This window comes from Phacochoerus africanus, chromosome 14 (genome assembly GCF_016906955.1).
Source record: "Phacochoerus africanus isolate WHEZ1 chromosome 14, ROS_Pafr_v1, whole genome shotgun sequence".
NCBI lineage: Eukaryota > Metazoa > Chordata > Mammalia > Artiodactyla > Suidae > Phacochoerus > Phacochoerus africanus.
In genome coordinates, this window is record NC_062557.1 from 18255702 (window position 1) to 18395410 (window position 139709).

The following is a 139709-nucleotide window of genomic DNA, read 5'->3' on the forward strand; positions in this document are numbered from 1 at the left end:
AGTGGTACAATTCATATGCTTTAAAAAACTAAGGACACAAGGCTCTCCAAGAGCTATTTGTACGCGCATATGCATAGCAACGTTACTCACAAAAGCCAAGAGATGGAAGCCAAGGCATCCACGGAAGGATGAATGGATAAACAAAACCTGGTGTATACAGGAGTCCGCGTTATGGCTCAGCGGCAACAAATCCGGCTAGTATCTGTGAGAGTTCAGGTCCAATCCCTGGCCTCGCTCAGTGGGTTAAGGATCCTGCATTGCTATGGCCTGGGAACCTCCGTATGTCACAGGCACAGCCCTAAAAAGAAAAAAGAAAAAAAAAGAAGTGGTGTATACAAATAATGGAGTATTATTCAGCTTTGAAAAGGAAGGAAATTCTGACACATGCTGCAACATAGATCCTTGAGGACATTATGCAAATCGATAGAAGCCAAGGACAAAAAGGTAAATATTGTAGGATTCCCCTTACATAAGGTATCTAGAGTGGCCAAATTTGCAGAGACAGAAAGGAGAATGGTGGTTGCCAGGGGCTGGGGGAATTATGGATTGACCAGGTCAGAGTTTCAGTTTTGCAAGATAAAAAGAGTTCTGGAGCTGGGTGGTGGTGATGTTTGCACAATAATGTGAATGTACTTAGTACTGAAGAACTGTACGCTGAGAAATGGTTAAGAGGGTAAATTTAATGTTGTGTGGATGCGGCCACAACTAAAAACAAAAGAGGAGTTCCCTGGTAGCTCAGGGGAATAAGGATCTGACGTTGTCCCTGCTGTGGCTTAGGTTCAGCCCCTGGCCCCAGAATTTCCACATGCCTCGGGCACAGCCAACAAACAAAATTTAAAAAACAAAAAACGAAAGAATAAAAATGTAAAGGTACGAGAGTCGCTCTCCCACTCTTGTCCAGCAGCCACCCAATTCCTCCACCCCAAACATCTAATGTCTCCAGTTATTGTGTGTCTTTCCAGAGAGCGTCTATGCGCCTACAAGTTAATCCATATATTCATGTCTATGTCTAAATATAATATATAAATAAATATGAATATTGTGAAAGTATGTATATGCACACCTTTTATTTTTTATTTTTATTGAGCTATATTTGATGTACAAGTCATAAATATACAACATAGTGGCTCATAATTTTTAAAAGTTATAGTTATTATATCAGCTATATTCCCCGTATTGTGCAATAGATCCTTGTACCTTATTTTATACAATATAGTTTGTATCTCTCTCTCTTTTTTTTTTTTTTTTTTGCTTTTTAGGGCTGCATCCATGATATATGAAAGTTCCCAAGCTAGGGGTCGAATTGGAGCTACACCTGCCAGCATACCCCACAGCCACAGCAACATGGGATCTGAACCCTGTCTTTGACCTACACCACAACTCACGGCAATGCCAAATCCTTAACCTACTGAGCAAGGCCACGGATTGAATCTGCATCCTCATGGATGCTAGTGGGACTCATTTCTGCTGCGCCACGATGGGAAATCCTAGTCTGCACCTCCTAGTCCCCTACCCCTATCTTGGCCTTCCCTGATTCCCTCTCCCCATTGGTAACATTAATTTGTTCTCTGTATCTGTGTGTGTTTCTTTTTTTTGTTATAGTCACTAGTTTATTTATTTGTTTTTTATTTTATTTTACTTTATTTTATTTTGTCTTTTTGCCTTTTCTTGAGCAGCTCCCGAGGCATATGGAGGTTCCCAGGCTAGGGGTCAAATCAGAGCTGTAGCCACCAGCCCACACCAGAGCCACAGCAGCGCACGATCCGAGCCGCATCTGCGACCCACACCACAGCTCAGGGCAACGCCGGGTCCTTAACCCACTGAGAAAGGGCAAGGATCGAACCCACAACCTCATGGTTCCTAGTCGGATTCGTTAACCACTGCGCCACGATGGGAACTCCTTGTTTATTATTTTTTTAAGGGCCGCACCTGTGGCATATGGAAGATCCTGGGCTAGGGTTTGAATTGGAGCTGCAGCTGTCAGCCTACACCACAGTCACGGCAACTCCAGATCTGGCCACACCTACACCACAGCTCATGGCCACACCGGATCCTGAACCCACTGAGCAAGGCCAGGGATTGAAACTTCATCCTCATGGATACTAGTTGGGTTCATTGCTGCTGAGCCACAATGAAAACTCCTTTAGATTCCACATATAAGTGATTTCATACAGTATTTGCCTTTTTTTTCTGACTTATTTTATTTAGCATAACCTCCAAGTCCATCTATGTTGTTGCAAATGGCAGTATTTCATTCTTTCCTATGACTGAGTAGTAATCCATCAAGTATGTACACTGCATTTTCTGTATACATTCATCTGGTGATGGACACTAAGTTGCTTCCATATCTTGGCAGCTGTAAATAATGCTTCTATGAACATTGGGGTGCATATATCTTTTCAGTTTTTTTGGATATATATCCAGGAATGGAATTGCTGGGTCATAGGATAGTTCTAGTTTTAGTTTTTTGAAAAAAAAAGACTCGATACTGTTTTCTACACCTTTTCTTTCTTTCTTTTCTTTTCTTTCTTTCTTTCTTTCCTTCTTTCATGAAAACAGCAGCATACTCTGTATTTTTTTTCTTTTTTTGGTTCTTTCAGGGCTGCACCCGCAGCATATGGATGTTCCCAGGCTAGGGGTCTAATCAGAGCTACAGCTGCCAGCCTACGCCACAGCCACAGCAACACCAGATCCGAGCTGCGTCTGAGACCTACACCACAGCTCACAGCAATGCCGGATCCTTAACCCACTGAGTAAGTACAGGGATCGAACCCGAAACCACATGGTTCCTAGTCGGACTCGTTTCTGCTGTGCCACACCGGGAACTCCCATGCTCTATATTTTAATTTTTCCATTTTAAATACATTTTGGAGGAAGTTCTGCGTGGCGTAGTGGGATCTGGCACTGCCGCAGTTGTGGTGCAGGTCACGACTGCAGCACAGGTTCCACCCCTGGCTGGGGACTTCCACATGCTGCAGGTGTGACCAAAAAATACAAAAATAAAAAAAAAATTTTTAAGTATATCTTGGAGGAGCTCCCGTCATGCCTCAGCCGACTAGGATCTATGAGGACACGGATTTGATCCCTGGCCTCGCTCAGTGGATTAAGGGTCTGGTGTTGTCATGAGCTATGGTGTAGGTTGTAGCTGCGGCTCGGATCCTGTATTGCTGTGGCTGTGGCGTAGGCTGTAGCTCTGATTTGACCCCTAGCCTGGGAACTTCCATGTGCCAAAGGTGCGGCCCTTGAAAAATAAGCAAAAGTCTATCTGGAAACCTATCCTAACCAATGGGTCAAGAGGATGCTCTTTTTTTAAGAAAAGCTATGTTGAGATTGTTTTACATAAAAATTCATCCATTGTAAGTGTGCAGTTTGATGATTTTTAGTAAACTTAAAGAGTTGTGCAACTTTGGCCACAATCCAGGTTTAGCATATTTCCATCATCCCAAAAGCTCCTTTGGTCCTTGACGGTTTAACTCTCGTTCCCACGGCTAGTCCAGCCAATTGCCGGTCTGCTTCTGGTCCCTATGGATTTGCCCTCTCTGCAAGTTTCATATGAATGGAATCATAAGGTATATAGTCTTTTGTGGGCCAGCTTCTTTCACCGAGCATCATGGCCTTGAAGTTCATCTGAGGTGAAGCCTGTTTAATGAGCTCGTTCCTGAGAAATAGCCATTGTATTTTTGTTTATCTGTTCCCCAGCTGATGGATAGTAGGATGTTTCCAGGTTGTTCTATTATGAATAACGCTGCTGCAGACATTCGCTTCCAAGTCTTTGTGTGGGCATGTGTTTTCATTTCTCTTGGGTTGATACCTAGGAAGACTGCTGGGGTTTGTGCTAAGTTTAACTTTTTAAGAACCTGCTAAATTTTTCCAAAGCATCACACCATTTTACGTTCCCACCAGTGATGGATGCAGGTTCCAATTTCTCCATATCCTCCACAACCCTTGTTCCTATTTGTCTTTTTGAAGAAGGTCATGGTAGACCATGTGACGGGTTATCTCGTGTGGTTTGAATTTGCTTTTCCCTAATGGTCACTGAAATTGAGCATGTCGTATGCTTATTAGCCATTAATATATCTTCTTTGATAAAATGTTCATTCAAATCTTTTGTTCATTGGATTTATTTTTAATTTTTAAAAATTTGTTTGCTTTTCAGGGCTGCACCCACAGCATACGGAGGCTCCCAGGCTAGGGGTCCAATCAGAACTACAGCTGCCGGCCCACACCACAGCCACAGCAACGCACAATCCGCGTCACGTCTGCAACCTACACCGCAGCTCATGGCAACACTGGATCCTTAACCCCCTGAGTGAGGCCAGGGATCAAACCCGAATGCTCATGGTTCCTAGTCGGATTGTTTCCACTGCACCACAACAGGAACTCTAATCTTTTGGTTATTTTAAAATTGAGTTATCTTCCTACTATTGAGTTGTAAGACCTCGTTCTTGTAGTGATCCATTATGTGGACGAGCCATAATTTGTTTGTTTCCTGTTGATAGCATTAAATGTTTTCATCTTATGTATATTTTATAGTGACATAATACATGCATGTACTAGCATATGTTCCTAACATAAATAAGTAAATACTTTTGGGGGATATAGCTTCAAATTATTTTGCCGAGAGGGGATCATGAAGCTTAGTGACCCCTGGCTTGAGCCTCACCCCCTTTCTGCCCCTCTTCACCAGCCTCACCCCATCCTTCAGGTCTATTCCAGCCAACCTGAGGTTTGTAGAAATCCTATTAAAAGCTTGCTCCTTGGAGTTGCCATCGTGGCTCAGCGGGTAAAGAGCCTGACTAGTATCTACCGACACCTGCGGTGTAGGTCACAGACGCAGCTCACATCTCGTGTTGCTGTGGCTGTGACATAGGCTGGCAGCTGCAGCTCAGATTCAGCCCCCCAAAAAGCTTGCTCCTCTGGCAGACCCCAAAGAGCCTGACCCGTATCGTCTAAACGATGGGTTAAACTGAGGCTCAGAGGGGGTCCTCCCAGGGCAGTGTTGGCACAGTTTAACTTTCTGCGGCCCTCTGCTGTGACCCAGAGCCCACACTTCCCTTAACTTGGGGAGCTCTGTCTTGATGTTTTTTTGGTTTTTTTGTTGTTGCTGTCGTTTTTCTCTTTTAGCCGCCACACAGGCATATGGAATTCCTGGGGACCAGGGATCTGAGCCACAGTTATGACCTATGACCTACGCCACAGCTGCGGCAACACCAGATCCTTTAATCCAGTGTGCCAGGTGAGGGATTGAATCTGCGTCCTGGCCCTGCAGAGACGTGGCTGATCCCCTGTGCCACTGTAGGAACTCCCCAGTGATGTGTTAACGTTAGAGATTCCCAAGCCCAGCAGGGTGAGAAGAACTACATGTCCAAGAGCATTGATCTGGGCCTGGGGCTGCCCTTGACCCCTTCCCTCCGTCTTGGCCTCCCTTCACCTGGACCTCCCCAGCCTGGCGACATGGCCTCACGCACAGGCTGAGCTCGGGGTGCCCCAAGGGGACAGCTGGTCACTTCCTTCCTCCTTGGCCGGCTCTTTCATCTCCTTCATCAGCTTGTTTTTTCTGGGTTTTTGTTTGTTTGTTTGTTTTGATTTTGAGGGCCGCACCCGCAGCATATGGGAAGCTCCCAGGCTAGGGGTCAAATCAGAGCTATAGCTGCCAGCCTACACCACAGCCACAGCCACGCCAGATCCAAGCCATGTCTGCGACCAACGCCACAGCTCACAGCAACGCCAGAGACTTAACCCACTGAGCAAGGCCAGGGATCAAACCCCTAGCCTCATGGATACTCGTCGGATTCGTTTCTGCTGAGCCACAATGGGAACTCCCTCCTTCATCAGCTTTATCATCATTTTTGGCACCATTTATCGCAGGCTCTGTGTGCCCTGAGCCTGTATATGACCTACAGGATCCCATTTCATCCTCCCACCAATCCTGTGAGGGGGCCCTTATTCGTTCCATTTTGCAGAAAAGGAAGCAGAGGCTCAGGGAGGTTGTCTGATCTGTTCAAACACAAGTTTGAAGCCCTCCAAAGCCCACCTTTGACGGGGCGGGGCGGCTGGAGCGCCTGAGGTTCCTCACAGACCCTGCCCATTCCCCACTCAGTCTCCAGCTCAGCCTCCAGGGAGGGAGAGGGAAGGTTAAGCCCAGAGGCAGGGGGGATGTCGGGGGTACTCAGGCTTTCTGCACTTTGGCAGGAGAAAGCCAAGCTCCGTGACCACACTTTGTGCTTTCACTTTCCTTCTGTTTCACAGTAGGCATTTCTATTGGAAAACTCCAAGCGTGCCCGGGCTGAGCTAAAGGAAGAGGGATCTGCGGGCCCTCAGGGCAGCCCAGGGGGAAGAAGCAGGGGGTGAAGCAAAGAGTCAGAGCCCCTGAGGCTGATAGTATCTGCTCCCAGGAGCTCAGATCTGATGAACCCAGCCTTGGCTCCAGAACCATCCTTGAATGCCTCCCAACGTCAATCCACGCCCATTCAAAGCCTTTCCCTCATCCAGTTCCTCTCTGCGCTTGCTTCCAGATTTTTGCTCACGTCGTCCCCTCTGCCCAGAATGCCCTTTCCTCCCCATCCCCCAGATCCAACACACAAACATCAAGGCTCAGCCCAGACACATCCTCCTCCATGAAGCCTCCCTTGAGCTCCCCAACTGCAGATACAACCTCCCTTCTCTGAATTCCCACAGCCCTTGGTTCATACCTCTCTGAGGTCATGTTCCATCATCCTACCAGCCATAGGATGTTATCCGAATCAGCATCTATCTTCCTTGTGGTCACAACACTAATCTCCCTTGGGAAATCATGTACCCCCCAAACTCCAGTCATGTATGTGGTCCAGAAGACACTGGCTTCACCCCAGGATCCAGAGAGGAGTCAGAGCATCCCGTCTTCTTGCAACCACCCTCATCCCTGCCACTGACGGGAACAGAGAATGGTGCAAGGGTGGGCCTGTGACCCAGTCATCAGAGTCAGTTAATTAAGGGCATTTCTGGTACGACCAGGAAAGAGTCCCATTTCAAGTGGAAGTGCTAATCATGGGATATGGTCCTAGGAGTACGAGCATCTCCAAGAAGCCAAAATAGAGAAGAGCAGAGCCAGGCAGATTTCATACAGCATGTTATAAGGACCTGGATCCAGCCAAGCGTGAAGCTGGAATCCCTTCAGACATGGGGACAAAATATTCTTTTTTCGAGATTGTTTCAGTTTGGATAACTCAGAGCATAGACTTAGGGCACGAGCTAACTTAGAGGACCAACAAAGACAAAAAAAAGATTTCAGCTTTGATAAACTTACTTAGAATTTTGCAATCAGGGTCAATGTTAATTCTGGCATACACACACACCATACATATTTCAAAAATTAACATTTGAATCTGAATTACTTTCAGAAGTGAGAAGCACGCAATCTTTTCTCTCTAGAGATCATGTTACTTGCAACTGAAAAACCCTGGACTGGACTTCCCTGTGGCACAGGCGGTTAAGGATCCAGTGTTTTCTCTGCTGTGGCTCATGTCACTGCTGTGGCACAGGTTCAATCCTGGGCCTGAGAACTTCCACATGCTTCATGTGCAGCCAAAAAAAAAAGAAGATAAATAAAAAAATTTAAAAAGAAAAATCCTGGGAGTTCCCACATGGCTCCATGGTAATGAACCCGACTAGCATCCATGAGGATGTAGGTTCAATCCCTGACCTCGCTCAGTGGGTTAAGGATCAGGCGTTGCCATGAGCTGTGGTGTAGGTTGCAGGTGCAGCTTGGATCTGGAGTTGCTGTGGCTGTGGTGTATGCTGGCAGCTGTAGCTCTGGTTTGACCCCTAGCCTAGGAACTTCCACAGGTACGGCCCTAAAAATACAAAAAAGAAAAGAAAAGAAAAATCCTGGACTGATTTGCTTCCTTGTGCTCTGGTTTTCTGTAGCCAGAGTCTTTCTTGAGCCTATAGGATGGAAGCTGCTGGAAGGCAGAGGCCAGGACCTCTTGCCTTTGTGCTCCCACAGCAGCAAATACAGGGCCAGGCCCGCAGAGATGCTCAGGGGATGAGGAGTAGAGGTTCTCACTGCCCTGGCCACCTCCACCCCAGCCAGCAGCCGCAGTGCCCTGAAACCCTACTTTCTCTGCAGGCCTGAACTCAAAGTGGGCAGCCCTGCCCTGAGCTTCCTGCCTGCCACACCCCGCCACTGACTGCCCGTCAGCAGAAGCCCCAGAGCGGTGATTGCCCCGATTGCGAGAGCGCAGCACCCCCAGGGACAGATCCGAATGACAATGTGAGGCTCCGAGAAACTTCCAGGCACTTAGGCCGGCATCTGGACGGGGGCCAGTGGTGTCTGAGCCTTACTTTCTGGAAGCTATCTGCTGGAGGTGGAGACAGAGGGGCTGTGCCAAAGGCAAGCAGCTTCGGAAACCAGTAACAGGGGAGAGCAGGAGGCCGGGCCTGGGGGACCCTGCTGCTCGACGGGCTCATATTCTCCCATCTGCTTCTGGAAGCATTCAGCTCTGCTACCAACAAGGGAAAATGAAATGTGAGATTTTTTCCATGTGCAACGGCATCAAAAATATATATATTTAAGAAAAAATTCACAGGCGTTCCCATCGTGGCGCAGCTGATGAGGTTGTGGGTTCGATTCCTGGCCTCACTTAGTGCATTAAGGATCTGGCTTGCCGTGAGCTGTGGCGTAAGCTGGCAGCCACAGTTCCGATTCAACCCCTAGCCTGGGAACCTCCATATGCCACGGGTGTGGCCCTAAAAAGACAAAAGATAAAATAATTTTTAAAAGAAAAAATTTCATAGATTATGTGTGAGACTACTGCACTGAAGATTACAAAATATTGCTGAGAGAAATTCAAGAAGGCCTAAAGAAATGGAGAGAGGGAGATCCCCGTCGTGTCTCAATGGTGACGAACCCGACTAGCATCCATGAGGTTGTACATTCAATCCCTGGCCTCACTCAGTGGGTTAAGGATCCAGCATTGCCGTGAGCTGGGGTGTAGATTGCAGGCGCGGCTTGGATCTGGCGTTGCTGTGGCTGTGGCGAAGGCTGGCGGCTACAGCTCCGATTAGACCCCTAGCCTAGGAACCTCCATGTGCTTCAGGTGCGGCCAAAAATAAAGCATTCATACAATATATGACCTTTTGTGTCTGGCTCCTTTCCCCGAGCATAATATTTTCAAGGTTCCTCCATGTTGGAGCGTGAATCCGTACTTCATTCCTTTTTATTGCTGAATAATATTCCATTGCAAAGTCCCTCGTGTGGATATGCCACATCTTATTTATCCATTCATTAGTTGATGAACATTTGGGTTGTATCCACTTTGAGCTTTTATGAGTAACACCGCTATAACCATTCACGTACAAGGTTTTGTGTGAATGTGTGTTTTTGAGTCTCTTGGGTGCATACCTGGGAATAGAATTGCTAAATCCTATGGTAACCCCGTGTTCCACCTTTCCAGGACCTCACCCCTATGGGCTACAGCTGCTTGAGTTCTGTGTTGCCATCAGTCAGAGGTCTGTCGGGGCCTCCACTAGGTTTTGATGAATTTTTAATTGTTTTCCAAAGTGGCTGCACCGTCTTTGTTCCCACCAGCAGTGTGTTTCTCCACATCCTCAACAACAGTCGTTATTGTCCATTATTGTTCCTATCCTAGTGGGTGAGAAGTAGCATCTCATTATAATGGGGTTTTTGGGGGGGTGGGGGTTGCCTGAGGCATGTGGAAGTTCCCAAGCCAGGGATCGAACATGCACCACAGCTGTGATCCAAGCCACAGCAGTGATAATGCTAGATCCTTAACCTGCTAAGCCACCAGGGAACTTCCACTCATTATGGTTTTGATTTGCATTTATTTCCCTTATGACTATGATGTTGAGCTGCTTTGCATGTGTTTATTGGCCATTTGTATATATTTGGGGGGGGGGAATTCTATTTAGATCATTTGTTATTTTTAAATTGAGTTATCCAGTTTTTTAAATTGTTAAATGGTGAGTTCTTTCTATGGTCTGGATACTAAGCTCTTGTCAGATACATGATTTGCAAGTTTTTTCTCCCATTCTATGGGCTGTCTTTCGCTTTCTTGTTGGTGTCCTTTAAAGCACAAAAGTTTTTAATTTTGATGAAGTCCAATTTATCTATTTTTTCCTTTTGTTGTGATTTGATGTCATATTTAAGAAACCAGTGCCTAATCTGGGGTCATGAAGATATACCGTTATACTATGTCTTCTTCTAAGAGTTTTACTTTTTATTTTGTTATTTTATTTTATTTTGGTCTTTTTAGGACTGCACCCACAGCATATGGAAGTTCCCAGGCTGTGGGTTGAATCAGAGCTACAGCTGCTGACCTATGTCACAGCCACAGCAATGCCAGATCTGAACCATATCTTCAACCTACACCACAGCTCACAGCAATGGCAGATCCCTAACCCACTGAGCAAGACCAGGAATCGAACTGGCATCCTCATGGATACTAGTCAGATTTGTTTCTGCTGTGCCACAGTGGGAACTCCCTTTTGACCCATTTTTAATTCATTCTATATATAGTGTGAGGTAGGGAATCCAACTTCATTCTTTGATATACGGATATCCAGTTTTTCCAGCACCATTTATTGAAATTCTTTCCCCATTGAATTGCTTTAGCATCCATGCCAAAAATCAGTTGACCATAAATTTGAGCATTTATTTCTAGATTCTATTCCATGATCTCTATCTTTATCCTTATGCCAGCATCACACTGTCTGGATTACTATAGCTTTGTGGTAAGTTTTGAAATTGGGAAGTGTGATTTCTCCAACTTTGATCTTTTTCAAAATAGTTTTGACTTCTGGGTCCCTTGAAATTTTGTATGAATTTTAGAATTAATTTCTGGGAATAAGACAGCTGAGACTTCAGTAAGAACTGCATTGAATCTATAGAGAAATTATCATCTCAACAGTATTAAGTCTTCTAGTCCACAAATACAGGGTGTCTTTTTGTTTATTAAAGAAGTTAGACCTTTTTAACATCTTTTCAGCAAAGTTTTCTCTTTCTCAAGAATATAAACTATAGATAAAATTTATTCCAAGTATTTTATTCTTTTTTATGCTATTGCAAATGGGATTCTTTTCTTTGTTTTATTTTCAGATTGTTATTACAAGTATATAAAAGTACCACTGACTTTTGTATTCTGAAATCTTACTTGCTCATTAGTTCTAATAGTAGTTTAGTGGATTCCTTAGGATTTTCTATATACAGGATCACGGCATCTGAGAATATAAATACTTTTACTCCTTTTCCAATACAGATGCTTTTTCATTTTCCTCCCTAATTGCCCTGGCTAGACCTCCAAGTCTAGCTTTCAGTAGCTGTATTGATGGTGTTTTAAAAGAGCTTTATTGAATTACAATTGATGTACAAAAAAACTGCAGATGTTTAATGTGTACAAATTTGATAAATTTGGGCAGAAACACACACCCATAAACCTGTCACTACAGTCAAGGTAATAAATCTCCAAAAAGTTTCTTTGTGTCTTTTGTTTTGCTTTGTTTTTTTTCATGATAAGAACACTTAACATGAAATCTACCCTCTTAAGAAAAAAAATTTTTTTGGCTTTTTTTTTTTTTCTTTTTTTAGGGCCACACCTGCAGCGTATGGAGGTTCCCAGGCTAGGGGTTGAATCAGAGCTGCACCCGCTGGCCTACACCACAGCTCACAGCAACACCGGATCCTTATCCCACTGAGCGAGGCCAGGGATCGAACCCGCAACCTCATGGTTCCTAGCCGGATTCATTTCCGCTGCGCCAGGATGGAAACTCCTTAAGAAAGATTTTAAGTGAGCAATCCAGTATTGTTAACTCTGGGCACCATGTTGTACAGACAAGCTCTAGAACTTACTCACCTCTTAACTGAAACTTTATGCCCAATGAACAACAGCTCCCTATCTCCCCTCTCTCAGCCCTTGGCAACCATCATTCTACACTTTGTTGAGAAGTACAGTGTTGAATAGATAAGGCAAGAGTGATCAGCCTAGTTTTTTGTTCCTGATCTTAGAGGGAAATCATCGAGTCTTTCACCATTAAAAAAATATGGGGTTTTTTGGTAGATGCCTTTTATCAAGTTGAGGAAGTTCTTTACTATTCTTAGCTTGAGTGGTTTTATTAAGAAGGAGTGTTGGGTTTTGTCCAATGCTTTTTCTGTATGTACTGAGATAATCATATGGCTTTTGTCTCTAATTCTGTTGACATGGCATGTCATATTAATTGATTTTTGGATGTTAAACCACTCTTGCGTTTCTGGGGTAAATCCCACTCAGTCATGGTGTGTAGTGCTTTTGATAGGTTGCTCGATTTGGTCTGTTAGTATTTGGTTGAAGATTTTTTTCATGTATATTCATGATATATTTTCATCTGTAGTTTTCCTGTGGTGTCTTTGCCTGGTTTTGTTATTAGGACAATAGTAGCCTCATAGAATGAGTTGGAAGTCTCTAGGTTTCTTTTTGACTAATCTCTTGGTCAAGTTTATCTCTTGATCTTTACAATGTTCTGAGAAAGAGCCAAGGGCCTGGGAAGGTTGATCTGGGGTTTTTAACTTGAGCATGCATCACGATCAACTGGGAGCTTGTTCAAAGCAGATTCCTGGGTCCTAGAAAGCCTGCAGCAGGACAGGTGGCTCTGTATTTCTAATAAGCGCTAAGATTCTGAGATGACTGCCTGTCATTTCACTTTAAGAAACATTAATAGACTTGCCCAAGGTGACCCCGTTAAGTAGCCAAAGAGGATAGGCTAAGAAAATAATGTTTCTTCATATAAGAGTCTCAGAGCCTTCAGCTTGCTTATGTCCATCACGAATATCTAAAGCGGAAGATAAACCATGCACGGTTCCCCAGACTTATTTGTCCACAAAATCTTTTCTTTTTGGAGGAGCGCCTCACAGGAGTGCTGTTGCACAGAGCACACTCTGGGAAATGCTGCCCCCAGAAGGACTCAGGTGTCCCTCTGAACTCTCATGGGCTTTGTTCTAAGCACTCACCCCTCTGGCCTGCAGCAGCTTATATATGTGTGGCTGTGTGAGGTCGGTTCGGGCCTCAATCAGGGTTCTTTAAGTTAGGCATTTGCTTCGAGAGCAAATTTTCAGCAAGTACCAAAAATCTCAATAATCAAGATAAATTGTTATTTGGAGGATGGGTTGACCAGATAGCCCATCAGGCAGCCCGTTGGGGCATGGGGGGATATGATAGTATAGAGGGGGCTTAATGCTCACTGTGTGTGGGATCAAGAGGCAGCATCTGTCCAGGTGGGGTCAAGCCCCGGAGCAGAAGGGTCATTGAGCCAGGGCTGTTGTTTGTCTCTCCCATGGACCATGATCCCCTCCAGCATAGGGGCAGGTCTTTCTCACCCCTGAACCCCCAGTCTGAATCCACAGAGCTTGAAGACAGAATGGTTCCCCTCCCACACAGGGAAAACACAGGGATCAAGCCAAGTTTCCTGACCCCCCAACTCCTACTTGAGCATCTAACCCGGTGCTGGACACAGGGAGAATGGACCAATTCATATGCCGAGGCAATTGAATGGATTTCCTCTAGAAAGCTTCCCCAGGGTATCTGAGCCGCCTTCATCATGGTGCCTTGCTTTGGATGTGTTCCCAAATCTGAAATGGGGAGAGGGCGGCTGGGTGCCAGAGAGTTTCTGGGAAAAGTCTGTCCTTTCCCAGATACCCTTCCTCTCTGTGTCCAACAGAACTTGACCTCAAATGTGCAAGTTCTAACACTCGAAAAAGGCTAATTGGGTTGGCGGTAGATGTTTGTAATTTGTGCAATCATCATGGCCTGAGTGGGCTCTGTGACTGGGAGCCCCTCAGCTCTGACCCTGGAAAAAAAAAAAAATCTGAAAAACAAGAAGCGTTGACCAGAAACACCTTCCTGAGCCCACCCTTCAGGCTGGTTCCTGGGCATTTCCCTACCTCAACGCTACTCATTCCATGTCTCATTAAAAGTGCTTTAAAGCAGGGAGTTCCCGTTGTGGCTCAGCGGAAACGAATCCGACTAGTATCCATGAGGATGTGGGTACAATCCCTGGCCTCGCTCAGTGGGTTAAGGATCCAGCATTGCCATGAGCTGTGGAGTAGGTCACAGATGTGGCTTGGATCCGACTTTGCTGTGGTTGTGGCTGTGGCCTAGGCTGGCAGCTGCACCTCTGGTTCGACCCCCAACTGGGAACTTCCATATGCTGAGCATACAGTCCTAAAAAAAAAAAAAAAAGGCCAAAAAAAAAAATATATATAGAGAGAGAGAGACCTCCTGTCTCTTCTTTGGAACTTCCGTTTCTTCTTTCTTCCAAGAACTCTCAAATCTCATCAATTAATTGGTCACCACAGGAGCAAGAACAGCAATCCTTTTCAGTAACTCGTGTAAAAATTATTACAGTGGCTCCACGTCGTCCTGCTCAAGAGAGGAAACATGTCACTCTCTTAGGCAACATCTAACTACAGATAAGCCTCCAAGTGATTATAGAACATTCTAGTCTATGCAATAAAAAGCTGATCCCCCACGACCTCTACTTATCAGCAGCTCATAAGTTTGCTGTGAATTGCTTCATCACCTCAAAAGTACAGCGCTGTCTTCTGGGAATTAAGTTTTATAATAACTCGATTGTGTTAAATAAACTTGAGAAAGAAGGGCAAGCTAGAGTCCTGGGAATCTGTGTGGATGAGCAAGGCTTAGGATTGCTGGAAGCCTGGTTCTTAGTGATTGTGGAATTGACCCTAACTCCAGAATGCTGGCTTTCCAAGAAATATCATTTCAGGGAAGGAGAATGAGAGGGCCATGTCCATGTTTACATGTGGCAAAGCTGAAGCTAGAATGTGGGTCTCCAGCCACCAGATCCTCTCTCCTATTTCCTTCCAACTCCCAGGGTCCAGCCCCTCTGCTCTAATCTCTTTCTTGCTAGGAAGGCCGAAAAGAATCTGACAGCTGGAGTTCCACTGTCACGGCTCAGTGGTAACACACCAGACTAGCACCCATGAACGCAGTTTCAATCCCTGGCCTCGCTCAGTGAGTTAAGGATCCAGCGTTGCCGTGAACTGTGGTGTAGGTCACAGATGGGGCTGGGACCCTGTGTTGCTGTGGCTGTGGTGTAGGCCGGCAGCTGTAGCTCTGATTCAACTCCTAGTGCCTGGGAACTTCCATATGGTACAGGTGTGGGCCACAAAAGATAAAAAAACAAAAGACTGAGACATGCGTAGGAAAGAGATTCAGCCATTTCTCTCCTCAATGTGCCGTCTGCGTTTTAAGCCATTTAACTTTATTGTGCCATGAAAGCCCCTGTGCTGTCGATGAATTTCAGGCAGGTGGGAAGTAAGCGATGAGAAGGCAGGAAGCCACTGACGTCACACTGGGTGAGGCAGGTCTCACCCTTGTCTGCATGGGAGAGTCACCTGGGGCCATTTTAAAAGTCCTGATGTCCAAGCCGCTCCCCAGATCAATCACATCAGAACCTCTGGAGCTGAACTCTGGCAATAAGGTTTTTTTTAAAAAAACCCGTTTGGAGTAACTGCTGTGGTGCAGCGGGATCAACAGTGTCTCTGCAATGCCAGGACGAAGGTTCAATCCCTGGCCCAGCACAGTGGGTTAAAGGATCAGGCATCACCGAAGCCGTGGTATAGGTTGCAATGGCAGCTCGGTTCTGATCCCTGGCCCAGCAACTCCATGTGCAGCAGGGCAGCCAAAAAATAAGGTAAAATAAAATAAAATAAAAATCTTCCATTTAATTCCAACGTAATTCCAACCAAGCTTGGGAACCACATAGTTGGTTTACAGCGTTGTGCCAATCTCCATCACGCTCTAGTCCAGGGGACTGTTATAGCGTCCTGTGCTGTACAGAAGGACCTCATTGTCTATACATTCTGCATGCAATAGTTTGCATCTATTAACCCTAAACTCCCAGTCCAGCCCAAGTGAAGCCATTCCAAATCATATGAAGCCGGTGCAGGGGTGGAACAGCTGTGGTTGTGGTGACGGACATACACCATTAAAGCAGACGAAGCTGAGTGATCTTGGCCCGTGGGTCCTGGGCCCTCACCCTCACCCACCCCTGTCTCCAGAAGGAATCCGCCTCCAGCATCACAGCCGCCTCCGCCCCTTGTGTTTGTTGAGCGCGTGCTCTGCCCCTACAGGCGTTCTGCTAAGGGCTTTATGTGTGATGCCTCACTTTCCCCACAGCTTCCGGGTGAGCTGGGTGTGACTACTAACCCACACTTTGAAGATGACAAACCTGAGACTTGCTGAGATGGCGTGAGAACCCAGGTCTGGGTGACTCCTAACGCTGTCTTCCTGTAAAGAGTTGTTGAAGTCATTGTTCTATAGATTAATACTCTTGCTGAAATATAATAATGGCTTCAAGAAATATTTCCCAGAGTTCCTGTTGTGGCTCATCTGTAACAAACCTGACTAGTATCCATGAGGATGCGGATTCAATCCCCGGCCTTGCTCAGTGGGTTAAGGATCTGGGGCTGCTGTGAGCTGTGGTATAGATTGCAGAAGCGGCTCGGATCTGGCGTTGCTGTGGCTGTGGTGCAGGCCAGCAGCTACAGCTCCAATTTGATCCTAGCCTGGGAACTTCCATATGCCAAGGGTGCGGCCCTAAAAAGGCAAAAGAAAAGAAAGAAGGAAAGGAAGGAAGGAAGGAAGGAAGGAAGGGGGAAAATATTTCCCCAGTGCCTCTCGTGGGCTGGGTCCAGAGGTGGGCACTCCGTGTAGAGTGGTCAGCAGGACAGGACAAGGCCTGGCCCTTGGGGACCTTTCCACCCCGCAGGGCAGATGAGCTCAATTCAAAGACTGCTCAAACACTCATGCACATAAATGGTCATGTCAGATGCTGAAGGCTATGAAGAAGGCCACCAGGAGACTGGAACGGGGTGGGGGTGGGGGGCTGCTTCAGCCAGAGGGGCAGGAAGTGAGAGGCGAAGGAGGAGCCAGTTGGCTCCAGCGGCCAGCGGGCATGGGCCTGCTGGGCCAGGGAGGACCACGAGCAGGCTGCCCAGCCGCCCCTTGACAGGGAGAGCCGGTGGGGCCCTGAAGGTTTTAGGCAGAACAGGGCCAGGATCAGATGTGGATCATGAAGAGACCACCCCCCAGGAAGCACCCCCCCACCCCCCCACTCCGTCTCAGCACCAACCACCTGGGGGACCTGTCCTCCCCACCCCTGCTCGCTTCCTCATCTGGCAAAGGAGGGGCTCGACTAGTGGTGTCAGGCCACCAGCCCACGGAGCCCCCGGAGCCCCCGGGTGAAGGGCTAAGGAGCACATTTGTCATCCGGCCACAGCTCAGATTCTTAGGAAATACCAAAATAACGAGAGACCAAAGTGGCCTGATTCGGCCAGAGGAGCTGGGAGGTTTTAATTAGAAACATCACAGAAATGAAATCCTTAACCCGAACCATTCCTGCCAGCTAGAAATTCAGTCTCTCCTTCAAGGCCTTTCAAAAGAGCTCTCTATACACTACACGGTAGCCAGCTTGGGTACTTAAATATATTCATAAACTGGAAATTCCTCTTCACCTTGGGCTTAAGACTTCTTTACTGAAATCTAACATGAATACTAGCTTTTCCATGTATTTCTATTTGTGAAATTATGTATCTTTGAAGGTAGGAAATTTGTTTACCAATAAAATGTTTAAACATTAGGGAGTTCCCCAGTGGCCTAGTGGGCTAAGGATCTGGATCTGGCATTATCACTGCTATAGTGCTAGTTCGATCTCTGGCCCCATAGCTTCTGCATGCTGCGGGCCTGGCAAAAAATATATATATATGTAAGATGACCCTACAGCTCTAATTTAAAATAGCCATCACTCTCATAAGTCTCTTTCTTCCCTGAGTTCTGCTCCCAGTAGGTGCCTAACTATGTCGCCAGTAAGAGCACAGCAAGAGGAACAGGAGCACGTGAAGGAGGGAGGGATAGGTCTGCAGCCACACAGCCAGGGAGTTGGTCCAGATCCCGGCCCCGAGCGGAGCAAAGACAAAATCCAGATCCTCAGGGATCCTATGGGGAACAGCAAGAGACCTGTTACATCCACGAACCTCATCAGCACAGGCAGCAAAGGCCCGAGCTCTCCCACTGTCACTCCAAGCCTTGCCAGCCACGTGGCCACAAGAGCCAACACACATGCACACACACACACACACACACACACACACACACATGCACAAGCACACACCTACTCCCCGGTTGACATGAACACCTTCAGGGGGCTGGTTAAACAGGGCCACCTGAGGTCAGGCTGGGCAGATCTAAACTCGCATCACAGCTCTCTCCCTGGCAGCTGTGGGACCTTGGACAAAGTACCTAACCTCTCTGATGGTCAGTATCGAGAGGAGTCATCACATCAGACATAAGACAGGCCTCGCAGGGGACTGATGGGGTGATGGGGAGAAGTGGTTTGTGAGTAGATCACACACGATTCATTAGATCCCCAGGTACCTGGGTTCCGACTCTGAAGCAGGGGGTCCAAGACAGACAGACAGACAGAAAAGGAGGGAGAAGTTAAAGATGTAGAAACCTGGGGAGTGTCCCCAAACGCCAAGGCTAGGCCCCTCGCAGGTGCTGTGGTCTCCCCCGGAGCTCTGAGACTCACAGACACAGTGAAAAGAGCGGGTGAGGGTGGGGAGACCAAGGGCAGGTCCTGGGCAGACACTTTTCACGGGTCAGATGCTCTCGTTCCCCCATTCTACAGAGGAGGAAACTGAGGCTGAATGAGGTTCTATTCCAGGCCGAGCCAGGCATTCCCCTCTAATGCCTGGGCACTACTTCCTGTGCTTCTGTGGGACAGGGAAGCTCTAGAAGCTTCCCCCACAGAGCTGTCTTATTTTTTAGACACTGGGCCCATGATGCTTTCAGGAGCCTATACAGATGTTCTCATTTTATCTTAAAATTGAAAGAGAAATTGAACAAAATCATGAATATGTGATCATGCATCCAGCTTGGATTTTATTCATCTTTCTACCAACACAGCTGTATGATAGTTTTTCGTATTTTTTACGGAGGAAGGGCCTACGAAGGCCAAAATCATACATGGCCCCAGTGCCCATAATTCTGTCCTCACACAGGAGAGACCAGGACACCCTCCTCCGGACTCTCCTGGTCCCCGGGGCCGCGCAGCAAGGCCAGTCAGAGCAAGCCCAGTCATTGTGCCAAACCCCTCAGCGAGGTGGCGGGGCCCAGGCCACCCTGGCTCGGCCAGCAGAGCCCCTACCCCACACACTGTCCCATGTCCTGTCCCCAGGGCCCCCCACCACCGCAGCATCCTCCAGCCCAGGGCTGAGGAAGGGTGTGTTCCCATTCCTGGCAGAACTCAGCTTCCTGTTTTTCTCCTAGTGGACGAGGTCAGGCTGCTGCTGGAAAGAGACAAGGGGACCAGTTATGGGCCAGCAGATTCCGGCCGAGCTAATGGGCTCAGCAACTGGGAGGGTGGGGGCTGGCAGGCAGGCCCACTGGGCTCCGGGACCCTCTCTTGATGACCCCCTTGCAGACACCCACAGACCTCTGCCAGGCCTCCCCATCCTCTCTGCCCTCCTGGGCTCCAGTTTGCTCATCTGTGAAACAGACTGGGAGGTTTTACAGGGACTGCCCGCCTGCTACGCGGACCCAAATCAGGCTGAGATAGGAGCAGATAGGGCTTTGTTGACCACAACGACTCCACCAGCCATCCATGCAGTAGGGCTCGTGACCAGGAGCCGAAATTATAATGATATCCATTTATTGCCTCCACACTCGGTGCGGGGCCCGTGAGGTGCAATTGTGTCTCCTCAAAGACCCTATGAGGACGGACCTACTGTTCCTATTTTCTGACGGAGGAAAGTGAGGCTAAGAGCCTCAACTCTGGCCCCGGGGACAGGAAATGACCGATGTCAAGCTGTGCCCACACCGCTGCCACCTCCCTCCTCACGCAGCAGGTGTGGATTGTGGGGACAGAGAACTGGTGAATCCAGGTCTCCCTCTGGCTCTTAGATTTCCGGGCCCTGATCAAGGGGGCTGAGGAATTATGGGGCAGGAAAGATGAGATGCTTCTCTAGCCGGGACCAACAGACACCAGGGATTTACGAAAAAAGTCAGCTCATAGCTGTCAGCCTCAAGCCCCCTGAGCCCCCGTCCATTCAGCACTCTTCACTGAGTGCAGGCTCTATGCCGGGTGCACGGCCCGCTCGGGATGTCCTTTGGGGACTTCTGTACCCTCCCCCATCCAGCTCTGCCACTCACAGGCCATGAGGCTTTGGGCAAATTTCATAACCCATCTGTGCCTCCGTCTCCTCCCCTGTAAAATGACGATGGCAACCACACTGACCTCACAGGTCATTATATGGATTGAGGCATCAGTGTGTTAATTCCCGTCAAATGTCGTGTCAGCATCCCTCCTCCCACAACCTGCCTGGCCTCACTCGGCCTCCCGTCCTTCTCTCCCTTGCTCTCTCCACTGCTCGCTTCGCTTCACCCCTCCCTCATCCCTTCCCAGGGCCTTTCCTGACATCGGGAGAGACATCCAGGAAAAGGCGGCACAGGCCAAGAGTACACGAGGCCACCGACCAGGTAGGACCCACGCAGAGAGCACAGTCACGTGAGAGAGCAGGGCTCCGCGCTGCAAAGGGCCTCCCTTCCCACTGAGCCCTCTTGGGTCCAAGAGGAAGGATCCATGGGGTCCTTCACGACCCTCATGCTCGGCCAGCAGCTGAAGCTCCTAAAGGAAGGACGAGAGGAAGCCAGGCCACACGGAAACCGGCTCTACATCCAGGTGGCCCTGAGCATAAACGAGACATGGGGGGGGGGGTCTCAGTGAGCCAATCCCAGCAGAAGCAAACCCAAGGCAGGACCTGCAGGGCATTCGAGGACGTGTGGGTGCAGAATCCGAAAGCAAGGGTTTAGGGGTTGCTACCATGGGAAGGCGCTCGAGAATTACGTACTGAGTGGGCTCCATGGGAGGAGAGGTGTTGGGTGTGTTGGAGACAGGACAGAGGAAGAAGGTCCCAAGAGAGGTACCAACAGCCACATCTGCCATGCTGAATGTGGACCAAGATGGCAGTTCACAGGGCAATACCGATCTCGAACCTGGAGGAGCCCTGCCCGGGTGCCCCAAGCACTGTGCTGAATGTCTCACCCCGTGACTCCACTACTTCTCCTAACAACCCTGGGTGGTAGTTCTGTTATCACTGCCTGATTTACAGACAAGGAAACTAAGGCCCAGAGAAATCAAGAAGCTGCCCCAAGGTTACACAGACGCAGGGACTCTGACCTCAAAGGCCATGTTGTTAACCGCTCCTACTTCTCAATTTATTCTGGAGAGGGAAAAGCCTCAACTTACAGATCATGCTTGTGGCTTTCCTGACATTTGTTTAGTTCTCGTGCTCTACTTGGGGCTCCTTCAGGGGTCTCTTTCTGCCCCGAGGCATACAGAGTTCCCAGGTCAGGGACCAGTTGGCCCTGCAGGCTGTGATCGGGATTCTGGAGGGGATCAGATCTGAGCTGGAGCTGTGACCCACGCCACAGTTGCCACAAGACCAGATCCCCCAACCCACTGCACCGGGCCAGGGATGGAACCTGCATCCTGGCGCTGCAGAGATGACGCCAATGCCATTGCGCCACAGCAGGAACTCCCAGTGGTCTTATTTTGTTGTTCATGTTGCCCCTCGTCCTTTCAGCAGCTCCATACTGTGGGCCATCTTGGTTCAACAAAGCCAGCAGTTAGGAAAGAGGCGGAGTTGGAGAACACGAACGCTTTGTTTTGGAGGTCACCGGGAAAGGACTCCCTGATAGTTTGAATAATAATTATTACTGTTATAATCACTGCAAATCAAGTGATAGGATGCATATGAAATGGATGATATAATGCATGCAAAAGCCATGACTGGTCCTCGAAGGCCAAGGACACAGGATGGAAAGGAGAAGAGCTGGCAATGAAGAGGCTGCAGACTGAACAAGCCCTGACGCCTGGAGCTTCGTGCCATCCTGCACTCCTACAGAGCTCCAGCTGAATTGTACCCTCTGATCCCTAGCCCAGGAAAGCCACATGCCAAAAAAGAAGAAGAAGGAAAAAAAAAGGCTCTGGAATCAAGTGTTCCTTCCTGTGTAAATGTCGTGTTTTTTTGTTTTCTTTTCTTTTGTTTTCTTTTTTGGCCGCCCCGGGGGGCATACAGAATTCCTAGGCCAGGGATCCCTGATGCAGTTTTGACCTAGACTGCAGCTGCAGCGATGCTGGATCCTTTAACCTACTGCACAGGGGATCTAGCCCGCATCCTGGCGCTGCAGAGATGCCAACCCTCCCCTTGTGCCACAGCGAGAACTCCAAGGAACTGTGTTGCTGGCCTTCTAGGGGCAGTGGCCTCAGGTTGGTTGCCTGCTCCAGACCAGGTGGGTAGAAGGCTCAATCCTGGATGAGAAGATAACCTGATTTGTAGACTTATCTGTTCCTTGCACAGCGGGAAGCCTCCCAGTTCTGTGGGTGAAGCTCTAGAGAGACCCAGGTCTGCTACCAGAGGAAGCCAGGAGTCCATCTGCAGAGCTGGCAGTGCCCTGGAGAGCCACTAGGTCAGGCAGCCTCCCAATCCACCACCCCAGCCCCCCTCTCGCTTCCCATTCTCATCTCCTGTTAGTCAGAGGGACCTTGGCAGCCTCGGGAAGCTCACATACAAAGCAGGATTCCAGGAACTCCAGGCTGAACAGACTCAGTTCCTTTTTGTTTCACTTAAAGGTCTCTGGCGCTGGAGCTCGGCCCCATGACCTTCCAGGCAGAATCCTGGTTGATTATCTCCACACTGCCTCCCTCCCTCCCCCACAAATTACACTTCTCTTCAGCGGCTTCTGAGAATCCTAGAAGGTCACAGTGCTGGAAAGGACCCTATATATAGATAGTGAAAGAGGAAGCTGAGAGGCTCCAGCCTAAGGAATGGCCTCCATCTAGCTGGTCTCTACCTGCCAGGTTGCATTCCCCCCAGGCTCCCCAGCCTCCAGAAATGCACCCACAAATTAGGGATCAGGTGTATGGCATGCTGGAACAAGAATATTTCGTTCTTGCGTACCTGACGCTTTCCATAGGTGATGAAATTAAAAAGTTGGACAGAGGGAGTTCCCTGGTGGCCTAGTGTTTAAGCATTTGGTGTTGTCACTGCTTTGGCACAGGTTCAATCCCCAGGCTGGGAACTTCCACATGTCGAAGATGCAGCCAAAAAAAAAAAGCTTGAACAGAAAAGAGTAAGAGGGTTGCTGATAACACAGAAAGCCCAGGATACGAAAGAAAAAGGGAGAGACCTTGCCATCCTATTCCAGCAACACAGGGAGAGACGCAGACTTTTCCAGAAGGATGAAAACTATCTGAAGGGACTGCTAAACTGAGTGTCTGAGTACCAAGTGTTGGGAAGATTGGGTAGAGGTGACTCCAGGCGAAAAAGGGATGATCTGATCTGCTTTGGAGATTTTAGGAAGAGACGTTTCTAGCCTGTGATTCGTCCTGTCATTAAGATGATACAACAGTTTGGGGCAGGTGTACGTAAGTGCATTATACCCGCTTCCCTCCCCTCTCCCCGCTCCTTCCCTCCCTCCCTGGGGCCACAGAGACCTCTGGGTAGGAGGGGCTCATCCTGCCCACCCGGGAAATGTCTATACATTTATCTAATCGTTTTCTTCTTCAGCAAAGATTTTCAAGCACCTGTTCCAGACCCTGATAAAAACAACTGTAAATCAAGGTAAATGTGACGTCTGCCCTCACGGAGTGTTCAGCTCAATGGGGACAATTAAATAATCACCCAACAGCATGGGGTAAACTCTATGTGGGCAGGAAAACGAGAGAGGGGGAGAATGCTAAGGAAGAAAGCTTAGATGAGGGACTCATCCGTGAGGGCTGTGTGTGAAGGAGGAGGTCCAGTCTAACCCAGCCTAGGGGATGACAGTGGGTTATCGAATGACAGTATCTCAGGCTCAGAGAGATTGATTTTCTTCAAGATCACACATCTAACAACGTCACCAACTCAATCTCATCTCTATGTCGACTTAAAAACATGCACAACCTGAAAGATGAGAGTTAAGTTTTATTGGGGGCAAAATTAGGACTTAATTCTCAACTTTCAGGTTGTGCTTTTTTCTTTTTTTCTTTTTTTTTTTTTTTGTCTTTTTGCCTTTTAGGGCCGCACTCACGGCATATGAAGGTTCCCAGGCTAGGGGTCTAATCGGAGCTGTAGCCACCGGCCTACACCAGAGCCACAGCAATGCCAGATCCGAGCCGCCTCTGTGGCCTACACCACAGCACACGGCAACGCCGGATCCTTAACCCACGAAGTGAGACCAGGGATTGAACCCACGTCCCCATGGATGCTCGTCAAGTTCATTAACTGCTGAGCCACGAGGGGATCTCCTGTGCATTTTTTTTAAGTAGACATGTATAAACTGACTTTGTTTGAATCCTGACTTTGCCACTTTCTAGCAAAGTACCCTTGAGTAAATTACTCAGCGTCTCTGTGCCTCACTTTCCCCGTCTGTAAAGCTGAGATAATAAGAAATCCACCTCATTGGGCTGTTTGGAAAATGTAAATGCATTAGTATAGCAACTCTTGTTTTTGTTTTGTTGGGTTTTTCTTTTCTTTTCTTTTCTTTTTTTTTTTTTTTAAGCCTTGCCCAAAGCATGTGGAAATTCCAGGGTCAGGAATTAAACCTGAGCCACAGCATTGACCCCAGCCACAGCATTGACCCCGGCCACTGCAGTGACAATGCCAGATCTTTAACCCACTGCGCCACAAGGGAACTCCAATAAACAATTCTTAAAGTGTGGTCCAGTGGCCCTTAGAACTCTCTAGGACTTCGTCCAGGGGTCTAAGATGTCAAAATTATTTTTATAGTAATAGTAAAATATTGTTTACTTTCATTGCTTTCCAGTGTTTTCCAGAGACTATATCATGGGTGACATCAAAACAGACTGAGAGCAGAAGATGTGTGAATCCAGCTGTTCTTTGACTAAAATAGACATTACGGGGAATTAGAGAATTGCAAATTTTTTTTTTTTTTTTTAGGGCCGCACCCTGGGCATATGGAAGTTCCCAGGCTAGGGGTTGAATTGGAGCTACAGCTGCTGGCCAACACAACAGACACAGCAACACCAGATCCCCAACCCACTGAGCAAGGCCAGGGATAAAACCCACATCCTCATGGATACTAGTTGTATTCGTTTTCACTGATCCACAACGGGAACTCCCACAACAATATATATATATTTTTAATGTCACTCTTTTAGGAGTTCCTGCTATGGCACAACGGGATCAGTGGCATTTTGGGAGCACTGGGATGCAGGTTCAATCCCCCTGCACGGTGGGTTAAGGATCTGGCATTGCCGCAGCTATGGCTTAGGTCGCAATTGCAACTCAAATCTGATCTCTGGCCTGGAAACTCCGTATGCCGCAGGGAGGCCAAAAAATAAGAAAAATTTAAAAATAAATGTTGCTCTTTTCATGAAATAGTTTTTATTTTGGAAAATAACAGTTACTTTAACAGAGAATGTTATTTATATTGACATGCACTGGGTTCGTTATTAGTTTTTAATGGCTACATGGTTTAAATCTTTCTCAGTTTTAATTTCTAATATTTTAGGAGTTCCCACTGTGACTCAGCGGGTTAAGAAATGGACATAGCATCTGTGAGAATGCAGGTTCAATCCCTGGCCTCACTCAGTAGGTTAAGGATCTGGCCTTGCCACAAGGTGAGGTATAGGTCACAGGCATGGCTCAGATCTGGTGTTGCTGTGGCTGTGGCATAGGCTAGTAACTACAGATCTGATTTGACCCCCTAGCTCAGGAACTTCCATGTGCCACAGGTATGGCAGTGAAAAAAGTAATTTCTAATACTTTAAATATTGAGGAGTTCCCATTGCAGCTCAGCAGTTAATGAACCTGACTAGAATCCATGAGGACGCAGATTTGACCCCTGGCCTCGATCAGTGGGTTGAGGATCCGGCATTGCCGTGAGTTGTGGTGTAGGTTGCAGACATGGCTTGGATCCTGCGTTGCTGTGGCTGTGGTGTAGGCCAGCCTCTGTAGCTCCGATTGGACCCCTTGCCTGGGAACCTCCATATGCCACGGGTACAGCCCCCAAAATATATATATATATATATATATATATATATCTTGATAAGTATCCCAGCAGCGTGCTGGACTCTGTTTCCATTGACTTGGGAGAGTTGATTGCTCACATGTCTCCCCACTTCATAGTCAGTTCTGTGAGGGGGAATCTTAAAACTGGCCTCAGTGGAAGCATTTACACTTTAGGAATTGGCAGATGTTACAAGTCAGGGTTTTTCTCCCAGAGAACCAGTTACTAAACATTACACCACCAGATATAATCCATAGGAACAAAAGCTCTTTGAGGGGCCTCAAAAAATTCTGAGTGAGCCAAAACATTTGAGAATCACTGAGTTAGTACTTACAAAATACTTAAATCGGTGCCTGCCGAGGTGGTAGGTGCTTGGTAACTAATTATCAGTGTTAATCTCCACCAGAGCTCAAAACTCATGGGCTTAATCCTGAATGGATGGCCTAATTTTTTGTTTCTCCTTTGCCAAGCTCCCAGACGCTGCTCCGTTGCCCACAGCTCTGCTTGCACGCCCCCCCCGCCCCCAACACCCACAACCTCACCCCTTCATTCAACTGTGGCTCCTCTTATTTCCCACCAGAAAGATTCTCTGGCCCTGGGCCTTGCCCCTCTGCCCCTCTGACCGCAGCTGACAACCTGTGCCAGAGGCTCGCTACCACCTACATGGCATAAAGAGCCCATTTGTGTGATGTACTCTAGTTTACATGTGCAACCACCATGCCAATTGCTTGGGTCTTTAGCTACCAAGCCGTGGGTGAGTACAAGCCCACTGGTGGTTGTGGGCTTGTTCAGAAGGCTCTGGCCTTGACAGCTCCTCGGAGGCCTAGTTGGGTTTGGTTGTTTCGTCATATTGTGTTTTAAGAGCGTGACTGAGCAAGCCTCAAGCAGATGAAAAAAATCTGACTAAGGGTGCTGCACGAACACCCCTGGCACAGGCCTTTCCAAACATCTCCAGAGCCAGCAATGACGGAGGGGCAATGATGGAGGGGCTGGGGCCTCTGGGGAATTCAGGTGAAAGAGATTTTCCAAGAGAATGCCAACTGATAACAGTTCATTAAAAACAACAACAACAAGCTTTCATGATCAGAAGCTCAAGGAAATCTAAGCATGAGGATTACCAAGCAAATGATAAATGCGGAACAAATAAGCTGTGGAAGAAAGAAATATGGGGGCAAAACCATTTCAATATCAAAGATGAGCAAGGGTATAAAAATAAACATTGGAGTTGCTGTCGTGGCTCAGTGGTTAACAAATCTGACTAGGATCCATGAGGTTGCGCGTTCGATCCCTGGCCTCGCTCAATGGGTTAAGGATCCAGCGTGGCTGTGAGCTGTGGTGTAGTTCAGCGGCTACAGCTCCAATTAGACCACTAGCCTCGAACCTCCATATGCCATGGGTGTGGCCATAGAAAAGGCAAAAATCAATCAATCAATCAATCAGCATCAAGTACAGTAGGCAGAGTCTCACATTTTCTCCCTGCCTTATTTCCAAACCTCAGTCATTGGAGTATCACCTTTATGGGTTTTCTTTCTTTTTCTTTTCTTTTTTTTTTTTTTTTTTGGTCTTTTTAGAGCCGCACCTGCAGCATATCGAGGTTCCCAGGCTAAGGATCACATCAGAGCTACAGCTGCCGGCCTACAGAACAGCTCATGGCAACACTGGATCCCTAACCCACTGAGCGAGGCCAGGAATCGAACCCGCATCCTCATGGATACTAGTCGGGTTGGTTAACTGCTGAGCCAGGACAGGAACTCCCACCTTTTTTTAAAAACACTTAAATTATTTTGAAAGGAACCTTTATATTTTCATTGTAGATGGAAAATCTATGTAAAAATAAATCCAATAAAAAACCACACACGAGTTTCGCTGTGGGTTAAGGATCCGGCTTGTCTCTGTGGAGGCGCTGATTCAGTTCCCAGCCCAGCGGGTTAAGGTTCTGCAGCTGAGATGTAGGTCAAAGCCACAACTTGGATTTGATCTCTGGCCTGGGAACTTCCATATGCCTTGGGGGCTTCCAAAAAAGAAAAAAAAATGGTATTAAACTCTAACGAGGCCCTGGAACTGCCAAATTCTCTAAGAACAACGCTGTTTTAAAGAGATTAGAAAGTATTAGAGAGAGAGAGTATTAAAGACATGGGCACTAAAGAGAGACTTTCTCACCAAGGTGGGACTCTTTTGACTTCCTTAGAAGGATTGAAGGAAAGTTCGAGCCACTTCGGGGGATTTATCCTGCGGCTTTCTCCACTATGGAGTAGCAGCTCCGTGATGCAAAGATGGGGTCTGTTCTGCTCCCTACACCACACCTCCCCTACCTCCACACCTGTCCCTCCCCCACCCCAAGTCCCTAGAGCTGGCCGGGTGTGAAGCAGGGGGTCAAACATTTGTGGAATGTGCAGATTCATTAATATGCAAAAATGCGTAGGTACAGAGGTGGGAGAAACACATTCTTCTGAAATTTGTACAAAGCGCACACATCAACTATTCGAGGCCTAGACAAGTCTGAAAAAAGAACTGGAAAGAGAACAATTTTCTCAGCATGGGATCCGGTGTGGCTGAGACTGTGGGCCACCTTGCGTGGTGCAGTGCACCCCTGGGGATCACTGTCGGCTCTGGGTCTACGGGAAAGCTCTGCCCGCGTGGCCCAGATTCCATGAAAGCACTCTCATTGCCCCAGACTGACCTCCATTCTAATCTCTGCATCTTAACACTTGGGTTTTTCCCTCCACCTAAACCGAGCATCTTTTATCTTCATTGGGCCAAACCTATCTTGATCCTGGCTGGCTCGTCAGCACAGGAGTCCTGCCGCCCTTGACTGCCATTTCCAGCATCCTTTCCAGCCCATTACATCACTCATCTCCTTCCACAGCTTTTCCCAGGCGAGGTTCCCTTTCTCGGGAAATAGGAGTGGTGCTCTTAACCGACCCGTGTTCAGACCTGTCTTTCTGTGCTGTGTCCATGTGTTACACAATCTCTCATAAGCATAAGTTCATTCCACATTTAGGCTTTTGACCCAGTGCGATTTTATCCTGGGGCGTTCTGCACTGTTGGGAATTCTCAAGGGGGATACATTTTACAAATCCCACCGTGGTTGTATGAGGTTCCTGAGGCCACAAGGAACTCAGAGCCCATGTAGCTCTGCTGGCAGAGGATAACGTTTTCATGCTTCTGTTCAAACACTGGCTGCTACACCTCTTGGCAACGCAAAATCCGAGCCGCACAGCTCACGGCAACACCGGATCCTCAACTGAGCAAGGCCAGGGATCGAACCCGCAACCTCATGGTTCCTAGTCGGATTCGTTAACCACTGCGCCATGATGGGAACTCCTGTTTGATTCATTTTTATAACTTTCACACTTCTAGCATAGAGTTGAAATTGAATAAGGGATCTATTGGGGGAAACGGTAGCGGAATAAAGTCAGATGGAACCTGGGAAGCCACTAGGCACAGGCTGGCTGGGGTGGACAGCAAGGAGCCACAGCAGCTTCTTGATCTGAGGAATGGTTTGGGGGCCAATTTGGTTCCACACACCCTAGCTGAGTACCAGCTCACCGCCCCGGTGTTGAAAAGCTGCCCTCCAGGTGCTGTCTGTAAGAGAGATGAGGCGGCCAATTAACTGGGAAATGTGGCGCTTGTTGAGGAAGCATTTCATCAGGGCCCCGAGGGCTGGGTGTGATTTGACAGGCAGAGGCAGGAGAGGTGCGTTCCCAGTAGCAGGACAGCCTGTGGCCTGGATGCACACGATCCCCAGTGGTTTTGGGGCAAAGGGTGAGTAGGACAGAAGGGTGTCCACTGGGAAGCTGTGGAAATGCAGAGCCCAAAGCTAAGCGGGGGCTGGACTGCGACCGAGAGCCAGATAGCAGCGTGTACTTTATCAGTAGGCGATACGGGGGCAGTGAACGTTTTGAGCAAGGGAGTGATCAGAGAGTAGGAAAGATCAGAATGGAAGTGACAGGAAGCAGGGGCACTGGCAGAGAGGGGAGCCAAAGGGAGGCCACAGACACACAGGGCGATGCGGAGATAGAATCAACACGGCTCCGGGCTCTGGACCAGACAGCAAGAGGAGGCAATGGATGCTCCTGGGGTGGCTGGTGATGTCGTTAACAGGAGATGGGCGAGGAAGAGGTTTGGGGGTCTCTGTGGAGCTGGAGATGACAGGCAGCTAGAAGGTGGAAATCTTCCACGGGTGCCTAGAAATTCCAGCTTAGAGCTCAGGCCCCTGGAAATTCCAGCTTAGAGTTCAGGATGGAGGTCAGAGCTGAAGGTGCTCATTTCAAAGTGAACAGTCAAGTTGGGTAATTGATGGGGCCAGACACACCTCGGGTACACTGTGTCCAGAGCCAACTCTCTTCTTCTAAGAACTTCTCCTGACCTGAGCCGTATCAGTCCTGACATGCCACTCCCATTCCCCAAACATGCCCTACCATCTGACCGACTTTCTCAATTCTTTTTAAAAAAATTTTTTTTTCTTTTTAGGGCCACACCTGAGGCATATGGAAGTTCCCAGTCTAGGTGTCGAATCAGAGCTGCAGCTGCTGGCCTACACTACAGCCATAGCAACGCGGGATCTGAGCCGCATCTGTGACCCACACCACAGATTATGGCAATGCCGGGGCGAGGCCAGGGTTCGAACCCACATCCTCATGGGTACTAGTTGTGTTCATTACCACTGAGCCACGACGGGAACTCACTACTTCCTCAATTCTGAATCTCTCTGTATCTTGCTAATCTGCCTGGCTCCCCATCCCCTTGCACTGCCCGAGTCAGGCCCCCATCATCTCTCACCTGGTTTACAATAAAGCCCCCCCCACCTGGCCTCCTAGTTTGTAGCCTCCTCCATCACCCCAACCCTTTTGTATCACAGACAAAGAAATGTCTCTAAAACGGTGTTCTAGGAGTTCCCATTGTGGTGCAGCAGAAATGAATCTGACTAGGAACCATGAGGTTGCGGGTTTGATCCCTGGCCTCTCTCAGTGGGTTAAGGATCTGGCATTGCCATGAGCTGTGGTGTAGGTCGCAAATGCGGCTTGGATCTGGCATTGCTGTAGCTCTGGTGTAGGCCAGCAGCTATAGCTCTGATTCAACCCCTAGCCTGGGAACCTCGATATGCAGCAGGGGTGGCCCTAAAAAGACAAAAAAACCCACAAAAAACTGTGTTCTAGAAATGTTGGGGGGGGGGGGTTTGTTGGCCGCATCCACGGCCTGCAGAAGTTCCCAGGCCACGGAGCAAAACCCACGCCACAGCAGCAACCCAAGCCACTGAAGTGACAACAGTGGATCCTCAACCTGCTGAGCCAGACGGGAACTCAGAAATATTGTCTTTTCCCCAGCCTAGCCTGCTAAGTATACAAGGCCCTCCAGAATCCCGATCATAGCCTGCAGGGCCAACCGAGACGACCTCTCTCCTCATCTCTTGCATTCCACACCCAGTTCCCCAAATGCGCCCTGACATGTCCTTGTCTCCGCGCTTTTGCAGTTTATTCCTTCCACCTGAAAGTTCTTCCTCCCTCATTCGCCTGGCTCACTGCTAGTGGACCTGGCAGCCATCGGCTCAAGCATTGCTTCCTCCAGGAAGCCTTCTTTGATCTCTTCTATGTGTTCTTACCTCACGCAGGACTTCCTTCCACCCTCTGCATTGTATTGCCACCTTGTCCTGCTCCTCTCGGAGGGCAAGACTTATAACTCATTCATCTTTCCCTGTCATCAGGGGCCTAATCAAGTGCCTGGCACACACTAGGTGCTCAACTAATGTTTGATTAAATGAAGTCAGGAATGGATGAAAACTCCAAAGGAGAAAGTGCAGAGAAGTGGGGGGCCTAGAACTGAAACTTGGAGTGTGTCTCAATCTTTAAGAAAGGGAGAAGGGAGTTCCCTGGTGGCTCAGCAAGTTAAGGATCCGGCCTTGTCACTGTTGTGACTCTGATCATTATTGTGGGACAGGTTCGATCCCTGGCCCGGGAACTTCTGCATGCCACAGGCATGTCCCCCCCACCCGCCAAAAAAAAAAAAGGAATGGAAGGAGTCCCGTCGTGGCGCAGTGGTTAACGAATCCGACTAGGAACCATGAGGTTGCGGGTTCGGTCCCTGCCCTTGCTCAGTGGGTTAACGATCCGGCGGTGCTGTGAGCTGTGGTGTAGGTTGCAGACGCGGCTCGGATCCCGCGTTGCTGTGGCTCTGGCGTAGGCCGGTGGCTACAGCTCCGATTCAACCGCTAGCCTGGGAACCTCCATATGCCGCGGGAGCGGCCCAAGAAATAGCAACAACAACAACAACAACAACAAAGACAAAAGACAAAAAAAAAGGAATGGGAATGGGAAAACCAAACAGAGAGATGGTATCTTCGAAACTTCAGGAAGAGAATGGGCAAAAAAAAATACCACTGACCTTGTTACTGTCTCCATATCTTTGCCTTTTCCAGAATGTCTTAGAGTTGAAATCATACAGTATGTAATCTTTCCAAATTGCTTTCTTTCTCTTAGTAATACACATTGAAGTCTTTTAAGTAATATGCATAGAAATGCATAAGTTAATATGCATTGAAGTCGTTTCGTGTTTGTAGCTCATTTTAACACTGAATAGTATTTCGTTGTCTAAGTGTGTCACGATTTATTTATTTATTACTATGGAGACAGTAAAAATATCAGTGGCTGCCAGAGTTTGGGGGTGGCGGGGTAGGAGGAAGGAGGAATGAGTAGGCAGGACACAGAGGATTTTTAGGGCAGTGAAAGTACTTTGTGTGTCTAATGATGGGTATGTGTCCTCCTACACTTGTCCAAACCCATAGACTGTACAACAGCAAGAGTGAATCCTAATGTAAGGTGTGGACTTGGGGTGATTACGATGTGTCAGTGTAGGGTCATCGATTGTAACCAAGGTACCACTTGGTACCACACGGCACTTGGAGGTTGTTAATGGCAGGGGCTGTGCATGCGGCGGGGGCAGGGGGGGGGGGAGGGAGTAGATGGGAAATCTCTGCCCCTTCTGCTCAATTTTGCTGTGAACCTCAAACTGCTCTAAAAAAACCCCAAATCTTGGTGTTCCTGTTGTGACTCAGTGGTAACAAAACCTGACTAGTATCCACAAGGATGCAGGTTCAATCCCTGACCTTGCTCAGTGGGTTAAGGATCCAGCATTGCCCTGAGCTGTGGTGTAGGTTGTAGACACGGCTTGGATCTGGTGTAGCTGTGGCTGTGGTGTAGACTGGCAGCTGCAGCTCTGATTTGATCCCTCGCCTGGGAACGTCCATACGTCGCAGGTGCAGCCCTAAATAAATAAATAAAAACAAATAAAATCTTTTTAAAATGTCTGTGATTGCTGGGGAACTCTCCTTCACTTTTCAGGTCTCAGCTTAGTTCCTCAGGGAAGCTTCTCTGAGCCCCTCCACTAAGTTAGTTCCGCCTCTTCCTCTCCCATCCCACACCTGAGTGTCCCACACCTGATACAGGACACTCCGGTCCTCACCTCCTCTGCTCTGAGCTGCCCTGCAGGTGACTGACCCCTGCAGGCTCCAGGCCAATGACAGGCAGGTGACCAGAAGGTGGCAGGTGGAAGGAAAGGAGAGTCTGCGTCCGGCTCAGGCTTGAGCAGTATCTATGGAAGCGGATTGTATCTCCTCTGTGGTTCCAACTTCTTCCAAGTTGGCCCCCCAGCCACTGACTACACTGCTACCCCCTCAAGTCCCTCCAACCCGGGGCTAAGAGTGGGTTCTTGGTCACCTCGCCATCGCCTCCTGGGCTTCTCAGCTCCTCCAGCCTCTGTGCAACCAATTCCTTGTGCCAAATTCCATGTGTAAAAATGCAGCGAGTTCTGCTTCCCCGGTTGGGCCCTACCTATTGCAGGACGCTTTGTCCAGTCTCTCCCCATCCTCATCACTTGCAATGGCTTAGGTCCGCATCTGTAGTTGCTTGTTCAAGGTCTGCCCGCCCACCCGACAGGACATTCCCCAAGGGCAGGGCAGGGACCAGTCTGGACATTCCACGCTCCCTCCCCTCGTGCCCAGAACATCTCATCTGTGGCTGGCTGACATGAGGTCATCTGACTCACAGGCAATTAGTGGGTGTCCACGGAGAGAAGGGGTGATGGGCAGAAACCAGACTTCAGGGGGTACACACAAGTGGGAGATAAAAGAGACACCAGGGGTACCGAGAAAGGGGGAAAGAAGGCTGGGCCCATAGTGTAGGGGAAAGCCAGGACGGGGGTGTGGTTTTTTCTTTACTGGTCTGTTTTTAAGCTGGGAAGACTTGATTACATTTGGAGGGTGAGAAGAAAAAGCTAAAGAGGAGGAGCTGAAGGGCAGGAGATGTGGGGACATGGGGGCACAGGACTGAAGTGGTCTCTCAGGAGCATTAAATCCACCCGAAGGGTTGAGGATGAGGTCAAGAGGAGACAGGAGGCAGGGAGGTGAGTTAGAAGGGGATAACCAGTTAGGAAGTGAGAAGAGTTTGAATCGAGCCTTAACCTAGGACTCCCTAAGAAGCCTAAGAAGGCGCCAAGGCTGGGGGGGAAGGGGGCGTCCCAGAAAGGTATGTCCAGGCCCTGCTCTTGTAAGGTCATTTTTGCCCAGTGGTCCGGAGATCCCCATCCAGGCAGCCCCATCCTTTGTGGAGATGGACAACACCTCTCTCCTCACCCCTGTCACCATGGCTGCTCCTCTTGTCCCATAGCTCTGTGGCTCGCCACGCCCTCTTGCACCTCCCCAGGTGAGGCAGAATTTGCGAGGTGTAATCGGGGGTCCAGAATCTGCATGCAGTGGTGTGCTGGTAAATGTTTAACAACCGCCTGGAGCTAAGTAGCCCTGGTTTACATTGTTTGCCGATTTCCATGGTGTAAAGACTCCCATCATGTCTGATTTCAAGCAACGTGGACCACAGGATAGGAAGAGAGCTCCAGCACAGCTCCAGCTCCAGTATCCATTCCCTCCCCTGCTTCTCTGATCCCTCCTTATAGCTCTGGACTGGGTGGCAGCAATGGGGCAGGGCCAAGCCCTGTAGGGCAGTGATGGTAACACGGCAGCAGCCTCGGCCAGGCCTCTGATGGAGAAAGAAAATGCTTCCCCTTCAGGAACATTCCCCCCCACCCCCCCGCCTCCCAGCCATCTCTGACCTCACCCTCACATCCAAGTTCTTCTTAAGCAAAATTTCAGGATCTCCCAGGAATGTGGGGCCGGAGATCCACAGACATACAGATGATTCATAACTACTTTCTCCCTAGACATGGCTGGACACCACGAACTGTGCTGACTAAGGTAATAAAAACCAGAATATAATTTCTTCTCCTCCAAAGCAAACAGAAAAGGAGAAATGATCCAAGGATAGCAGTCTCTCACTGATGCACAAAATTCACTCACTCTTCATCACTCTTCTATGGAAGTGACTGGGCAATTTAATCACTGAAGCCCACAGTCTCTTTGCAGAGTCTGGCATGCAGGGGAGCAGGGACACTGGAGTGATACCTGGTTTGAACCTCAGGTCTTCTATCACAGCAAAGTGACCGTGGTGGAATACCTGCTGTGGCAACGGGATCAACGCCAGCAGCATCTTGGGAGCACTGGGACGCAGGTTCAAGCCCTGACTTGGCACAGTGGGTGCCGGCACAGTGGGTGCCAGCGTTGCGGCAGCCGCAGCTCAGGTCACACCAACAGCTCAGATCTGATCCCTGGCCCAGGAACTCCGTGTGCCATGGGGTGGCCCAAAAAAAGCAAAGTGACCGTGGGCAAGTTATTTTTCTCTGAGCCCCAGTTTGCTCCTCTGTGAAGCGGGGAGGATAACACCAGTACCTATTCTATGAGGTTAGACTGCAAGGGTTCTCAAGTGGGGGCAATTTTGCTCCCTTTGGAACATTTGTCTGTGTCTGAAGACAGTTCTGGGGTTTTTTTGTTGTTGTTGTCACAACTGGGTGTGGCAGGGTGGTGTTACTGGCATCTAGTGGCCAGAAGTCAAGAAAATTCTTAAACAACTTATATATGATCCCCCCCCACACACACACACACATAACAAAGAATTATCCAATCCCAAATGTCGATAATGCCACACTGGGAAACCCTGGACAGGAGTGACTATTCCGTGAGGTTATGATGCACATGAAGCACTTAGACACATCTGGCTTATTTTTTGTAAGCTCTCAAAAAAACAGAAGCCACACTTCTTTCTGGAAGAGCACAGTCTTGCCCTTCCATTTCCAGACCTGAACCATTGGGGTGGGATGTGGAAATCCTTGTGTGCTGAGAACCCGGCTCACTGCTCAGGTGTGAGTCACCCCATAAATGTCAATATATTTTATTGAAAGCAGAGCTGAGGCTGCACAAGTGACTCAGGGCTAGAAGCCTTTCCAGGTTGTCATAACTTAACTAGCTGGGCTGGAAGGAAGTCATTTTGCCCTGAAGATTTCCTTCCAGGTGCCAGCACTTCAAGGCCTAGAGACTCCTCGGTGCTCACTCCAAGTGGCTGTTGTATTGTTTCTTACCTCAACCCACACAGTGGGGCTTGGGAAGGCCCAAGCAAGTAGCTGAAATCACGAGGCCCTGCTTGTCCCACACATTCTCCTTGCCAGCCTGTAGAGGTTTGTTGCTTTCCTGCAACCCGACGTGAGATTTCTTCTTGGGAGTTGCAACTTTGGGTCAACACGTTTACTCTCCCCCACTAACAGACACTAGTGTTAGTGGATAGATTTAAAGACAGACAATCTTGGGAGTTCCCATCGTGGCACAGCAGAAAACGAATCGGACCAGGAACCATGAAGTTGCGGGGTTGATCCCTGGCCTCGCTCAGTGGGTTAAGGATCCAGCGTTGCCATGAGCTGGGGTGCAGGTCGAAGAGGCAGCTCGGATCCTGCGTTGCCGGCAGCTGTAGTTCAAATTGGACCCCTACCTGGCAACCTCCGTATGCTGAAGGTGCAGCTCTAAAAAGGCAAAATAAATAAATAAATAAAGACAGATAATCTTGATGGGGTGGGTGGGGCATGCCAGGGAGCCAGAGAACAGCCAAGGGAGGCTGGGTAAAGTGCATGGACACAGGGAGTCATAGAAGCCACGGTGCAAGAGCGAGAAGGCAAGGGCGAGCCAGGGAACGTCTGCTGACTCTGGCCCTGTGCCACCTTTCCTGAGAAGTGGTGTGCCTGGAGGCAAACAGGTGGTGGGAGAGGCCAGCCCTGCATCCAGGCTTGCTGAAACCAACCTGTAACCCACCATCTGGCCAAGTTCTGCCCCTCCCTACGTCACTGAAATGAAAACCCTGGGGTTGGATGGAGCTTGACGGGCCACCGGCTTCTTTCTTGCCCATCATCTCCCAAGCTGGCCAGCAACACAGCCAGTTTATGCAACAAACACTGTCCAGCTCCAAAGCGTGGGCTCTGTCAGGACCCTAACTGCAAATGCTTCAGTGGCCAGGCAAATGGCAGAAGGTTAAGTGGCTGGGTGTAAGGCAACAACGGGCGCAGGAGCTGTGAGGACCTGCAAGCTTAGCTCCAAGGCATTCGAATTCAAATTCAAACAAAAAATAAAAAAAACACTGGACCAGCTGAACAAAACTTAATGAAGGCCCAAGTGAGTGGATGAGGCCCTTAGGTTCTAAGTTTTCTGCCTAAATGAATGGCCTTCCATATCCCACAACACTGAAGATGTCTGTTGGGTGCAGAACTCCAGAAATAGACTTCGAGCTACGAAGGACTGCCTGCAAAGTGGTCTGGAACAGGTCTTCGCTCCAACACTTCCAGAGGTAAAGGTGATCCTTACTTCCCCAGATAGCCTTCAATGGGGCTTGCCTACCCCTACCACTAGGGCCACTTACCACACCTGCCTGCCCTAGACCACTGATAGGGGTAGGGCATATCTTGTATTTTGCAAAATTTTTTTGGTCTTTTTAGGACTGCACCCGCAGCATATGGAGGTTCCCAGGCTAGGGGCCGAATTGAGCTGTAGCTGCTGGCCTAAGCCACGGCCACAGCAATGCAGGATCCAAGCCGTGCCTGCAACCTACACCACAGCTCATGGCAGCACCGGATCCTTAACCTGCTGAGCGAGGCCAGGGATCAAATTGGTGTCCTCATGGATACTAGTCGGGTTCATTAACCACTAAGCCACGACGGGAACTCCCCATTTTGCAAACTTTTTAAGTGTGAAATATTTTTTATTATAAATAAGTACAAGCTCATTGTGGAAACACTGAAAACCACGGAAAAATATAAACAATAAAATATGGAAAACACTGCAAAATGTCCATACCTCCCCTACCCCTTCCCCACCCCCACCCCCACGCCATCCCCATTCAGAGAGAAGCACTGTTGATACCTTGATGTATATTCAGACTCCAAGTCCTTTTTTACTAAGCAAGGCTAGTAGTTCCCTGGGGGCCTAGCGGAGGCTCGTAGTTCCCTGGGGACCTAGCAGTTAAGGATTCCGCATGCTGCAAGTGTGGCCCAAAAAACCTCCAAAAAACTGTAAGTAAAGCTCTAGTCTTCTTTCTGGCTCTGTAACCTGTAAACCCAGTGAGGAGATGCTTCAGGCAGCATTCACATCACGTTGCTTTTCTGTGGGAAGGGACTGCATCAAGCCAGCCGCATGCTCTCACGAGACCTGAGTTTCAACACAGAGGTCTGACCTGTGTTGGCCTTTAGCAAGCTTCTCTCCCACAGACACTAGAACCTGTTTTACTCATCCTCAGGGGCTTCATAGCGCGGGGCTCACAGTAAGTGCTCAATACAAGTGTTTCTAACCGCCACCCCCTCTCCCCGCCACACACACACCTGCCGCCTGAGCCAAGGCCTGGAGCAAAGAAGCACGACCCAAACCAGGAGGGTGAGCGCCTCGCCGTCTCCTAGGTAACCAGGTACGAGGCTGGGGAGTGCCCGCGCGTGCGCACACTCGCCCTTCCTTCCCGTAACCTCAAGAAGAACGCAACCCGTAAAGCTGCCAGAAGCCCTGCGCGCATGTGTGGTTGCACCAACCCATAGGCCGCCTCCGCCTTCTGTCAATTAGTCCGCCCAGCAATCTCTTCGCTATAAACACTGTCCGGAAATAGTGCCCATTTCTGGAAACGAGGCCTTGTTAACCAATCGTTGCTTGGGGCGGTAGGACGGAACTAGCTGGGACGAGCCGTCTCATTGGTTAGATTGGAGGAGTGGGCCGGGCCAAGGGTCTAGGTGAGGCCAAAGTAAGGAGGTGCGAACGAAGGCAAATTTGCAGCTACCGGCGGAGGCGTGGCCCCGGGGGTGGCCGGGAAGGCGGTGAGGGGGCGGGGCCCGAAACGGGGCGGGGCGACCGTGGGCCCAGAGAGCAGCGGTCGGCGACCGGCGGCGGGAGATCGCTGGCGAGGGGAGCGCGACACTCGCTGGTGGGGGAGATCGGCGCTCAGCCGGTAGGTGACTGGGCGGGACCCCTGGTCCCGGAGAGGGGCAGAGGGGATAGGTGGCACCTCAGCCCGAGGCCAGACTGTGGCCTGGCCCCCCGCCCCAGATTGGTGGGGGTCGGCGGCTCGGCCAGTCGCACCCACTAGGGCGCGGGCCCTCGGCCCTGGCGGCGGGCCGCCGGCGCGCCCTCACACACGCTGCCAGGGCCACGATCGCACGCCCTGCTCGCCCCTCGCACCCGCAGGCCACTCGATCGCTCGAAGCGCGCGCGGGGACGCCCTGCTTCCCCTTCCCCAGCACTCCCGTTTCCCCGCGCTCCGCTGCTCCCACCGCCAGGCCTGCCCCTCCTGCTCCGTGCCCTGGTTGCCCCTCAGGATGCGGGCTCACCTCGCCACCGGGCCAAGTGCGCCGGATCCTTGCGCCCTCCTATCTTCCCGGTCAGTGCAACTCTCTGGCCTTTCCTGGTCACATCCCAAGCATGGGAGAAGAGGCAGAGCCTGCCCTTGGCACCCACCGGAGCAGTGCTGGCCACTTGCAGCATCCTCTTCCTTCCCCTGACCCCTCTGTACTTCTCTCCGCTCCACTCAGGACTTTATTTGTCGGCTCAGAGAAAATAGCCTATCTTGGAAGCCCATCCTGGCCCTGGCTGCCTGCAGCCACCGGGCACCAGGCAGAAAGAGGTCACTTGTATAGTGCAGAGAGCCCCAGCTGCCCAGGAGCCTCCTTGGTGCTGGGTAGCTTCAGAAAAAGCAGGGTTTTTTTTCCCCTAATTGAAGTTAAAATGTTGCTTTCAGTCCTAAAGGGTGAACTGGGGAATGAGTGGAGAAAAAAATACAGAACTCAGTGGTATAAATAGCAAAATGATTTTTATTGACTGGGGGACTGTGAATACCAGGGCCTTGATTAAGAACTCTGAAAGCAAGAGAAGTTAAACAATGAGAGGTAGGGCCTGATACAAAATAGCTTTCTGAAGTTCATTCCAGGAAAAATGTTGAAAACCCCTTGACTAGAAACATGGTCTTTCTGAAAGATTAGAGGGAGATAGTATCTTAACATAAGTGATGTGTTTTTTACTTAGTATCTTCATACCTGTAACCTCCTTTTTCCTTCAGATGTCTGTGTGATAAGATAGATGGTATTGTCCTGTTTGAGAGTGAGGCACCTGAGGCAGACCTGCGTGTGTTGGGGGGGGGGCTGTTGTTATATATCTTGCCTCATGCCTTGCAGCTAGGACTTGGGGTGAGGACCCCAGCCTGGGCTACTTCCCCTGGACCGGGACCACATTATGGTACTTAGATGCAGAGCAGAGGGAGAATTGTTTGGTGTGCTGCTCCCGCTCTTAACGTGAGAGGACAGGTGCTTGTCTTCCAAGGCGTTTGGATTTACTCCTGGTGTTCTTTTAAGTGACATCAAAGTCCTTTGGGGCAGGGATGCCAGACCTCAGACTTTCTGACATCTTCCTTGATCTGGAAGGGGGTGGTGAACTTCTCAGAAGGCCTCCAAATGAAAGTACTGGTCTCTGACTTTAATTTTAGAAATACATACCCAGGTATATGTTCCAGCACTTTGGCGAAATCAGACAGCAATAAGCTGCCAAGCTTTAGGTCATATTCTGACTGCTTTCGGATTATAAGGAGCAGGCCTGAAGGGGCTTTTTCGCCCCTGGTATTGTCTGTTAGACTTGGTGGGAGTGGCACCACAGACAAGAGACCCTGCCAGAGGAGCCTTCATTTATTAAACAAAAATGTCTGGTTGGCCATTTCGCCTCAACAGATGGAGGCTTGGTTCCTCATTTTGGTTCTCCTGTTGAACACTGACTCCATTGTGATCTGCTTGGAGTGTTTGTATATCATTTAATGTTGAGAAGCAGGCCTGCCCTGATTGGTTGTCCAACTCCAGGCAACTGTTGTGATTGTGTGTGTGTGTGTGTGTGTGTGTGTGTGTGTGTGGTAACAGTTCATCCTGGCCAGGGTCTGGTGAGGGATCAGTAGATATGGAAAGAGGGAAAACCTAATCCAGGGTTGTTTTCCTCATTGTTGGCACCCTCTTAAGAGTGTTCCATCACTTTGGCCTGCGAAGTCACTTTTAATTTCCTATTTTTTTTCCTGTCTCAATGGATAGCACATGCGCTTTCCTAACAGGCCTGCCTTGATGAAGAGCTGAGCGATTCATGTTGGTTGGCTTGACGGGTATTCTTTCTGGGAAGGTAGTTAAGAAATTGTCAAGCCAAAATCAGTCCTAAGTTAAAAGTGTAAGCCAGCTTGATACATAGAGGTAGCATCTTTGTACCAATGGCTTCCATCCTCTCAGAGCTGTTTTTTTTTTTTTTTTTCCTGGCAAAAGGTTAAAATGCAACTAAAATTCTGCTTTCATGATTAATAAGTCACTACCGCAGTTGTGTCTGATGCTTCCTGTTTGCCCCATTTTAGTATTTCAGTTAAACTGGAAACATCTGAGCCTTATGGGCACTTTTTGATGGTACCCATGTGAAATTGGCGGGAAGAAGGACAGTTCCCTGTCCGTGGCTTTGGGAGATCTAAGGAGAAGCCCATTCCTCCGGTCTCTGCACCCTGACTTCCCTTGGCAGGGGAAGGAGGGGGGTCGAGCATCCTCCGAGGGGAGGGTGAGCGTTCAAAGTGGTGCACGTGTGAAGGCTTCGCATTTCCTCGGCGACGCTGACTGAAATGTTGAAAGCAGTGGATTAGAAATGGAAGGCCAAACATAGGGCAGATTTGGTGGTAGAACCTTTCCAGTTGAGCTGAGTGAGATTTGGATTTGGATTTGGGATCCTCGGTTCTGGCTCTGTCTTACTACCTGAGTGACAATGCAGAGAAAAGTCACTTTTCCTCTGTGGCCCGTGTGCCCTTCTTTGTATTCCAGCTTCAAAGATCCCTCCCCTTATTGTTATTTGATATCCTTTAATTTATCCTCCTAATATAATATGGTATAATTATAATAAATTATAATGTGATATAATGTAATCTCTTGAAATTATATGGCATCAAGAGTAATGGTACTCAGTGGCCTTTTTTTTTTTTTTGTATTTTCTCACAATACTCCTATAAAAAGAGGCAGAGGCAAAGCTCAGGAACCTAAAGTGGATGTGATTACTCAGGAAATCAGTGTCATGCCCAGAATCTGAACCCACAGTTCTTGACATGTAGTTCACTGCTTTTTCTAACTTACTCACAAAAGAATACGTTGTGTTTTTTTTTTTCTCCAAAACATGTCAGTTTCGAATATAACTAAACCAGGGTAGCTGCTTTATTTATCTATCTATTTAGGTTAACAAGCATTAGTTAATATTAGGAAGTTAATTATTTATTAGTTGATATTGATTATCCATAATAATTATTAATACAAGTCTGAGGGATGAATAGCGCATCCTCTGGGTGAGTCTGCTTATCCCCATTTCACAGATACAGAAATTAAAGCCGAGCAGGCGAATGATTTGCCCAGGGCAGTAGAGCAAGGCCATGGCTCCGTGTCCAGTGTGGGGTTTTAGGCTGTCGGCTGATAAGGGGTCAAGTCCACGTCGGCCACTGTCTGCCTGTGAGACCTCAGCACATCACTTCATTTCCCTAAGTGTCAGGTACCTCATCTGTAAATACTTCACGGTGTTGTTTTGAGTAGAAAATGCGGGAATACATGTCAAGTGCTAAGCTCGATGCCCGGCACCGAATAAGCCGCAGGACACAGTGGCTGTAAGCGGTGGTGGTGGTGGTGGCGGCGGCAGTGGTGGCAGTACTGGTAGTGGCTGGTTGCCGCTTTGACTAGACCTGTTTTCTGTACGATGATGTCAGGAAGGGTCAGACTACTTGACAGGGCAGGCCCTCCGGGGGCCAGTTCTTCTGTCTGGAGGTTTTAGCTGTCAGGTTCCGTCTTACACTAAATACCGCCCTCACCCCCCCTCCAGACAACCTGGAAAAGGTCCCGGCTCTGCCTGATCAGAGTCAGTGAGCCTAAGCCTTGGCCACCCTCCGTCCCCCCAGGACCCCGAGCGAGAGGCCGAGCCGGGCCTTTCCCTGGCTCTCCAGGGTCCCCCATGCGGTGAAGTGGGTCCCAGCCTTGACTCCGGAGGTGGAAAAAAGAAAGGCGTGTAGACGCTAAGTCAGCAGGACTCGACTGGTTCTTCCCTGTTTGGGAGACGGGAGGGAAACCTGGCTTCCGGTGGCGGGGTGGGGGCAAGGTTCCCACCGGCCTGTGACCCCCTGGGCTCACCCGCCTTTCCTCCCAGACTGCGGCTCGCTCACCTTATCGCCAGGACCACGTCTCGGGGCCCCGGCCCAGGAGGTTTCCCTTTAAATCACCCGAGGGAAAGAAAAAAAAAAAAAAAAACAACAACCCAGCTTCACATTACATTTTAAATTCCTTTTTTCCTCCTTCTTAATACAAAACAAAAATACAGGCTCCCACCAGGCTGACGTTCCCTTTAAATAGCATTTTGTTTTCTCTTGGGGAAGCTGTCTTCATGGCCAAAGAGTCATTTCTAAAGTGAACCTAGTTTTTAGAAAAAATAGATCACCGGATGTCAAGCCTCGTGTGGAGCTCGGTTCAGATGAAAATGAAACCAGCAGGCCTGGAGTGGCAGCTCCGCACTTGACTTCAGGCCGGAGGTGAGAGGCCGAGCGTGTCTGAGCTGAGCGCAGTAACTGGTTGGCCCCACCGCCGGCATTTGATAGGTGCCTTAGTCATTTTCCAGGCAGCTTTGCTTAGGTGAGCAGAGCACTTTCTCTGGAAGGTGAGTCACCGGTGCAGGGGTGTAGGTGACAGGCGATTTATTCCCCAGCTCAGTCGCAGAGGGAGTCTTGAGCAGACCTTGTGGAGAAGCCCTCTGCCAGAGATCACGGGTCGTTTCAGTCCGGGGGCTTTAGAGGCAGAGATAAGGAAGCAGATGGCAGGCTTGTCAACTGACAGAGATGGATCCGCTGGCAGGGGGGTCATGTGGCCCAGGCACAGAGCCCAGGTCACTCCATTCTTGAGTCCAGCCACCTTGAGGATGGAAAATGGCCCGCTTCCAGCGACAGTCCACAAAGCAGCAGGAGGGGAGCTTTGACTCCCGGGAGCTGGGAAACCCCTTGGCAAAAAAGCAGAGATACAAACCATACCTTGGTGCAAAAGGCTTTTTAGGGAGCCCTTTTCTACCTGCCTTTCTTTCCATCCTCTGATTTGGAGGCTCTGAAGAGCTCCAGTGGTGAGAAAGGCTAGATTTAACCCTGATTTCAGGAAGTTTTGGAATTGCGAACCTGCCGCTCTTTTAGAGCCAGTGTTTGGGTTTAGAAAGAAGCTGCAGAGGGAACTCATAAGCCACCTCTCCCAGCCAGTTTCTGGTTGCCGTGCCTTCTGCTGGCCCTCTTGCCACTAAGGCCCTGACCAGGTGTCCATCAGGGCAACGAGTTTGTTCCGACTCTGTTCTGGACTAGTGCTGCTGGTGTTGAGTTTGACTGCTCGAGGCCGGGACACCTCTAAGCCATGTCCAACCTCACCCCGCCAGGTGGGCTTGACTTTTCTGAAGCCACAGGGGATGAGCTAGTGTCACCTTGTTTCCTCTGTCTGTTGCAGACTCCTCTCTAGCCCCACACCTCATCTATCTGGACTAATCAGCAGTCACTTTGGGTGGACATGACTTCACTGACCCTGGGCCTTAACCACTGTCAGGAGAGAGCTGCTTTGAGTTACAACCTGGAAATTTTCTCTCTACAAAACAGAAAATGGTGACCCAAGGATGTTGAATGAGCTGCCCAGGGCCACACAGCTACTTAGTTGCAGAGTCAGAATTAAGGTCTAGGCTCTTTTCACTGTGCTGTGCCGCCGTGGAACAAAAGAACTACTCCTGGAGCAGGGATTATATTTCTTAACTAGCTCCTCCTTCATATCCCCACCCAACCCCATCACTCTCAGCCTTTCTTCAAGCTCTGCCAGACCTGGGGAGGGTGGAGCCAAGAGCAGCAGCTGCTCTGGGTCTAAGAAAAAGTAAACAGAAAGCCAATTTGACACCCTCTTGTACCATGAGGTTCATGTAACCAAAAGGAGATAAAAGTTGATAAGAAAAGGCAATTCTGGGCAAGGTTATCCGGAAGTCTCAAAGGTTGCCTACCCTTGTAGGGCATTGTCCTAGCTCAGCGGGCAGAATCTTGCCCAAAGTGGGCATTCAGTAACTGTGAATGAATGACTGTGAGGTTACAGACCCACCGGGCACCAAGAAGCCCTCCTGCATCTTTCTGCTGTCCTGTTGCCTGGGGCAAGCTAGTGGCCGGAAGACCCAGCATCGTTGGGCGTCACTCTGGAGGGATCCATCCAGCTCCTTTCCATGAAGAGGCCCTTCCTTGTGGGCAAAGCTTAATGTCACATCTGGATGTGGGCCCTGTAAGGGCAAAGGGCTGTTGTATCCGAGACCTACCACCCAGCTCCTGCTGACCCTGCCATTTCCTTTTACTGGGCCAGAATTAGTCTACTGGTCAATACTAGGGATAGCTGGAAGGCTCAGGAGGAAGGGAGTCTTTGCCACTCTCAAATGAGGATGCTGTTGCCAAGTTAAGATTAGAAATGGACTCCTGTGGCCCAGGAAGTTAGTTGGATGAACCAGGCAACTTGAGCTCCGGCCCAAAAGTCCCAACAAGGAGATGCTGTACTTTTTTTTCTTTCTTCTTCTTCTTCTTCTTTTTTTTTTTTTTTTTTTTTGGCTGCCCTGTGGCATATGGAGTTCATAGGCCAGGGATCAGATCCGAGCCACAGTTGGAACCCATGCCACAGCTGCAGCAATGGCAGATCCTTTTAACCCACTGTCCTGGGCCAGGGATCGAACCTGCGTCCTGGTGCTGCAGAGATGCTGCTGATCCTGTTGTGCCATGGCGGGAGCTCTGAGGTGCTGTACTTCAAGGGGCAGGCATAGCTTTAGAGAGATGAGTGTAGAAGGTGGAGATTTGGGTGCCTCCTCCCACCTCGCACATGTAGGCACACCTGAGCTCAGGTGCATGATGTCCAGTTGAGAAGGGTCATCCTCTCGGGGACCTGGCAATCATTTGGGATGCAGGTTCAGCATTTAGGAGCAGGGGTGACAGCTGTGGCTCAGTAGCCACCTTGCAGGACACCTTCTAGCTGGAGTGCAGTCAGAATACAGCCTCCACGCTCTGACCTGTTGTGCGTGGAGCTGGCTTTGTTCCCTCCAGCTCACCAGGTGACTGGACCATCAGGACACTCATCTCCCAAGCCAGCCAGGCTCTCAGACAGGCACCCGTCTGTCCCCAGGGGCGCATCCACTCGCCAGGTGGATCAAGAGCAGGCCGTGCTAGGCACCAGCATCTGAAAACAAGAACAGCTGAGGGCCTGCCCCACCACGAACTGGCCGTGGGGTGGAAAGATGGACGCGGAAGCAGGTACATTTCAGGCGCTGAATCGTGAACCAAGACTGTGGGAGTTGCAGGGAAGCAAGGAGCCCCTTAGACAGCAGCCCTCCTTTGCCAGCTGCAGCCTGAGCTCCTTGGAGGGGAGGAGCCTGCCTCCCCACCTTGCGGGTGTCTGGGCGGGAACACCCACAGCATCTCTTTCAACACGGGACCTGGTACCCCTTGTCCGCCTGGAGTAGGAGCTTGAGCGCAGTCCGGAAACCCAGCGCTCCGGGGGAGAGGAGTGCAATGGCAGAGGTTTAGGCATTGTTGGTAGAAATGTTCTGAGAGAAGCAGACAACAAGTAGCAGGCTGTTAAAGACACAGCCACCTTATCCTAGACTTCCGACTCGACCACAGAGGGCCATGACCACACCAGCAAATCCCACCACTCAGACAGAGTCGTGGGCAGATGGTCCAAGGCCTGGCCCATGACAGTGCTTCTCAGGAACTGGATTCAGCATTTCAGGAAGGCCTTTCCAGGGTTACGACAGTGAAAGCTCCAGACCTCGTCTGTCTTGATCACCGTCACATCAGCTCTGGCTGGCACAGCACATGGAGCATGGTGGCCCCTGGTTATTTGCTACCATGTGAAAATGCAAGACTAGAAACCAGGTTCCTTTTCCAGGCCCTGGCCTGGAAGAGGATCAGTAGCCGTGGGCTGGTTCATGATTCCCCCCTCCTTTACCAGGGAATGGGCCTGAGAGCCTCTGGGCGTGTTCCCTGTCACATCACAGGTCCCAAGCCCTTTCTTCCTTTCCTGGGGGAGGACAAGAAGGTGACTCTGTGTTGGAAAGGGACGCATCCCCAGACTGCCCACTCAGGCCCGTCTGTCAAAAGATGTGTAGGGCAGCATCTAAAACAAGGCCATGATCGGAGTTCCACTGCTGAAGGGCAGGGCTGGGCCTTGTGCTCCCCTCCAGTTACCCCTGTGCGTTGGAAGCTTTCTGTGGAAAGCCGAGTTGTCTGGGCTTCTTGTTTATTCTGAAGTTCCTCAAACTAGTTCCTCAATTTCAGAACCAGTCACCAGTAACTACAATGAACCTGAAGCCTCTTCCCTTCCAGGGAGGCTGAGCCCAGCTCTCTCCATCTCTGAACATAGGTCACCTCGCTGGAAGCCGGTCCCATCTGTGAAAAGGGCGGAAGCGAGGAGAACAGTGGTTGTGTTGCAGTGGGATTGGCCATAGCCCAGGGAACGGCTCCTTGCTCAGAATCCCATCCGAAAAGTTAAATAAGGAGAACTTTTTCATAAGCAGGACTTGCTTGTAATGATGAACTCAAGACTTGGCAAGCTCCAGAAGTGCATTTTGACTCATCAAAGGAGGCAGGTTGTGTTTGGCGTGATTTTAGTGTCGAGGCCTGTGTATGGCCCTATAATCTTTGGAAACTGGTTGTCATCGAATGAGACACAATCAGAATATCCAGTTACACAAAATACCCTAACCAGAGGATTTTAGGAACCCTTGAATTTTTTTTTTTTTTTTTTTTGCATAATGTATGTTAAAAATTCCTTGCTGCTTTTTGTATAAAATGAAGTATGTGTGTGGTTGGGTTTTTTTTTTTCCCCAATACCGCCCCCTCCATTCTCCTGCATCATAATCCCATAATTGTCTCTGTGGATCAGTAATGGATTCCCTGGTGGCATCTTTTCTATAAGCTATGGGTTGTCTTTGTGCAAAGGATTTATTTGAAAGCTGAATTAGAAATGTCATTGTGGGGGGAAAAATGTAATTGTAATGTATACATGTAAGGATAACCTGACCCCTTTGCTGTACAGTGGGAAAATTAAAAAAAATATATTAAAAAAAAAAGAAATGTCATTGTAACACTTTTAAAGTTTATACAAGCTCAGTATCAGGGGCCTGGAGACGAAGTATGGACCGTATTTATGAAAATAGTAGTAACTGATGCTCAAGGTATTGCTATTAAAAACAAAAACAACAACAAAAAAGTAAAATAGGCTAAAAAAAGCCTGGAGCCGGGCTTTATGAAATGAATGGTGAATTTGAACTTTGTCATGGAATTGGTTCCTGGGGTGGGCCCAGCTGTGCTGGGCATGGGTGGGCTAAGGAACACATGTTGGCCACATGTCCAGCTTGGAGTCTTTGCTCCCATTGCCATTTTAAAGTTGCTTCTTCCAGGAGTTCCCATCGTGGCTCAGAAACCCGACTAGTGTCCATGAGGACATGGGTTCGATCCCTGGCCTTGCTTTGTGGGTTAAGGATCCAGCGTTGCCGTGAGCTGTGGTGAAGATCACAGATGCAGCTCAGATCCTGAGTTCCCGTGGCTGTGGTGTAGGCCGGCAGTTGTAGCTCTGATTCGACCCCTAGCCTGGGAACCTCCACATACCAGGGATGCAGCCCTAAATAGACAAAAGACAAAAAAAAAAAAAGAAAGAAAGAAAAAAGTTACTTTTTCCAGAACACAGCTGGCTGTGTTTATGCTTCCTAAGTGAGATGCTTCCTCCTGGGTCAGTCCCCTGGATTTCTTACTAACACATCTTTGGCTTGTGGCAACTTCTGCATTTGGGTCCCAATTTTTCAAGCTTGGATCATTTGAAAGTGGATACAGTGTCGTGGTTAAAGAGTCCAGACTTCGACCTAAAAGAGTCTCGTGTGCAAACCCTGCTCGAGCCCCTTCCGCAGTGTGACCTTGGGCAGATCACTTGATCTACTGAGCTTCAGTTTATTCCCCTGTGTAAGGGGGCTGATGCTGGTGTTATTGTGAGGATGCGAGAAGAAATACATAGCCGACGCGTAGATACGCTACCTGGTGTCCCGCATACATAGCAAACAGTATTAGCTGCCATTCTTATTTTTATTATTATTGACAACCAGCAGTAAATATGTGTATACATCCAGCAACAGATTGTTGGAAACACCCAAAGCTGTCCACAGGACAACTGATTTCAGCTCTAGCTGCCAAGGAATTCTGGGTCCTGGTTCATCAGGCACTGGCGGGTCATTCTTCAGTCTATTCAGAGCTGAGGCTTTGCCAGCAGAAAGGCTGGATGGTGTGTGCAGAATGCTTTTCAAAGAACATCCCCCCCTCATGGGTGATCCCTTTCCTGCTGACCGCCCCTGCCTCTCTGCACAGTCCTGGAAAGGCCTGTTCATTTTTTTATTGTTAGTTTTTGGGGGTTTTTTTGTTTTTTGTTTTTTTTTTCTTTTTTAATGGCCATGTTCCCAGCATATGGAACTTTCCTGGGCCAGGGACTGAATCTGAGCTTTAGCGGCAACCTACACCACAGCCACAGCAACACCAGATCCTTAAACCCACCATGCTGGGCCAGGGATCAAACCCACAACCTCCACAGTGACCTGAGCCACTGTAATCAGATTCTTTATGCTTTTTTCTTTTTTGACCTCCCCCTGGCACGTGGAGTTCCCAGGCCAGGGATCAGATCTGAGCCAATGTTGTGACCTACAACACAGCTGCAGCAATGCGGGGTCCTTCGACCCACTGGGCCAGGCCGGGGATTGAACCTGCATCCTGGCACTGCAGAGACGCTATTGATCCCATTGCACAACAGTGGGAACTCCTGCAGTCAGATTCTCAACCCATTGCACCACAGCGGGAACTCCAAGACTGTTCGTCTTTTGTAACAGCTTCCCTCCCACTGGAGGTTCTGCTAATGTTTCTAGACCACCCCTGTGTGCCAGGCACTCTATCAGGCATTTAAACATAGTTTCTTGTATCTAATTGTCCTGTAAAATCCTGTTATGTAGGTTTGAGGATGCCTATGTAACAGATGAGACACCTGAGTCTCAGATTAAGTGATCTACCCACGGTTACGCACCAGAGTGTTGAGACTAAGATTTGAACTCAGATCTTGTGACACCAAGGCCATCCTGTTAAGTTGCTGGATGGCCATCCCGGAGGATTATTAAGTGATGTATTGGAATAAATGACTCCCAGGGCCTTTCTGATCCCAAGGTCATCTTGTGATTCCTTTATCACCTATTTATCCATCCACCATGCTCCCCAAATAGATTACAAGCACCTCGAGGGCAAGGAGAGTCTTTCTAGCAAATAACTAATGTAGTATTTGGTAGCCACCTGTCCTTGACTGATATGGATGCTGCCTACTTCCCTGACACATAGAAACAGGTGAGAAGAGAGGGCCCACTAAGAAAAGCGTTACCGGGAAACTCCAGTCCCAAGAATTTACCACCTAGAATTACTTGTGCAAGTGCACAAAAAAAAGTGAATTAAGGTTTGGGGGTTTTTGTTTTTGTTTTTTGCAATTTTTCTAACAATAAAAAAAATGGAAACAATTTGAAAATCCAGCCGTAGAGAATAGGTGGGAAAATGATGGTCGATCTGTATCATCAAATCTCATGGCACCGTTAAAAAGAATGAGATCTGCAGACACTGAAACGGGATGATATTCATAATCTACTGTTAAGTGAAGGAAGCAGCTTGTAGACTATGACATATGCATAATCCTGTGTTTATTTTAAAAATCATCCCAAGCTCTGTGTTCGTGTATGTACAGCATTGGAACTAGAGGGATTTACGCCAAACCTAAGTGGTTCTTGCACTGCAGCAAGAAGGGAGTGGTGCAGGGGTTTCTTCTCTCTGTACACTTTTTGTTTTGTTTAAATTTTTCTAATGAACAAGTATCACATTTGTATTTGAAAACAAAAGAAAGATTTTTTTAAAAGCAGGGTCAGGTATTATACAAGGAAGGGAGGAAAGACTAGCCCGAAACCCCTTCCTCTCTCAGGTTCCCTGGGTTGGGACCAGCCCTCAGATCCCACCCCTTGCCATGAGCAGCCAGGGAGGGGCCAGTGATTTTCCCTCTGGTCCAGTTCTGCTGTTTTCCACTCTTTATTTATGGGGCCACTTGTGCCCACTAGGATGTCTTGTATCTGGCAGGGGTGCAGGCCTTCACCCCCGCGCACACTTGTCATGGGTGCTTATAAGTAAAAGCAGGGAAGAAGCGGCCGTCCGAGTTGAGGACAGCTGGCAGAGGCATCTTTGAACACCTCCCTGCTTCTTGAGTCATAACAGATAAAACTCTCCATTCCCAGGGCCGAACAAGAAAGGGAATGAAATGAAAACCAAAACCAGGAGGGACAAGCTTGCCCATCTCCTGCTTCCGTTTTAGCAGCCCTGCCCCAGACCTCACTGACCAGCCCTGGAGGCTCTGGCGAGGTTTCCCATGTGTGTGGCATCGGGGGGAACAGTCATCACATATTTATGAAGCGCCAGTCACAAATGTGGACCAGATGCCTCCTAAACGCTCACCCCATACCAAGAGACCCTAGGCTGATTGAGGCTTGTTTTCACCCTGGAAGTAATACCCCACAGAGAATGTCTCTGCAGGGATATGTAAGAAACTGGTGATGGGGGTCCCCTAAGAAGAGCCAGGGAAGGGTGGGAAGGACTTATACTTCTCAGAGTTCATCCTTTCTGTATTTTATTTTTACCGCTTGGAAACATTACCTGTTAAGAAATGAAAACTGGAAAAAGAAATAAAATGAAAATACAAAATGAAAACTGGAGTTCCCTTGTGGTACAGTGGATTAAGGATCTGGCACTGCTGCAGCTGCAGCTAGATTGCATCTGTGGCTCAGACTCCATCCCTGGCCTGGGAACTTCCATATGCCATGTGTGCAGCCGAAAAAAAAAAAAAATACACTGAACATCTTTGTGCATCTTTTCCCACATTTCTACATGCTCCATACCTCGATTGCAATTCTGGAGTTGTGCACACAAGAAATAGCTCTCTTCTTGGAGTGTCCGTCGTAGCTCAGCAGTAATGAACCCAGCTGGTATCCATGAGGACACAGGTTTGATCCCTGGCCTCGCTCAGTGGGTTAAGGGTCCAGCGTTAGGTGAGCTGTGGTGCAGGTCGCAGACGCAGTTTGGATCTGGTGTTGTTGTGGCTGTGGCATAGGCCAGCAGCTACAGCTCCGATTTGACCCCTAGCCTGGAAACCTCCATATGCTGTGGGTACAGCCCTAAAACAAAACAAAACAAAGCAATAGTTCTCTTCTTTTGGTGTATGAGGCATGATATTTTTAGAGTTTGTTCTCCTGCAGGATTTCATCTGAGGAGTAAAGAGGGCAAGGAGTGTAAGGAGACCCGGTGCTCCTGGGAGGGGCTTCCGGGAGGTGGAAGGCCTGCGCCCCGCCTGGGAAGGACAGGCAGCAGGTTCAGAGGGGCCCACGAGGACAAGGCACCCAGAGCGGCCTGGAGGTTGGAGTAGGCAGCGAGGCGTGGGGCGGTCAGGCTGGCCAGAGCCAAACCCTGTGTTTGGGGAAACGGTGAGACAGATTGCGGACCACAGAGTTGGGACGGGGCCCATAAGCAGTGCACGGCCAACAGATGTCTTCAAGCTTGAGGTTATCTTGAGGACATGATGTTTTAAGATTAGCTCAGCACCAGTAGGGGCCGGGAGGGGTCAGGGAGATGCTGGACGTGCTAAAGGAATAGGTGTGCGGTGATTCCGTGCCTTACACACTTGAGACAGCAGTGTTCTGCACATGTGGGGCTAGTGAACGTTGGCGGCCGGGGGGTGGGAATTGGGGGCGGTCATAAATCCTATACCAGGCACATCATCCACCCGGCAGTTTGACCTGTGGAATTGGCAGTGAGACCAAGTTCTTAGAGGCCTGGCAGGTTTCTATTTTATAACCGATCTGTATACACCCCTTGCCCTTGATAGGCAGAGGCTGGCCCAGTGTGGCCCAGGAGCCAGGCAAGCTGAAGGCTTAAAAGAGGAAGCATCAGAATGAGATTGGTTTTCAGCTAATATCTTATTAAGGAAGTTGAGTCATTCTACTTCTGCTATTTGTCCCCTCTGGGCATTCAGAGAAGGACAAGTTTTTACTTCCAGATGCAGTATCATGAGAGGGATTTGCCCTGGTCTGCCCTGGCTCTTGAGTGATCATTTTCATCATGGCCCTGTATTTCTCTTTTATGCACAGCAAACCAAGGCTCAGAGCGTTGGATGCTTACGTAAGGCTCGACCATACCTTGGCTGTATGGTACTAAAATAGAGAGAAGTCCCATTGTCTCAGTGATGGCGTTTTATGAGCTTGATGACAAGCAAGGAAATGAATTTTCCTTTAGCACCGTCTGTTCGCCAGGCAAGCTCATTGGCATTTCTGCCTCACTTAATCCTCAAAACAATTCTGAAGAAGCTAAGAGAAAAAACTCAGTGGGCTGCTCAAGATTTAGCATGAAGGCTGGGGAAGCAGCAACAAGGGCTCAGCCCTACCTCTGCAACCTGTCACTGTGGGAGTGCCCTGGCAGGCTACCGAACTCTAAGCCTCGGTTTTCACATCTGAAATCGACATTAATAATAGTGGGGCTGGGAGTTCCCTGGTGGCATAGAGGTTAAGGCCCTGGTGTCGCTCCTGTGGCTCGGGTCACTGCTGTAAGTGCGGATTTGATCTCTGGCCCAGGAACTTATGCATGCCGCAGGCGTGGCCAAAAAATAATGGTAAGGTGGGGCTTAGTAAATATTGACAATTATCCTTCTGAATCGGCATCATTGCCCCCTCAAATAATCCTGACCAATCAGTGCCATTTGGGGAACTCGAAGGAACCTCAAAAGATTTCCTAGGCCACTGGTTTTCACACGCTTTTCCTTGGAGACCTAGGATACCGGAGAAGTCCTTGGTAGCTGAAGATAAGTGGAGTATGTGTGGCCCTGACCTCTCTCTTCAGCAGAGCAGTTGTTTCTGAAGCGAGTTACTACTTATCATGTGCATGCTCCCAGCCCTTACATATTGGGGATTGAGGGATGATTTCATTTAATAAAAAGGATGGTCCTGCTGCTTTAAAAAAAAAAAAAAAAAAAAAAAAAAACGGCTGCCAAGGCTAGAACCCATATCTTCTGGTTCCTAATCTGGTGTTTTACTGTACTTACTAAAACAGGGAACTGAAATATGATCATTTTAGAAAGGTTATTATCACTGGAGATCAAAATTTAAAATGTTATTTTTGTACCTTCCAGTTAATCAAACATTCATTTAGTCTAAAGCCCATTCCTGTCACAGAATCCCAGGAACAGGAATGGTTGCTGTCAGAGGAGGCATTGCTGTCCTAGCCTTAGGCAAGAACGGTGCTCATAGAACTTTCTGCGGTGATGACCATGTACATTGCCCTGTGTGGCAGCTCGTGTAACTGAAGAACTGTTTTTTAAGTTTTATTGAAAGCAAATTGATTGAAATATAAACAGTCACGTGGCTAGGGGTTGCCATATGGGACAGTGCAGCCTTGCTGTGTAGGGCAGGGGTCAGGTGGCAGTCCCGGGCCCCTGGGCGTCAGAATCATCCAGAGACCTTGTCAGAAGTAAAGCTTCTGGGTGTTAGGCCCAGTGGCTGAGTCAGTAGACCGGGGGCAAGTGCATCTTGAGAATCCATCTGGTGGTTCGAACTTGCAATCAGGTAGGAAGGTGCTTCATTAGTGAGCTCTTCCTTGGTGTAAAAGAATGGAGCCAGAATCAGGCATTTAGCCCCAGCCTTGATCTTCAGAGCAGCCTTCTGAGGAATGTCAGCCCCTTGGAGAATGTGATCAAAGCTATGGACCTCTTCCCTGGAAAAATACCAATATGGTTTCTGGGGTTCCCAGACCTCCCTGCAACTATCTTTGAACCCACATTAAGAACTCCTCAACTTGGAGTTCCCATCAGGGTGCAGCAGAAACGAATCCGACTAGGAACCATGAGATTGCAGGTTCAATTCCTGGCCTTGCTCAGTGGATTAAGGATCTGGCGTTACCCTGAGCGGTGGTGTAGGTCGCAGATGCGGTTCGGATCCTGTGTTGCTGTGGCTGTGGTGTAGGCCGGCAGCTGTAGCTCCGATTGGACCCCTAGCCTGGGAACCTCCATATGCTGTGAGTGTGGCCTTAGAAAAAAAGCAAAAAAAAAAAAAAAGAAAGAACTCTTCAACTTGGACAGAAGATCTTTACTAGCTGGCGACGGGGCCAAGTTTGAGCCCAGGAGCCTTGTCCACTGCAGGCAGGTCACACAGATATGCCCAGGATTGATCCGGTACCATCCCAGTCATTCCCAGACCCAGACTTCTCCAGGGGGCTGTGGAGACACCACAGAAGACAGAACAGGCAGTTTATGTGGATCAGACCCTAAACGTATACCGAATTAATTCTGCCCCTTTCCTTTCCCCTTTTGTTTTCTTGGTCGTGTGGGTGAGCCAAGTGGGTATGGCTATTACCACTGCTCATGACCTCGGCTCTGACACAGAGCAGAGGGAAGAACGCCTCTGAGGCCTGAGGGGAGCTGGGGAGAGCGTCCAGCTGAGTAATGGATCAGGATTTTGACTTGTCCTCAAAGGCAGAGACACAGCAGGCTCCCACTGAGCCCTCATCACCCCCCCTCAAGCTACAGGAGAGAGAGAGAAGGGACCAAGGCGTGGGGCTGTGGGTGGGGGCAGCGGGCCAGGAGCCAAAGCCCAGGGCTGGGCAGGCCACCTGACCAGCAGTCCCAGGCTTGTTGGGTATAGAACCCTATTTTTTGTAGCTCAGAACCTGCGTCAAAGTGGGGAAGGAGTGAGGGAGCAAGCATGGGTATGTGCCGGCGAGCTGCTCGCAGGCCAAAGTGTCCTGAGAATAGCCTCTTGAACTTGGAGAGCGACGGTGAGGGTCTGAGTCATGGTCATGTGGCCAGGAAAGCCAGCCACGGGGAAGCTCTACAGCTCCCCGGCCGTAATTTCATGCCCCTAGGAGGTGAGGGTCAGCCTGCTTTCCCCGTGCCCTTCACAGGTTCAGCTGCCAGCTGCTGGGCCAACGTCTCGGGCTGCCTTGTTCTGCCCTCCACCTGCCAGGCTCTCGGATGAGTCATCGGGGGCCAGAGAGGAGGAGGAGGCCTGGAGTTCGGCTGCCTCGGCCTCAGCTTCTCCAGAACCGGGGAGCCTAGAGTGCTCGTGGAGGCAGGACAGGGCCCCTGGCCAGCTGCCCGCCCAACCACCAAGGTGAAAGGACAGCTCCGGGGGTGGGGGGGACGGGGAGGAGCTCTATCCAGGATGAGCCCTGTCAGGCAGAGAGGCCACATGAGCCCGAGCGCAGCTAGACTGCTAAACAGCTGGTCCCTCGGAACAAGCACTGGTCACTGGCCTCATTTCTCTCACCCGTCAGATGAAGCTCTCTTCATTTCTGATGCTCAGCGTCGTCCTTTGATGCAGCCAGCCCTGACCGTTTTCACCGGTGCCCGGCTCCTCGGTACACCGGGGACACCACCTCTGCCCTCAGGAGCCCTCTGCCTGGCAAGGACTGTGACTTTCCCCTTTGTGTTTGCCTGCAGCCCCAGGGACTGGGGATCAGACAGGACAGCCCACTAGGTCCAGCCCTGCACTGCCCCACGCAGGCTGGCTGATCATTTCTTCACGTGAAAATGAGACTAAAGCTATGTGAGAGCCCTGTGAGCACACCTCTCGTGTGTTTAGGTTTGGAGAGTGGGGGGTTTGTTTTTAAGATCTCATTTCCCCTGGGTAAAGAGGCTGAGGAAGGCAGGCACTGCCCTGGGCCCTGGGTCGTGTCCTTTTTGGAGGTGGAGGGGGTTGTCGTGGTGTGGCATGGGATGAAAATGTGATTACAAGTGAAAGAGCCTGCCTTGGAGGGCTTTCACCTAACTGAAATCAGAGCACCCCTTAGACTTCTTAAGGTCCTCGGGGAACAGTAAGGCCACCCATTCAGCTTCCTCAGCATCCAGAACTCAGCACCACACCCAGGCATCCCTGCTAAAAGCCGAAATTGCTCTGAGTTAAAGCTAAGAGGCCCTGGAAAGCAGAGATGTGAGGACCAAATTCTTAGTGTGGAGTTCCCGCTGTGGTGGAATGGGACTGGCGGCGTCTCTGCAGAGCCAGGACACAGGTTCCATGCCCAGCCCAGTGCCGTAGGTTAAAGGATGCAGCGTTGCCACAGCTGTAACCTAGGTCCCAACTCCGTCTCAGATCTGATCCCTGGCCTGGGAACTCCACATGCCACAGGTCGGTCAGAAAAGAAAAGAAAAAATTCATAGTGACCAGCAATCCCATTCACCAAAGGGTGTCAGCCTGGTGTTCCCCAGCTTCCACTGTCTCTTGAAAGCTTCCAGCCTGATAGGGCAAACGGCCAGAGGGGTTAGAGGCTTGGCTTCCCGCAGTCTGCCTTTCTCCCTCAAGAGCCCACAGAGGCGTGATCCAGACAGAAGACTGCATCTGTTAGTAACAGCGCTGGGACCACACTGCCATCAGCATTTATTAGAGGCCTGTCTGCAGTTGGTGCCTTCTCAGGCTTTGCCTCTAGCAAGTCACAACCCGGAAGAGCCCTGTCCTTTGCGTCCACAGCCCCAGTCTTTAAAAAGGTTCCTAGGAGTTGCCGTCATGGCACAGCAGAAACGAATCTAACTAGCATCCGTGAGGTTGCAGGTTTGATCCCTGGCCTCACTCGGTGGGTTAAGGGTCCAGCATTGCTGTGAGCTGCGGTGTAGGTCACAGACAAGGCTTGGATCCCACGTTGCTGTGGCTGTGGCCTAGGCCGGCGGCTACAGCTCCAATTAGACCCCTAGCCTGGGAACCTCCATATGCCGTGGGAGCGGCCCTAAAAAAGAAAAAAAATAAGGTTCCCAAATGGTAGCAATCTCAGGGCAGGGCCCTTCTCTTTCATGACAGCGTTAGCCCATGGGCTATTTGCACAGATTGTCACAACAGTGGGCTCTCTTCTCCCTTCATGCTCGGAGGGAACTCGGAGCTGGTGGAGCCCAGAGAGAGGTGAATTCTTGTGCTTTATCTCCATATTTCTAGAGGTGTCAGTCAGTGTCTGGGGCTCTAATATAAATTCCACTCCTAATCTTACCCGAACAAAAAATACTGTCTAGGAGAGGTCTTTAAGCAGATGACTTTAGACTTTATAGAGGGAAGCATGGCAGTGCCTTCAGAGCCACAAACAGATGCATCTCGGGAAGGCAGCAAAGTGCTGATGTTGCCGTTTACATGCCGAGTTTTAGATTTTGCAAGATTTCATTTATGTGTATATGTGTCGATATGCACACAAATCTGTATACACGCACACATGCACGTGTATATACACTCGTGCGCACGAACGCACACATATGCATACCTATATACCTCATGCTGGGGAGCAAAACAAAACCCTGATTCTCTCCGCTTGAAGAAAAGCCGTCATGGATGGTGCTGGCATAAGAAGGCGAGGTTTATGTGGAATCAGTGAGATGAATGGATGGTTCTGGAGTGTGGGCTCCACCACCCTGTTCTGGGGAAGCAAAATTTCGCCACAAAGCGGAAAAAGATTCAGCCCTTATTTACAATAAGCAAGCCCTTATTTACCAACCCAGATGTTGGTCCATGCATGGCTGTCCTGGAGGAGGCGGGCTGGAGTTCTCACGCGGGGCAGAGCGCAAGAGCCGTTTACCATGGAGGGGCTGTAGGGCTGGGGCCTCCCACCACAAGGAACCGTGTTGATGGTGAGAGATTGACCCCTTTGCCATTTGTACCGTTTGGAGGAGAAAGACGCATGGCGTGAAAAGGCAGAGACCCTTGGCCCCCCGCTGTTCTCCTCCCTCCCAAGCCTACCTGGGCCCCTCGGGCTCAGGGGGTGACCTGCTCAGGGTGCGGTCTCTCTGTCTCAGGGTGAGCGTGAGCCTGGGAGATGGCAGTGATGGGAATGGCCTGCCCAGGCGCCCCCGGCTCCGCGGTCGGGCAGCAGAAGGAGTTTGCCAAAGCCAAGGAGAAGACGCAGGCGGTGGAGAAGCAGCAGAGCTCTGTGCACAAGCTCGAGGCCGTGGAGAAGAGCCCCGTGTTCTGCGGGAAGTGGGAGATCCTGAACGACGTCATCACCAAAGGCACCGCCAAGGAGGGCTCTGAGGGCGGCCCGGCCGCCATCTCCATCATCGCCCAGGCCGAATGTAAGGGGCCCCGGGTTGGGGGGTGTTGGCAGGGAGGGCAGGCGGGGGGCCAGCAGGTGGGCGCAGCGCTTAGGCAAGGTGAGGCTGGGCTCAGGAGCCCCCCCCCCCCCAGTGGAAGAGGGAGGTCGGGGGGAGCCCCGTAGGTGAGACACACCTGGGGGTTAAGGCAAGACTCAGTGCGAAGTGGGAGCTGGCCCAGTGCGGGGAATGAAACACAGAAAGGGAGAAGCGGCAGGTGGAGCCGGGGAAGGGGGCAGGAGGCAGGCACGTGAGGGCTCCGGGGTCCAGGGGACGCTGCAGGGCGGTCAGGCAGGCCCACGGGCAGCCTTCTGCTGTGACCTTGAGCAGCCTGAGCATCTCTGGAGGGGCCCAGATGGGAAGGGCCAGGTCTCCCGGAAAGCCCCCTGGGGCCTTAAGCACTTCACCACCTCCCACCTCAGGGAAACACACCCACCACCACCCCCATCCCCTTCGAAGAATGAACAGGAACGCCTGCCCTCAGCCCGTGGAGCCAATCGAGGTGCCGCAGGGCGAGGTCTGGTCCTTTCTGCTTCCATTCTCAACACCTTAAAATGGCCACGGGAGCTTGAGACACCCAGGAGGGTGGGTAGGGCCAGGAGTCCCCTCTTTCCCCAACACCTACCCTCCGCCCTGGAGCTTTCTTGGGACAGAGCCTGGAGAGACCCGCAGCTTGGGATGCTGTTTCCCACATACACACATCCGTCGCCTTGTCTCTGTCTCCTGGCTGGTCTTTGACAGGAGATGAAAGGATGCAAATTAAAGTGGAGCGAGTGACATAATAGTGGCCACACACAGAGAGAATAGTGTCTATTTATTGAGCTGTTCCTGGGCTTCAGGCCCCGTGTTGAGTGTTTTCTGCAGAATCTCATGCTTCGGCCGTGTATGGTGTGAGCTGGGCCCGCGTGTGATCCCAGGTTGGAGGCACAGCCCTGCTCTTGACCCTGAAGCTGGGAGGGTGGGGTGAGGCCGTCTGCGGGAGGAGCGGCCCTGCAAAATGCCTCTCTCCTAAGTGCTGAATTCCTGCCCTTTCTCTCTCCTTTCTGCTCCCCCAACCCCTTTTCCTGCACTTCAAAGGTGAGAATAGCCAGGAGTTCAGCCCCACTTTTTCAGAACGGATCTTCATCGCTGGGTCCAAACAGTACAGGTAAGGAGGCCAGCCTGAGCGGGATGGCCAGGAGCTGACGCGGCGGCGTCCCCACCCCAGCTGCTTGTCCGGGCCGCTCCCCCGTGACCCCTGGCTCCCTCCTTCAGCACCTGTGGTTGGGCTCTTGGAACCCGCCCAGCCTTTCCTGGCTGAGCTGCTCTCCCAGCCAAAGAAGCTTTTCAAAAGCTTTTCACAGCCTGTGGATGACTGCCTCTGGGTCTCATCAGCCTGACAGTGTATTTTTATGCTCCGAGTCCTCGCTGCTCCCCCTTGTTTCCCATCAGTGGGGTGGGTGCTGGGAACCGGAGGCACTTTCCGGGCCGTGCGTGACCATGGGTGCAGGCCCAAGGAGGCCACTCTCACTGGTCTGTCCCACTGGCAAAACCTGCTGTGGGACACACCCCCGGGGGGGCCGAGGGCTTGGAAACAGGCCAGAACAGACAGACTCGCAGCTTGGTGGCCCCTGCAGGAGGGAGGCCAAGCAAGGCCTCATCTGTTCCCAGACTCCCAGCCCCAAGGATGATTTCTGGAAACTGGAGGTTAAACCTGGAGACAGTTCCTCCTCTCCCAGAGGGCAGACTTCTCTGTCACTGGAATCTGGGGGCTGCTGGTGATAAGAAGGTTGTGGGGAGAGCTGCTGCCCTTGAACCAAGAAATGCCCAGCGTTTGGTCCAATTCCTTATGCCACCCCTGATGCCTTTTGGCCCAGGGTAAGGGGTACCGGGGGGTTTCTGATGGACCTGCTTCTTTCCGCTGCCTGAGAGCAACCCGTAGCCCCCTAGCAACCCTCTGGGACTGGGGTGAGCCTGCCTCCTTTGTGGGGGGCAGAAGAGGAGGCCACGGGGGCGGGGGGGGGCAGCCGAGGCTGTGGTCTGCCCCTCAGCTTTTTGGCAGCAGCCCTTTCCGAAATCCCATTACCACCAGAGCCTTAAGACCTGGCAGGGGTGCGAGCTGAGTTAGATCCACGGTGGTGCTGAGCCTTGGGCCGGCAGAGAAGGGCAGACACCCCTGGTCCCGGGGAACCAGCCCGGGCAGGGTGTCTGCTTATGCCGCTCCTCATGTCGCCATGGCAGCCAGGTGTGCCCAGGAACCAACGGGGGTGCACGGTGACCAACCGCAACTGTCCCTGTTTCAGAGGCAGCAGAAACCATCTCAGTTAGAGCTGAGAATGCCTGCGGAGGGGCATGGCCCTCTGAGCCACACGCCCCTCCTGGGACCTCTCCAAGGGCAGCCCACCTGGGAGGGCAGGAGAGACCTGTGTCCCCCTCCCCAACTCCCACCCCCAACCCCCCGCAGCTGAAGAGCAGTGTGTCCCCTCACGAAAGTAATTACTGCTGTTTGTCAGAGGCTTGCCGGGGGGCTAGGTACCAAGGTAGGCTGTTTCAATGAGCTACTTCCTTTGAACCCCATCTCCACCTTGCCTGGCAGAAAATACTATACCCATTTTATCAATGAGAAAACGGACGGTCCTTAGAGCTTGGGAACTTTGCCAAGTTCATGCAGTTACTGGATGAGCTGGGATTTGACCTTGGGTCTATGTGACAGCCCCCCCTCCACGCCAGTTACCTGAGGCGTTACGTCTTCCTGCCTCCTCACACTCAGAATGCGTATCTGTGCCCCCTTTCTGACAGCCAGTCCGAGAGTCTTGATCAAATCCCCAACAATGTGGCCCACGCGACCGAGGGCAAAATGGCCCGTGTGTGTTGGAAGGGGAAGCGTCGCAGCAAAGCCCGGAAGAAACGCAAGAAGAAGAACTCCAAGTCCCCGGCTCAGGGGGGAGCAGCCCTGGCCAAACCCCTCCCCAGAACCCCTGAGCAGGAGAGCTGCACAGTCCCCGTGCAGGTGAGACCCGCCACCATGCCGCAGCCCCCCAGTACCTGGGCACCATCCAGGCTCAGGGGCCTTCAGAATGGTGCCTGTTGGAGTTCCCGTTGTGACTCAGTGGATTAAGAACCCGACTAGTAATCCATGAGCATGCGGGTTTGACCCCTGGCCTCGCTCAGTGGGTTAAGGATCTGGCAGTGCCGTGAGCTGTGGTGCAGGTTGCAGACTCAGCTCGGATCCGGCGTAGCTGTGGCTGTGGTATAGGCCGGCAGCTGCAGCTCCGATTCGACCCCTAGCCTGGGAACCTCCATATGCCGCAGAGACAACCCTAAAAAGAAGTAGAGTGGCGCCTGCGCCTTGGCCTCAGCCCCGTGTCCTAACACCTGTGTTTTCCCCACAGGAGGATGAGTCTCCACTAGGTGCCCCATATATTAGAAACGCCCCCCAGTTCACCAAGCCTCTGAAGGAGCCGGGCCTTGGCCAACTCTGGTTTAAGAAACTCGGGGAGGGCCTGCGGCCAGCACTGCCTCGACCGGAACTCCACAAACTGATCAGCCCCCTGCAGTGTCTAAACCACGTGTGGAAGCTCCACCACCCCCAGGACATAGGCCCCCTGCCCCAGCCCGCTCAGCCCTTTCCCTACAGCAGACTGCCCCACCCCTTCCCCTTCCACCCGCTCCAGCCCTGGAAGCCTCACCCCTTAGAGTCCTTCTTCCTAGGCAAACTGGCCTGTGTAGACAGCCAGCCACCCCTGCCTGGCCCACACCCGGGCAGACTGGCCTGTGTAGACAGTCAGAAGCCCCTGCCCGGCCCACACCTGAAGCCCAGCTGCCCGCCTCGCGGCTCGAGCGAGAAGTTTTCCGTGGAGGAGTACCTGGTACACGCTCTGCAAGGCAGCGTGAGCTCCGGCCAGGCCCACAGCCTCGCCAGCCTGGCCAAGACCTGGTCGCTCGGGGGCTCCAGGCGCCAGGAGCCCAGCCCCGAAACTGAGGACAGCGAGGGGGTCCTGCTCATTGAGGTGAGTGGGCCCCAGACACGTGTACGCACCCCCTCCCCGTCCCCTCCGGGCCGTCGGTGTTCACGACCCGCTTCCTCCCCCTTTGCCTCTAGTTCTCTGAGTGGATAACTCGGTAATGTTTGGGGTTCCCGCACCCAGATTCCTGGGTTTCATCCCATCTGTCATGGACATTATCCCTGCCCCCGACCCTCCTCGCCGTCCTTCCCACTCTTCTCCCTTTCAGCTCCCAAGTCATCTTTTCATGGTCAAGGTTGTTGATCATTTCCTTTCTGCCCCACAACCACACGTCTGGGGGACGGTCGGCTCCCCAGACAGCCCATGATGCTCCCCTTTGCCTTCGCCTGACTCCTGTAACCCGCTCTGGTCCCGTCTCAGCTCTGGTGGTGTCCTTGATCGTGAGGGTTCAGCCCCGAAGCCTGGCAAGGGCTGCCGCCTGGAGCGCCTTCCTCACTGTAACCCGTCGTCCCCCCACCGCCCTGGCCACTGACACTGGCCCCTCTCTCCTGCCAACCCCAGAAACTCAAGCCGGTGGATTATGAGTACCGAGAGGAGGTCCACTGGGCCACGCGCCAGCCCTGCCTGGGCAGAGGCGCCTTCGGCGAGGTCCACAGGATGGAGGACAAGCAGACCGGCTTCCAGTGTGCCGTCAAAAAGGTACGCCGGCCCCGGGCTGCGGAGGGAGGTCGGCAGGAGGCCCGTCGCGTGCCCTCTGCTCTCTTTCAAGGTTGATCACCGGGCGGCCGCGGGTCTGACCTCTGAACGGAGCCTGCCTAGCCTGGCTGCCCTGAGTCCCCAGAGCTGGAAGGGGACAGTCCCGGTCACATGTCCCTGCCTGGGAAGTGCGCTCGGTGTGTGAGAGGCCCCCAGGGCAAGTCAAAACCTGGAGGATGGTTGGATTGTCGCAGAATTCATGTTGAGCCGAAACCCCTGAACCACATAGTGAACCGGGAAGCGATAGCAGGAGCATAGCCTCCACCTCACAGGCGCCTCCTGAAGGAGTCAGATCTGGCTGGAGTTCGGGCTCTGCCTCCTGTCGGCTGATGTCATAGGTCCTGTGAGATGGACACCGAGGGGAAATGAGACTTAGCGAGAGCTCCAGGCTTGTCTGACTGTAGAGTTTGGCTTCCAACTGCTCTTCATGGGGGGGAGGATTCATGCTCCTAGAATTCTGACTAGAGGCAGAGCCCTACGTCACCTCTCCCACTCCTTCATCTCACTGATAATAGAACTGGAGACCAGAGAGGGTCTTCATCTTGCCCAAAGCCACACAGTTGGTCCTGGACTCGAGGCCTCCTTTGTCAGATCACACTGTCCAGGCCCAACAGACCTCAAGGGTGTCAGCCCTGTTCCCCTTCAGATCTCGTTTCTCCTAGCCCGGACTCTCGACTGGAAGCCACTTTGTCCTTGACCCAAATTCAGCCTGAGAGCCAGCACGAGGACTTCCTAAGGCAGAAATCGGAAACATTTCCGTGGGCCATTTCCTTGGGCCCCGTGAAATAGGCTAACTCAGAGACAGACCTTGGTTTTAAGCGGCTTTGGTCAAGGACACTCCGATCCCCAAAAGGCAAGGAACCAAATAGCCAGACCAGGCAGGCCTGGGGCGCTCCGTCCTCATGCCGAGCAGACTCTGCGGCCGCCACTGTCATGGGCGCCTGTGGCTGTAAGGGCTGAGGATGACAGATTGTGACGTGCAAATACCTGGCTTCCCGGGCTTGTGCGTGGCCAGGTGTTAGAGTTCTAGAGTTCAGGCCTCGGGTGATGGGATGAGAGGGGGACTATCCGCAGGTATTACCCCAAATTTCAGACATACCGTGTCAAATCAGTGAGCTCCCCCCGTGCCCGTCCCCACCGGCCAAGACACGTGCTTAGCTCTTGCCAGCCCGGGGCCTCATCTTCCGCTGGGCTGCCAAGGCCTCCTCAGCTGCAGTCCCCTCCCCAGGCCACCGGAGACGGCTCAGCTGTCCCTCCTGAGAGGCGAGTGGGAGGAGGGCAAGAGAGTGTGAAGTGTCCTGGGGCTGAACGCCCAAGCGGGGAGCTGAGTCACTGGCTCCTCAGCTGTTCCCCCGCTGAGGCGCTCAGAGCCCCCGGGCAACAAGGTAAACAAGCCTAATATAGTAGAAGAGGACAGAGACTCCGTTTCTCACCTCCCCGCGGCACTCGCACTCGGACAAGCTCCAAGCACAGGGCACGGACGGGCCAGGCCCAGAGCTGCAGCGGCTCGAGCCCCCAGAGCCAGCCCCTCTCAGAACTCTGCCCCCTCCCGCCCCCCGCCCCCCACCAGGGTCTCGGCGGGGTTGGCTCCTGGCAGCCCACACAGCTGCCTGTGGTTGAGCAGACACCCCCTGCTCGCTTTCCAGGGCAGAGGCGTAGGGAAGGCCGTGATGTCCGTTAGCATTTTCAGCTGGAAGATCTGCGAAACAGGTCCTTGCTAAGGGGGTCGGGGTGGCGGGTGGGGGCCGAGGATCAGAGGTCACGCTGCACAAGGGGTCAGGGCCAGTCTGCGCGCCCTGGGATGCTCCCTAGGGAGGATCCAGGATGCAGAGTGTCATGTGACACCAGCCCTCCCGCAGTCCCCCTTCCAGGACACCGGGGGCCCCAGGCCCCTCCTGTTGGTTGGTCACGAATCCAGGATTTAATGTTAGGGATTGGGGGTTTTGTTTTTTAAGGTTTTGTTTGATCTTACTTTTAATTTCAAATAAATAGAGGGTCTTTATAGAGGAATGGTGCCCAGAAAAGCAAAAGTCTCCCTGTTCCCCAACCCCCTTCTGAGGTAACCAAGCTTTGATGTGGATCTTTTAGATTTGCTATGCGTGTATAAACATGTAGTGGTTTTTTTAAAGGAGATTGCACTCTGCAGGTTGTTCTGTACCATGTTTTTTTAAATAATAGTCTGTCATGGACAGATTTCCTTGTTGGCACACAGGCATCTGTCTGGTGCTTTTTCACGGCCAGTGTGTATAAGTTCTTGTCCTAGTCAGTGGATGAAGTCTGAAGATCCATGAAATCTGGGAACTTTAAAGTGTGTGTATGTGTGTGGCACATATGGGGACACACACTTTTTTTTGGCCATGCCCAGGGCATGCAGAAGTTTCCAGGCCAGGGATCCAACCCTGACCCCAGCAGTGACCCAAGCCACAACAGTGACAATGACGAACCCTTAACCACTGGGCCACCAGGGAGCTCCACATGCATTTTTTATTTATCAGGTTTTCAAAGGGGTCTGTGGCCCAAAGAGGAAATGGTTCGTTTGAGAATATCTGGCTCAAGCATGGAGTTCTGGAGCCTCCTTTTAACTCTGCCCTGATCTGGAGTAATGTGGCCTTGGCCAGGTCATGCCAGTTGTCATTAACCAAGCACCTGCTCTGTGCCAGACGCTGTGGCAGGGACTGGAGACAGGTGTGGAATCCACATGCCTGAGCTGAAGGAGCTCGGACTGTAACGGGGATGGACACTTTGACGGTATAAAGGTGGTCGAAGCAGCCACCTGCCAGGGACGTGGGTGAAGTCAGCCGGGCGAGTGTGGAGAAGGAAGTCAGTACAAGGCCAAGGGGAGAATGTCTCGATGGTGATGAGGAAGCAAGAGGGAAGACTCTAGGAGTTCCTGTCGTGGCGCAGTGGTTAACAAATCCGACTAGGAACCATAAGGAGGCAGGTGTGATCCCTGGCCTTGCTCAGTGGGTTGGGGATCCGGCTTTGCTTTGAGCTGTGGTGTAGGTCACAGACGCGGCTCGGATCTCGCATTGCTGTGGCTCTGGCATAGCCCGGCGGCTGCAGCTCCGATTGGACCCCTAGCCTGGGGACCTTCATATGCCGCGGGAAGCGGCCCTAAAAAAGACAAAAAAAAAAAGAGGGAAGACTCTACTGGACTCCTTTGTGCCCAGAACTGTGTGGGCCACCTTCACCTTTTATGTTCCTAGGACCTTTGAAAGGACTTGCAGGCTCTTATTCCCTCTTTTACCATTGAAATAAAATGGATATGGGGGTTTCCGGTGTGGCACAGTGGAAATGAATCTCCATGAGGATGTGGGTTCGATCCCTGGCCTCCCTCAGTGGGTTAAGGATCCAGCGTTGCTGTGAGCTGCGGTGCAGATCAGGCTTCCCCACCAAACTCCCAGCTCTGTTACTCTATATCCAGTGACTTTGAGCAGGTTACTCATCCAGTCTTCAGCCTCCTTGTCTATAAAATGAGATAATATCACCTCATAAGCTCTTGTAAAATGTAAACGACTAATGCTCATCAAGCGCTGAGTGCCGTGTCTGGCATGTGTTAAGTGGGCATTAAGTATTAATTCTCATTAACATCCTCCTCGGAGCCCAGCCGTCACTTTACAGAGGGGGACCCTGAAGTCGAGCAAGGAGAGGTGGGCAGCCCTGTCTCCTGCCCGGCTCCCTTGGCACCGCCCTTTCAGCTTGCTCTCCCTGGGGCTGCCACAGCCCTCGAACTCATCTCCTGTTATGAAATGTTCCTCCCGAACCCCCTTTGGTCTAGATTGGTGGGAAGGGTTGTAACGTCGCTGGGACACTGGAGAGGTCCCACGGATTTCTTAAAAGTTAAAGCCGAGGCTCCCAGACTCTCTTGGTTCACAGCCCTTAATGTCTCCGTCATTTTTCCAAGGCGCCCCAGCCCGACACAAGTACTTAATAGTTCCATTTATTAAATAATTCAATCAAATAATGTCTTCATATTTGACTGAGCAGCAACCTAGTAGCATTTTGTAGCAACAGTACACCTAACAACCTAGTAGCATACACATAAGTTGAAAGATAAATTTGTTTTATTCTCAAGCAACATACATTACTAACAGGGTGCTTGTTGGGCATGCGCAGCTTCTTAAATTTTGAAACCATTGGACACTGTCACTTTCATTTCCGCATTATCCCCCTGAAGTACCTTTTTGTCACAGCAGCTTCCAAAAACCCAGCTTCATAAAGATATAGCATCAAAAGAATGCAAGGCAATCATGGAAACTGTCTCTAGCTAGTAGTTTGTATGGTGACCCCAGATGTCAATCATCGCTCTTTCCCTCAAATGTACAACACGCTGGAGCACCCTTCAGAGTTCCCTGCAGTGCCCCGCGTGCGTCACCTCCCGGTTTGGGAGCAGAAGGGTTAAAGACATTTGCTAATACAAGGCGTATAGGCGAATTAGTTCCAGCTTAGGTTCAGAGCCGGAAATACTGACGGGGAGTCAAAGTTTATGCGAGTTGATTAACCAAACCAGATATTCTGCAAGTAACCAAAAGAGAGACATTTTCCACTGATAGGCAAAAGTCCAAAAGCCACACATCGTCAGAGCTCCTGTTTGCCAAGTCAGCAGGTCCCCAAAGAAAACTGCCAGGCCCTGACTTCTTCCAGGCCAGTTATGTTACCACTCGCGCCCCCTGGTGGTACTTCTCAGGGTTAACATGGGGAACAGCTGCAGCCAGAAATGGCAGGTCTCCTTTAGGAAGTCTAAGCAATTAAGCTACTCTTATTTGAGCTGGAGGGAGGAGGTAGAGAGCTAGCATTTCCTGAGCCCCTGCTGGTTGCCAGGCCTGCTGCTGGTTATTATCCCTCCAAATCCTCACTCTACCCAGGAGCCACCTTCCCCACTGTTCACATATGGAAACACATAGCTTAGGGGAAGTGTTTCTACCTTTGGAAATGGCTGAGCCAGGGTCTCGGCCCAGGATGTTTGTATCTAAGGCCTATTTCCTCCTGCCATGTCACGCTGGTCTCTGCAGAGAGGAATGGATGGGAGTTCCCGCCGTGGTGAAGTGGGTATCCAACTGCAGTGGCTTGGGTTGCTGTCATGGCTGAGGTTGGGGGAGTGTGGTCGGGGCCCCCCCCGCCGCCCCCCCCACCATTCAATCCCCAGTCCAGCACAGTGGGTTAAAGGATCTGGCGTTGCCACAGCTGAGACTCAGATTCAGTACCTGACCCCAGAACTTCCATATGCCATGGGTGCGACCATAAAATTTAAAGAAAGAAAGAAAAAAGGAGTGAGTGGTCCCTGGTTGCCCAGGCCATTAGGGGAGGGGCCTTGACCAAACCCCTCCCGGTAGGAGACGCCTCTTCTATGCCCAGATCGTGGGGAAACAGCTGCAAACAGGATAAACAAGCACTGGCCCTTCTGCATGGCCATTTTAGCCCTCAGGGGACAAGGCAAATAATTATGAGCGAGCAGTTAAGTGCTGAGGAGGATGAACTAACAGAGCCAGAATCTGGGCCACATCAGCTCTGGCTCCAGAAACCCACCATCTTAAGAGCAGACATAGATGTCAATAAACAAGGTCCCATGATCTAGAAATTGTCCAGACATTGGGCTGGGGAAAGAAAGTTCTGTGTTTGGCAGATCTGAGGGTAGGCAACATGCCAGGGGCCTGGCCAAGGATTATCATTTTTGTGTGAGTGCATTTTCACAGACCTCAGCGCTGCAAAACTTTAATCAAGTACCAGGCATTGACCGCAACCCCCAAGACACACAGTTTAGTCTCTGCAGGTCCAGTAGGCCTCCCGGGTACCTGCCTGGCCTCGGAACCGTCACTGGGAACTTCATTCTCTGTGCAGGGAGCTCCAAGTCCCTCCCCCTGACTCCCAGCCGCCTCTGGGCTCTTCCAGGTTCGAGTCGACGTCTTTCGGGCAGAGGAGTTGATGGCGTGTGCGGGATTGACATCACCCCGAATCGTCCCTTTGTATGGAGCTGTGAAGGAAGGGCCTTGGGTCAAAATCTTCATGGAGCTGCTAGAAGGTAAGGAACCAGATGCCATCTCTGTCCCTCCAAATTCAGAGCCAAGGGTTTCCCCAAGTCTTGCCCAGGCTGGCCTTGGTTCCCCAGTCAGTCCATTTTTAATCTCTTGACCCTGTGACCTCGGCAAGAAAGGCCTTCTTTGCCACCTGCCCTTCGAAGGCCCATGCCCTGGACTGGCCGGGAGGCCTGGAAGAGCCCCATGTTAAGACTGACCATTGGTCTCCTAGGTGGCTCGCTGGGCCAGCTCATAAAGCAGAAGGGCTGTCTGCCAGAGGACCGGGCCCTTTACTACCTGGGCCAGGCTCTGGAAGGGCTGGAATACCTCCACACCCGAAGGATTCTGCATGGAGACGTGAAAGGTAAGCCTCAGGGTGCCTGCACCCCATGGGGCTCTCTCCTCACCCCGTCCTGCCCGGCTTCCTCCCAGATCTCCTGGGCCTGCTTCAGGAAGGGGACGTGTGTCCTCCCAGCCCTCAGCCTGGCACTGTAGTTTCCAGCGGGCAATGCCCACGGGGAGCAGCAGGTCGAGTTTCTGCACACCGGTGACCACTGAGGGTGGGTGGCAGCAGCAGGGCTGAGCGGCCGCGTCCCCTCACCCTCCAAGAGCCTGCCTGCTGGCTGCCTCCAGCCCCAACGGCCCTCTCCTCCCTCCCTCTGTGACTAATGGAACTAATCAGAAGCAGCAGCTGCCACGTAGGGTCAGCCAGAAAACGGTGTCGCTGGAGGTCGAGATTGGCCCAGGCCCCTCGTGACTCACCTGTTCCCCTTCTTCCCTGGGGCGGCCTGGCAGCCGACAACGTGCTCCTGTCCAGCGATGGGAGCCGCGCAGCCCTCTGCGACTTCGGCCATGCTGTGTGCCTTCAACCCGACGGCCTGGGGAAGTCTTTGCTCACAGGTAGGCCCCTCCCTACAGTGATGACAGCGGTGGCCTTGGCTGAGCATTAGCCCTGCACCGTCTCCCGTCCGCGCCTTAATGGCAATCAGAGCCAGAGCACTTTGTGGCCACTGAGGTGGTTCAGCCTCACAACCACCCTAGGCTATCACGAGGATTTAATATTATTGTGCTTAAATGCCTATTTCCGATGTTTCTGTTATAGGGGAGGGTAACAGAAAGGCAGGCGCCTCGCCCTAGGTCCCCCGTCTTCTACCTGAGATGCCCGTCTTAGCCAGGCTTGTCTGGGGAGCTGTGCTCCCAGCCCACGACCTCAGCCCTCCCACATCTCTGAGAGCAGTTTCTAGAAGCAGAACGGGAAAGCTCACCAAGGGGCCTGGGCTCTGTAGCTGGAGAAATGCGTGTTTTTACTTCCTCTCTTTCTGATTATTAAAATAACCCATGTCTACTGTGAAATATTTGGCAACTACAGTGTTAAGTAGTTTCGAAGGGAAGGGGAAAAAAGAATTCTTACCATCCCTCTTGGCCAGAGAGATAGTCAAGAATATTTTCGATAATTCTCTCCAGCGTTTTTTTTTTTTTTTTTCCTGTACATAGTTAAGGCCGTTATAACACAATTTCGTGCCCTGCTTTTTTATCTATAGCATTAGCATAAAATGATTTCATTTTGACCAAAGGAAAAACAATCTTTAAGAAGTGATTGTTGGAATGCCCGCCGTGGCGCGGTGGTAACGAATCCGACTAGGAACTATGAGGTTGAGGGTTCGATCCCTGGCCTTGCTCTGTGGGTTAAGGATCCTGCGTTGCCGTGAGCTGTGGCCGCAGGTGCGGCTCAGATCCCGCGTTGCTGTGGCTCTGGCGTAGGCCGGTGGCTATGGCTCCTATTCGACCCCTAGCCTGGGAACCTCCATATGCTGCGGGAGTGGCCCTAGAAAAGGCAAAAAGACAAAAAAAAAAAAAAAAGAAATGATTGTTGTTAAAGGGCCACTGATAATTCTAAAGATGTAAATTGCACATGGATACCTGCCCTCCACTTTAAAATAACTATAGTGTTTTCTTCTTATTATAAAAATATCTTTTCTAATATCTTTTGCAGAAAGTAAAGCTAAGCAAAAATTAAAAAATACAAACCACCAGAAAAAAAAAAAATACTGTTCACACTGGTACCAATCCTTCTAGTCGTCTATGAATATAAGTTTTCCTTTTTCTTTTTTTAACTTACTAAAATTTTGGGCCCATCATACAATTTTTTTTTTCTTTTGTCCCTGCCTGTGGCACGTGGAAGTTTTCCAGCCAGGGATGAACCTGTGCCACGGCAGCGACCCCAGCCTCTGCAGTGACAATGCCAGATCCTTAACCCACTGCACCGCAAGGGAACTCCAGGAGCATCATACCATTAATCAGTTCCCTACGACCTAATTTTCAATGTCCAGTCCCTCCTCCCCCCACATTGTAGAAAGCACTTCAGGGTTTGGTCTGAAGGGCAAAGCCCATGTTTTAGGTGATAGAGTCTTGGTACCCGTCCCCAGCAGAATCCTCGACTTGGTTTGTCCCCAGCAAGTTGGATTTGGAGGCTATTTAAAGTCCCAACACAGGGGTTCCCGTCGTGGCGCAGTGGTTAACGAATCCGACTAGGAACCATGAGGTTGTGGGTTCAATCCCTGGCCTTGCTCAGCGGGTTAAGGATCCAGCGCTGCCATGAGCTGTGGTGTAGGTCGCAGACGCAGCTCGGATCCCGCGTTGCTATGGCTCTGGCGTAGGCTGGCAGCTACAGCTCCAATTAGACCCATAGCCTGGGAACCTCCATATGCCGCAGGAGCAGCCCAAGAAATGGCAAAAAGACCAAAAAAAAAAAAAGTCCCAACACAAAGCCAGGTATCTCAGGAATTGACTGGGGTGGGGTCATTACGAAGGCTCTTGCCCATCAGAATCCACAGTGGCCTTTTCTGTCTTGCCACACCTTCTCAGGGGACTACATCCCCGGCACAGAGACCCACATGGCGCCGGAGGTGGTGATGGGCAAGCCCTGTGATGCCAAGGTGGACATCTGGAGCAGCTGTTGCATGATGCTGCACATGCTCAACGGCTGCCACCCGTGGACCCAGTACTTCCGAGGGCCGCTCTGCCTCAAGGTCAGTGACGACACCCGTGACGCCCAGCAGGGCCATGGCACCCGGGCTTCAGGCTTCAGGTGGCCTCCCGTTTGGCTGCTCTTCAGTGGCAGACGAGAACAGGAAGAAGCCTTATCATAAATGTGGGATCCTGACTAAAATAGCTGCCACCCAAATCTGAGGGTCCAAGGGGAGATCCTAGGGCGGGGACATCCTCGAGTTCAAGGTTCAGGGCTCTCTTGTGTCAGCACCCCTCCTGCCTCCTAACAGGCTGGGCCGGGAGGTCATGGGTGCCTCTGGCTCTCTTGTGTCCCGCCTGGCCCCCTTTTGCACTTTTCTTGGAAAAGTCCCAGCCCTCCCTCTAGACCAGGCCACTCCAGTGCTTGTGACCGACCCCAGCAGAGCAGGGCGGAGAGAGTGGGGAGGAGCAAGGACAGGAAGCCGGGGGCCAGGAAGTGATGGGGAGACAGGCCTCCTATGTTGCCTTTCAACCCGCAGATTGCGAGCGAGCCTCCACCTGTGAGGGAGATCCCGCCCTCCTGTGCCCCCCTCACAGCCCAGGCCATCCAGGAGGGGCTCAGGAAGGAGCCTGTCCACCGAGCGTCTGCAGTGGAGCTGGGGGGGAAGGTCAGCCTGGCGCTGCAGCATGGTAAGAGCCCCGGGCTGGCTGCAGGGGGCAAGAGAGGCGGCAGGCTCGTGTAGCGGCCAGGAGCAAGGTACTCGACCTTCAGGGCACGGGTGTGACACGAACTTTGGGCTTGTTGGGAAGCCTGAGGTCACATGGGTCAAAGTACCTAGTACCGAGCCTTGATGCAGAGGCTGTGCTCAAGAGGTGGAGGAGGAGTTCCCGTCGTGGCTCACTGGCTAACGAATCCGACTAGGAACCGTGAGGTTGCAGGTTCGATCCCTGGCCTCGCTCAGTAGGTTAGGGATCTGGTGTGGCCCTGAGCTGTGGTATAGGTCGCAGACTGGCTGAGATCTGGCATTGCTGGGGCTGTGGTGTAGGCCAGCAGTAACAGCTCCAATTGGACCCCTAGCCTGGGAACCTCCATATGCCACGGGTGCGGCCCTAGAAAAGGCAAAAAGACCAAAAAAAAAAAAAGAAAGAAAGAAAGAAAGACAGCAGGACTGTCCTATTCCCATTTGAGTGGCCAGCTTAGGGAAGAGGCTTCCCCAGAGCCTGAGCACTGACCTCCTGAGCGGTGCCCCGGGGGCCACAGGCATCCTCCCTCACAGGCCACTTCCAGCCTCTTCTGCTCAGCAAAGGCGGCCTGGCCCGGCCCGCCTCCCCTCACCGCGTGTGTTCTGTTTTGTAGTGGGGGGTCTGAGGAGCCCGTGGAGGGGAGACTACAAAGAACCAAGACATCCGCCGCCACTCCAAGCCCACCCGCCACCACGCCAAGCCCACCCTCACCAGACCCCGGGTGCCCCACCGGGGGAACTCTCACCTGGGGCCCCGGGGCCCCAGCCAGCGGAGGACGCAACAGGTGGGGCCCCGAAGCTCCAACCCCCTCCACCCCCGGAGCCCCCAGAGCGGAACAAGTCCCCAAGCCCGCACTGGGGCAAGGAGGAGTCTGGGCCATGGGACCCCTTGCCTCTGTCCTCGCTGGACCCGGCCCCCGCCAGGAACCCCAGCTCACCGGAGCGGAAGCCCACCTTCCCCGAGCAAGAGCTGCAACAGCTGGAAATAGGTATGGGCGGCCCCATTCTCTGGGTCCCTGGGCCCTGCACCAAGGCCTGGGCTTTGTCACCTTCCCAGCCAGCCCCTTCCCTGGGGGTCAGTCCCGGAGTCTCTGCTGAAGAACAGTCTTTCACAGCCGTCTTCTGCCTTTCTCTGCAGAATTATTCCTAAACAGCCTGTCCCAGCCATTTTCTCTGGAGGAGCAGGAGCAAATTCTGTCGTGCCTCAGCATCGACAGCCTCTCCCTATCAGATGACAGCGAGAAGGTGAGTTAGTCAGGATCCCAGGGCAGGTGGCTTTGTGTCCAGCCAATGAAGGGGCTGTGTAGAAGTAGCGGGTAGAGGGCAGATGCTGGGGTCACCCCTTCCTTCTGGGAGAGGTCCTCACTGGGGCGGGGCTCCCGGGTTCTCAGAATGAAACGGTCCATCGCCAGCAGGCCTGGACACAAGGGAATGGTTTGGCTCCTAGGATAGTCAGGGAAAGGCTCGGCTTCGGTCCCGTAGAAATACTCTTCCCCCTCCTCCACCCCACAGTGCTGACCCCCAAAAGTGCCCAGGAGAGCGGCTCTCCAGCCTAGGACGTGGGCGCTTCCTCACCCAGGGGCGGGCCCAGGGCTCCCTTGCCCCAGATCAGACCAAAGCCCGAGCCGGTTCCCTGAGCCTGGGGCCTCAGTCTGTGCCCCTGTTGTTTCAGAACCCGTCCAAGGCCTCCCAGAGCTCACGGGACACCCTGAGTTCCGGCGTACACTCGTGGAGCAGCCAGGCGGAGACCCGCAGCTCCAGCTGGAACATGGTGCTGGCCCGGGGGCGGCCCACGGACACGCCAAGCTATTTCAATGGTAGGTCACCTGATCCGCCTGGGACTGGGGAGGCCGGGAGCGGGGCTCAGCGGGGAGGGGAGAGGAAGGCACCTGGCAGCCAGAATTTGAGGCACCTGGCCATTCAGTCGGTGTGGAGTAAAGGCCCTGATGAGCAGAGCCTTTCTTGGGAGGGCAGTGGTTCTCCAGAGCTCACGGGACACCCTGAGTTCCGGTGTACACTCGTGGAGCAGCCAGGCGGAGGCTGGTTCTCCGTGCACAGCTGATGGAGCCCTAGAAGGCCTTCAGCTTGGGGCAGAGAGCGGTCTCCAGGCCTGGAATTTAAAAAACAAAACAAAACTGAGCGCTTAATGTCTTCTAAGGGAAAAGGGCGAACAGGAGCCCATGAGCATTTGCGTGAAGGACTCGGCAGTAGGTGTGCCGAGATCTTCCCCTGGCTTTGAGGTCAGAAGATGAGAAAGCAACCTAGGCAGACCGTTTTTGTTTTCCAGCGTGGCTGCACAGTTGGTGTCATGATTTTGACAGAGCAAGGGTTTCATCAGCTCACAGCTCCCTGGCCCTTCCCAGGGCCCCTGTGACTCATGGCACCAAGCCCTCACGCCTGGCCAGAGGCTGCTCCACCTCAAGGGACATTACAGTCTCACTTGCCCACAGTAATTTAAGAATCTCAGTCTCCAGTTCCTTCTGCTTTCCCATAGCAGCCAACCTTAGCTCTTTGCATGGTGCGGGCCAAATTCCCGGTGTCGAGACGGACGATGGCCAGGAAGAGCTGGCAGGAGTGTAACACTGCGGCCACAGCATCCTAAAGGCCGCCTCTGCAACATCGTCAGAGCCCCCCCACTTCGCTCCACATTGGGTTCCCTAGGGAGCTCACAGCCGCTCCTCTGACAGTCACCTTGCCTGCCTTCCAGGTGTGAAAGTCCAGATCCAGTCTCTCAATGGCGAACACCTGCACATCCGGGAGTTCCACCGGGTCAAGGTGGGAGACATCGCAACTGGCATCAGCAGCCAGGTAAGGGGGCAGGTGCCTGTTCAGGGGCAGAGTCCCAGGATCCAGCGCGCCTCGCCCAGTCCTCCAGGAAAGAGGCTTTGGAATAAGTAGGAATGGCACTGCCGGGAGGTCCCCCCAGGGTCCCAGGGCAAGACCGCTTCCCCAGGGTCTGTGCCTGGGCTGGGTCAGGTCTTCCAGAAGGAAAGGCAGATAGTGCAGATAGTCAGGGCTGCCGGCTCGGCCACAGGTGGGAGTCTCCCGGCGCGAAGGCAGACCGTCCGCTCTGCACTCCCAGGAAGCTTCAGCGCCCCTGCCGCTCTGAGGCCTTTGGTTTGTTCTGCCCCCAGATCCCAGCCGCAGCCTTCAGCTTGGTCACCAAGGACGGGCAGCCCGTGCGCTATGACATGGAGGTGCCAGACTCAGGCATCGACCTGCAGTGCACCCTGGCCCCTGACGGCAGCTTCGCCTGGAGCTGGAGGGTCAAGCACGGCCAGCTGGAAAACAGGCCCTAACCCGCCTTCCACCACCGGCTCCACTCAGCCAGAAGCAGCCTTCCTTCCTGGTGCTCAGTGCCACCCCTGCGGCCCAGGCTCTGCCCCCAGGGGTCTGCCAGCCCCTAGCTCAGCGGTAGGACCAGGGACTGGCCGCAGTAAGGTGGGGCTCACAAAACACCTCCCAGGATCTCCCACCTGTGTGCTGCCTGAGCCCGCCTGAGGAAGAGGAGGAAGGCAGGAGGCCTCTTCCCTCTGGGAACAAAGAGGATTTTTCTGCCTTGGTCCTGACAGGCTGGCCTGACCCGTTAGGATCAGTGACTACGTGCTGGCAGTCAGGGGAGAGCGGCTTCCACCGGGTCAGGGAGGGGTGGGCGAGCCCCTCCCTCGGCCTCCAGGCAGGTATGAGGGTGTGTAGCGTCTAATGACCCACCCGCAGGCCCAGTACAGGACTGGGCGGCAGGCATCCCTGCCCTGGGGTTCATGGGGAGCCCTCTGAGCCCCTTGCCCGGTCTTGCCTGGCCATCAAACGCCTTTTTAGCTCCAGAAATTTTTCAGACCAGGTCAGGGAGGGAGGAGAGCCTGCCACTGGGGGATCTCCCGGGAGAGAGCACCCCACTTCTCAGGGTGCTGCAACCCAGGCCCTGAGCTGAGTTCAGCTTCAGCCAAGGACCAAAGAAGTCGTTCAGGTGACATGGTTCTCAGTGCCTAGGCACGTGCCCCTTTGCTGCTGGCCACCAGTCCTCCCCAGAGCAGCATCCCCTGAGCCCCAAGCGCAGGCCCAGCACTGCCCTGACCTAGCTGGCCTGCAGCTCCCTTGTGTGTAGAAGTAAAGTCGGACACGAGGCCTGTCGGGACTGGTGCACAACAGACGCGAAGGAAAGCGGCGGACACAGGTGCTACTGTTCCCCAGGCCGCGGCTCTCAGCATCCGCACCCCAGCTTCCCAAGACACGGCTCGGGCACCACGCTCACTGACCCTGTCGCCCCTGGTCTCGGGGGCACTGCCAGCTGCACTTTGCACTCTGATGACCTCAAAGCACTTTCGTGGCCGCCTTCCAGGAGAGGAGGGCAGGCCAGGAGACGGGGTGACAGGACTCAACTCTTGACCCTTCTCCATGCATGTGACCCATCAAGCTTCCTCCAGATGCCTTTCAGATGAGATGCCACCCCCACCCATCGCCTCGGCCTGGCCTCTTCTTTTGGTGGGGTGCTAATCCGGACTCATGTAGCATTAATCAACTGTGAATCCCTGTGTGGTGAGGGGCCTGCGAGCCTCAATTCCTGGGGGTGAGAGGGTGTCCCCTGAGAGTCCTCCTGGGGAGAAGTTCATCCCCACATTCACCAAGGTGGCCTCTGTCCACCTATCCACATCGAGCCATAGTGCTCCCCAAGGGGAGACCCGCAGCCCCTGTTCCTGCAGAACCGCAGCCTTGGTACTGCGGAGTTCTTGCGGCAGGGGACTCTGAGCAATAAAGTTTGGAGTGATAACTGTTTAGGCCAAGATTGTTTCCACTCTCACCTGTCCATTTGCTGAACCTCATGTCCTAACAGCTGCCTTTTTTTTTTTTTTTTTTTGCCTGGCCCATGGCATGCAGAAATTCCTGGGCCAGGGATTGAACCTGTGCCATAGCAGTGACAACATGGGATTCTCAACCCACTGAGCCAGCAGGGACCTCCTCCCTTTGCATTCTTGGTGGGATCTTATCAAGTCTCACCCCTTAGGGCCCTTGAGCGGGGCTGCTTTTCCCACCACCCCTCCCGGTGGGTGCTTCCCATCCCACCTCTGGGCTCTCCATTCAGACCAGTTAGGCAAGATACCCCACCTGGTGACAAGCAGGGAAGTCCCTAGCCAAACACCGCCGGGCTGAGGGGAGCGGGAGGGGGACTCCAAGGCCTGGGCACTGAACAGGCAGGACTAGGTGGGGGCAGGGCCCCGGAACAAAGACTGCCCCCACCCACTCCCCATCCCTGAGGCCTGGCTTCCTGGGAACTGAACTGAGAGTGGGCCTGGACTGCCCGTCCTTGCAGCTGCTCCAAGTGTCCGCAAGTCTCCGAGTCTGTGTCTGAGCGGTCAGAGATGACTTTCCCAAAGTGGGTTCCTTGGTGGGGACACAGGACTTGTTTGAGGATGGATGCCACCCACACATAGGGTACCTTGTCTAATCTGCTCTACACTCAGCAGGCTCTGGGAGGGTCCTGAGCCTGGAAGGGGCATCAGCCTTGTGCCTGTGTTCCCTGGGCCAGTGCGAAGTTCCACCCAGCAGACCCCAGGCTTACCGGTCTCTGCCCTCCACCTCTGGACCTACTGCAGAGCAGAGATGGCTCCGGAGAGGGGCTCCTGCTGTGGGGAGAGGTGGAGCCGCTTTCTCCAGAGGGCGCCCGCAAAGCACCAAGCCCACCCATGTGCCCCGCAGCGGGAATAGTGAACGCTATTCCCTGCCCACCGGCGTCTCCGCAGGGTCAAGGCAGGGACGTCACAGAGGCAGCGACATCACAGGCGCCGGTGCCCCGGGCATCTCCATTGCCCCCCAAAACCTCCCACCAAAGAGCGCACTGGAGGCGGAGGGGCAGCAGCCACCAGCCCGCTCCCCGCCTCCCCGACAGAGCCTCGGTCAGCATGGGGGTGACAGGTGGGAGCGGGCGGGCGCGCGGGGGGGCGGGGCCGGCGGGAAAAGTGAAAGTGAGGGACTGGGCGGGGCGGGGACCGGCGGGGAGGCGGGAGGGTGCCTGCAGCTGCTCCCTAAGCCTGGGCGCCTGAAAGGAAGGTCAGCCCCAGCCAAACTCCTCGGTCCTCATCCGCATGAGGGGCGGTGCTACCCCGCTACCGCTCCCAGCGTCCACCTAGAGCGGCGCACAAGCGGGTGAGTGCACACACGGACGCACGTGCACACCGCGGGGTAAAGGCCACAGACTCGAGGAGTTCCCGCTCAAGAGATGGAGGAGGAGTTCCTGTCATGGCTCACTGGTTAAGGAATCCGACTAGGAACCATGAGGTTGCGGGTTCGATCCCTGTCCTTGCTCAGTGGGTTAACGATCCGGCGTTGCCGTGAGCTGTGGTGTAGGTCGTAGTCTCGCCTCGGATCCCGCGTTGTTGTGACTCTGGCGTAGGCCGGCGGCTATAGCTCCGATTAGACCCCTAGCCTGGGAACCTCCGTATGCCGCGGGAGCAGCCCTAGAAAGGGCAAAAAAAGACAAAAAAAAGACCAGAGACTCGAAAAGTTGTTGGAGGGCTTCTGGGCGCACAGAGCAGTGGCCCTGTGCCCAGGAAAGAAAGACATGTGAATTATCCCACACTGCAGAGAGAGAACCCCCAAAATCAAATTCCTGGTTGATGCTTGTAGCTTTTGCAGGGAAAAGCAATCTGCTTCAACAGATACTTATCATGCGCCTCTGGTGTGCGTTGCACTCCTCTCTGTTTGCCACCCAGGGCCCTGGATCTCCCAGATTTCTAATAATAGGGGCTCAGATTCAACTGTTCAGTCCCTTCCCCCAGGGAGGCTTTCTTCTCAGGCTCTTCTCTCCCAGAAGGACAGGGGCCAGCTTTCAAAATGTGCCAAGAACTGACAACCGGGGAGCCGTGGGTGCGGCTCTGAAAAGATCCCCCCCCCAAATTCCGGTCCCAAATTCGTAAGGCTAACAAATTGACGAAGACCCCTTAAATCACTCCTGCAACACCTACTGCACCCCCTTCAGGGCTTACTCTTGTGCTAGGCTCTGAGTCTCACATGTTCACTAAAAATGAAAACGTAATTGGACAGCTAGGTGTGTCAGAGAGATGACATTGGAGATTGCCCAGTATGAGTCTCCTCCACTTGTAGATGACTGGCGTTTCCCCTTAGGAGCATATAGGAATTCCTAGTTTCCGATGCAATGAATTTTTACAGCAAGTTTCTTTTGACATCTGTAGTACTGGGCATTCAGTGAATCCTTATAAACCAAAGATACCTTCCAACTCAGGGAACTTCTGATTTCTCTTTTTTTTCTTTTTCTTTTTTCTTTTTTTTTGGGGGGGGGGAATCTTTTCAGAGCCGCACCCACGGCATTTGGAGGTTCCCAGGCTAGGGGTCGAATCGGAGCTGTAGCTGCCTGCCTACGTATGCCACAGCCACAGCCACACCAGATCCCAGCCGCATCTGCAACCTACACCACAGCTCACATCCTTAACCCGCTGAGCAAGGCCAGGAATCAAACCCGCAACCTCATGGTTCCTAGTCGGATTCGTTTCCGCTGCACCACGACCGGAACTCCGTCTCTTAACCCTTTAATAGTATCTTGTCCTTACTTTTTGGATGCAGTATATGTTGTTGAATATCTTCACCTCTGAATCTCTGAAGATGATCACAGTTTTTAAGGGGTCTTCTATTTCTCAGATTACCTCTGCTGCACTGGAGTGATCTTTTCTCTTGGTCTGTCACTTCCATGTTGGCAGCTTCTTCAAATGCCTGGTGATGTTTGGTTGTCCGTATGTAAGAGTGAAATTATAAAAAGCTGATTGGGAGCCTATGACTGCAGGAGCCTGTTACCTGGCAGATGTCATTTTAGGGTGAACAGACAAAAGATCAGACATACATCTGGCTGGTTCTAGAGGATCAATAAAATTGATAAATCTCTAGCCAAACTGAACCCGAGAAAACGAAGATAAAAATTACCAATATGAGCAAAGAAAGAGTTGACATCACTACAGATTCTACAAATATGAAAAGGGTAATAAGGGAATATTAGGAATAAATTATGCCAATAAATTTGACAACTTAGATAAAATGGACAAATTATTTTAAAAAATACAAACTCCAAAGGCTCACTCCAGAAGAAACAGATATTCCAGGAGTTCCCATTGTGGCTCAGCAGAAACGAATCTGACTAGTATCCACGAGGATGCAGGTTCGATCCCTGGCCTCGCTCAGCATTGCCGTGAGCTGTGTAGGTCGCAGATGCGGCTCAGATCACGCAGTTGCTGTGGCTGTAGGGTGGGCCAGAGGCTATAGCTCTCATTCAACCGCTAGCCTGGAAACCTCCACATGCCACAGGTGCAGCCCTAAAAGGCCAAAAAAAAAAGAAAAAGAAAAAGAAAAAAGAAAGATATTCTGGTGATAGGTTGTGGTGAGGGTTTCATAACAGTATGAATATACTTAATGCCACTGAGCTGTAGTTAAATAGTTTAGGAGTTCCGCAGCAGCTCAGCAGTAACGAATCTGACCAGTATCCATGAGGATAGGGGTTGGATCCCTGGCCTCGCTCAGTGGGTTAAGGATCCAGTGTTGCCATGAGCTGTGGTGTATGTCACAGACACAGCTCAGATCCCGCATTGCTGTGGCTCTGGCGTAGGACGGCAACCATAGCTCCAATTTGACCCCTACCCTGGTAACTTCATATGCTGCAGGTGCAGCCCTAAAAAGACAAAAAAAAAAAAGTTTAAAAAGAGAAATTTAGGAGTTACCATCGTGACACAGAGGAAACAACTCCGACTAGTATCCATGAGGATGAGGGTTCAATTCCTGGCCTCATTCATTGGGTTGGGGATCAGCATTGCCGTGAGCTATGGTGTAAGTAGCAGATGTGGCTTGGATCCCGCATTGCTGTGACTGTGGCATAAGCCAGCAGCTGTAGCTCCAATTCCATCCCTAGCCTGGGAACTTCCATATGCCACAGGTGTGGCCCTAAAAAGAAAAAAAAAAAAAAGACATTGTTCTAGAGATTATTCTCAGTAAGATAAGGGTAAAAAAGGAAATAAGAAACATCCTGATTGGGAAGAAGTAAGACTGGGTTGAGTCACATAGAGTATTGTTTATGTAAAAAATCCTATAGAATCGTTATTTTTAAAACTACCAGAACTAAGATTTTAGGATGGTTGCAGGACATAAGATCAATACATTTCTTTGTTTGTTTGTTTTTGCCTCCCCCCCGGGGGGGGTGGCATATGGAAGTTCCCAGGCCAGGGATGGAACCCACGCCACAGCAGCAACTCAAGCCACAGCAGCGGCAACGCCAGATCCTTAACCCACTGCACCACAAGTGAACACCAAGATCAATACATTTCTGTATAACAACCACCCACCATTGGAAATTGAAATTATTTTACATACTACAAAATGTCACTTGAATGCCCAATAGAACATGCCCAACTTGGACACAGAGGCCCCAAGTTGAGTCAACCTCAGACTTTTGCTTCCAACCCTCAGTGCTGCAATGAGGTTGATACCATAATAATTTCTCCTCTCCATATCCGGTAGCTGTTTATGGAAGGCTTCGTTGATTGCATTGCTCAGGGAAACTTTATAAAGCAAACCCAGGAAAGCTGTGAGGTCAAAAGCCTGAGGAATAGCAGCACCTGGGGTGGGTAGAGCTGGAGATGAAGAGAGACGTGGGGAGGAAGCCAAGGGTTGGTCACAGGAAGCATGTTGGTCGAGAACCACTAAGCTGGCCACTGGGAGCCTGTCCCCAGGGCACTCCTAGCCCAGCCACCCAGCTGATCCAGGAGCCCAGGCCCAAGCTGAACGTGGAGGAACCCAAATCCCAGCACCAGGACCAGCCATGCAAGGACCCTCCCTAACCGCTACATCTCTAGGAAGAACCTGCAGCACATTCAAATCCTCTGCTATAATCTTAGGAGCAATTCTCAGCCAGAGCCAAGGCTGTCACTTCCTGCCACACTCCAGGCTCATAGGGACCCAACGTGTTCAGCGGCATGACCCCTTTCCAGCAACCCCTATCCACTACCCTCAGAGAATGGGACAGCCCGGTGGCCCCTATCCCCAAAGGATGAAAAAGAAGCTTCTGCAGTAAAAGATACAAGCTTCAGAATTCCTGCCGTGCTACAGTGGGTTAAGGATCCGGCATTGCCACAGCTGTGGTGTAGGTTACAGCTGCGACTCAGATTCAATCCCTGGCCAGGGAACTTCTATGTGCTGCAGGTGCAGCCAAGAGCAAAAAAAGATACAAGGCTCCAGGACTGGGGTGAGGGACAGCCCCCCCTCAAAAGAGTCAGTCCCCTCTTCAGAGCCCATAAATAACCAGATGGGTGTCAGCATCATCTCAGATGAAGCTCCTGGAGTGAGAACCCTGGCCTGGAGTTGGATGGATGACCCCAGGGAGTGATGGAGTGAAAAGCCAGGGGAAGAGAGAGCAGATTTCAGGGTAGGAGAGGCCACGACTAGGGTGTGTGGTAGATCTGAAGCCTGGCCAAAGAGAATGGAGAAAGGGGGGGGAGAGGCAGGAACAGAGGGAGATGACATTTCATCTGGGGTGTGATAGGGAAGCTCACACAGTTACAGGCCCCAGGTTGGGACAGCATGCCGAGCAGGGGAGTTAAATTTCTTGAGTCAAACCTGCATTCAAGAAGCTCCCATTGTTGGAGTTCCCATCGTGGCGCAGCGGAAACAAATCCGACTAGGAACCGTGAGGTTGTGGGTTCGACCCTGGCCTCGCTCAGTGGGTTAAAGATCTGGCGTTGCTGTGAGCTGTGGTGTAGGTCATAAACACGGCTCAGATCTGGTGTTGCTGTGGCTGTGGTGTAGGCCGGGAGCTACAGCTCCGATTCGACCCTCCATATGCTGTGGGTGCGGCCCTAAAAGACAAAGGACAAAAAAAAAAGAAGAAGAAGAGGTTCCCGTTGTGGTTCAGTGGTAACAAACCCAACTGGCATCCATAAGGACACTGGTTCCATCCATGGTCCTGTTCAGTGGGTTAAGGATCCATCGTTGCTCTGAGCTGTGGCATAGGTCACAGACACGACTCAGATCCAAGTTGCTGTGGTTGTGCCTGTGGCATAAGTTGGCAGCTGCAGCTCCGATTCGACCCCTATCCTGGGAACTTCCACATGCCGCATGTGCAGCCTTAAAAAAAAAAAAAGAATCCTGCATTCAAGTCCTGACTTCCTTAAAAAAAAAAAAAAGAAGAAGAAGAAAGAAAGAAAAAAACCTGCAAGTCCTGACTTCCTGAATGATCAGCTGAGGGACCCTGGGCAAGTGAACCTCGTCTCAACTTTTGTGTTGAATCAATGAGCTAAAGCAGAGAAAGTGCTCGACACGCTGCCTGGGCTGGAACCACTCGATAAATGGAAGTGACTGCTATAGTTTTGGCCCTGATAGAGGACAAGATAGATCAGGGCAAGCGGAGGGGAGCAGACCTGGAGGACAGGGCTGGTGACACTGGCCAGGGAGGGCCGGGAGAGCAGGAGGGGAGAGGGGAAGGCAAGAGAAGAGGGGAGGCAGAGGTAAGGGGCAGGGAGGGAGGGTGTGGCTGGAGCAGCACCACCGGCTGGGGCTCCAGAACCTCTCAGGGGCTGTCCCCCGCCAGCAGCTCCCCTGCCCTCACCTCCTTCTCCCTGCCAGGTGCCAATGGATTTCCCTGCTGTGGCAAGGAGTCGGTGGACACTGCGGAGTCACTGTGAGAACCAGTCCCCCATCATCGCAGGACCTCTCCCCAGCCCCTCCGAGATCACCAACCCTAACCAGCTGCCCCAGCTGCCAAGTTTTCACATCCCCACCAGGATCTCCCTCTATCTTGCCCATTTCCCAAATCTTCCCGAAGGCAGTATCTAGACCAAAAGACAGTGAGGTGGGGGGTACCATCCCCCCCCCCATTTCTGCCTCCAGCCCCTGTTATGGGAGGAGGACTGGGGTGGGAGGGGCATGGATGGAACCTGGCCTCTTATAGCTGCCTTTCTCTAAGGACAGAGCTCTGTCCGAGATGAGGGTGGGCAGGTGCCTAAGGTGGGGCGGGCAAAATGGCTGAGCACCGAGGGCAATGGCCAAGCTGGCAGCAAACTACCCACAAGAACCAAGGGCACCCTCCACACCTCAGCATCTCAGATCTGCCAAGCTGGGATTGTGCAGGTCTGGGAGAGGGTGTTGCTCTGGGCTTCTCCGTCTGCGGGGAGCTGCCTTCAGGGCACTTGCTCACTGGAATGCTGGATTAAAATGAAGATTCCTGGGCCTCACCTCCAACCAGCAGGATCCTTCTTTGTGGGTGGGGAGGGGGGCAACTTGCTAAGTTCTAGGTGCTTCCTGAACTCACTGAAGTTTGAGACTCTGGAATTCTTGGTGGGAGTGGGCACGGCCAGGGGAGTGAGCTGGGGGCCTCTTGCCAGCCTTCGCACAAGGCAGGGGGCTTTCAGGGCTCCGGAGACCCACCCCATCCGCCCCATGGAGTCCTGTCACCCACTCTGTCTCCTTCTGTCTTAGGAGAATCTACAGCCAGCTCCAGCCAGTACAGGATGAAGATGAGATGGAGGTAAAAGTGGGTGATGTCACCTCTCATGAGGAGGCGGGAGGCAAGGGGCAGGGCTCTTCGAGCCCATCCTCTCTGAAGCCTGACCAGCACCTACCCCTTGACAATTCTGGGACCCTAGTACCAGGCCAGTGCTGGCACATACAGGCACACCCACCCACACCGCCCCCTTGCCACCCCACCACCCCATCACTTCCAAGAGACAAGTGTGGGGGCGGGGGGAGTGAGCACACGAACAAGGGGGACAGGGCAAGGAATGGGTGACAGGGAGGACCTCAGGGGCAGCCAGGTCCTTAGCTTTCTACTGAAACCTTTCAGCTGGAGAAAGAATTGCTAGAGCTGGAGCCCCCATACAAAGAGGTCCTGAACCCAGACCCTAAACTGGGGCCAGAATGGAAGCCCCAGGCCTTCGAGCAGCCGGAGCTGTGCTCAGGGGTCGTAGGCAAGCCTGAGGTCAAGCCGAAGGCAGAGCCCAAGTTGCAGGTGGCCAACCTGGAGCCCTATAATGAAGACCCGAAGCCCCAGGGACCTAGGTTAGAGTCCCTCCATCCCCACCCAGAGGGGCTAAGGCAGCAGGACATCAGCCAGTGGAGTATGAAGTCCAACTCCAGCTACCTGGGTTTCGCAGAGAAGGAAAAGGTGTCCCCCGACCACCGCTCCATCCGTGTCCAGACCTCCAGGCACCTCTTCTGGTCAGACAAGCTCATCCAGGCCTCAGAACACAGCCTGCAAGAGAAGACCCAGAAGAGCCCAACCAGGACCTCGAGACACCCAAAGAAGCCCTCGGTCTCCAAGGATACCTTGTGCTCCAAGAAGCCCGCTCCTCTAGACTCAGGCTCCCCGCAACCTCTCAGCCCAGACCCGCCCTGCTCCCCACCAACCATCGGCTTGGCAGAGCTGATCAACTTGGCATCCTCCCTGGCCGTGGCCTCCTCCAGCAAGACGGACTTGCCCAGCTTGAAGCACCTGATCAAAGCCCCACCCCAGAAGGCTACGGAGCCTTCTGCAGAGGCCACCACGGACGAGCCAAAGCAGGAAAAGCCCAGCCAGGACTTGCCACCAGAGAAACCGCTAGAAACCAGGGAGCTGCCGAAAGCTCCCAAGGAGGAAGACAGGCGTTTACCTCACCCTTACCTTGACTTCAGCAAGCCGGGGTTCAAGAGGGCCACCATTGAAGGAGAAGTGAAATTCCTCCAGTCCCCGAACATGTCCCCTCAGCCCCAAGGAGCTGAAAAAGAGTGAGTGAGAGGCTGGCCGATGGCTTCCCCCAGGAGCGGGCTGCATGGGGATGGGTAGGGGGTCCACTCCTCACAGGGCCCCCGGGGGTGGGGGCGGATAGCGGAATGAGGGCCCGGCTAGGGGATGGGGTGGGATGTGATATCTCAACCTCATTGACCTCATAAAGGCCGCTGGGAACAAGGTTCCAATGGGCTGAGGCACAGTGCCAAGGCCAGGGCTGGAGGAGGCCCCGGGGACCATGGAGGGTGAGTGCTCCAGGGCTGGGGCAGGGACCTGGGGTCAGAGTGGGAACTAGGACGCCATTGTGGCATCAGGAACTTCCCACCCAGAGCGTAGACATCTCCCCCTCACTGGAAATGCCAGTGGCCGCCTTCCTGAAAACATGTCCCCAGCCCTGGGCCCAGGACACCTACCTCCATCAAGCCGGGAAGGAGGGACCCGGGTTCTCCAGCGCCTGTGCTTCCTGGAGATAATGAACACAGCAGAACTCCCGCAGCCCATCAGCCCGAGGCCGGAAGAGGCCCTCTTAGCCCCAGGGCCTTCCTCGGAGAGGCCTCTGGGCTCAGCCCTCTTCCTTGACCCTCCTCTGGGACCCAAGTGACACTCTCTCTTTTGCGTTGCAGCTCAGTGCCGGGAACCAAGAAAGGGAGTCCATTATTGCTGAAAATCCATTTTAAGCTGTCGTCCCCCACTTCCCCAGAGAAATGACTAGACAAAACGAGTAAAGCCTCCAGTGCTGGCCCCTGGCTCAGACTTTTTGTGCAAACGCTCCTGGACCAGTGAGCTCCTCCCTCTGGCTGTGGCACCCTGGTCTGGATTTTTTTAGGGATGCCACCCCCATTTTGTAGCTACCCCAGTACCCCCTGCCCCCTGAGCACTCTGCCAGGCCTGTTTTGTCCCTGCTGACTCCCCAGGGGTGGTTCTGCTCACCTTCACCTAGCCAGGTGAGACTAGGTGGGCAGTAGAGACTTGGGACTAGTCCCTGGAGGCCTCAGTAGTGCTCTTTATATTTCTTAGGTATAAAAGGGGGTATGTTGGGGAGCTCACATTGTGGCGCAGTGGTAATGAACCCAACTAGTATCCATGAAGACGTGGGTTCAATCCCTGGCCTCACTCAGTGGGTTAAGGATCCCATGTTACCGTGAGCTATGGTGTAGGTGGCAGACTTGGCTCAGATCCCTCATTGCTGTGGCTGTGGCGTAGGCGGAGGCTGCAACTCTGATTCGGCCCCTAGCCTGGGAACCTCCATATGCTGCAGGTGCAACCATGAAAAGCTAACATAAATAAAATAAAATAAAAAGGGGTATGTTGAGATCCTCCGAGGTGAGAGCCTGGGGGTGGGGCTGAGGAGGCAAGAAGATTCTCAGAGGAGGACTTTCTGCTTTTCTCCATGGGGAAGGCCTCGTGGGGGGAGGGGCTGGTGTCCTTCGAAGGGGGGAAGAGCGAAGCCGAAAGACTGGTCCTTCAGGGGCCCACAGCCTTGGGTCAGAGGCACCTCCTATGTAGGGGAGAGCCCGTGTGTAACGGTGCACTTCCACAGGCAACCCAGACACACACACACACATACACACCCCAGCAGCTGACAAGCACATTACACGTAGACTTTCACATAATGCATCTACACACAGACCAAGGAAGTGTGTTCCACACGTGCCGTACACGAGGCACATGCAAACACAGTGCCTGTGATCCAGACACACGTACTAAACATGCACACAAAGGCACAAGCCTCCACCACAGTGGGGGAGGACAGGCAATGTGGGGAAGCTTCTGGAAGAGGAGATGGCAGCACAGGAGGGAAGAGAATTTGGAGTGCGGGTTGGACATGGGCAGGAAGAGGTAAGTTGGGAAGAAGGAGAAGGGGAGGCAGCACCAAGGCTGGGGCCCTGGTAAGACCTACTCTGGGCCAAGGTCTCCCATCAAACGAAAGCCCCGCCTTGCAGAGCCTCAGGATCCTGCCCCACCTGAGAAGGGGCTGAGGAGGGAGGTGCCCAGAGCCTGGGAGAATAGGATTCGGAGAGGATGGCCCGCAGGGAGTTCCCATGGTGGCGCAGTGGAAACGAATCCACTAGCAACTAAGGTTGTGGGTTCGATCCCTGGCCTTGCTCAGTGGGTTAAGGATCTGGCGTTGCCGAGAGCTGAGGTGTAGGTCGCAGACACAGCTCAGATCCTGCATTGCTGTGGCTGTGGTGTAGACCAGCAGCTACAGCTCTGATTCAACCCCTAGCCTGGGAACCTCTATATGCCCCAGGTGTAGCCCTTTAAAAAAAAAAAAAAAAAGGATGGGATGGGCCAGAGCCAAAAAAAGGGGCAGGAAGCTGGAAGGAGGGATGAAGAAGAGATGCAGAGATGAGCGTCTGGAGAGGGGCTGGGCCAGAGAGTCATCTAGCTGTTGGGACGCATCTTAAGGGACTATTTTGTCCTTCGTGTGGTTTGTGGGTTTGCCTTTGGAGGAAGGGCGCCTTCCCTCCCAGGGGACTTGGGGTAAGTGGGCCACAGCCCCACTTTGGCTGGACCCCACCCTCCCAAGCCTTGACTTGGGGACTTGGGGGGGGTTGCCTGTTCCTTGGGCCTTTGCCATCTTGTTGGCTTCTGGAGCGGAGTCACAAGTTCAGGTGCCTTAAGGGAGGCAGAAACTCAAAAGACTACAATAGCAGGTTCCCCTGCAGAGAGGAGCAGACCTGTGATGAGGGAGAAGGGCACCCCTACCAAAAGGTGTTAAAGTCCACACCGAAGCCAGCCTGGGGGCTGCGGGAGGGGGCACTGGACTCGCCTCCGACCCTGTGACTCTGCCTTTCAGGCAGCAGAGGGCGGAAAACCAAGCGATCACCGTCAGCAAAGAGAACGTACAGGTGACCAGGGCCAGGTCCATTATTCCTCCAAGCCACTGTCCCCAGAACCCCCTGCAGAGAGAACCGTGGGTGCAGGCTGGCCTGGTGGGGGTAGGGGGGAGGTCCTAGGAAGTGATGCTGTGCCCCCACAGCTCTGGTCCCAGGTCCCCTGGAGTCTGAGCACTCAAGTGGTCTCGGCCACTCAGGCCTGTCTTCTCCCCACCCCCAAGGCCTCCACAGAAGCCTCAGCAACTGTTCTCGCGAGACCCAGGAGAGGGGCAGGCCAGCCGAACACAGAAGAGGAGGCCGCAGAAGCGTGCGGCTCTGCCGACCCAGATGGAGCCAGCAGTGGCCGAAGCCCCAGGGGCTGAGCAGGCCTCCCAGAGAGCGAGGGAGTTCAAGGGCCTGGGGGCCCATGCAGTGCAGTCAGGCCCAAGTGCCATGTCCCAGAGGTGAGCAGAGGGACTGGAGGCCAGGCCTGGGTCTCTGGGTTTGGGGAAAGGCCTGCCTGGCCCTGGCATCTGTCTGCAGCATGTTCGAAGACCTTTCCACCCTCTTCCCCCTGAGGCAGCTTTGCAGACAAGAACCTGCTACCCCTGACACCCCGGCAGCTGGCAGGTAAGGGCCTCAGGGCTGGAAGCTGGGAGGAAAACCAGGGGGTGCTCAGAGCAGAATGCAACCGACTTGGCTGCCCAGGGGCTGGGAAGGCTGTGAGAAGCCAAGCCAGTGATTGTATTGGAACCTTCTCTCCCTGCCAATCAGACTTGCTCATCTCTGCTACCCCAGGGTTCACTGCTGGGGGTGGGTGGGGGAGTGTGAAGAAGGGATGGATGGATGGATTGGTGGATAGAAAGTATTTAGAGGAGTTCCTGTCGTGGCTCAGTGACTAGGAACCATGAGGTTATGGGTTCGATCCCTGTCCTTGCTCAGTGGGTCAAGGATCCGGTGTTGCTGTGGGCTGTGGTGTAGGTTGCAGATGCGGCTCAGATCCAGCGCTGCTATGGCTCTGGCATAGGCTTGGCGGCTACAGCTCCGATTAGACCCCTAGCCTGGGAACCTCCATATGCCAAGGGTGTGGCCCTAGAAAAGGCAAAAAGACAAGAAAAAAAGAAAGAAAGAAAGTATTTAGATAGTGGATGGATGGATGGTAGATGAATGAACAGAATGGAAGGAAGAAGGGAAACTGGGAGAAAGGATGGAAAAAAAGAATCTGAGGTCTCCACCCTGCTGGGGTTTGGGGCTGTGGGGGCTGTGAGTAGGGGTGGAAGGAATCCCAATGCCCTTGCCAAGATCATGCCCTGATATTGGCAGGGACCCCTCAAAGCAGAATCATTCTATTCATCATCAGTGATTTTCAGTACCTGCTATGTGCCAGGCACCAGCAGCGCTCAAGGAGCCCTCAGGCACTGTCTCCAGGGCCAGACTGCTGGCGTCCAAAGCCCAGCATTACCCCTACTGGAGACATGACCTTGGACATGAGTTTTTAATGTTTTTCATATAAACATGTCCAAACGTGAGTTTTCAACACGAGAATTGAATGGACACGTAACAAGTGCCAACACACAGCAGCCACTGTTTTCTTTACATTGTTATAATACCCAGGGGGTTGGTGGACTCCAGTCTTGTCTCATCCAAGCCACAGTGGGCGAATCTCAGGGTTCCTGTGTGTGCTCTTTACCTGCTGCCTTTCCCCCTCCTGGCCCTTAGCGTTCCAGGATGTCTTCAAACTGTTCAGCTCCAGCCCAGCAGGCACCGTGGACATGCGCAGCATGAAAGCTGCCCTGTGCAATGCAGGTGTCCAGCTGAGCCCACAGGAGATGTGTGAGGCTCTGGGGCAGGCAGACTTGGATGGTGGGTGTCCCCATCCCTGCCCTCTTGTCCCCTCCCACCTCTAGCCCTGAAGAATGCCTCCCTTGCCCACAAAATCCCTGGCCTGGTCCTTTTTTTTTTTGGCCAGGTTGTGGCATGCAGAAGTTCCCAGGTCAGGGATGGAACCCAACCCATGCCACAGCAGTGACAAGGCTGGATTCTTAACTGCTGGGCCGCCAGGGAACTCCTGCCTGATCCTATTTTTAAAGTTTGCTCTTCCAGGAAGCCTGCCCTGATCAACACGCCTGTCCCCTAGCCCCTAAACATTCCTGCTGGCATAATCCTCATCCTGACTTGGGGCTCCCCCAGGGCAAGGGCTATTTCTCCCCCACTTAATTTGGGATAACACTTGGCTAGAGGCAGGACTGCATTCTCTAAAGCCTGGAACCGCTGCAAGCCCCTAACAAGTACGCACAGCAGGTCTTCTGCTTGCCGCAGGCACCCGCAACACCCTCTCCTCTCTCTCTTCCCAGGTGATGGAAGCGTAAGCTTCGAAGACTTCCTGGGTGTCCTCACTGACAGCCACCGCCTGGCTCAGTGCTTGGGTGAGGGGCGGGGCTGGTGGGGCGGGAATGGGCGTGGCCTGGAGGAGGCGCCTCCTGACCTCCCCCCTGTTCTCTGCCCCCAGGCAAGGTGAGGAACAGCAGGGTCTGTGACCCCCACGGCTTGCAGACTCTCTTCTTAGAGACGCTCTTCAAGCTGATGAGTCTGGGCTTTGTGCCCCACAAGTCAGCGCAGGAGGTGATGAGGTGGGCACAGCTGTACCCAGCTTCGGGGCCCAGGAGGGAAAGAGCGGACTCTGCCCCATGCCAGAGTCCCCAGAGGTCCCTGCCCAGGGGCGGGAGCCCCAAATTCTCGGTCAGTTTCCTGGGCCCCAACTTGCCCCAGACAAGAGACAAGTGGCTTCCCGTCCTGCTTTGGTGGCCCCACCGGTGAGATGGAGAGGACTGGGGGAGGCGGTGTCTTAGGCGGCTACCCACTTTTCTCCTTCAAGCTACTACTCCAGGAAGCAGCGGTCTCTGCGGCTGAACTGCAGCTGGAAGGGCGGGCCCCGCTGCCACGGCAGCACCGGGCGCTCTCACGCGGGCCTCGCGTTCTTCTGCCAGGCCACGCGCCTCAGCGGCCTTTCCAACGCCGAGCTGGCGCGCACGCTACAAGGACTGCACAAAGCGGGTGCGCCCGGGGCTGGACGGGGAACCACGAGACTGAGACTGAGGACTCTCTCAGGATCTGCTCTCAAGACGGGCCCTCCTTTTCCTCGTCCCAGGTGCGCGCAGCCCCTACTCCCAGGTACCTACCCTGAACGGGCAGATGCAGCCAGAATGCTACACGCAGAACCGAACCTCGCGCCCCGAAGTCCGACTTCCCAAATCCTACCGGCGCAGCCGCCCCAAGCGCCAGGTCGATCGTGAGGTAAAAGCCGAGAGTCAAGTCCAGCGGGCGGGGGAGGGCCTTGCAGATAAGGGGCGGGCCGTGTGAGGGGTGGGCGGGACCAAGAAAGTAGGGGCGGGGCAGAAGAGACCTTCCTCTACGCCTACCCAGGTAGGAGGCGGGACTGGAGGGAATGGGGAGGGGCCGGCAGACAGGTGGACTGAGGTGGAGAGAGTCCTGGGTCTCTAACCCGAGTTTGACTCCCCCGCACGCCCCCTCTGCGCTTCCGCAGGGTTCCTGGGCCAGCCACTGGGGTATATGCGCCCCTCGAAGCTGGCTCCCTTCCCCCCAACTCTAGTGCAGAGGCAGCCCTGCTTCCCTCCTCCAGCCTGTTTGCAGAGACCTGCTATGAAGAACTCGTACAAGTAGAGCGTTTGCTGAGCGAATCGGGCTGCACGTGGTGGGGGCGGGCACGGAGCGGACGCGAGACTTTTGGAAACGTCTTTATTAATCTTGTATAAAAATAAGGTCCATGGAAAGTCTCCGGAGCTGGGGTCGGGTAGAGGTTGGAGGGGGCGCGAGGTTGCACTTTATAAGTTACAGGTCAGGCTCCCGCTGAGGCGAAGTATGGCTACTGGGGGAAGAGTGGTGCTGCAAGCAGCATTTGGGGAGAGGGACCGCAGATGCTGCCCCCCTTTGGCAAGATGAGGTGGGCCCCTGGCTGGGGACCTCGGTGGAGAAGGCTGCCCGGCCCAGCCGAGCTAAGGACCACCTTTCTTGAGCTCCCGGCTTGCCCCTCACCCCGAGAGACCTCACAGAGTCCATCTGCAGAAACAGTGGCTACAGCGAGATGTCAGAGGTGACCTGTAGGGGGGGTCCCGGGGGGCGCCGACGACCGCTGCGACGGCCTGTATCTGCGCGGATGTAGGGCTGGTTCCGCAGATCTGGAGGCCAAGAGGAGAGACGCTTACCTTTCAGGAGTCTGCCCAGGGTTGGGACTACCACTCCAGGGCACAGGCCTCTCCCTCTAGGGACACAGGCTGTGTGCACGTGAGAGGGGGCCTGTTTTTGTTCACCAGACCTCCCGCAAAGGCACCCCAGCCATGCATGGCCCGGGGGAGGAGGGAGGCCAGCAAGACGCGGCCCCCCAAAGGCCCGCGGCCACTGGGATCAGAGGCCAGGCCACCGGATACCTGGGGGCTAGAGGGGGATCTCCTCTCCCAGGCTGGCCTCACAGAGGAGCCTGGACGTCCTCTTGCCAGTGCGAGCCGTGAAGGGCACCGTCTTGAGCACTGAGGGTTGGAAGGGAGGAGGGGGAGAGACAGGGAAAAGGGAAAAAAAGACAGAAAAGTAGCAAAGAAGCAGTGAGGCAGCCAGACCCCCAGGGCTGGGGGAGTGGGCAGAGGACAGCACAGGACAGACCGAGGACAGGACAGGACAGGCCCGACCAAGCCCTCACCTGTGATGATATCTTCAATGGCCCCATCACGGTCACTCTCGTAGATGAGGGGCTCCTTCTGCTGCTTCCGTTTCAGCTCAGAAATGAGGTCCATCTGCTGCCGCCTGACCTTGGGCGGGGACTGTGGGGAGGGGGAGAGGGTATAGCTCCAGCTCCAGGATCCCCGCCCCCCGGCCCCCCGGTGCCGCTAAACCCTAGAACATCAGCCTGGCCCCCTACAGCTGACCCCGCACTACAGGGGGAACCCTGCCTTGGGCAGAGTCAGTGCATGACCCTGAGGGTATGGAGGAAGTCAGACCTTTGGGATAAGGACACCAAGCATCACTGAATCCCAGTGCCAAGTTCAGGGGCAGCTGCCTACCTTGGGTGCTGAGGGCTCCCCTCTACCCGCGGTGTCGGTGCCCGCCTCCTGGGCAGCTGCTTCTTTCTTCCACTGTTCCACCTCCTGCTCAGCTTTCTGAAGGGTCAAGATGGATCTGCATGAGGGGAGTCCTCCCTTCCGTCTCCCACCCCGCACCCCTCCCACTGCTCCTGTGGAGAGGCCACAACGCCCTGCAGAGGTCCCAGCCTGCCCACCAGACCCACGTACCTTATAGGCTTTGATGAAGCGACTAAAGAGGGAAAAGAACATGGAGGGGGACGTGGTCTTGGGGTTCTCGCCAAAGTACTCCACCACAGACTCGTAGGCTTCCTGCGGGCACAGCCTGTCAGCCCCACCAGCCCAACGTCCTCCTGCTCACTGCTCTGTACCCGCTTAAGATACCGGCTACTTCGTCCCTTCTCCTCCGGGCAGGTGGCTGCTCCCTCCTGCCCCATCCCCCAAGGCATCCCTGCTGTGGTCACTCCAGGCCTTGGCTACACAATCCCACCGGGGTAGCCCTTCACCCCACCACCGGGGCCCAGGCAGCCCAGCCCAGCCCACCTGAGCCGTCTTGCTGTCTGCCAGCAGCTTATCCATGGTGGGTGAGTTAGCCCTCAGGAACTCCTTGAGCACCACGCAGTCATCCTGCCGCACAAACTCCCGCTGGGTCAACTCCAGGCCTCGCTGCAGGGAGCGCACGTCCCCTAGCACACTGTCCAGGGACACTGAGCGGGAGGCGGGGCAGCAGAGAAGCGGGAATCAGGCAGCATTCCCATCCGATTACATCCATGCTTTCTCCAACCCTGTATCAGTCCCCCAGGCTGCGGCCCTCCTCCCACCCATACCTGAGCCGGCCTTGTCCAGAAAGTGCAGGTCACTGTGGAAACCTGTGAGCTGGGGGTACTTCTCAGCAATGACCTTCACCAGGTAGTGCAGCAGCGTCTGCTTTCGATCGGTCGATTTCATCTCCAGCAGCTGCGGTGAGGACCTGCTGTAAGCCACAGGCTACCAGCTGTCCCCCATCCCCCAGACCAGGGACCTCCCTCTGCCCCCCCTCACCGCATCCAGACTCTGCAGCCGGAAGCCATAAGCTGCTCCACGCTTGCTGCTGTTCATGTAGTTGCCGAAAGCCAGGACGATCTGAAGGAGGAGGGGGAAGCTCAGCAGGGTGCTGTGGGGCCGAGGGAACCCCCTGAAGTATAAACTACAAGACGAAAAGGTGGCAAAGAGCAAGCCCTACACTCAGCCCCACTGCCCTCCTGCGTGGACCCCTCAGGTCCATGACACACATGTATGCATGTGTGTGTGTGTGACATGTGCACAACTAACACGGCGGCATACCCAGTTCTGTCATCTGCTATCCCTGTCCAAAACTCGGCATCACCGCCTCTCTCACAGCCTTCCTATTGGTTCCCTAACAATAGGATGCTCTGCTAATGAACCCTCAGGCTGGGTGTGAGGTGGGCTGTTGTAACGGGACCCCCACCCAACCTGAACTTTGTCCTTCTGAGCTTGGATGTGAGAAGTGGGAACGTGACAGTTGTTGCAGCCCAGGGATGGGGGCAGGGCCTGGGTCTACCTCTCACACAACCCAGAACAGACAAGGTGTCAGAGGTGGCCCCCCGCCTCCGAGCCCCCTGCCCCAGGCTCTCACCTCAAGGATCTGGCGGAGTCTGTCTGAGGACTTGATGGACATTGAGGCCGCAATGACAGCATTCAGTTGCTGAGGGCGGGATGGGGGAGGCATGGTAAGTTGGGGAGGGAGCAGGTGGCTCACCCCCGCCCAAACCCAGATGCTCTCTTGGAGCCCAGGCCACAAGCTGTCTCCTCCCGAGCCCAGCCCAGGCCGCACCGCCCTGCCTGCCCGCGCACACCGGCATGAGCAGCTGGGCAGTGTCTGGGAAGTTGCCCAGGAAGATAAGCGTGTTCATGCGCTCGGGCAGGCGGGGGATACGGCTGAAGCGCAGCATGAAGCGGTCCTCCTCTGACAGCTCCTCTATGGGCCGCTGCTCCTGCTCGAACCGGGTGATGAGGCTACGCTCATACTCCGTAGGCAGGAAGCGGGTCAGCAGCTCCAGGAAGTCTAGGCCAAGGGCCTGCAGGTCGTACCTGTGAGGCAAGAGGCGGCGTCACTCCACACCCACCAGTTCTTGAGAGCAGGACTACACCTACCCCATCACCGGATGGAATAAATGAATTTGAGTATTTGCCATTGCCAACAGCTCCAGTGAAAAAGATGAGAGGTGAAGGAAGCTGGGAGCTAGGAAGCCCAGAGTCCCAACCATACATCAGTGGAAGATGCCCAGCTGTGAACATCTGGGCCTGAGTGCAAGGAGCCAAAAGGCAATGGGAACATCTCCACGTGGGCAAGGACCCCGTCTGGGCATGGACCCCGTCTGGGCATGGACCTCAGTTGTCTCAGGCTGAAAGTGGGAACAAGGTTCCCTGCCCTACTCTCTGACCAGTGTTGGCATGACACTGGATGGACTCTGTCCCAAAGTTGGGGTCTTTTACTAGGATCTGCCTAACAACCCCAGCCTAGCAGAGGGGCTGGGCTGCCCAGAAGCCCGGGGCAAAGGTACTCACGTCTCAATGGCCTGGCAGATGCGGTCAGCCCCCAGGTTGCCCTTGCGCAGGGTGATGGCCAGGTTCTTGGCCCGGTTGGCCTCGATGAGCGTGGCTTTGCTGGGGGCCTTTTGGGCTGCCTTACTCTTGAGAGCAGTAAGGTCTAGGCTGGGACCTTGGGACTTTGTCTTGAACTGCTCCTCAAAGTCACTCATGTCCAGCTCCTGTGGGCACAGGGAGAGGAAGTGGGGCTGGACAGGGCCGGGTCTTGTGCGTTCCTGGCTGAGCACTGTGCTAGAGCCATCTATCCAGCCATGACCAGGCCACTAGCAGAGAAACTAACCAGTACCCAGCCTGATCACTGGCCTAGATGAGGGAAGCAGGAGAAGCACCCAAGCCAGGGGACCCAGATTCCAAGCCATTTCAGCTAAAGGAAGAGCTGAATTGGCTGCGGTTAAAAAGAGGAAAGGGAAGGAAGGGTATTCCGGGCAGAGGGAACAGCATGAGCAAAGGCCTAGAGGCAAGAGAACACATTTCTTTTGGAAAACAAAGTGTAATGAGAAGGACTGAGGCCCTGGCTGTCTGTGGGAAGGTGGTGGGAGAGGGGCCTGAGAAGAGGAGAGAGAGGCCAGACTTAGGGGAGAAACAAGCTGCTCTGCAGGGATGGAGGGAAGCCTCCAAGGGAGTCAGGATACACTGCTTACTAGACACACACTGCTTACTAGATACACTAATCCAGTTTGGCTAAACGCCCTTCCTTGGCCTCCATGTCCTCCTTTGTAAAACCAGGTAGAGGAGGTGAACCAGGCAGGTCCCCTCCTTCTCTGGTGCCCACACAGGAAGCAAGGCAGGCCCACACTCACCCGCAGCACCTTCTCGTCATTGATCTCAGTGAAGACCGTGCCTGTGATCTGGTTGGGTTTCAGGGCCACCCAGTTTAAGAGGGGCATTCTAAACTTGGTCTGGATGGGTTTCTTGGGCTTCACACCTGGGACAGAAAGGGAGTGGTCACTGCGGCAGAAGGAGGGTGGGGGTGCTGGAGGGAACCGGGGCCCAGGCCCAGCAAGACGAGAGAGGGGAGGCTGGAGGCGGTAGGAGGCACACAGAAGGAGGCTCCTGGAGGACACTGGAGCCAAAGCCCCTCCCTCCATCCCTCCCCCGCCTTCTTGCCCTGGTCAGTCCACTCACCTGTGCCCATCTCCAAGCCAGGCCCTCCAAGAGCATCAGAGGGCCCTCCCGGAGGTGGTGGTGGGGGCGGAGGCACCGGCCCATCAGCGCCTGGAGGCGGCGGTGGGGGCGGGGGTGGGGGCGGCTGGTCTCCTGGCAGGGGCGGCGGGGCCGGGGGCTCCGGGCTGCCTGGGAGGGGCGGGGCCAGTGGGGGCGCCAAGGGCGGGGCTTCCGGCTGGGAGGGGAGACCCGACAGTGGGGGCAGCGGCGGTGGTGGAGGTGGAGGTGGAGGTGGCGGTGGGGGTGCTGCTCCGGGAACCGGCTCTGCTGCAGGTGGGAGTTCTGAGCCCAGCGAGAAGCGGGGAGGAAGGCGTGTCAATTCCGGAGCTGGGGTCTCCGCCTCCCTCCCCGCCCTACGCATGCGCACTAGACTCACGGCGCCCACCCACACCTGCTCCAGGCACGCCCATAACCCAAACCTATCTCTCTCACCTCTCCCCGCCGGAGAGGTCCCCGGCTCCCCCCTCTAGGCCCTGGTTACCCCATCCTTACCCCCACCCTGCTTGAAGTTCCTACACACCTGGGCTCCGGGGTTCGGTGGGCACCCCCGGAGTAGGGGCATCACTGCCGCTGGGGGTTGCCAGAGCGACCGGGAGGATCTCGATGGAGACATCATCCCCGGGCCCCCTCAGGATACGGATTAACCCCTTCTCTTCCAGCTCCTCCACCTTCAGCTCGAGGGCCGAGGGCCGCGCCGGGGCGAGGGCAGGCACTTTTTCAGGCTCAGGCGGATGTCTGGAGGTGCCCATGGGAGTCGACTCGCTGAAGCGCTCCTGTGAGCCCCGGGAGAGGAGTTAGTACCCACCGGCAAGCCTGGCAAGGAGCCCCCATTCTCTTGCCGCGAGGGGTCAAGCCTAGAAATCCCAAACAGTCTGTTCTTGGGAGCCTGACCCACCCCTGGCCCGTCCCACACCTCCAGCCTCACCCGCAGGGTCTCCAACTCCTTTCGGGCCTGGCTCAGCTGCTTTTCCAGCTCCGCGATCTTGGCCATGGATTCGTTCTCCGCTTCCCGAAGCCTCTCTGTCAACTGTGGCACCAGCACATGGTGAGCTCCCACCCGCAGCCGGGCACTGGCACCGCGGATGAGGGGGCGGCATCAGGCATGCCTGCCTGGAGGGCTGGGGGAGGCTTCCGGATGTGCTTAGCCCGGGGTGTTGCGGGTGGGCCGAGCCTGGCACTTGAACCCAAGTAGATAAGGTACTGGGAGCAAAGTGCTCTCAGGAGGGGAAACCGAGGCACCACTGATGAGGGACGAAGGTGGAGAGGAGACCCGAGGTAGCAGAGGCACCAATTTCCACCCAAATCAGGGCCTGGGGTCTGAGCACCTGCCTTCCTCAAAAGTCCAGCCCAATGTAGGAGCTCAATGACAGAGACACCCAAAGGATTCGGGTCAAACTCAGGGCCTCAGCACAGCCACCCCCTAATCCACACCTAGAAGCAGCATTGAAGGCCCAGAGCCTGATATCAGTGTGGGGCTCTGTGGGCCTACTCCGTGGGCCAAGTTCAAGAGCAGCTCTCACCAGGGCCACCTGCTCCTGCAGCTCCTCCATGTGCTCCAGCACAGCATTCTTGGTCTCAGTGTCCTCCAGCAATGCGCCCACATCAAAAATATTGTCCAAGTATGCCTGAATCTGCACCTGCAGCTTGTCACTCTCCGTGAGCCGAAGCCTCTGTCCCCCAGATGGAAGGTTCAGGGTGAGGTCTGGTGAGAGGGGTCTTTCCAATAGCCCCCATCACCATCAGAGCCTAGAAGAAAGGGCCTGAGCCCTAGACCACTTTTTATTTTTTATTGAGCTATAATACATATACCATAAAATCCACTTTTTTTTTTTTTTTTTTAGGGCCACACCTGAGGCATATGGAAGTTCCCAAACTAGGGGTCAAATCGGAGCTACAGCTGCCAGCCTACACCACAGCCACAGCAATGCCAGATCTGAGCCACGTCTGTGACCTACACCACAGCATTGGAGGCCCAGTGACTGATTATCAGTGGGGGTCAACTCGCTCAAGGCCCAAACACCAGATCCTTAGCCCCCTGAGCTAGGCCAGGGATTGAACCCTCATCCTCATGGATACTAGTCCGGTTCATTACTGCTGAGCTACAATGGGAACTCCAAAATTCACTATTGTAAAGCGTGCCATTCAGTCGTTTTTAGTATATTCACAGGGTTATGCAACCATCACCACTATCCAATTCCAGAACATTTTCATCACCGAGAATAGAAACCGTGTACCTGTTAGTAGTCACTCCTCATTCTCTCCTCTGCCAGCTCCTAACAACCACCGTTTTCTGTCTCTATGGATTTACATAGTCCAGACATTTCATATAAAGGGATCATATAATACATGAACTTTGTGTCTGGGTTCTCTCACTGAGCATAGCATCATAATGTTTTCAAGGCCCATCCGCATTGCACCATGTATCAGTAGCAGTATTTCATTCCTTTTTCTTTTCTTTGACCGCACCCAGGGGCATATGGAAGTTCCACGGCCAGAGATCAAATCTGAGCCTCAGCTGCAGCAATGCCAGATTAAATCCACTACACCAGGCCAGGGATTGAACCCACGCCACCACAGAGACAATGCCAGATTCTTAGCTGGCTATGCCACAGCAGGAACTCCTAGTACTTCATTCCTTTTGATGGCTGAGTAATATTCCATTGTATGGATAAATCATCCTAGCCTGCCTTTCACCTTTTGTTGATCCTGGCTTTCAAAAATCCAATCCCAAAGACTCTCCTCCTCTGGGAAGCCTCACAAAAAAAATCAGAGAAAAAAGCCACAGCTCCTCTGCTCAAGCTGGGCCAGGGAGTACCAAGCCCCTCTGCCCACCTTCCCCAGAACAAGGAACTCCTCCATGACCCAGACCAGTATGAGCCAGCTCCTGCTTTGGCCCAGTATCTCTGTGCTCCCCATTGTGTGCTCATCTCAGTCTGGTGCTCCCAGAGCCAGATCCAGGGCCACCTAGAACCTGTTCTAGCGCCTGCAACAACAGCTGCACGGACTGCGCGCATATGGCAGGGACCATTCTCCACCCTTACGGTCTTTATTATTTCTGTCATTCTCCTATTTTACGGATGGGACAGCTGAGGCTCAGAGAGAAGAGGCTTATCTAAGATCACATGGGCGAGGAGTGGCAGAGCCAGGATTTGAACCGAGGCCTGCCTGACCCCAGCACCTGGGCTGTTAACCACTGGGCCATACTCTCCAGTGGGCAGGCGGTTAAGTCCGGGGTGGGGGACGGCATAGGGTTTACCTCCAAGTACAGGTCCAGGCCCAGGTGGGTGAATTCATACTGCAGGAAGACGCGGAAGTTCATGTTCTCCACCGAATGGACCACGATGTTAATGAACTGCATGCAGGCCACCTGCAGGAGGGGCGGGGGCGTGCGCAGGTCTAGGATCCTCTTGGTAGGGGCTTTAACCCCCAGCCCCCCACCCGCACCACGTTTCTCACCCCACTAACCCAGCTTTGTCCCCTCCTCCCAGCCTCCCCCTTGCTGACACCCGCCCCTCCCCCACCAACCACTCAGTCCTGATACTTGGCAGGAGCGGAGCCCAGATCCCAGGTAGGCAGGCTCCTGGCTGCTCCTTGCCCCGGAGAGTGGCCCAGCCTAGGCTGGGCTCCTGAGCTCACCATGAAGTCGATGTTGCTGTCCTCGTTCCGGAAATATTCCATGAGCTTTTCAAAGCGGTGCTGCTCCCCACATACCTGGCCGGGGGAACAGCTGTCACTGAGGTCCCAGCGACAGACCTCCTAAGCCATCTTCCTGCTACCCCTGTTATGTCTCTGCGAGCTCCTCTCAAAGTTAAACCTAAGTCAAGCCATGGCACTCTTCTGCTCAAAACCTCTATTCCCTCTCGATCACTCAGAGCCGTCCCCACACTGTCTCCATTCTGGCCATACTGGCATCCTGGCACATTCCCAGCCCAGGGCCTTTGCACTTGCTCTTCCGTCTGCCTGATGTGCTCTTACTCAAGCAGCCACCACACCAATCCCTCACTCCCCTCACGGCTTTGCTCAAATCTCACCTCCGTGAGGCTTCCCTGACCACCTAGCAACCGGTTCCCCCTCCCTCTACAGCTTTTTTCCCCAGAGCATTAACAATTTCTTCATACAGTATGCAATTCGCTTATTTATTATATCACTGCTTATCTGTCTTCCCACGCCTTCCTTGTTTCTTTGTGAGTGTATCCCAAAGGCCTACTGTGTGCCTGACACATAGTAGGCACTCAAGAAATATTCATTAAAGGAAGGCAAGGCCACATCCTGCCTTATGCATCATAATCGCATGCAGTTACTTCTCCTGAGCCTGTCAACCAGAGCCAACAGCTCCAAGATGTGTGGGTCAAGTCCCCTTTGGATCTGGCAAGGCCGAAGGGCAGAGGTTCAGCAGATCCCCAGAGCTGTCCCTATTGCCCCAGGCAGTGCCCCTGCGTGAGCCTGTATCTTCCCTTCAGGGTTTCCCCATGGGGAAACTCCCCAAATACCCACGCCCAGTATCCCTAGCTGCCCGCAGCAGAAGCCACAGTTGCCAGCCACAGGGCTCCAGCCACCCTAGAGGGGCAGGTACATGCCTGGGGGGAGGCCCTCCAATACCTCCTTGAAGTTGTCAAAGGCTGAAAGGATGATGTCGTGTCCTCCCCGCACCAGACACACAGCCGCCAGCAGCTCCAGCACAAGAGCCTTGGTCCTGGGGAAAGAAGGCACGGGCTGTCCCTTGAGAAGAGGCAGGCCCCACAGCAAGGGTGGAGGTGGGCCTGGCGAGGTCGAGGACAGGGGCGCTGATGGAGGGGCAGTAGTGCTGAGAACTGGGGGACAGAGCAGGCAAGGAGTTCAGGACACGGAGAATGTGGGTGTGAAGAAAGGTTAGGGGCCTGGACCTCACCTGGGGTTCTTGTTGTTGAGGCTCAGCGCAATCTCATTGACACAGGCTGGGTGGTTCATGACAAGGCTGAAGCCAGACTGGGGAGAGAGGAGAGGTCAGCTCCTCCAGGCAGACCCCCGGGACTGCCCACACAGACCCCCTCCTGCCCCAAACCTCCAGCGGCTCAGTGCCATGCCATTTGGGTCTCTAAATGCCCTTAAGTTTAGGAAGGTTGTTTGTCTGTTTGTTTGTTTGTTTTCTTTTTAGGGCCACGCCCATGGCTTATGGAGGTTCCCAGGCTAGGGGTCTAGTCAGAGCTACAGCTGTTGGCCTACACCACAACCACAGAAATGCAGGATCCGAGCGGTGTCAGTGACCTACACCACAGCTCACGGCAATGCAGGTCCTTAACCCAGTAAGCAAGGCCAGGGATCGAACCCGCAACCTCATGGTTCCTAGACGGATTCGTTTCTGCTGTGCCACAACAGGAACTCCTTTAAGAAGTTCTTTATATCCAATCACAACCTCTTCGGCAGCTGTGAAAGCCTGGTCCCCCTTTTTATTTTTTTTATTTATTTGTTTTTTTGTTGTTGTTGTTGTTGTTGTTGCCATTTCTTGGGCCGCTCCCGTGGCATATGGAGGTTCCCAGGCTAGGGGTCGAATTGGAGCTGTAGCCACCGGCCTACACCAGAGCCACAGCAACGCGGGATCCGAGCCGCGTCTGCAACCTACACCACAGCTCACGGCAACGCCGGATCGTTAACCCACTGAGCAAGGGCAGGGACCGAACCCGCAACCTCATGGTTCCTAGTCGGATTCGTTAACCACTGCGCCACGACGGGAACTCCTGGTCCCCCTTTTTAAATACCTTTGTCTATTCAAATGCCAGTGTCAAGACTCAGCACCCTGAACATCGTGAGTCCTCAGAGGCTAAGTGAGGGACAACCAGCTTCACCAGTCACCCCTCCAAACGAAATAAACCAGAGGCTCCTTTCTCCATGGGCCCGGTATCTAGCCTTTCTTGGTGGGGGTGCCTAAGTCCCCATGTGGGACATGTGCGTGCCCCTCAGCCAAGTACAGGGTACTCTAGGGGACCCCACCAGGAGGGGGCAGAAATCTGGGCTTCCCCTTAAGACTCATCATTCAAGACCCTGCACTAACAGCCCAGATCCCCAGAGTTCTCCAGTGGGGATCGGGTGGGGGGACAGCTGATCCCAGAACCTCAGCAGCTCAAGCAACCCCAGGCTGGACAGGAGCAGCTCCCTGGGTCCCCAAATGCCCCAGGCCCACTGACCCACCTGGTAGTTCATGATGGCACGCAGGCACATGATGCAGACATGGACATCATCCTTCTGGCTGACGATGCGGGAATTCCGCAGAGCCTTCCTGCTGTGGGCCGGGGTCAGCCTAAGCGGGTGGGGAGGAGGGAGCAGGGGTCAGAGCCCACACCCCGCTTCCTGTTCCCCCTACCACTCAGATGGCCTCCAGAGTAAGAGGGGACACATCTGGAAACTTCTGCTTCCCATCCACCCGAGCAAAAAGGCCAGCTGAGGACAGGGGGTCTGCCTCAGTCCTTAGGGTTTGGGGCCTGGCATTTCAGAGGGAGGCGAAGGATAGGGAGTCAAGGAAACTAAGATCCCTAACAGCAACTTGGCATCAAAAACGGTTGCTGCACTGTGGGGACGGAGAACTTAACAGGGGAAAAAACTGCCACAGCTTATAAAACACCACAAGTGCTCTCCACAAGGTGGCGCTCACTGCCACATGGGTTTATCTCCCATTTTGACTTTTTTTTTCCTTTAGGGCCACACCTGCGGCATATTGAAGTTCCCAGGCTAGGGGTCCAATCAGAGCCGCAGCTGCCAGCCTACACCACAGTCACAGCAATGCCAGATCTGAGCCTCACGGCAATGCCAGATCCTTAATCCACTGAGCAAGGCCAGGGATTGAACCCGTCTCCTCATGGATACTAGTCAGGTTCGTTACCGCTGTGCCACCACGGGAACTCCCTGTCTCCCATTTTGAGAATTCGGACTGCCTTAGGTCCAATCCCAACTCACCACTTACTAGGCAAGTGGCTTAATCTCCCGTGCCTCAGTTTCCTCTTTTGTAAAATAGGAATGGTAATAAAATACCTTCCTGATAGGGTTGTTAGAACTATGAAATGAGCTTCGAACAGTGCCTGGCATATAGTAAGTGCTAAATGAATGCTCTCGCTAATTCTTTGCTAAAAGATGCGTGATTTTTTTTCTAGCTGCCTCAGAACCACCTGTTGACACTTCCACATCAGGTCCTCTGGGCAATTCTGTCACATTTCCAATAGCACTGGGAGCCCCTACTCCTCCCTCTGCCTCCCAATTCCCCATCATTGCTCAAATAGGCCTCTGAGTCTTTGCTCATGCTGTTCCTTCTGCCTGGAATGCCCTTCCATGTCCCCACCACTGCCTGAAAAGCCTGTATCCATCTGCAAGAGACAGTTCCAGTGGGTCATCTCTTCTGGGAAACCTGCTCGATGCCCCCAGGCAGTGGCCACCTCCCTTCTCAGAACTCCCAGCCATGCCTCCATGACAGCCTGTCTTACACTGTCCCCTACTAGACGGAAGGCTCCCAAGGGCAGAGTAATCTGTCTCCTGAGCACCCTACCATCATGCCTGGTACATAGTAAATGCTAAAAAAGTGTTTGTTGAATGAATGAATGGACAAAGAAGTATAATGTGAGAGTTTGGGGCTTAATTTGAAGCTGGTTCCCTAGACCCAGAGTAGGAAGGGAAGAAGCTAGGGGTCCACATGAGGCTCCAGGGCCATCTCCTTCCCTCTCCCCACCTCCCAGCAGGATGCCTGAAGTTAGGGTGGGCTGACCTATCCAAAGCAGCTGAATCCAGGGGTGTCCCCTGAGTTGAACACCTCAGCCAACCCCACCACCACCCTGGAAGCCAACCAGGCATGCACCTGCCCCCAGGCCACTACATACCGGGGAGAAGGGGGGCACCTGGAGGCCGCATGGGAGAAAACAGGGGGTTAGATGGATACAAGAGAGGTCCCACCAACCCAGAAACCCTCTCCTTATCCCAGAACACACCCTCACCCCAGATTCCAGCCTCTAGGTACCCACCCCCAAGCCTTTTTTTTCTTTTTTTCTTTTTAGGGCCGCACCTGCAGCATATAGAAGTACCCAGTACCCAGGGTAGGGGTCAAATTGGAGCTGCAGCTGCTGGCCTACGCCACACCCACAGCAACACCAGATCCGAGCCATATCTGCAACACACACCATAGCTCACAGCAACGCCGGATCATTAACCCAACCCACTGAGCAGGGCCAGGGATCGAACCCGCATCGTTATGGATGCTAGTTGTGTTCGTTACTGCTGAGCTACAACAGGAACTCTGCAGAGGCATCTTAATACCCACCTCCTGAGCTCTGTGTAAGGCCCTTTCTCTGTCCCTGATGCCAGGCTACCCCTCCCACCACGCCCAGAGCCCAGGTGAAGCAGGCTGGGTACAGCAGTCCAGGGTTAAATTCATTCACCCTGCTAACCCGCCGCCCCTCCATGGGGCCCACATACTTGATGGTCAGGTGGCGACTCTTGGGCTGCGCTGCCAAGGATGAGGGCGGACCCTTGCTGAGATCTTCCACCGACTGCTCCAGTGGCTTGCTCTTCTCGGAGCCCGGGGCCCCATTGTCCGTGCTTTCCATGTCATACCTGCCGGGGTTACAGTGGGAATGGAGGCCGACACCGCAGGGCATTTAAAGGGGGAGGGGAAGAGAGGGGAGACAGATCTGCAGGAGAGGCTGGAGGTGGTAGGAGGAGGCTGTGTCCTTGGCACTGGGCTGGGCACAGCAGGAAAAAGGGAATGGTGAGCCACGCACGTCCCAGCTGGCCACAGAAGGCCACATCCCTCCTTGTCCCTGGCAGGCGGTCAGGAAGGCACCTCACTCAGGCCACCTGCAGGGCTCCAGGGCGGGCCCGGGCTGCGCTGCTTGTAAGTGGCCAGAGGAGTGGGTGAGGCGGGGGAAGGCAGAGCGCTGGGGCCGGGGCTTACGTGACGGAGCACTGAGCAAAGGCCAGGTACTCGAGCAGCACATCCAGGCCACGGTTCTCCTCGTTGAGGAACTCCTGCACCCACCTGCAGGGCACAGGGCTCCGTCAGGGCCGGCAGGGAAGGAGGGCCCGCCCAGAGTAGGCACAGCAGGGCCCCTGGATGCCCTTCCCCAGGAAGACAGCAACCAGCCCCCGCCTCAGAAGACCCGGCGGCGCCAGGGGGTGATGCTAGAGGACTCAGGCAGGCCCCACGGCCCAGCCACCCCGCAATGGGCAGGCGGAGGGTGGGCAGGAGAGGAGGACCCCCATCCTGGAGGAGGGGCAGGGGCGGATAGCAAGGGGAAGCCCCAGGGGCTGCCTGGAGGCAGAGCCCTCCTCCGCCCTCTCCCTCCCCAGGGAAATCTGAGCCCTCGCTCACCCAATGTGGTTGGTCCTCAGGGAGATCTCCAGCTCCCGCAGCACCTGGGTGGACTCCTGAACTCGCCTCTTAAACTGGGAGCCAAGAACAGGGGAGTCTGATGGGCAGAGCCAGGGCCTCCTGCACCCGCCCCCCCCCACAAGCCCTGAAGCAGCAGCCGGCAGTGCCCACCCTCCCCCCACAACTGGCCTTTCACGCTCAGCCTCCCCCACCTCCTCCACACACCTGCCGGGCAGAATAAGTATCCTCAGGCTACACACATGTCCCCCCCCACAAACCCACAGGGTGCACCCCCGCATAGCCGTGCGCAGACGCGAAGGAGGCCTCCTACACAGACCTAGAGCGCACGCACATGCACACCCACACCCATACGTGGGGACAAAGGGTACACACCCCTTCAAACATGAATAGCCTGGCTACACACACACACACATATGCACATCCATACACAAGTACTGTGGGTACACAAACATCAGATACTCACACACCCATACACAGACACACAGGGTAGACACACACACACACACCCATACGTGGACTCAAGGGTACACACACATCTATCTGTGGACACAAAAGGACACACATAACACACACGCACATCCACGCCTGGGCACACAGTGTGCACACACACACACACTACACACCACACACAAGTGCACGCATCTGAGCATAAACAGAATCTGCAGAGGACCCCGTGAGAGTGCGTGCCGGGCGCTCTCGGTCCCCTGTAAATACACACACACACTCGTATATGTAGCCACACAAGCCTGCAGGAAAGTTAGACACATGTTACTCCAGCTGCAAGTGCAGAGGGAAAGGGACAGAGAAAAGGGGGAGACATATACCCCCAGGTTGGACATCCAATCTGCTGCTACCTTGCGGCTGACCCCACCAGTTTCCAGGTAGCTCTTCAGCTTCTGGATATAGGCTGCGGGGGGGTTCTTGACTTGAAACCGCTCCTGGGGAGATGGAGTGGGGTGTACAGGGAACCGGCAGGGTGTACAGAGACCCCAGGCCGGAGGGCCGGCTCTTGTCCCAGAGGCCCTTTCTCAGCTCTGACCCAAGGTCCCAGGCGGCCTGAAGATCCCTCAGAATACCAAAGGCATAAACCCAGGCAATCCACTAAAAGACCCCAGGCCCAGGCCTGGCCCGCCCTCCCCTCCCAGGCCAAGGCCTACAACAGCCTGGCTGAAGCATGGAGGGGGCGGTCCTACCACACACCCCGCTCTGGGCCCAAGGACTCAGACAGGCCGGTAGGTGGCACCCTTCCCGACACCTGCCCTCTCTGGGCCACGCCCAAGCCCGGAGCTGGAAGGCCAAGGAGGAAGAACACTCTGGAGGGGCCTTAAGAAGGGCCCCCGCTTCTGGCCAGCTGAGGGCCCTCCCCCAGGGCTCCACCCCAGGGGTCCCATCCACCTGTGCGGGTAGGTGCCCGTGTGTGCTGTGTCCTGGGCTCAACAAAACAACTCCTAACTCCACCGCCCCACCCAGGGCTCCAGGAGCCACTCACACACCAGACAGGGGCCACACCAAAGGCCCTCTACCCAGGGAGCTCCCACGCTGCCCAACCCAGACCTCTCAGATGTGCCCAGCCACCCCCTCCCTCAACTTCCCACTTCACCCAGGCCTTTGAGTCCCCAACCTGAGATGCAAGGCAAGCGGCAGGGACCCTTACCACAGCCCCTAAGCCTCTGAATGCTGCTCCCCACCCTCTCCCCCAGCCCTGCCCCGACAGCTCATCCTATTCTGGTCCATTAGCAGGAGCCAAAGGCCCAGCCCTTGCTCCCAGGGGAGGCTCCCTTCTGCCCAACTCCCCACCCTCTGCCTCCCTCCCTGGCTGAATCGCTGACACAGTCAGGCCCCACTCTGCCCCAGTGGTGGAAAAGGGGTCCTCCCTGCTACCACAGACAGCAGCCCTACAGCTTGGGGGAGGTGGGGCGGGGCAGCCAAGTGAGCTTCAGGGGTGGCAAGTCCAAGCCTCCAACGGAGCACCAGGAGACAGGGGTTCTAGTCCCAGCTCCGCCACTCGCCACTGGGGAACTGGCACTTAGGGAGGTGTTTGGTTGTCTGCAGCTCCTCTGGACCCAAGGTCAAAGGAGGACAGGGATTCCTGGCCATCTTCCCCACCTGCCATGGGGTGGAACAAAGATGTCCAACCCTGGGGCTGCCCCTTCTCTTCCCCAGCCCAGAGCTGGACAGTTGACAGAGGCTGCTCCAGGACACTCGGCAAGGAGGATGAGGACACAGCCCCAGCTGCACTGGCCAGTGCCCCGGACCAGCCCTGCCAGCTCTTCAGAGGGCAGATCCAGCCCTGCTCAGGACTCATAAGGACCCTGGGGAGGCCCATGCCCCAGAGAGGGGGATTCCAGAGTCCTGCAGATGCCACCAGCACCCGGCCTCTGGGCAGGGTCTTGGCTTGTGGCAGCCCCAACCAGGCCAGGGCAGGGCACCCCAGTGATGGAAGGGGCCTGTACCCACCTGGTCACAGATGAGCTCCCACTTCTTCTCATTGTCATACTGGCTCAGCAGCTGGACCTTGTCTGGGGGCAAGTTCATGCAGTTCTGGGGAGGAAGATGACAAGGTAAAGCCACTGAGTCTGGGGCCTCAACACCAGGGGCCGGGAGGCATTTTCAGAGTCCCCACCAGAGGCCACCCCCTGAGATGCTGTCATACATATGAGTCCCCGTCACCATGGCACCTCTGGGGATAAGTATCATTAGCCACTGAGAACACCAAGGCCCAGGAGTGGTGCACCTTTCCAGAGGCCCAAAAGAAGAAAGTAATACTGGGATTTGTTTTTTGTTTTGTTTTGTTTTGTTTTTTGCTTTTTGCTTTTTTAGGGCTGCACCCGCGGCATATGGAGGTTCCCAGGCTAGGGGTCTAATCAGAGCTACAGCTGCTGGCCTACACCACAGCCACAGCAATGCCAGATCCGAGCAGCATCTGCAAACTACACCTCAGCTCAAGCAACGCCAGATCCTTAACCCACCGAGCGAGGGGTTGAGGATCGAACCCGAGGCCACGGATACCAGTCAGGTTCATCACCGCTGAGCCACAGCAGGAACTCCTGACACTGGGATTTGAATCTTTCGACTCTGCCTGACTCCAGGACCTGAGCTGTCACCCCCCACAGTCCCGCAGCACACCTGGCATGGAGGCAGAGAGCATGGGCTCTCAGCCTAACTTCCTGGGACCTCAGGCACGCCCAGGCTCATTTCCCTGTGAGCGATAGATAAGGGGGTATCACCTCTTCTGCCACGTGGGTGGGAAGCTAACAGGGAGCCATCTCAGCCAGGCCCAGGTACGGCCAGGCATGGACCAGCCAGCCACAGCAACATGGGATCTCAACCACGTCTGCGACCTATACCACAGCTCACGGCAACACCGGATCCTTAACCCACTGAGTGAGGCCAGGGATGGAACCAGCATCCTCCTGGATGCTAGTCAGATTCGTTAACCACTGCACCACAACTGGAACTCCCAGCACAGGTGTCTTGAGAACTTCACCCCAGAGCCTCTGGCAAGGACACCAGCCCTCTCCCACTTCATCACTTAGGGAAGGAGGGAGCTGGGGACAAGGTGAGGGAGATGAGGGCAGATGTGCAGGGAGTTCCAAGCAGGTGCCTTGCAGCTGCAGGGGCCACGGGGATTCCCAGGGACGGTTGCCCTGTCACAGGAACTAGGGAGGGCAACCAGCACGCTGGATCTGTGGTGCTGGTGGCCCAGGCTGGGACTCCCCTCAAGAGCTAAGAAGGGTCAGCATTGCTCTGCCTGGGTCCTCCTCCCCCAGCCACAGAGGACAAGGGTGCAGTGTGCCTGCCAAGCTTCTACCCCAGAGGGCAGGTGTAGGGTCCCACCGGGAATCACCAGGTGCCACCAGCACCAGGGTCTCCCTGGACCCCCAGGACCTGGCGTGTCTCCCTAACAGACCCAGGAAAATGATGCCAGAAACCCCAACTCAGTAAACCCCAGGTTTAGTGAGGCTCTACTAGGTGTCAGGCCGCAAAAGGCACCCTCAAGGGGCTCAGTCCTCCCTAGGGGTGTACGAGGCTCAGGGAGCCCCAGCCCAGGGTGGAGGAGGCCCCTGCCCCCAGCTCTGATGGCTCAGAAGGCACATCCTCAGTCACATGGCCCTGAGAGGAGGCTACAGCTGGAGCAGAGAAGGGGCCACACCCACATAAGGCTTCTCAGCCAGCTTCCTCTCAGGGGTGCTGGGCCTAATTCTGGGGCTCTGGCCAGACCTCACCCCCAAAATCACTGCTTTAGGTCAGCCCCAGACAACAGGAAGCTGGGTGCCTTCGGCCCCTCCTTGCCCAGGCTTTCCGGCCAGGGCCCCACTTGAGAGGTGAAGAGGCCCATCCACCGGCAGCCCCGCCCCCCCAGGCTGGCTGGGGATGGGGCTACGTCATTCCTCACCCCCGTTGCGAAAGCGGAGCCAGGACTGAGGAAACCGCCACCGCTGCAGTCTCCTCTGCCGCCCTCCCCCAGTCCCCAGCCCGCCATCAGCCAGGACAGTCCCTGCCACCGAGAAGGGGCAGCGAGGGGAAGGGGCCCTGGAGCCCAGGGGCGGGTCCTCCTTGGCCAGGGAGGCCTCCCTGGAGTCCGTCTCCCTTTCTCCCAGGTCCCTCCTGATCCATCCCCACCCCCGCAGAGACCCAGGGTGGGGCAGGCCCGGAGTGGGAGCGCCAAGGCCAAGGGGAAAGGAGGAAGCAGAGAGAGAAGGCAGGCGCCGCCAGGGAAACTGCACCGCTGTCCAGAATGGAGGAGGGAGACGGTGGCGGGCGCAGGCAGGCGCAGGGGAGTGGGGGGCATGGACGAGCCGCGGCCTCTGAGCCGCTTCCTGATGTGGGTCTTCGACGATGTGGGTCTTCCGGGGCCCTCGCCCACCCCAGGGGACTTGTTGGCTCTCGGAATAGCCCCCGTGGCGCTTCTAGAGGCAGCAACTAATCATAATAATGACCGACCAGCTTTGGTGCCAGCTTTGCCTGGATGCTTACTGCGCCGGGCACTGCTCTGAGCCCTGCTCACAGATGACAGCCTCCCAGCCTTACCGCCATTCCTGGCACCGTTAGTCCCATCTCACAGGTGCAGGCACAGAATAGTTGAGTGACCTGCCCAAGGTTACCAAGCCAGGAAGAGGGGAGCCGGGCTGGCTTTGAGCCCTGAGCTGACTCTGGACCAGCGCCCTGGACCACTCCTCCGGTTCAGCGCCCTGCTTGTTACTGGGGAGGGGGAGGTCTCTTTGGGGGGGAGCGCACCTGTCCCAACAGCGGTGGAGGGCAGGGCGCCCCTTGGCCCCTTCCCCACCTGGGCGTCCTCAGGCCCCCGGGCCTGCATGCCAGCCTGCCAGACGGGCTAAATTTAGGCTCGGAAATCAGAAATAGCTCTGACGGCGCTGAGCACTAATTAGCAGCTGCTCTTCGGCTGTGCCCACCGAGGAGATGGGTACCCTAGGGAGCAGGAGAGGGGCCAGCGGATGCCATTCACTTGGAGAGGGGAAGAGGCCATCCTGGAAATAGCGACAGACCCCCAGACTCAGGGTCCCCAGCAAGGAGGCAGCACCACGGGGCTGGGGGCTGGAAGACAATCCGGAGGTTGGCTGATGAGGGCTTAGCACCCAAAGGGGACAGAAAAGGACAGGGAAGTCCAGGTGTGTGCAGGGGGGAGTACCTGCCTCCTGTGAGCGGAGGGGCAGCTCTGATGGGGGGAACGTGAGCTGGAGTCGGGGGACCCAGGCCCTGGGCCCATCCAGCCTGACTGCCCCTTTGCCTCCTAAAACCTCACCTTCCTCCTCCATAAAATGGGTACACTTCCCTCCGGCCTCAGAGACTCACTCACAGAGCTCCTGGGAATTCCCATTGAGAAGCTGTATTCTTTTTTTTTTCTTCTCTTTTCTTTTTAGGGCCTCGCCCACGGTATGTGGAAGTTCCCAGGGTAGGGGCTGAATCAGAGCTGCCGCTGCCGGCCTACGCCACAGCCACAGCAACTGCGGCTTCTTAACCCACTGAGCAGAGCCAGGTATCAAACCAGCATTCTCAATGGAGACTAGTCGGGTTCGTTACTGCTGAGCCACACGGGAACTCCAAGAAGCTGTATTCCGATGTGATTAATAATACTCTTCAGGGAGTTCCTGCTGTGGCACAACGGAATCAGTGGCATCTTGGGAGCACTGGACGAAGGTTCAATCCCCAGGCCCGGCACAGTGAGTTAAGGATCCAGCATTGCCACAGCTGCGGTGTAGATTGCAACTACATCTCAGATTTGATCGCTGGCCCGGGAACTCCATATGCCCCAGGGCAGCCAAAAAAATGAAAACAAAAACCAAAAACCACTTCAGGGATATAACACTATGAAAAGGCATTTCACAGGTTTGGGGGTTGGAAAAATCCATGGTAGACCCCAAAGTGAGGGGTGTGAAAACATCCAGATAAAGCAGACCTGTCTCCAAAGCTCAGCCAAACATGGACTGACCTCCCAGCCCCCTCTCCCTGAGGCCCTTCAGGCCTGAGAAGAGGGAGACAGGATTCATGTCTCAGGGTGTGGCCAAGAAAAGGAGCCGCCTCCCCGCGTGGGGATCATTCTCCTCCTTCCCTGTCCCCCCTCCCCCCTGCACCCGGCATCACAGGGGCCTCCCACCTTGCACACCCAAGAGCAGCCCTTTGCAAGCCACCCCCCTCCCCATGCTGACATCTGGGCAGGTGTTCCTGGAGACTGAAGGGGCTCCATCTACAGCTGGACATGGCCACACCCTTCAGTTTCACTTTCGGTTTGAGCTGAGACCATCCCACCTGCCCATCCTCTCCCTAGAAAGCCCAGCCCTTCAAGCCCCAGGATGCCCTTGAGCCCCAGGAAGCCCAGCCTTGGACCAGCCCCAAGAGGTTGCCCAGCCTGATGGACCCAGAAGCCGGCTCTGTCCCCTCGCTCCTACTTCCCCATCCCTCTCCCCCAGCCACCTCTACATGGCCTCAACCTTGGTTTTCGAGCTCTCAGCGCATTTCCAAAAACAATCAATTTTATCCACTTTTTAAAATTCCAGCATATAGATTTTCTAGGGCTCTTATAAGCAATCCCAGGCTTGGGGGCAGGAGGCAGGTAGCCTGACCCTAGGATCAGGTAGCAAGAACCCCAAACAGCTAACAGCTTCTCCCATCAGTGTTGAAGGGTCCCCACGGCAGGGACAAGGGCAAGCAGGGTAGGATCCAGGACAGCAGGCCCTGCGCTTATAATCCAGGCTGGTAGGAGAATAACAGCAACGACAGTAAATAGTCCCCAAACATTCACTCTGTGCTGGGTGCTCTTCAAAGTGCATTCATTCACCCCCTTCACTCCTTTTTTTTTTTTAATTCACTCATTTAAACATCTAGTCACTCATTTAAACCTCAACAACGAGACCACAAAGCAGGTACTATTAAAAACCCCCACTTCACAAATGGGAAACTGAGGCATAAGCGATGAAGACGCTTGCCCAAGGTGACCCTGCTGGCAAGCTGGCGAGCAGACTGTTTTCATCTGAGAAGGAAGAAGAAGCACTCAGAGCCATGAGAAATGTGGGTGCTGGCCTCCCCGGGGGGGGTCTTCTGCAGACAGCCTGGCCCTGGTCCCCGGTCGGAGGAACCAGGAACAGCCAGCCCCATTTCCTGCCACCCAGCACCCTACGTTTCCTGTTGTTGCCCACACCGAGCTCTTACTCACAGGGGAACCCCCCCTCCCCAGCACACCCTCTCTCAGAGGGAAGTGGAGGCCGCCCTCCCCCCTCCCCCTGTGCCCACAGCTACCGTTAGCACCACGGCTGCCCCACCCTCCAGGAGAGGTGGGCCCTCCCTCCCGTGGTTTCCGGCCACCAGGCAGTTTTCATCCAGGCCCCACTGTGGGCTGACCTGCGTGATGGCAGGGAGGGCAGTCCGGCCTGTGATCGCTGGAGGGCACCCTTGGCGGGTCTCGGAAAACGGGGGTGGGGGGGAAGGGCAGAGGTGGGGCCTGGGATCCTTCGCCTGGAAGGAAGAGGTCCCAGCTGAAGAGGCGCCATCAGCTCCAACAGCGCTCCCACCCTCGCAGCTCAGCGCAGAGCGGACTGAGCACTTGCTGTGTCGGGCACGGCACGAAGCACCCCACAGAATGCCCTCGACTCTATGTAATCCCTTCAACAATTCTAGCAGGCTGGCACCTGCCATTGCTATTATCTTGTTACCCACGAGGGAAACCGAAGCTCAGAGAGGGTAGGTAACTTGCCCAAGGTCACACAGGTAGTAAGAGGCAAAGACAAAACTCAACGGCCAAACTTCGCGACCCCGAAGCCCAGGAGACTACTCCGCCTTTCCCAGGGGTAACCCCTGTCCCTCTCAGAGGCAGGGAGGCCTGCCTGAGCCACCGTCCAGGGCCCCCTGTTCCCAGGGAAAATGCAGAGGTGGCCCCCAGAGCAGCCCCACCTGTTCCTGCCCATCTCAACCCAGCTCTGTGCCAACTAGCCCCAGATGTCACTGTGAATCATGCCGACCACATCCCTGGGTTTCCAGGGGCAGCAGGTGCCAGCCCTGCCTGTGGGAATGGTGCCTCACCGCCTCTGCCCAGCCCAGCCTCTGCCCACATGGCCACAACCCCATTGTGATGCTCCATGGGAGACCCCGGAGATGGAAGGCACAGGGCCTGAGTGACCCCAGAGCTCCATGCTCCAAACGTCATCGGCTCCACCCCAGGGGATGGAGCTGGTCAAGGAGAAGGGTGTCTAGGAGTTCCTGTCGTGGCTCAGTGGTTAACGAACCCAACTAGGAACCATGAGGTTGCCGGTTCAATCCCTGGCCTCGCTCCATGGGTTAAGGATCCGGCATTGCCGTGAGCTGTGGTGTAGGTTGCAGACGCGGCTCGGATCCCATGTTGCTATGGCTGTGGTGTAGGCCGGTGGCTACAGCTCCATTTCGACCCCTAGCCTGGGAACCTCCATATGCTGCAGTATGGCCCTAAAAAGACAAAAAAAAAAAAAAAAGAAAGAAAAAAGAGAAGAGGGTCTAGTTAAAAGCAAGCCTCCCAGCATCCATACTTTGCTCGGGACTGTCCTGATCTCCCTACACAGCCTGGACAAGTGCCCAGAACCTGGGTACACACTAAGGGCACCCTAGTGTCCTAAGCCCCATCAGGTATATTCCCGTCCACGTGGTCCAGCCTCCTCTTGGATGCTGGCCTCACGCACAACTTCACCCACCGTCCCTGATCCCTTTGCCCCCAATAACAGGCTCCTGCCCACCCAGACAGATCAGGCGTGTCCTGTGCCAGGCAATAAGCCTGGCACTTCTGGCAGGCCTGGAAAGAGTGCCCTGCCATCCGACACCCTGACCCCTGCAGGGGAAGGCCTGAAGAGGCTGGAAGACACCCAGCCCTCAGCATGGGCAGGAGAGGCGAGCGCGGGACTTGGCGGGCTGGTTTCCCCCGTCGCCGGCTGGGCAGCCATCACTCCTCCACTGTTGCTAAGGCAGCAGGCGGAAACCCTGGCTCAACCCGCTCTTTCTCCCCGCCCCCATTTGAAGCAGGGGCACCCCTCTCCCTCACACGCTCCTTGGGCAAGTAGCGCCCACCACCCACTCATGAGGGGGAAAAAGGCTGCCCACCAGGAAAGGGAAAACACATAGCCTCATCTCCTGTCTGGCTGTGGGCCTTGGTCGGGGTACCCATCAGCCACAAGAGTGATCCCACAGCCCAGAGCGAGGAGTGGCTTGAGATTTCAGCATCCAACTCCCCAGCTGGGATAAAAGGGCTGGGCTTCAGTGAAAGAAAGAGGTTCCCTGGGGCCAAATGCCTAGATCCCAGGGAGAAGGCTGTGCTTCTCCCACCCAGACTGGGGGACCCCCAGCACTGGCAGGCCCACCACTCAGCAATCAGGTTCTTTTCCTCTTAGGCACTGACTGAGGATGCAGTGCCCACATGCAGGCACACCCCGTACTCCCCTGTGCTGGGCCTGTAGGTTTAGCCAAATCTGGAGCCCCTCAGGCAGGGGCCAAGGGCACAGCTCATGCCTCCGCTGGTGAGGAGCGAGGCGGGGAGCCAGGTTCCTAGCCAAGTGACCTCCCGCCCATAAGAGACACTGGACGGGGTGATCCTTCCCCAGGAAGAAGGGGGAAGTGTAAACACACTGGGGTTCCTGGTGTTTGGGAGGGGTGAGCCCCAGTGGGCGCTGCTGCCCTCGATTTCTACCCAACCACCACCACGTTCTCCACCAGAGCCTCCACCCTCCACACCCAGGTTCTCGGGGACTCCTAGTGGCATTTCGTGTCAGGCTCAGCCAATGAGAGATAAAGCCAAAAAAAAAAGGCAAGCAGGGCAGTCAAGTCCCACACGGGCATCAGAACCTCATCGCTGGACTTTTGGGTTTTCCAGTGGGTCTGAATTATTCACACAGCTCCTCCCCATAAGAGTGTGCGTAACCGAGAACGGAATGGGGTCTGGACCTCACCCTGCGAGCCTGGCCCCGCCAGCCGCAGACACGCACTGAAGGGAGAAGACAGACTGGTGTCTCCCCAGTCAGGCTGACTGGGGTCCAGGGATCCACCACCCACTCAGGCTCCCCAGACGCCCCCCAGAGACCATCTCTCCTCGTTCTCCCCCCTCCCCCATCTGCTCCGCTCAGCTCAGCTTCATCAAGCCATGGCTTTGGGGAAAGGGAAGCAGGTGGAGAGATGGGTTATTCAGGGCCTCGCCTGGTGTGAGGTGTCCCCCGGGGTCCCTTCCTTTCCCCTAAGCAAGCAAGGTGCCTTCGCGTGGATGGATCGGACCCACCAACCCCATGGCTCCTCCAAGCCTTCCTCCAGGGAGGGGGCCACGGCCAGGATTTCCAGGAACTGTGAGGAGGGGCCAGGCAGAGGATCTGGCAAGTATGGCCTCATGGCTGGCCAGGGGAGGGGAAATGATGTCACGGAGGTGGAGGAGACGAAGAACCGAGCACTGCCACGGGCCTGCGTGGCTCTGCTGCCTGCGCCGCCCTTGGGCCCCCACCCTCAGACCTGCGGTGCCAGCCTGCTCAGACTTGGAAGGGCCTCTGGGAAAAGGCACAGCCTTATGTGCCTGTCACCCAGGGTCTGGCAAGAGAGCTGACAGCAGATAGGCCACCAGGTAATTAGTTAGAGGATTAGGGAGCCTGGGACAGGGTAGAGGTAAGGAGAGGGAAGTGAGAAGGAGTGGCCCTTCTCTCCGCCCGGCGCCCCCCCTCCCCTTTCTTCCACCAGGTCTTAGGGAACCTGGACTTTGCTCTGGAGCCCCCAGTCATCCGAACCGCCTTCAGGTTCAGCCTGAGCAGATGGCTTCCTCCCCAGAGAACTAGTCCCCAAGCCCCCCAAGCCCCTGGAGCAGGTGACTAAGCGGGAGAGGGGCTTCCAGACTCTTGCTCCACCCCAAGCCAGACAGACCAACCCACCCCGACCCCGCCCTTCCTAACCTTAACCCCTCCATGGGTAGGAAGGGATTGGTAAGCTAAGGACCCACAGACAACCTCTCCCCCACAGACAGGGAGGGAGAAACACAGGCAGCCCCTGTGCATGATCTGACAACCCAGCTCCCAGCAAATCAGGATCAAACACCTCTACTCAGTTTCCAGCTCCCAGGTGGTTAAACCGCAACTAACCCCTCTGTCTTTGACCCTGAGACACCAGCAGATGCTCCAGACCTGCACGGAGTGGCTGGGCCTGCGTGCAATGGGGAAGGGGGTGCCCCTGGACCCCCCTGCGTGCTCCACTCCTAACTTCCTCTCAGGACATTTTTGTTTAGACCTTTAGACCCAGAAGCGATGGGGGAGGGGGGCCCTGGGGAGGGAAACTGGGCGATTGCAGAAGAAAGTTTTGGGGGGAGAGTGCTAAGTCACTCCCACCCCCTGGAGGGGCCGCCAGCAATCTCCAAGTGGTACCTGAGCCCCCGGGGGCGGGGACGCGTGCCGAGCCCCTGCTGTCCCCTCTCCCGCGCCCCGCGCACAGAGGGTCACACTCACCAGGACCCGGTTAAACCTCTCTTCCAGCTCTCCAGCCGCGGGCATCGGCTGCTTGGGCGCCGCGGGCTGCTTGGGGGACAGCGCGGCGGGGCTCGCGGGCTGCTCCGCACTGCCGGCCGCGTTGCCCATGGTGGTCCCCACCCAGCCAGCCAGGCGCCTCCAGCCTCGGAAATCCAGCTTTCCCCGGGGAGGACGGAGAAGGCTCCCGGCCTGGGGGGCGAGGCGGACAGCGGCTCGCGGCGGCGGCGGCGGCTGGGGCTCGGCGACACGGGCTCTCGGCTCAGCGGCGCGCAGGGGCCGGGGCGCGGCGTCCCATCGGGGCGGCCCCGTCCGAGGAGCAGGGCGGCGAGCTGCGGTGGTGGGGAGGAAGTCAGACTGCAGGCCGCCGGGGCCAGAGGGCTGGGCCGGGGGCAGGAAGCTGCGGCGCGGGCTCCCCCCTCGGCGATCTTCTAACTTCTGCTGTCGCTCCCCGTGCGCGCAAACCGCATTTCGCCGCCGCCGCCGCTGCTACGCGCCCTGCCCCAGGGGGGCGGGCTGGAGGGAGGGGGCGGGCGCCAGGCGCCGGCCGGGGGTCCGCCGCAGCCATGGCGCGGCTAGGAGGGGGCTGCCGACCCGCTTCACCTGCCGCAGAGGGGGCGGCCGGCGCTGCTTCACCTGCCGGAGCGGGAGCGACCGAGGCGAGGCAGAGGCGGCGGCGCGCTCCGCGGCGCCTCCGGGTCCTAGAACCGCAGGCTCCCGCTCACTCGGAGCCGGGGGACTGGAGGGGTCTGGGCGAAGGGGGTCACGGCCTGGGGGACGGAGCGGGCAGTCCTCGGAGTCCAGGACTGCCGGCACCTGCTGAGCGCGGCTTGAAGACCCCTGACGGTACGGCGTTGCGGCGCCAAGGGCTGCGTCCCGCTCTCGGGTTCCCGCCGGAGAGGGTGGGAACCCCCTTCCAGGCCCCCCACCCCTTGTTTCTCTCCTCCTCTGTTTAGCCCAGAACCGAGCTGAGGACGAGAGGAAACCATCTGCAAAAAAAGAACCCCAAAGCAGGGCGGGTGGGGGGGCAGATCCAGACCAGCGGAGACCCCAGCAAGCTGGTTCACTGTGGACCAACTCTGCGCCTGTGCGGGCATCCCCAGTGCTTCTAGAATGGGGGCGCCCAAAGAAGAAGGCAGGCTGTGAGAATCTGGGTACCACCAAGGCGGTCTCAAGGAGAAGCGCGGAGGCTGGGGAACGGGAGGATTAAAGCCAGCATCCACGCTGGGAAAGGAGCGGGCACCGCAGAAGGAGGGGAAAAAAAAAATCTCCTTGACGCTGTCACCTCCAGGGACCTAAGGTGGCCTATTGCTCACCTTGGAGAATAACAACCTCTGATGTCTGGCAATAACAGAAATGCTTCCAGAGGTCTTCTTTCATCCATCCTGACAATGACCAGGGAAGGTAGGTATTGATAATCTCCTTCTAGAGGTGGGGAAACTGAGGCTCAGAGTGGCTAAATGACTTGCCCAAGGGCACACAGCTAATAAAGGTCTGGAACAGGCCTCCTTGCTGTCCACCTCCGAAATCTACACTGCGGTGGAGCTGCAGTCCTGGCCTTCCGTTCATTCAGGATGGACCAGAGGATGAAAGAGTATTGGGGAGGGGGGAGTACAGAACCCCAAGTCCAGACACAATCTCCAGCCTGAATTTGAGGCTTTTCTCTTTCCGTTGCTCCTCCCACTCCCCATTTAATTTGTGGGGATCCCCAGCTGGTCCTTCCTTGCACTATCAAAGCACGGAGGACAAAGCCCTGGATTTTTCTCTAAGCCAGGCAAGGGCCATGAGTGTCCGCCCCCCAATAGCCTCTCTTCTTTCCACCCTCACTCTCAAATTCAGAACCACTGACCGGAGTTTAAGCAGGAGCTGGGAAGTTTATCTAATCTTAAGGAAGGCCCTGGAATGAACCAGCCCCCTCCCCCAGGCTCACCTGATTTAAGCTTTCTTCTGCCAAGGTCACCAGCACCTCTGGTGGGCGAGAGACGTGATCACTTATTCCGTGTCCCAACCAGGGACCCGTAAGGTAAGACACAGCAAGATACTCCTTGGATGTGCTAAGAAAGTGATCTTCCATGCCCACTGCCGGCACCTCCAGCCCAGAGCAGAGTTCTTGGGCCCTTGCCCTTGAGTTCTTGCCCTTGAGACTAGCTCAGATCTCTCCTTTACTTTCTTTCTTTTGGTTTTTGAAGGAATTTAGTCCCTGATCTCCTCACTGGTTATCACTTTCCATTTAACAACAAGCCTTTATTTAACACCAACTGTGTGCTCCGCACTGTGTTCACTCCCGGAGACTGTCCTTGGGCTGCTCACAGCCTGGCAAGGGACAGACTCTAAACACATCTGGGAGAGTGGCTGCCACCAGTCAGCCTATGGTGCCAGGTGTTCATGCTTCCTCTTGCTCAGAACTACTTCTTTGAGCTGGAGTTCCTTTTGTGGCTCAGTGAGCTAAGAACCTGACCAGTACCCATGAGGTTGCGGGTTTGATCCCTGGCCTCATTCAGTGGGTTAAGGAGCCAGTGTTGCTGTGGCTGTGGTGTAGGATGGCAGCTGCAGCTCCGATTCAACCCCCTACCCTGGAAACGTCCAGATGCCTCAGGTATGGCCCTTAAAAAAATAATAATAATAACTCTTTGAGCGGGTAGGATTTGTGCTCCGCAGCTGGAAATCCAAGTGGGTTGGGGGAGCCTCTAACGTAGTAGTTACCAGCCTGCACCCTCAGTCCCTGGGAGTGCTCAGGCCATTGCCAGCCACCGCCACCTCAAGGCCTAATAGCAGTAAGCCTGGGCTAAGTAGGACTTCTTGTGTGGAAAATGATCAGCCCAGCAAGCCTACATTATCCCTCTCTCATGCTCATCAGAGCAGTGAGGTACAAAAAAGGGGAAGGGGAGAAATTTTAATCAATCATTACCTAATAGATGTGGTTGACTTGGCAAGAAGTGTCTTTCCAATCATGATGCACAGAGGAGGATATCCTAGAAGGGATGCTTGGTGAAGTTTGGGATCAATGCTTTGGTAGGTATGTGCTTCCCCCTGCTGGTTACATGAGGTATGACAGTCAAAACATGGCAAGGCCTCCAATGGGGATGAAGATGGAGTCACAGCGTGGGTGACATTTCTGAATTGTTGTTGCCTTGTCACCTCCAGTGGAATGATTGTGCGGTTACTGAGCACACTCAGAGCTCAGGTGACTGACCAGTTTTCCCTAGGAATTTCTTCCCCCTTCCGTACTCACCATTACTCAGTTGGTGCCTCACTTTTTTGTTTGGTTGTTTGGGGCAGGGGGCAGGTGTTGTCTGTGGCATGCAGAGGCTTGATGTGGTATCTCAGTTCTTAGACCAGGGATTGAACCCAGGCTACAGCAATGAAAATGCCAAGCCCTAACCACTAGGCCACCAAGGAACTCCCACCTCTTTTTTTTTTTTTTTAAAGGTAATACATTTACATTTTTTTTAAGGTAATATATACATTTTAAAAGAAAAACGGTTTTGGAGTTCCCATCATGGCTCAGTGGTAATGAACCCAACTAGGATCCATGAGGATGCAGTTTCGATCCTTGGCCTCGCTCAGTGGGTTAAGGATCTGGCGTTGCCGTGAGCTGTGGTGTAGATTGCAGAAACGGCTCAGATCCCACGTGGCTGTGGTGTAGGCCAGCAGCTGTAGCTCCAATTCCACCCCTAGCCTGGGAACCTCCATATGCTGCGGGTGCAGCCCTAAAAAGACAAAAAATAAAAATTAAAAAATTTAAAATAAAAGAAAAACAGTTTTAATGTATCTTTCCAGAGATAGTTTGGATTTATACAAGTAGTATATGTGTGTGTTTAATACACATTTCACACTGTTTGATATCTTGCTGTTTTCTCTTAATAATATATCTGCTTTCTCTTAATAATATATCTGCTTCTACCAAATCCACATAGTCACAATTTCAATTGTGGATGGGTCACAATTTCTTTCACTCTTCCCTTCCCAGTGGATATTTAGGGTATGTCAGCCTTGCGTTGCTACTATAAACAACAGTGGCTTCAGGAAATATCTTGCTATATGTATTTGTTGGCACGTACGTGTGTATCTGTAAGACAAGATGATAAATATGACATTGCTGGGTTAAAGCTTAGGTGCTTTTAAATTTCAACTACATTTTGACTGGAATTTGGATACTTTTGAAATTGTCTTCCAAAAACTTTGCACCAATCTGCCACTTCCAACAATGGATGAGATTGCCTGTGTCAGCCTTCTAATTAACCGAGGGTATTTTCCGGCCTTTTGGGTTTTTGGGGTTTTTTTTGTTTGTCTTTTTAGGGCCACACCCACAGCATATGGAGGTTCCCAGGCTAGGGGTCGAATCGGAGCTGTAGCTGCCGGTCTACACCACAGCCACAGCAACAAGGGATCCGAGCCGCATTTGCGGCCTACACCACAGCTCACGGCAATGCTGGATCCTCAGCCCACTGAGCAAGGCCAGAGATCAAACCCACAACCTCATGGTTCCTAGTCGGATTCGTTTCCCCTGCGCCATGATGGGATCTCCCCTTGTGGGTTTTTCACGAGGCGCCTTTGAAAGTCTTTGTCACAACACAGGTGATGATCCTTCTCTTTCTTCAAGGCAGAGACTGTCTTTTCTGGCCCTGTCTCCCCAGCACAGGACTTAAATATTAAGTGAAAGAAGACAGGATGCATTTTGGCTGGCCTGGAGAGAGGAGCAGAGGGTTAGGGCTAAGCACGTAGCCTGTCCTTAAGGGCCTCTCTTGTTTCCAGGCCCTGGTCAAGCCTCTGCCTCAAACTCCCAAGTGCTCCTCTTCCAGGAGCCTCCTGGATTTCCAGATCTGAGGTTGAAGCCCCGCATTCCCTCAGCAGCCCTCACCCAGCTCTCTTGCGTCCCAGGGATGGGCTTCATCATTCCCTGAGCTGCCTCAAAACTAGAAACAAGCCAGATATTCAGCTTTCGGGGCTCAGGTAAACTAGCAACCCAACAGAACGTGCCCTGTGATGGAAACGCTTGCTATCTGTATTGTCCAATATGGTAACCACTGGCTATCTGTAGCTACCAAGGACTCGAAGTACGCAGCTGAGGAAATGAATTTCAAATTTTACTTCGTTGCAGTCAATGTAAATTGCCACATGTGGCTACCACGTTGGAGAGTGAAGGGTTAAACAAACTATGGCATAATGGTATCTTCCCACAATGAAAAACTACGCTGCTGTTAAAAAATAAAAATGAGAAAAAGACAAAAGAAAAAAAGAAAGAGAAAAATTTAAATTAAAAAAATAATAAAAATGAGGATGGCAGGTACTGTATGGAAAGATCTCCAGGATATTTTGAAGCAAAAATATGGTGCAGAACAGTATATATAGTACGTTAACTTTTGTCTAAGAAAGGGAAGTGGAAATAAGAATAAATGTTTGGGGAGTTCCCGTCGTGGCTCATCAGTTAACGAACCCAACTAGCATCCACGAGGACACGGGTTCAATCCCTGGTCTCAGTCAGTGGGTTAAGGATCCAGCGTTGCCGTGAGCTGTGGTGTAGGTGGCAGACGTGGCTCAGATCCCGAGGTGCTGTGGCTGTGATGTAGGCCATCGGCTACAGCTCCAATTGGAACCTCCATATGCTGCGGGTGGGGCCCTAAAAAGACAAAAAAAAAAAAAAAGAATAAATGTTTGTATCTGCTTGAATCAGCATAGGAACGATAATAAACATGTAACCTATAAGGTTCTGGGGAAACGGGATGGACATGACAGAGGTGGGAGCAAGACTTCTCAAGGCACTGCTTTCTATACCATTTTGATTTGGGAACCGTATGTAAGTATTACCTTTTCAAAAAGTTTAAGTAAAATTAAAGCAAATTGCCTGCTGTCTGAACAAGGAGGGCTGCTTTATCCCTCTTGCTGGCAACTTGTGGTAGATGAGGGGAGTAACCTCACTACATGATCCTTTCTCTTTTTTCTTTCTTTCTTTCTTTCTTTTTTTTTTGTCTTTTTAGGGCCACCCCTGCAGCATATGGAAGTTCCCAGGCTAGGGGTCAAATCAGAGGAGTGAGGGAAAACAACTGATGAGCCACCCCCCAGGTGACACAGATACCCAAACCTGGCTGGGCATCAAAATCAGAATCTTGCAAGAGGCAGGATTGGGGATCTATGCCTGTTATGATCTCAGGTAACTCTCAGGCGGGCACCGAACCATCCTTGTCAATACCTCCCAGTGAAAGAGGACAAGCCCCTAGTACCAGTCCATGTCCCTCCCCTGTACACTGCAATGGTCACTGGTGTCTTCCAAGCACCCCACTAGGGCAGGTCCAGAGGCAGGTGCTTCCCACGTGCCATTAAAAGATGAACAGCAGGAGTTCCCGCTATAGCACAGTGAGTTAAGGATCCGGCATTGCTGCAACTATGCGGTACATTCCAGCTGCAGTCAGATTCAATTCCTGGCCCAGGAACTTCCATATGCTTTGTGTGCAGGAAGGTGGGGCTGAACAACAGCTCTGCAGGGCAAACCTCATCGCTGCACTCTCTGAGCTCGGTGTCCCCTTGAGTGACGGATTTACCCAAGGTCACACAGCTGGTAATGTCAGAGCTAACATCTGAACCCAGGCATAAACCCCCTGAGCCTCAGTCTTCTCATCTTTAAGTTTTTTTTAATTAAAGAAGAGTTAATTTGCAATGTTATATTCGTTTCAAGAACGCAGCGTAATGATTCAATGGTTTTATAGATTATATTCCATTTAAAGTTATTGTAAAATATTGGTTATATTCCATCAGTTTTCTCATATTGAAAAAATGTTGATAGGATTCATAGAACTATTTTGAATATTAAAATAAAATTGCAAGTAGAGGGCTAACATAGACTTTTATTTCCAGCAATATAGTGGATTATATGTCCAGAGGAAACTGTCTGGTAAAAAAACAACTAGAACTGCTAGATAAAGGATGTGTGTGTGTGTGTGTGTGTGTGTGTGTGTGTATGTGTGTGTTATTTTCAATGCAAGGCTGAGCTGGCAAGAAAAGAAAAATCCCCCAAAGGCACAAATCATCCAAAAAGGAAAAAGATAAAACCCAAAACCTCATAAAGTAGAGGGACAGATCAGAAACAATCTGCCCCTTGAAAAAAAGTCAAAGATCCCCAAAAGGTGACATCTTTGGATAAATTTTATTTAAAAAAAAAATCCACACTGCAGAGAGAGATGGTAGGATACTTGCCTGCCTCAATTTATCAAGAAGATAAAAACCATTCTATAGTTGTATGCACCTAATCACATAGCTTCAAAATCATAAAGGAGGGAGTTCCCTTCGTGGCTCAGTGGTTAACAAACCCAGATAGGATCCATGAGGATTTGAGTTCAATCCCTGGCCTCGCTCAGTAGGTTAAGGATCTGGTGTTGCCATGAGCTCTGATGTAGGTCACAGATGTGGCTCGGATCCTGCGTTGCTGTGGCTGTAGCTCTGATTCGACCCCTAGCCTGGGAACCTCCATATGCCATGGGTGTGGCCCTAAAAAGCAAAAAAAAAAGAAAAGAAAAGAAAAGAAATTAGAAAATGTCTAGGCCAGAGGGTCAAAAATATTATGTATAAAGTCCTCAGCACACAGTGCCCTAAAAATGGAGGTGAGGATGAGGATGATGAAGCAATAGCTTGTGGGGCAGGGATGGGGGTGGGGTGTCTATAAACCGAACTTGGCAGTAGGCAGTCCTGGGGCCAAAGGGGGAGGGGTGCGGCGTTCCCATCGTGGCTCAGTGGTTAACAAACCTGACTAGCATCCATGAGGATGCAGGTTCGATCCCTGGCCTTGTTCAGTGGGTCAAGGATCCGGCGTTGCTGTGGCTGTGGTGTAGGCTGGGGGCTCCAGCTCATACTCGACCCCTAGCCTGGGAAATTCCATATGCCACGGGTGCGGCTGGACGAAAGACCAAAAAAAAAAAAAAAAAATTAAATCCAAAGCGGGAGGGGTAAAGCATGAAGGGCTGCATCTGAAGGTAATCACTAATCACTAATCACTGAGTCTGGGAAGGGAGGACCCAAAGGATGTGTTACAAATACCAGCCCTGTGAGTTGCCGTGTTTGTTCTGGTCCCATTTTCCTAATGAGGCTGCCAACAGTGCGGTGGCCTCATCACCCAGTCAGAAAACACAGCCAGGAGGCAGACCCAAGCCGGCCGTCTCGTCTTCGTGGTGCCCCTGAAAGGACAGCTGAGGGAGGCAAGAACGAACTTTCTGGTTAATAAATCTTAATCTCAGGAGTTCCCATCGTGGCTTAGTGGAAACAAATCTGACTACTATCCATGAGGGCGAAGGTTCAGTCCCTGGCCTTGCTCTGTGGGTTTAGGATCTAGGGTTGCCGTGAGCGGTGGTGTAGGTCGCAGACGCGGCTCGGATCTGGCGTTGCTGTGGCTGTGGTGCAGGCCGGCAGCTACAGCTCCAATTTGACCCCTAGCCTGGAAACCTCCCTATGCCTAAAAAGGCAACAACAACAGCAACAAACCCAAAATACAAAAAAATAAAATAATAAATCTTGATCTCAGATCAAGTGTTTTAACCTCTGAAACAGTCTGCCAAAGAGGCTTTGGCTCCCCTCTCAAGCTGCAGGGTGTCTGGCTGAACTGAGAGGCCACAAACCACAGCCGTCACCTTCATAGGTCTGTCGGTCGGTCTCAACCAGCTCAGCTAGCCCAGCCAGAAGGGAAAAATTCGGTCTCTCATTCAAGACCTTGAGGTGCACACAAACAGGGGCAGATACGGCCCCATCCAACCACGGGGAAGGCGAGGGTGGGCTGGGAAGCCACCGGGAGCACCCAGACCCGTCCCCCGAGTTAGAGGTTACCTCACCTACAACGGGGGACAGAGTCTTGGGTCTGGCACACAGTAAGTGTTTAAGGAAAGCCAATCGAAGGGACATTTCTGCTGAATATAGGGTCTCATGTAGTTTGATCTTCATGGTAACACACTGAGGTTGGTGTCATCATCCCCATTTTTTCACAGGCGAGGGGACGGGGGCTCAGAGAGATGACGTGACTTGTCCAAGGTCAGGCAGAGCAGAGACAGGAACGCGGGTCTGGGGGCCTAGCCCTCCCTCCCGTGTCCCCAGGTCCAGGGAGGGCCGGTTTTCAAAGGTCTGCCTCTCAGCCAGGCAGCCGACCCGCTGATGAAGGCCAAGATCAGGGCAAGGCGTTGGGTAAACAGTTGAACCGCTTGGCTCATGGCCCGCTAACAATCTCTGGCAGCCCAACAGCCTGTCAGGCACCAGAAAAGAGTGAAGACTTAGCCTTGGGCTGCCCCAGAAGAGCTCACAGCTGAGGTGCTGTGTGTCGCAAGGCCCATGAAGGAAACTAACCCTGGCCCCACTCCTGACACTTGCGGGTTCAGGATAAGAAGTCAGCAGGAGCCCACTTAGGGTCCATCTACATGTTTAAAAGTTAGCAAGCAAGCCAGCCCAGGAAGTTCCCATCGTGGCACAGCAGAAACGAACCCGACTAGGAATCATGAGGTTGCAGGTTTGATCCCTGGCCTCACTCAGTGGGTTAAGGATCTGGCGTGGCCGTGAGCTGTGGTGTAGGTCATACACGTGGCTCAGATCTGACGTGGCTGTGGCTGTGGCGTAGGCCGGCAGCTGTAGCTCTGATTGGACCCCTAGCCTAGGAACTTCCATATGCTGCGGGTGCAGCCCTAAAAAGAAACAAAAAGATTTAAAAAAAAAAGAAAGAAAGAAAGAAAAGCCCACCCAGATAAATAAATTCTATCCTCTTACCCCCATAAGGATACCTTCAAGAGGACCTAGAAAGCCAGATTCAAATAAACGCTCAGACTACAGCTCAGCACTGGAACATGACAGTTCAGGGAGAATGCCCCCTGCCCTACCCACCCCAACTCTGTCCTGTGGCCCTAAAAAGACAAAACAAAAACAAAAAATTAAAAACCAAAAAGAAGGAGAAGGAAGAACTGAAAACCAGTAAGGGATTTCAAAACCAAACAGAACAACAGACCAGGAGAGAGAAGCAGAGGGGAGCGAAGGGAGAGATCTTTCAGAGGCAAGACGTGGCTTTGACGTAAGGGTGAAAAACAGCTCGTGTTTAGAGTGCGGGTGATGGAGAGAGGGTGGCTCACAACAGGGGAGAGGCTGAAGGAGTTACACTTGGGAGAGAAGTGAAGAGCTCTATTTGGAGGGTTCCCATTGCGGTTCAGCACACAACTAGGATCCACGAGGATGCGGGTTCCCTCCCTGGCCTCACTCAGTGGGTTAGGGATCGGGCATTGCCATGAGCTGTGGTGTAGGTCACAGACGTGGCTTGGGTCCCATGCTGCTGTGGCTGTGGCTGTGGCCGGGCAGCTACAGCTCTGTTTCAGCCCTCTAGCCTTGGGAAACTCCACACGTTGCAGGTGGGGCCCTAAAAAGAAAAAACGAGTTTTTTGGGTTTGTTTTTTGTTGTCGTTGTTTTTTGTCTTTTTGCCATTTCTTGAGCTACTCTCCGCGGCATATGGAGGTTCCCAGGCTAGGGGTCTAATTGGAGCTGTAGCCACTGGCCCACGCCACAGCCACAACAACACAGGATCTGAGCCGCATCTGCAACCTACACCACAGCTCACGGCAACGCCGGATCCTCAACCCACTGAGCAAGGCCAGGGATCGAACCCGTAACCTCATGGTTCCCAGTCGGATTCGTTAACCACCGAGCCACAATGGGAACTCCGAAAAAAAGGGTTCTATTTGGAAATATCTAGACTCTGAGCGGCACCCACTGGGCCAGTCCTGCTCTCCTATGTTGGTGAAGGAGAAAGGGCATGTAGAAGCCATGAGAAGGCTGAGCTCTCCCAGGAGGGTGAATGAGTCCAGAGACCCATCTGAGGACAAAAACTGGGAGGATGTCTCCCCTGGGATATGGGGAGGCCTCAACAAAAACCAGGATCTGCGGGTTTCCCCCAAGAAACCAGGTTAGTGAGGCTGACTCCCAGTGCCCAGCAGGCCCAGCCAGGGCTCAGTCATTTGCTGAGGAGGAAGGGTGTGGGGCAGAGACTGGGGAAGCCGCCCTGGGAGGTTTCAGGCAGGGAGGAGTCCAGCCTTGGGAGGAGGTCAAGAGGGTAAGGACGGTTGAGTTGGGCAATCAGGGTGTCCCTCGGGGCCTTCAAACAGAACAACGCTTTCAACAGGAGCCACTGCATTTCAAGGGCAGGTTCGGCAGCAAGAGGGAGAGAAGGGGAGAAGGGTCAAAAACCTAAGCCAGGGAGTTCCCATCGTGGCTCAGTGGTTAATGAATCTGACTAGCATCCATGAGGACACAGGTTCGATCCCTGGCGTCGGTCAGCAGGTTAAGGATCCGGCGTTGCCATGAGCTGTGGTGTAGGTTGCTGTGGCTGTGGTATAGGCCAGCAGCTATAGTTCCGATTTCACACCTAGCCTGGGAACCTCCATATGCCCCTAGTTCGGCCCTAAAAACCAAAAAAAAAAAAAAAAAAAACCTGAGCCAGCCATGAGCACACAGAACACACACACACACATCATTAATGGTGCCATTCTTAACCTGTGTTGAAAAGCTGGTTCAGGTTTTTGCGGATAACTCATGGGTTAATCCTTCGAGGTTCAGAAGTTCCTTGAATTCCTTAAGGTAAAGAAACTCACCTCAAGAACATAAACTATTGCTTATGTAGTATTCCCTCCCAGAATGTGTAGCCTGAATCTACCCCGAAGGAAACCCCACAAACCAAATGAGAAGCACAAACCAAAATGAGGAACATTCAATGAAAAGGAGAAAAGGCAGTGGGGTCTACTCTGAATAAATGTGACAAAAGATGAGAAAAGAAGGAATTGCTTCCGATTAAAGAAGCCTAAGAAACACGACAATTAAATGCAACCTGGGATCCTGGTTTTGGATGGTATCCTAGAGGGAAGAAATACTCCAAAAGACCCTAGTGAATCAATTGGTAAAACTGGAATATGAACAGTAAATTAGACGAAAGTGTTGTATCCATTTTAAGTTCTTCAGGTAATGTCTTTGTTCTTAGGAAATTCCTCCTAAAGTATGGACAGGCAGGCAAATGGGCATGATGGTTGCCACTAACTAATCTCAGTTCAGGGAATACATACATACACCTTAAATATAAATACATATTTGACAGAATAAGAGAGAGAGTACATAGGACAAAAACTTTAACAACTAGTGAATCTGGATAAGGGGTATGCAGAGGATCTTTGTATCGTCTTTCTTTTTTTTTTTCTTTTTTGTCTTTTTGCCTTTTCTAAGGCCACTCCCGCAGCATATGGAGGTTCCCAGGCTAGGGGTCCAATCGGAGCTTAGCCGCTGGCCTACGCCAGAGCCACAGAAATGCAGGATCTGAGCCGCGTCTGCAACCTACACCACAGCTCACGGCAACGCCGGATCCTTAACCCACTGAGCAAGGCCAGGGATCGAACCCACAACCTCATGGTTCCTAGTCGGATTCGTTAACCACTGAGCCACACGGGAACTCCTCTTTGTATCTTCTTGCAAATCCTCTGTGAGCTTAAAATTTTTCTAAGAAAAATTTAAAATAAATAAATAAATAAAAACCACACCTCTGTCCAAACCAGGAGCTTCCCAACGTTAGGGCCCTTTTTATCGTTTGCTTTTCCCCCAGTGCTGGCCTTGGGCTTGGTTCAGGGTGATCACTCGGTCTCTGTCCTGGGTGTACCGGGTAGCATCAGGGGGCGTGGGCGGCGACCCGAAGGGACGAGGCCCGCCTCTGGGACAGGCCTCGGCCCGGACATTTTCTGACCTGACAGCTGGGGCCCTCGGTCGCCAATCAGCCAAGAGTGACTCACCCGCTGGGCTCCCAGCGCGGAGGGGGAGCCCCGCCCCGCAGGAGGGGGCCCGGCCAGCAGGTGCCGCTGTTGAGCCGGCGCTGGCAGAACAAGGCAGGGGCTCAGGGCGGGCTGGGAGATGGTCAGCCAGGGGGTGTCTTCCAGAGACCAGCTCACCGGGGTCTTTCAGCACCCTCGCACAACCTTGCTCCGGTCCAGCCTCCCACTCCCAGGCCCTCAGCTAGTCCGCACCTCCTCCCCCACCTTGGACGTCCCAAGGCAACTCGCTTGGATGCCGCCTGGTGGAGGCGGGGAGGGGATAAGCAGGAAGAGGCTTCAGTCTTTGGCCCTGGAGCCCGAGTAGCAAATTAATCCTACCCTTTTCTCTACCCAATCTCCCTCTCCTCCTCCTATCCGCTTCACCCTTTCACTCTACCCTGCCCCGCCTTCTCCCTCCTTTTTCTATTAGGTCGGGCCCCAGGGCTTTCAAAACAAACACACACCCCCTCAGCCCAACCCCAGCTGGCCTGGACCTTTCTCCAGGAGTTATTGTTTGCAGACTCCAGTTCCTTCTGCTGGGTCCAAGGATCAGGATGGAGATGGAGAGGGGGTGGCAGGGTGCTAAGAGGGGGGAGGGGGGAGGAGAGGCCCTGATGCCTGGTGAAGTTATTTCTTCCTTCGTGGAAAGGAGTTGCTCTCATAGCCCCTTGCAGCAGAGTGGGCTGGGTGGGGCTGAGGGTGTCTTCCCTGCCTGGGAAGAGGGCTGGCCCTTTACTCCAGCTCTCTCCGGGCCCTCCCAGACTCAGGGTGAAAGGGACCCAGAAGGGTCATTTTGTCTATCCCCCTAGCTGCAGGAAGGACCATTTAACTGTGTGAAGTTCTCCCAGTCCTGTGGGAGAACTAAGTCCTTCATCAGCCCTTCACTGAGCACCAGATCTGTGAGAGGTACGGAGTCTTATCTTTTTTTCATTGGTTTTTTTTGTTTTTGTTTTTTGTCTTTTTAGGTCCACATACGTGGCATGTGGAGGTTCCCAGGCTAGCGGTCTAATTGGAGTTGTGGCCACCAGCCTACACCACAGCTCACAGCAACACCAGATCTTAACCCACTGAGCAAAGCCAGGGATCGAACCTGCGTCCTCATGGACACTAGTCAGATTCGTTTCCACTGGGCCACGACGGGAAGTCCCACGGAGACTTACCTAACACCAGCATTTTAAATGCTCACTAGGACCACTGGTAACACTGGCACTATTACTCTAAGTTGGCTTGTCCAAGGGTCCGCTTCAATCCAGTGCTCCCCTTGACTTTTACTGACTCTCCCAATGGGGTTGATCTCATTCAGCTTTGGGGCCACCCCTGCACCTCACACGATGTTTGTTACTGCAGTTGTCTTCCTGGGTCCCCCACCCCTGCTAGACCAGGCTCAACACCACATGACTAGGGGGAGTAAAGCCTGGCGACCCTGCTCTAGCCCTCGCTGTGTGGCCTTGAGGAAGTTCCTTGACTTCTTCAAGTTCAGTTTTCTCATTTATAAAACAGGATCGGGAGTTCCCGCTGTGGCACACAGCAGCGGTGGCATCTCTGGAGCTCTGGTACTTCGATCCCAGATCACAGCGGGTTAAGGATGCAACACAGGTTGCAACTGTGGCTCGGATCTGATCCCTGGCCCAGAAGAGCCAGACTTGGGGAGTCCTGGGGTACCGGTAACATTCTGTTTCTTTAATGGTTGTGGTTACACAGGTGTGCTCACCTCTTAAGAATTCATTAAGCTCTACACTTATGACCTATGCATTTGTATAAATCTTACACGTCAATAAAGTTTTATACTAATATCAAAAAGACGAATGAATGGAACTACTTGTATCACATAAATAAATCTTTTTTTTAACCTTAATGACACATAAATAAACCTTAAAATATTTTTGAGGAGAGCCCATTGTGGCTCAGTGGATTAAGAACCCAACACAGAGTCCCTGAGGATGTAGGCTCGATCCCTGGCCTCGCCGAGTGGGTTAAGTGTCCCACGTTGCCATGAGTTGTGGTGTAGGTCTCAGACTCAGCATGGATCTGGCATTGCTGTGGCTGTGGTGTAGGCCAGCAGCAGCCCCTATGGGGCCCCTAGTTCAGGAACTTCCATATGCTGCAGGTGCGGCTATAAAAAGAAAAAAAAAATTTTTTTTAACATTTTTGAGTTAAAGCCAAGTTATTAAAAGATTTGGATTGTATGATTCATAGAAATTTGAAAAGTACCTGACACTACATTTTGTTTAAGCGTACACACCGTGGTACAAATAACACACGCAGAGAGATGATAAAAACTCAATGCAGAACAGAGGTTCCACTTTAGTGGGAGAAGAGGGCCTCAGGTATGTGCAAGGGACTTCAAGTGTTTTTCTGGCTTTCGTTCCGAAGCTAGGTGGTCCTTAATCACGGGTGTAAAATGACATTCCAGGTGTCATTTTACTATTCTCTATACTTTATACTTTTCCAATTGCCTGACATGTTTAAAAGTGCTCCTCAGTATTAAAACACAAAAACTGGAGTTCCCATTGTGGCTCAGCAGCTTAAGAACCACACTAGTGTCCATGAGGACTGGGGTTCGATCCCTGGCCTTGCTCAGTGGGTTAAGGATCTGCATTGCCACAAGCTTCGGCCTAGGTCACAGATATGGCTTGGATCCGGCGTTGCTGTGGCTCTGTCCTAGGCTGGCAGCTGCAGCTCCAATTCGAGCCCTGGCCGGGGACCTTCCATATGCCATGGGCGCAGCCCTAGAAAGAAAAAAAGGAGGGGGGGAACCTATGTCTTATTTATCTTTGTCTTTCTGGTGCCAACCTAGTGCGTGGCACTCAACAAATGTTTGATAAGTGAAAGATCACTTGGCCACTAAAAGCAGGGGAGCCAGTGTTCAATGTCAGGTCTCCCCACACCAAATCCCAAGGCCAGGGCACGCCCAACACACTGCTTCCCACCCCGAAAGCTGAGGGGAGGCTGGAAAGAAACAGCAATGATGGAGGCCCCAGCCTCACTCAGCACTCCCTGTATCCAAGCTGAATTACAGAATTATGGAATTACAGGCTACAGGGAAAGAACAAAATGACTGGGTTACTCGGAACTCCGCAAATTCAGAATCTGGTGGCCTCAATTTCTACAAGTCATACTGCCAAAAATCTTTTAATAACTCGCTGTTTACCCAAAACCTTTTAAGATTGCTATATGATTGCTCAATTCTTTTTTTTTTTTTTTTGTATTAGTGCATTTGTCCTCTCCATGGAACAGAAAAAGGGGGTTTTCTAAGCCAAGGTTTGATCAAAACAGGATTGTGGGCCATATTTGACTAGTGCAAGAGAATAAACAAACAGCCTTCAGCACATTAATTCTTTGTGTGTGAAGAGATGCCACTAATTGCAGACTCATTTTATCCGTTTGTTAGGCCCCATGTGGAATGCAGCCTCTGAGAAAAGCACTCCTCACCACTCAAAACCCACTGAAGCATGCCCAGCCCTGAGAGGGGCTTCTAAGAATGCAGAGCAGGAGCTGCCTCTGCAACAGTCAGCAGTTAACCGCCTGAGAACACAGGGGAGGGGGCTGTCTTTAAGGAAGAGAAATGGGTCCTACCTACGTGTGTGGGAGGCGGCTTATTTGCTTACCTCGCGAGCTGACGGGTTTTGAAGGGTTGTGGGTGACACCTGTGGTGGCTGGAGCTGGGAGAAGCCCGTCCGGTCATCCATTGCTTCATCACCCATCTGTCTGCCCACAGATTTCTCACCCACTCTGACAGCCTCCGAGCTGGGCAACACTGATGAAGTTCGTGCCGCGCTGGACCTGATGGGGATAAAATGATGGTTCTCTTCAAAAACTCTCATTCAGGGAGTCCCCATCATGGCGCAACGGAAACGAATCCGACTAGGAACCATGAGGTTGTGGGCTCGATCCCTGGCCTCGCTCAGTGGGTTAAGGATCCAGCGTTGCCGTGAGCCGTGGTGTAGGTCTGGGGTGGGGGAGCTCAGATCTGGCGTGGCTGTGGCTGTGGCTGTGGCTGTGGCTATGGTGCAGTCTGGCAGGTGCAATTCCAATTCAACCCTTGGCCTGGGAACTTCAATATGCAGCCCTTAAAAAAAAAAAGAAGAAGAAGAAGGCAAAAAAAAAATAAAAGGACACAGAGACAGACACAGAGAGGGAAGATGCAGCCAAGGAATACCAAAGAGCAGAGCGCCAGCAAAGCACCAGAAGCTCAGGCAAGGACAGCTTCCTCTCCTACAGGTTTCAGAGGGAGCGTGGCTTGCCCACACTGTGATTTCAGACTTCCAGCCTCCAGACCTGTGAGACAATACTTTCCTCCTGTCCCAAGCCACCCAGTTCATGGTACTTTGCTATGGTAGCCAGAGAAGACCGATATACCCAGCAAATACCTATTGGATCAAAAATGGGGGTTCTAGTGAGGCATGGCATCGACTCACCAGCAGAAGAGGATGGATGTGTCCAGGCGGGCAGTGGGGAAGGTGCATCTCCTATTCTGCCGTGGGTGGGGAGCAGCAGTGGATAGAACTGAACACAGGCCATCCAAAGGCGGAGTCTGCGCTCTTCACTTGGGCACTGGAGAAGCCCAGCTGCCCTAAAGAATCCTCCGTGCCTTAGCCTCCCAGAGGCCTCCTCCGTCCCACCTCTGCTCTGGGTAAGCAAGAAAAAGATGGGGCTGGAGTTCCCACTGTGGCTCAGCGGGTTAAGAACCTGACCAGTATCCATGAGATGCAGGTTTGATCCCTGGCCTCATTCAGTGGGTTAAGGATCCTGTCTTGCTGCAAGCTGCAGCAAGCTCGCAAGTGTGGCTTGGATCTGGCGTTCCGGTGGCTGTGGTGTAGGCTGGCAGCTGCAGCTCCAGTTCAACTCCTGCCTGGGAACTTCCATATGCTGCAAGTGTAGCCCAAAAAAAGGAAGGAAGGAAAGAAAGAAAGAGAGAGAGAGAAAAGAAAAAGAAAGAAAGAAAGAAAGAAAGAGAAAAGAGAAAGAAAGGAAAAGAAAGAAAAGACAAGGGCGACAAGAATTAGATAAGATCAAGAAGAACCTATAAAGAAAGCACGAGTGAAGGAAGAAAAAACACTACTCTTTAAGAAGACCAAGATAAAGCAGAGAGCATAACGAACCGCCAAGGCTCATCCCTAGATTAGAAAGATAGGGGAAGAAGAAAAGAAAAGAAAGAAAGACAAAGAAGGAAAGAAAGAAAGAAAAGAGAAAGAAGAACAAACGAGAAAGAAAGAGAAAGAAAAAGAAGAAGAACAAGAAAGAAAGAAGAAAGAAAGTAAAAAGAAAAAGAACAGATAAGAAAGATCCAAGAAAGAAGAAAAAGAAAAGCAGAAAGAAAGGAAAGAAAGGAAGAAAGAAAGAAGAAAGAAAAGAAAGAAAAGAAAAAGAAAGAAGAAAGAAGAAGGAAGGAAGGAAGGAGAAGAAGAAGCGAAGGAAGAAAGAAAGGAAAGAAAGAAGGAAGGAAGGATGGAACGAAAAGAAAGAAAGAAGAAAAAGAAAGAAAGAAAGAAAGAAAGAAAGAAAGAAAGAAAGAAAGGAAGGAAGGAAGGAAGGAAGGAAGGAAGGAAGGAAGGAAGGAAGGAAGAAAGAAGGAAAGAAAGAAAGAAGGAAAGAAAGAAGGAAAGAGGAAGGAAGGAAGGAAAAAATGGGGCAAGAGATAGTCAAGAAGACACTAAAAAGGGAAGCAAGGATAGCTTTTGATTCTGCAACTCCCAGCAGACTCACACACGACATCTGCTCACAGATGGATGCCAACAGCAGGAAGCCTGGCTGACCCCGACTCTGGAGCCCCCACCCAGCCACCCCTGCTCAGATGGGGCAGAAATCATCATCACACACATATCATGGGTGGCTCTGCTGCTGTGGCCATGAAGCCACCGGCCCTTAGCATGTTTTCTGGCCTCACTTCCTGCCTTTCCTCATGAGCCCTGGCACATCCAGTGATGGAGGCTGGGAGTCCCCAGGGACAGTTTACAACACAGCCCTCTCTCCCTCTCCCTCCCCCCAGCTGATTGGAGGAAATTCCTCCTTGCTTTTTAACCCAAGATCTGCCCATCCCCTGGTCTGCCCGCCAAGGCTCCCCCAACACCCT

The 139709-nt window shown here is 53.1% G+C and overlaps 4 protein-coding genes and 1 long non-coding RNA gene across 10 annotated transcripts; 3 read left to right on the plus strand and 2 right to left on the minus strand.

Annotated features, from left to right (window-relative positions):
• Positions 1-39284: 39284 nt before the first annotated feature.
• MAP3K14 (mitogen-activated protein kinase kinase kinase 14) lies at positions 39285-78870 on the plus strand. 2 transcript variants are annotated; one of them, XM_047756547.1, is made up of 17 exons: positions 39285-39406; positions 56522-56730; positions 59385-59660; positions 60756-60825; positions 62457-62667; positions 63050-63667; positions 64184-64321; positions 70268-70397; positions 70625-70756; positions 71188-71292; positions 73258-73421; positions 73899-74049; positions 74717-75091; positions 75241-75347; positions 75775-75919; positions 76810-76910; positions 77237-78870. In XM_047756547.1, the coding sequence occupies exons 3-17, from the start codon at positions 59405-59407 to the stop codon at positions 77399-77401; spliced, it is 2868 nt and encodes a 955-aa protein (XP_047612503.1). In that variant the 5' UTR covers positions 39285-39406; positions 56522-56730; positions 59385-59404; the 3' UTR covers positions 77402-78870. The 2 variants fall into 2 exon arrangements, with proteins under 2 accessions (XP_047612503.1, XP_047612502.1); XM_047756546.1 differs by lacking the exon at positions 56522-56730 and having other exon boundaries at positions 39286-39406.
• LOC125113714 (uncharacterized) lies at positions 70075-74799 on the minus strand. Its single transcript, XR_007131566.1, has 3 exons — positions 74593-74799; positions 71155-71304; positions 70075-70349 (listed from the first exon to the last, which is right to left on the minus strand). It is a non-coding gene; the product is annotated as an uncharacterized LOC125113714 (long non-coding RNA).
• A 941-nt stretch (positions 78871-79811) lies between the features above and the next one.
• Positions 79812-88944, plus strand: SPATA32 (spermatogenesis associated 32; the record flags this gene model as incomplete). The annotated part of the gene is made up of 4 exons (XM_047756784.1): positions 79812-80005; positions 86565-86613; positions 86929-87848; positions 88473-88944. Coding segments are annotated over 4 exons (1248 nt in total), but the record flags the coding sequence as incomplete, so codon positions are not given.
• A 1698-nt stretch (positions 88945-90642) lies between these two features.
• On the plus strand, positions 90643-94458 carry LOC125114088 (spermatogenesis-associated protein 21; the record flags this gene model as incomplete). The annotated part of the gene is made up of 9 exons (XM_047757163.1): positions 90643-90701; positions 90911-91131; positions 91245-91298; positions 92388-92531; positions 93023-93094; positions 93178-93298; positions 93544-93722; positions 93817-93950; positions 94176-94458. Coding segments are annotated over 9 exons (1158 nt in total), but the record flags the coding sequence as incomplete, so codon positions are not given.
• FMNL1 (formin like 1) lies at positions 94411-121264 on the minus strand. 5 transcript variants are annotated; one of them, XM_047757159.1, is made up of 28 exons: positions 120824-121264; positions 111336-111419; positions 109703-109816; positions 108858-108931; positions 108441-108524; positions 107963-108100; positions 107371-107388; positions 105698-105806; positions 104421-104497; positions 104132-104225; positions 103169-103243; positions 102789-102899; positions 101053-101202; positions 100458-100559; positions 100053-100305; positions 99494-99814; positions 99169-99293; positions 98327-98529; positions 97615-97849; positions 97395-97463; positions 96800-96880; positions 96586-96715; positions 96302-96465; positions 95969-96070; positions 95741-95836; positions 95380-95500; positions 95114-95212; positions 94806-94864 (listed from the first exon to the last, which is right to left on the minus strand). In XM_047757159.1, the coding sequence occupies exons 1-27, from the start codon at positions 120950-120952 to the stop codon at positions 95121-95123; spliced, it is 3351 nt and encodes a 1116-aa protein (XP_047613115.1). In that variant the 5' UTR covers positions 120953-121264; the 3' UTR covers positions 94806-94864; positions 95114-95120. The 5 variants fall into 5 exon arrangements, with proteins under 5 accessions (XP_047613114.1, XP_047613117.1, XP_047613115.1 ...); XM_047757158.1 differs by lacking the exon at positions 95114-95212 and having other exon boundaries at positions 94411-94864; positions 120824-121263; XM_047757162.1 differs by lacking the exon at positions 94806-94864 and having other exon boundaries at positions 109733-109816.
• Between the last annotated feature and the right edge of the window lie 18445 nt (positions 121265-139709).

Coding starts and splice junctions, on each gene's coding strand:
- MAP3K14 (XM_047756547.1), top strand. CDS start 59,405: ATGGCAGTGATGGGAATGGCCTGCCCAGGCGCCCCCGGCTCCGCGGTC. Junction 60,826..62,456: donor GCTGGGTCCAAACAGTACAG/GTAAGGAGGCCA, acceptor CCTTTCTGACAG/CCAGTCCGAGAGTCTTGATC. Junction 63,668..64,183: donor AGGGGGTCCTGCTCATTGAG/GTGAGTGGGCCC, acceptor TGCCAACCCCAG/AAACTCAAGCCGGTGGATTA.
- FMNL1 (XM_047757158.1), bottom strand. CDS start 120,952: ATGGGCAACGCGGCCGGCAGTGCGGAGCAGCCCGCGAGCCCCGCCGCG. Junction 103,244..104,131: donor CCTTTGACAACTTCAAGGAG/GTATTGGAGGGC, acceptor TCCCCCGGCCAG/GTATGTGGGGAGCAGCACCG. Junction 97,464..97,614: donor CTGCCCAGCTGCTCATGCCG/GTGTGCGCGGGC, acceptor TCCCGCCCTCAG/CAACTGAATGCTGTCATTGC.